The sequence below is a fragment of the Bos indicus x Bos taurus genome, chromosome 3 (genome assembly GCF_003369695.1).
Source record: "Bos indicus x Bos taurus breed Angus x Brahman F1 hybrid chromosome 3, Bos_hybrid_MaternalHap_v2.0, whole genome shotgun sequence".
Classification (NCBI taxonomy): domain Eukaryota; kingdom Metazoa; phylum Chordata; class Mammalia; order Artiodactyla; family Bovidae; genus Bos; species Bos indicus x Bos taurus.
Window position 1 is genome coordinate 12577698 of NC_040078.1, and position 129064 is coordinate 12706761.

Genomic DNA, 129064 nt, shown 5'->3' on the forward strand with positions numbered 1-129064 from the left:
AGAGTCCCCTGGACTGCAAAGAGATCCATTCAGTCCATCATAAAGGAAATCAGTCCTGAATATTCTTTGGAAGGACTGATGTTGAAGCTGAATCTCCAATACTTTGGGTACCTGATGCAAAGAGCTGACTCATTGGAAAAGACCCTGGTGCTGGGAATGATTGAAGGTGGAAGGAGAAGGGGATGACAGAGGATGAGATGGTTAGATGTCATCACCAACTCAATGGACATGAGTTTGAGTAAACTCTGGGAGTTGGTGATGGACAGGAAGGCCTGGTGTGCTGCAGTCCATGAGGTTGCAAAGAGTCGGACATGACTGAGCAACTGAACTGAATTGAACTAAAGCATTAAAGCAGAATACAATGCCCATCACGGGCAATCCACCAAGAGATTGCAAAGATAGAAAAGGATTTCTCATTCTTAGATGGCCAAGGGGATTCAGCCCATTACATCCATGTTTTCAAGATTAAAGAATAATTAGTTCTCAATCAGGAGGACTTGACAGCACCTTTTGCCACATATTTAGTGTCAGTCACTCTGTTGTGTCTGACTCTTTGAGACCCCATAGACTGCAGCCCACCTAGCTCCTCTGTCCATGGAATTCTCCAGGTAAAAATACTGGAGTGGGTATCCATTCCCTTCTCCAGAGGATCTTCCCAACCCAGGGATCAAACCTGAGTCTCCTATATTTTGGAGGATTCTTTACCTTCTGAGCCATCATGGAAATCCAATTTATCATTCTAGTTATCTTTTATCCAGAGGAGAAATAACTGTTTCATATATTTATGTTGGGGGCTTTCCAAGTGGCTCAGTGGGTAAAGAATCTGCCTTTGATGCAGGAGATGTGGGTTTGATCTCTAGATCAGGAAGATCCCCTGGAGGAGAGCATGGCAACCCATTCCAGTATTTTTGCCTGGAGAACCCCATAGACAGAGGAGCCTGCCAGGCTGCAGTCCACAGGGTCACATAGAGTCAGATACGACTGAAGCAACTTAGCTCGCACATATCTTTAGGTAAGACTGGAGTTACTATTGCATACTGGAGCAAGGTACACACCAAAGATAAACTCTTACCCTTCCATGGTAATGGGGAGTCAGGAGCCAGAGGAGCTGTCCCCCTACATGGCTGCATTTCAAAAAGATGGCTCCTTCTTGAGAAAGATGGTTCCGAGTTGTGAGACAGGCAAGAGACTTTTTAGCAATTATAAAGATTCACATATATTTGAAAGAAATTCTGAAGAAAAAAACAGAGAGAGAGAGAGTTGTTTCTCTTACTTTAAACAGGGAGAATGAAACCTCTTATTTTTAATTTGTATTTACGCTTACATTCTCCAGCTTCTGTCCATCAATAATTCAAAGATCTTAAGGCTTGATTTTATGCAGGGCCCACATTTTATTTTCATGAAAAAGTATCTTTGAGGTGTGGGGATTTAGAAGCACCTAGTTCCCAGCACTCATACCCTTTGTAGTTATTTCAGGGTAATTCCCACTTCAGACAACAGCCTGCTCATAGCAGCATTACCTACTTCTTGTTGGTAAAAATACTATTTAGACCCTTTTCTATAACTTCGGAATTGACCTCAAATTCCTACACTCCCTCCCTCTATAATCCCTCACCCCACTTTGTGGCCTTGCCAAACAAATGCTCATCTTAGAGAAATGCGTGTAACACGAAGAATCCGGGTGGGAAGGAGCCCAGGAGGAATCTACTTGAAGATGTGGCCTGTTTGAAAAGGTAAGGGGGTTGGCAAGTCTCCCATCACTGATCTCCCATGCTGAGTAGGTCCTGCTGGGGTTGCCCTCTGAAAGGCCAGTATTCTGTTGTAGACCATAGAGCAGCTGCTGACACTCTTGAGTAAGACAAACAGTCAGCAAATTTGAAACCTGGGGAAACAGCAGTCCTGCCACAGGTTCTTTCAGAGATCCTCCAAAGCCAGGTCTTCTGGTCCATTCCACACAAACCGCCCAAATGGGAATGCAGGCACCTTCACCTCAGACTTATTTCTCTTCTCTCCAGCTACTGTACACAAATCCGTGATTTCCGTCCAGCCTCCGTGGACCACTGTCTTCCATGGAGAGAGAGTGAATCTGACTTGCAATGGATTTCACTTCTATGCACAAGAGAAATTACAAGGCTACCGTTGGTTCTCTGGGAAAGCACGTCCACGTGAAACTCCAAGAAATACCCTTGAGGTTCGTGATTCTGGACAGTACAGGTGCCAGGCCCCAGGCTTACTCCCAAGTAACCCTGTGCACTTGATCTTTTCTTCAGGTGAGAAAGTAGGTGAATTAGTGAAAACTTGGGAAGCGGTTTCAGTACATCTTAGCTCCCTGGATTTCCCAAGGAAAGTCTTCATTCTACTCTAAGCCTTGACCTTTCAGTTTCACGTCCGACCTCCCGCATTGTCTATAGGTGTTTTTCAAACTACTATTGACATCAGAGTTTAAACATCTAACATTAATCAGCAGACATCTTGCACACTTACATAATTAAAGCAAGGAGTTAGTTTTAGGGGATTTAGAAGTGAAGCTGTCTTAGGTCCTGTCTTTAATGACATTGTAGCCTCCTTTGGGAGAAATTGCATCTACATGAATGTGCTGAGCACAAAACAGAAAGTAAAAAGTGCCATAAAACAAGAATTCAGAGGTGGGAAATCTCCAGCCTCAGGCCTCATGTCCTCACCTGTTTTAGGATTTGTCCCTTCTCCACTACTTTCCTATCTAACTGGCACACATATCTCTTCATCCAGTTTTTCCTATTCTAAAGATCTTCATTTAGAGCAGTGGTCCCCAACCTTTTTGGCACCAGGGACCATTTCAGTGGAAGATAAATCTTCCACGGAGTAGGGAGTAAGGGGATGGTTTTGGGATGATTCAAGTGCAGTAGGGTTCATGCTCCTATGAGAATCTAATGGTGCTGCTGCTCTGACAGGAAGCGGATCTCAGGTGGTGATGTGAGTGATGAGGAGCAACTGTAAATACAGGTGAAGCTTCGCTTGCTTGCCTGCTGTTCACCTCCTGCTGTGCAGCCTGGTTCCTAACAGGCCACTGTCCGTGGTCTGGGTGTTGAGGACCCCTGGTTTGATCACTCCCCAGGCATTGGTCAGTAGGAGCAGGCATTCACTGCTGTCATCTCAGAGAGAAAGTGTAGAACTTGTCTCTAATCAGAATCTGTAGAGCATGGGAGGTTCATGAGCGGACCACATTCACTGTATCTTGACCCTGGATTTGTGTCTATGACCACAAACCCTCTGCCTAGTGCACTTCAATGCACTGTAACACTTTCTAGTGTATTTCTCCAAAGACATCTTTGATAACTCCTGTTATCTAGTCAGTAGGTTGGTGCTGATCTTTGCTGTATTCAACGATATCAGATATTTTGGTCACGTCTCTCAGCTTTTCCTCTCCATGTTAGAATCCTTTTATTTTTGAATCTGTCCTTGAATGATTAAATAGATGTGTCTAGGATTTATTTAGGAATTGTATCTGAAGCAAGTCACACTGATTTGGAAGATGAATGAGCTTGGATCAGAAGACTAAATCCTGGGGAAGGAAAAGGAAGAAAAGAAAAACTCTGAAATTCAGGAGACTCAGAGGAAAGAGTGCCTGAATGACAGTGTCTTATCTCTGTGTGATTTCCAGCCTCCCTCATCCTCCAGGCGCCATATTCTGTGTTTGAAGGTGATGAGCTGGTTCTGAGATGCCAGAAAAGGGGGAGAGAGAAACTGGCTGTTGTGAAGTATACTTGGAATCGAAAAATTATTTCTGGTACTGGTGAAAGCTTTGATCTTTTGATACCGAAAGCAAGTTTAAATAACAGTGGCTGTTATCAGTGCATTGGATTCTTGGAAAATGCTTATGTATTGAGAACAAGTCAGACAAATATTCAAATTCAAGGTAAACCCTTCATTTCATACACATTTCCTAATCAGTGTCAGGGTGGGATAAACTGGGCACCTGAGTGGGGATCTATATGAGTAGTTTTTCTGTTTGTTTACTGATTAGTTTTGGTGTGCCTCATGGCTTGTGGGATTTTCTTAGTTCCCTGATCAGGATTGAAACAAGGCTCTCGGCAGTTGAAAGCACACTGCCCTTACAACTAGACCTCCAGGAAATTCCCTATATAAGTTGATACCTTAGCAAATGTTGGATAAATTTGTGACCTAAGTCCTCTAAGAGGTAGAGAAAGTGGAGTAATTTAACTTAAAGAGTCCTGGGAAAGATAAATGTAATAGAGGGGCCAATAAGTTTGTCCTGTTGGATGTCTGATGTTTTCTGGAACCAAGAATCCAAGCCGGCCTCATACTGAGAGCTTGGTTTCCCTCTTCTCTCTAGAACTATTTTCACGTCCAAAGCTGGAAGTCACAGATTCCCAGCCTATAGAGGGGAAGCCTGTAAACCTGAGCTGCGGGACACGGCTCCCGCTGGAGCGGCCAGACACTCGGCTTCACTTTGTGTTTTTGAGAGACGACGGGGTCATGATCTCGAACTGGAGTGGGTCTCCGGACCTCCAGATCACAGCCATTTGGAGAGAGGACTCAGGATCATACTCGTGTGGTGCTGAAACACTGACCGGTGGCATCCACAAACGCAGCCTCCCACTTCAGATTGATGTGCAGAGTGAGTATTGGAGGGCCAGGTGGTGATGTCTCCCCTGGCTGCTCCGTCTGGCCCTGTGGGGGCCCAGCACAGATGGATTTTGCCAGCCTGACAGAGGCTCCAGGCTTAGATCTCATGAGAAGTGAGGTACTGTAATAAAAGAAATACAGGATTTTGCTTCCATCTATATTTCTCTAAAAACTTAGCGTTTCTTTAAAATTCCAGCACCTTGAAATGACAGAGGTGATTCATGGAGGTAGATACAGATTTGGGGAAAACAAAATGAAAACATGAAGCTAAATGCTTTGCTACTGAATCAACAGATTCTAGGATGTCAGGTCTTTGGGGAAACTGTTTAGAAAACACATAACCACAGAGATGGACCTCAACTGGTAACAATAAACAGTGTGATGTGTAAAATGGAAAAGGAGGACATACATACATAGAAAGATAAATATAGCAAATATTGGCTTGTCTTAAGTACCAAAAAGGACTGGTGGAAAAGGATGTAGTCTAGGCCAATGTAATGATAGCGACTATTGCTATTATCTCTGTGGGATCAAAATAATGCAGACTAATAACTAGGACATGACATAAAACCCAAATACTTTTCCAAGGAGAGTCAATTTTTCTCTCCTGGAGCCCGTGTATCAGGATGAAAAGGTTGTTACATTTAGTGATGCTCTAGGTCTGAAATCTGCAATCTCTGGGCTACAGTGCTAGCACCTGCAGAAGAGTATATCTTCAAGTCCCATAAAAGTGCCCCTGTCCAACATCCCAGCCCCATCCTCCTCCCATCATGCCCTCACCTGTTGTCCTGTGTTCACACAGGAATCCCTGTGTCTGGAGTGCTCCTGGAAACCCAGCCCCAAGAAGACCAGGTGATTGAAGGGGAGACGCTGGTCCTTGTCTGCTCTGTGGCCAAAGGCACTGGGAACACCACATTCTCTTGGCACAGAGAGGACACGAGGGAGAGTCTGGGGCAGAAAAGCCAGCGCTCCCAGAGAGCAGAGCTGGAGATCCCTGTTATCGGGGAGAGCCATGCCAGGAGCTACTACTGCACAGCTGATAATGGCTACGGCCTCATCCAGAGCGAGGCAGTGAACGTCACTGTGAGAAGTAAGGTTTAATCCTCATTGATCTTATTTATTCTCATATTTCTCAAATTAGGGGTGGACATAGCCAACTATCTTTATGATTCTCCTTTTTAAATTTCATTTCCACTTTGCCATCTTCCAAGGTGATAGACACTTTCTTCCATTAAATATCAATAAATCAAGTTGTAAGGAGGTACTCCAGTGAGCTAATGCTGTCCAGGAACCATTTCACCCCTTGGGGATGATTTTGTCTGTTTTTATGCTGATCCATTGTTTTGTTGCTCTCCAAGAACAGCCTCATGTCATTAGTAGTGTTTTAGGGTAGGGCATAGCTCCACCATCCTAAGTGTCAACTATACTCTCCTTTCAGTAAATCATCCCACAGGACCAAAGATCTAAGGCATCATTTTACTCTGTTACTGAGGGTCTAAGAGTATCTTAGTACCAAATCGCATGCAAGTTATGAAACTTACAAGTACCAAGAGTGAATATGGAGCCCCTAAATGTCCATAGAGGAGATAAGCCTTCCTTTGCGATTGCATAGTCCTAGCTTATATCTCTCTCTCCATTCATCTATCTCCAAGGAGTCATATAAAGTCAAGCCAGGTTTCCACTCAGCCACTGTGGCACTGAAGAAATGATTCCTATGGGGCTTCAATGCAGCCTCTATTTCAGGTTCATTTGCATCCTGGGTTAACTACGGGAAAGCAAAGATTTTCCTGCTTTCCTTTATATTTAAACCCCTTAAAAGAGTTATCTCTACTCACTGTCTTCACTTCTATTTTCTTTCAGACTCATCACTATCAGGCTTTCCTCACTCTAATAGGTACTATTATACCTATTCATCAGATGCTCCTTTTAAGTTTTTGTTACTGGACCTTCATCACATTTTCCCCTGGAGTAGGAAATGGCACTGCACTCTGGTATTCTTGCCTGGAAAATCCCATGGGCAGAGGATCTTGGTGGGCTATAGCCCATGAGCCAGGCGTCATTCTAGATCTTCCACTTTGAATCTACCTGCAAGTCTGATAGCTCTGCCTTCAAAATACCCCCAGAATATGACTAATTCCCACCAAGTCCACTCCTACCACCTGATCCAAGCCACCTGGATGATTGCAATAATACTGTTCTTCTGCTTCATCTGTGGTTCTACACAGCCTGTTCTCAACACGGCATCAGGAGGAACTCTAAGCTGTAAATCAGATCATGTTTCTCTTTTGCCCATGGCTTCCTATCTCCTTCAGAGAGAGAACCAATGTCCTCTCAACATTCCTCTGGGTCCTGGTGATCTGTTGGTCCTACTACTGTGACCTAATGGCTCACCACTCCCCTTCTCCACCTGAGCCACCAGGGCCTCCTGTCTCTTCTTCAAAGCTTTCAGTCACATTCCACCACAGGGCCTTTGCAATGCTTTTCCCTGATATCCTCATGCTCATTCCCTTGCTTCCTTCAGAACTCTACTCACCTTCTCAATGAGATCTTCCCAGCCATACTATGCAATGTAGCAGCTCTTCACCAAGCCCTCCCTCTCCTGGTCCTTCTTGATTCTTCCTTGCAGCATGTGTCAGCAATTACCATACCATGTAGTCTTTGCTGTCTCCTTTCACATCTCCCATGAGGGCTTCCCTGGTAGCTAGATGGTAAAGAACCCACCTGCAATGCAGGAGACTGGGTTCGGTCTCTGAGTTGGGAAGATCCCTTGAAGATGGGAATGGCAACCCATACCAGTATTCTTGTCTGGAGAATCCCCAAGGACAGAGAGCCTGGTGGGATATAGTTCATGGGGCCACAAAGAGTCAGACATGACTGAGTGACTGACACTTTCAACAATTCCACACCTCCCATAGTAGCTTCATGAAGGTAGATCTCTATTTTGACCATTTGTTATCACAAGTGCCTATTCTACTGATAGCTCATAATAAGCATTCAGTAAATATTTGCTGAGTGAATATATTTTGCATATATCACTTTTGCTTATCATAGTAATAATCCTAGAAATGAAAGAGATCATTATCTTCATTCTACAGAAAAAGAGAGTGAAACTCAAAAAAGTTGGCTGATTTGCATTAGGTCACAAAGCTTCTACCTAGCAGCCTGGATTTGAACCTCAATACAATCTTTTAGCTCAGAGAGAGAAACCATTGTCAAAGTTTTTTGAAGAAGTACCACTATCCACCATGCTAAATAAGCAGAGAACTGTGCTATTTATATAAAACCAGTCAGCCCTGACTGAGCCATAAACCTAAACAGTTCGGTTAGTGGCTCTGGCAAGGGGTTGCTATGCTAATGGCACAGCTGCTCTACAATTTTCCCTTCAACTCCCTCAGGGCATGTCCCGTGATCAAGCAGGGCCTTCCCAGGTCAGGGGAACTGCCATGTCTTCCCCCAAATAGATGCCACAGGAGGGTCTGCATCTCATCCTCAAAATTTCTTGAACAGTAATATTGGGTGTAATTCCCAGCAGAGAAGGGCAGAGACTAAGCCTGAAATACCATTAAAATGACATTTCAAGAATCAGGTGGGCGAAGGGAAAAAGAGATTAGCAAAGTTGAAAGCTGCCCAAAGACACCCTCTGAAGAGTCTTGAACGCCCTAGAATCCAGAGTGACACTGAGGGTAGGAACATTGCTTCTCCAGGAAGGCTTTTCTTTGCTAATTGATTTTCTTTTAACTTTGATTGTAGTATAGTTGATTTACAATGTTGTGTTAGTTTCAGGTGTATGGCAAAATGAATCTGCTATACATATACATATATCAATTCTTTTTGAGATTCTTTCCCCATATAGGTCATTATGGAGTATTGAGCTATATATATGGAGTATTGAGCTATATCTTGTGTTATATAGGATTTCCTGGTGGCCCAAATGGTAAAGAATCCACCTGCAATACAGAAGACCCAGGTTTGATCTCTGTACTAGGAAGATCCCCTGGAGAAGGGAATGGCAACCCACTCTAGTATTCTTGCCTGGAAAATTCCATGGACACATGAGCCTGGAGGGCTACAGTCCATGGGGTTGTGAGAGTCAAACACAACTGAGCAACCAACTATTACCCTGTGCTATACAGTAGGTCCTTATTAGTGATCTGTTTTGTATGTAGTAGTGTATGTATGGGAAGGCATGGCAACCCACTCCAGTATTCTTGCCTGGTGAATCTCCATGGACAGAGGAACTTGGTGGGCTCCAGTCCACAGGGTCACAAAGAGTCAGACACGACTGAAGCAACTTAGCATGCATGCACAGTGTGCATACATCAATCCCAATCTCCTAATTTATCCCTTAGTAACCATAAGTTTGTTTTGTATGCTTGTGTTTAGTCGCTCAGTCATGTTCAACTCTGCAATTCCATGGACCATAGCCCACCAGGCTCCTCTGTCCATGGGATTCTCCAGGCAAGAATACTGGAGTGGATAGCCATTCTCTTCTCAAGGGGATCTCCCAGACCCAGGGATCAAACCCGGAACTCCTGCACTGAAGGCAGATGCGTTACCATCTGAGCCACCAGGGGAGCCCAAGTTTGTTTTCCGCCTCTCTAACTATTTCTGTTTTGCAGATAAGTTCATTCGTACCCTTTTTTCCTCAGACTCCACATATAAATGGTATCATGTGATATTTGTTTTTCTCTGTTTGATTTACTGCACTCAATATGAATCCACAAAGACTCTTATACTGAAAATTTTACTTACAATCCCTGAAAAAGAATAATTGTGAATCTGTTGGTAATTCACACCTATAGGTAAAATTTCTCATCTTTCCTTTTGAATTTTAAGGTCAGTAGAATGAATCAGCATCCTCTGATACAGGCAGTGAACTGGTTCCTTCACACATGTAATTTCATTTTACTCTCACAACTGTTCTGCAAGGAAACAGATGATCTCAGAGTGTAAGCAGATTTCGAGGATTCAGTTGATATGCAACAGAACCAGAATGTCTTCTTTTTAATTTGTGGACTTCCTGCAAAATCTCTGTGATTAGAAATGTCATATAGCATAGCAAATAGCATAGCAGGATAGAAACTCTGAGGTAGCCTGGAGCACTAGTGCCAAGGTAGGCTGTCTTAGCTTGCATTTCTGTAACAAGATATGGTAGACAGGGTGACTTTAAGAGCAGGAGTTTATTTCTTACAGTTTCAGAGGCTGGAAGTCTGAGATCAGGACTGAAATCAGGATGCTGGCATGATTAGTTTCTGGAGAGATGCCTCTTCCTGGTCTGCAGACTTCTGCCCTCTAGCTGTGTCCTCATGAGACAGAGTTGGGGAGAGAGTGAGAGAGATCTCTGGAATCTCTTCTTTTAAGGGCCCCAATCCCATCAATAAACTGTGGAAAATTCTGAAAGAGATGGGAATACCAGACCACCTGACCTGCCTCTTGAGAAACCTATATGCAGGTCAGGAAGCAACAGTTAGAACTGGACATGGAACAACAGATTGGTTCCAAATAGGAAAAGGAGTACATCAAGGCCGTATATTGTCACCCTGCTTATTTAACTTATATGCAGAATACATCATGAGAAATGCTGGGCTGGAAGAACATGCTGGAATCAAGATTGCCAGGAGAAATATCAATAGCCACAGATATGCAGATAACACCACCCTTATGGCAGAGAGTGAAGAGGAACTAAAAAGCCTCTTGATGAAGGTGAAAGTGGAGAGTGAAAAAGTTGGCTTACAGAAAACTAAAACATTCAGAAAACTAAGATCATAGCATCTAGTCCCATCACTTCATGGGAAATAGATGGGGAAACAGTGGAAACAGTGTCAGACTTATTTTTTGGGGCTCCAAAATCATTGCAGATGGTGATTAAGCCATGAAATTAAAAGACGCTTACTCCTTGGAAGGAAAGTTAAGACCAACTTAGATGGCATATTCAAAAGCAGAGACATTACTTTGTCAACAAAGGTCCATCTAGTCAAGGCTATGGCTTTTCCAGTGGTGATGTGTGGATGTGAGAGTTGGACTGTGAAGAAAGCTGAGTGTTGAAGAATTGATGCTTTTGAACTGTGGTGTTGGAGAAGACTCTTGAGAGTCCCTTGGACTGCAAGGAGATCCAACCAGGGCATTCTAAAGGAGATCAGTCCTGGGTGTTCATTGGAAGGACTGATGCAAAAGCTGAAACTCCAATACTTTGGCCACCTCATGTGAAGAGTTGACTCACTGGAAAAGGCTCTGATGCTGGGAGGGATTGGGGGAAGGAGGAGGAGGGAACGACAGAGGATGAGATGGCTGGATGGCATCACCGACTCGGTGGACATGAGTTTGAGTGAACTCCGCGAGTTGGTGATTGATAGGGAGGCCTGGCATGCTGTGATTCATGGGGTTGCAAACAGTCGGACACGACTAAGCGACTGAACTGAACTGAACTGAATCCTAGCATGAAGGACCATTCTCACGGCCTCATCTAAACCTGAGTTTTAGGCACCATCAAAGGCACCATCTCCAAAGGCACCATCTCCAAAGCCATCACACTAGGGTTAGAATCACTTCAGTTTATGAATTTTGGTGGAACACAATTCAGTCCATAGAATGGGCTGAAGTTGGCTAAGGTAGTGCTGTGTGCATGCTCAGTTGTGTCCGACTCTTTGTGACCCCAAGGACTGTAGCTCACTAGGTTCTGCTGTCCAGGGAATAGTCCAGGCAAGAATACTGGAGTGGGCTGCCATTTCTTACTCCAGGGAGTCTTCCCGACCCAGGGATTGAACCCGAGCCTCTTGCATCTCCTGCGTTGGCAGATAGATTCTTTACCATTGTGCCACCTGATGCTGTGTGAGTGAGCCTAATGTGTGAGAGTGTCCCTGAAACTGGTCAAAGGGCCATGAAATTTCTGAGGGTCTAGGGCATTAGAAAAGACCCTGATGCTGGGAAAGATTGAAGGTAGAAGGAGAAGGGGATGACAGATGATGAGATGATTGGATGGCATCACCAACTCGATGGATGTGATTTTGAGCAAGCTCCGGGAGTTGGTGATGGACAGGGAAGCCTAGCGTGCTGCAGTCCATGGGGTTGCAAAGAGTCAGACATGACTGAGCAACTGTACTGAACTGAGGGCATAATGTAAGGGCAATGAATAAGAGATAATACTTACATAGACATAGCACTTATCATATGTTAAAAAAAAAAGTGAAGTCACTCAGTCGTGTCCGACTCTTTGTGACCCCATGAACTGTAGCCTCCCAGAATCCTCCGTCCATGAGATTTTCCAGGCAAGAGTACTGGAGTGGGTTGCCATTTCCTTCTCCAGGGGATCTTCCCGACCCAGGGATCGAACCTGGGTCTCCCACATTGTAGGCAGACACTTTACCATCTGAGCCACCAGGGAAGTCCTATCATATGTTAAGAACCATTCAAAGCACTTTATTAACTCATTTTTATCCACCAACAATAGTACTGCTATAGTTACCGTTATCTCCATTTTACAGATAAGAAAACTGACAAACAGGGAAGATTAAATAAAGGTTGCTGGCCACACAGGTAGTAAAAAGAGGAATGTCTCTAACCTAACAGCCTGATTTTAGAGGTTATGCCTTCCTTTTTGTTGCTATTCCACTTATAGTGAGATATAATTGAAATACAACATCATGTAAGTTTACAGTATACAATAAAGTGATTTGCTGCATGTATATATTTCAAATTTATTACCACAAAAAAGTTAGTTAACACATCCATCACCTTACACAGTTGGAATTTTGTGAGTGTATGTGTGATAAGAACATTTATAATCTACTATCTTCAGTTCACTTCAGTTGCTCAGTCATGTCTGACTCTTTGCGACCCCATGGACTGCAGTACACTCGGCCTCCCTGTCCATAACCAACTCCCAGAGTTTACTCAAATTCATGTCCATTGAGTCAGTGATGCTACCCAACCATCTCATCCTCTGTCATCCCCTTCTCTTCCCGCCTTCAATCTTTCCCAGCATCCGGGTCATTTCAAATGAGTCAGCTCTTCGCATCAGGTGGCCAAAGTATTGGAGTTTCAGCTTCAACATCAGTCCTTCCAATGAATATTCAGGACTGATTTCCTTTAGTACGGACTGGTTGGATCTCCTTGCAGTCCAAGGGACTCTCAAGACTCTTCTCCAACTCCACAGGTCAAAAGTATCAATTCTTCAGCACTCAGCTTTCTTTATAGTCCAACTCTCACATTCATACATGACTACTGGAAAAACCATAGCCTTGACCAGATGGACCTTTGTTGGCAAAGTAATGTCTCTGCTTTTTAATATGCTGTCTAGGTTGGTCTATCTTAGCAATTTTCAAATATATTTACAATATATTCTTAGCTATAATCACCATTGTATATATCACATCCTCCAAACTTACTCATTTTATAACTGGAAGTTTGTATCCTTTGACCACCTTCACCCATTTCTCCCACCCTCCAGCCCCTACCCTTGGCAACCACCAATTCATTCTCTGTTTTTGTGTTTCTTTTTTTTGAAAGAGTCTATATGTAAGTGAGATCATAAAATATTTGTCTTGCCCTCTGACTTGTTGCACTTACCATAATACCCTCAGGCTCCATACATGTTGTTGCAAATGGCAGAACTTTCTTTTTTATAGCTGTATAATAGTCTATCATATTCACATTCCATCATAATTGAATAGTGTGTGTTTGTTGTCGTTTAGTTGCTAAGTCATGTCTGACTCTTTTGTGACCCCATGGAGTGTAGCATACCACGCTCCTCTGTCCATGGGATTTCCCAGGCAAGAATACTGGAGTGGGTTGCCATTTCCTTCTGTAGGGGATCTTCCTGACCTAGAATCGAACGTGTGTCTCCAGCGTTGGCTTGTGCTTTGTCACTCAGTCGTGTCTGACTCTTTGTGACAAGTTGGACTGTAGCCCTGCATTGGCAGGGGGATTTTTTACCACTGAGCCACCAGGGAAACCCTACCGGGGTCCAGCCCCGGTTGGATCCAGGGATTCCCTCAGGAGGACGGCGTTGGCGAAAGGATAGCAAAGCGGAGAGAACAGAGGCTTGATCTAACTGGTTTATGCAGAAAGCCAATAAAATTCGTGACACCAAACTTGCTTTGACCATGGAGGCCACAGGCGCCGTCTCAAATAGCTGAAGGTGCCCCGCCTTAGGCACCTTCTTGAGTGGGTCTTAGAAGCCCAGGCAGTTAAGTGGTCTCAGAGGGCCCCCACGCTCCAAATTAGTCATCCTGAAGGAAGAACAGAAAAGAAAAGGAGAGAAAAGGAAACAAGAACGACACAGGGAGACCAAGCCTGATGAGCAAGGCCCATAGCTTTATTTTCAAAAGGAGCTTTTATACCCTAAGTTGTACATAGAAGATAATAGGGGGTGCAAAGTCATGCAAGGTCAGCAGTCCTTGACCCTTATCGAAACCAGGCTTTCTTTCTGCACACTTATCATATACAAAGGCTTTAGGTGATTTACATCATCTTCTGGTCAGGAGACCTGTTAACATTCTTCTTCTGATAAAGATTAGTCAACCAGAAAAACTTATTTTCTCCAGAGGTGATTTTTCTTAAGGTTTGGCGCCACTCCCTGAAAGCACTAGGTAGAGTCGCATTCCTATAGGGCAAAGGTGCAGTGGGGGATAATCAAGGGAAGAATTTATTAGCTCAAGAGTCTAAGGTTATTATTAACATTAAAGCTTTTACTTATTTTTCTATATACCAACTATGTTAATCAATACACTCCCAGGGACACAGTGGATAAGGGATATGGAAACTTGGCAGCAAGCATTAGCTCAACAAAGAAATCCTCTACTAGTTCTATTCTAACAATTTTAACTCTCTGAGAAGCTCTGAATTGTTAAAATATCTTAAGCTTCCTGTGCCTCTTATGGTTGGGAGGTTGTGAACAATCACATGCATAGCTGTAAGAGTTCAGAAACCTGTCAGGCAAGTTAGAAAGCTTTCTGAGGGATTTGAATTGGAGCACACCTATTATACCCTGGAGACTTATTAACTAGAGCTCTAAGTTGGTTTTCTTACAGAGAAAGGTGGTCAGGGATAGCCCTCCATAAATGTCAGAGGAGTAGGTGAAAGTCATAAAATAGTTAAACAGACAGATTCTTGTTTTGGGGTAGACGCTCAGGCAGGTCCAGGGGGGCCCCTTGAGTCCTGATTCACCTTTGCCTTCAGGGCCTCTCCACATGACCTTTGTCATGGGTGGGAACTCCCGTGCTGGCTCCCAGCATCTCCCCCTGTTTTATTTCTTAAGACAGCCAGATGCAATTCAGTCGCGAGCACTTTCTGTATCTATGCATACATCAATGATATTTAGGTTGCACATATCTTGGTTATTGTAAATAATATGGTGGTAAATATGGGGATGCAGATATCTCTTTGAGATAGTAATTCTGTTTTCTTTGGATATATACCCAGAAGTGGGACTGCTAGATCATATAATAGTTCTTTTTTTCTTTTTTTAATTTTCTAGGAGTCTACATACTGCTTTTCACTGTGACTGCACCAATTTACATTCTCACCAACACTGTACAAGGGTTTTCTTCTCTCCTTGTCCTTACCAACACACTTCCTGTCTCCATTTTTTTGTTGTTGTTGTTTTAGGGAATAAAGTTTATTTTGATGAAAAGTGTAAAACAAAATTAAAATTGTGTACATTAGTAACATAACTCAACATGCTTAATTTGATATAAGTGTGACACATTTTCTTGCTTTCCTATGTTTTGCTAAATCACCATAACCTTGTTGTTGTTCAGTCATTAAGTCATGTTTGATTTTGCAACCCCATGGACTGTAGCAAGCCAGGCTTCAATATCTCCCAGAGTTTGCTCAAATTCAAGTCCAGTGGGTCAGTGATGCTGTCTAATCATCTCATCCTCTACTGACCCCTTCTCCTTTTGCCTTCTGTCTTTCCCAGCATCAGGGTCTTTTCCAGTGAGTCAGCTGTTTACATCAAGTGTAAAGCTCCAAAGTATTGGAGCTTCAGCTTCAGCATCAGTCCTTTCAATGAATATTCAGGTTTGGTTTCCTTTAGGATTGGCTCTGGTTTGGTCTCCTTGCAGTCCAAGGACACCATAACCTAGACTGCTTTATTAAAATAAGGCATGTAAACTTATTCTTAACTCTTTTGCTTATGCTCTGATTTCAAACAATTTTATTAAAAAAAAGGCCATTGTAACAGGTGTGAGGTGCTACCTCACTGTGGTTTTGATTTGCATTTCCCTGATGATTAGTGATGTTGAACACGTTTTCCTGTGCCTGTTGGCATTTGCATGTCTTCTTTGTAAAAATGACTATTCAGATCTTTTGTCCATTTTAAAATTATCATTTGAAGGTTTTTTTGGCTATAGAGTTGTATGACCTCCTCATATTATTACCAAGGACTTTTCCCCTATAATTTCTCCTAGAGGTTTTATGGTTTCTGTTCTTAAAGTCTTTAATACATTTCCAGTTAATTTTTGTGAGTGGTTTAAGGTGGAGGTCCAGTTTCATTCTTTTGCATGTGAATTAGCAAGTTTCCCCAGCACCATTTATTTAGAGATTATCTTTTCCACTGAGTATTTTTGACTCCTTTGACAGATATTAGTTGATGATATATTCACAGGTTTATGTCTGGACTCTTGATTCTATTCCACTGGTTCATGTTTCTCATGTTTTTTATGCCAATGCCAATTTCTTTTGTTTGTTCAAGCTTTGTTATATTGTTTGAAATCAGGAAGTGTAGAGCCTCCGGCTTTGTTCTTTTGTTGCAGGATTGCTTTAGCTATTTGGTGTCTTTTGTTATTCCATACAATTTTTTTTTTTAATTTCTATAAAAAATGATGTTGGAATTTTGATAGGGATTGCATTAACTCTGTTTGGCTTCAATAGCTTTGAACAATATGGACATTTTAGCAATATTAATTCTTTCAATTCACCAACATGGGATTTCTTTCCATATATTTGTGTCTTCATTTGTTTAACCATATCTTATAGTTTTTAATATACAGATCTTTAATCTCTTTGATTAAATTTGCAATCAATAATAACTTTTATTGTTTTTGATGCTATTGAAAACAAGATTGTTTTCTTTATTTCTTCTTCAGATAATCCCTTGTTGTTGTATAGAGCACATCTGATTTTTGTATTGATATTGTATTCTGCAACTCTATGAATTAGTTAATTAGTTCTAACAGATTTTCTGGGAAGTCTTTAAGATTTTCTTTATTTAAGGTCACATCTTCCAACAGAGACAATTTTTTTTCTTCCTTTCCAATTTTGAGGCCTTTATTATTATTATTTTCTTGCCTGATTGGTCTGGCTAGAAATTCTAGAACAATGTTGAATAGGAGTGGACAGAGGGCACCCTGGCCTTGGAGAATGTATCTGATGAAAAAAAATCAAAATTCTCCAACAATTTAGTCTATTCCTTCTATCAGTTTTTTCCCCCCACCTCTTCAAAGCACATAAGACTCAGGCTTCTAGGAGGAAGGAAACTGATGTCATTTCATTGTGGTGTCCCAGTTTATTATTTTAATGGAGAGCAATATCAGAGTTATTGTTGGTTCAACTAGTGCCCTAATCAGTGGAGATATTTGCTTTCTTTCTCAGGCATGTTGCTGTTCCAAGTTAGATTCTGCCAAGTCATCATCATAACATCTTTCCAGATGTCTAGGGGAAATTTCCAAATGGCCAAATTACAAGAGTACAGAATAGATAGACAACTGGTTAGATAGATAGACAGATGTAGTGTGTGTGTGCTCAGTCACTCAGTCATGTCCAACTCTTTTCAACCCCATGTACTATATAGCCTGCCAGTCTCCTCTGTCCAGGGAATTTTCCAGGCAAGAATACTAGAATGGGTTGCCTTCTACCGAAGAGATCTTCCTGACCCAGGGATCGGTTCCACAACTCTTGTGTCTCCTGCATTAGCAGGCAGATTCTTGACCAGTGAGCCACCTGGGAAACCATATATGTCCCTCCGAATATTAATGTCTGAAGTGAGGTGAGTGGGTCAGTGGAGGGAGCTGGCTTCCTTTTCTCCCCTTTGCCACAATCCCCTCAGATTCCTGCCTTCTGCCCCCACGTGGTGAGTCACTTCCTGTCATATGCAGGCTCAGGACTGTGCTGCCCACAGTGGAAACCTGCTTCCTGTGCCACACAGTCCTAGTCCAGTCCTCAATGGCCCCCATGGGTCCTTGTCTGTTAGAGCCCTCCCTTTCCCAGGGTGCAGGACCCCAGCCAGGCCGAGGAAAGTTTCTAGGGCTTCAAGGCACCTCCAGGCTCTAGATCCCTCTCCCTGAGGCTCTCACACACACTTTTTCTGTCCAGGCATTCCCGGGATTAAAAGAGGCCTTGTTGCGGGAGGAACCACTGGGGGATCACTCAGCATTCTCCTGGCTGTGGCCCTGCTGTTTTACTGCTGGTACCAGAGGAAACCGGGTTTGTGTTCTCTCTTACCCTTTGCTAACCTCCACAACCTGCCCCTGCCTCAGAAACCCCATTCATTGCAGCCTTGGAAACTGCCACATTACCATTCTCCACCTCACCACCCCAGTGCTAATAGATGGGCTCACCTGCTTTCTTCAAAAGGCAGTTTTCTTAACAGATGTCTAGTCTAATTTATGAAGCCTCAGGTGAAAGATGGGGAGGGAGAAGCCTCAGGTGAAAGATGGGGAGGGAATACACATTTTAATGTAAAGTTTCAAGAACTTCAAATAGTTTCCTTGGATAGTTTCTTTGGTCCAAACAGACTGGTCCACTAGATACTTCAGACCATCCTACATCCCCCATAAGTGGACAATCAAATAAAAGTTGAAAGGCCCTACGAAGAAATGACTGAGAATGGGAGCTGACTAATCTCTATCCTTCTTCCTCAGAGATGTCCTTGAGTCAAAGCCTGGGACCAGCATCTCATATTCCAATGGCTCCACTCTCTACAGGTCAGGCTACTGGCTCCCCCTCCACCCAGAGGAGAGAGTTTCTCCCAAGTACTGTCTGTTGTGCTTCCAAAGCCTTCTTGCTTTAACCCAGGTCAGGCTAGTTTCAGCTGGTGTAGAGGCATACACAAAAGCTTTTTCAGCTCTAGTGCAGTTACCCACATGCTTTAACTTTGTGTTTTGAGTGCATGCTCAGTCACGTCCCACTCTTTGTGACCCCATGGACTGTAGCCCCCCCAGGCTCCTCTGTCCATGGAATTTTCCAGGCAAGAATACAGGAGTGGGTAGCCCTTCCCTTCTCCAGGGGATCTTCCCTACCCAGGGATCAAATCCAGGTCTCCTGCATTGCAGGCAGATGCTCTACTCTCTGAGCCACCAGGGAAGCACAACTCTGTTTTTAACTTAATTCAACTCAACTCACCAGATCCTTCTGGGCACCTCCTGTGTATCCTGCACTCGGCTGGATGTACAGAGCTTTGGACCTCTGACCAAAGTGTCCTTAACAAGCCTGAGGTGAAGTCTGAGGTTCTGGGCATAACCACAGTTTCTTCTGGAAATCCACCTGTAGCCCCACACTACTCTGCAAGAAAAACAATTTGGTTGTATTTAGTATTTCCTAAGGTATATAAACACAGCCTTGAACCCTAATCAAGTCTCAGATGTTTGCATATTCAACACAGCAATGTGTAGCCCTGACCCCAGCAAGTTATGTGCTTGGTTCAGTTCTTTTTCACGAGAATCCGAGACTGCACTCACATTTGAATTGACTCTGTTAGCACATGGGCTTCCCTGGTAGCTCAGCTGATAAAGAGTCCATCTGCAATGCAGGTGACCCCAGTTTGATTCCTGGGTCTGCAAGTTCCCCTGGAGACCTAGGCTGCCCACTTAAGTATTCTTGTGCTTCCCTGGTGGTTCAGATGGGAAAGAATTCTCCTGCAATGTGGGAGACCTGGGTTTGATCCCTGGATTGGGAAGAACCCCTGGAGCAGGGCATGGCAACCCACCCCAGTATTCTTACCTGGAGAATAGCCCTGGACAGAGGAGCCTGGTGGGCTATGGGGTCGAAAGAGTCGGACACAACTGAGCACCGCACAGCACAGCACAGCACACAGCTCAGGTGGTACATGTGTGAAATATTTGAGGATGAGCTCCCTCTGCTGACACAAATCTGCCTTTGTTTTATTTGCAGGAGATGTCTTTCAGGGAGACACAATCAGGTGAGGTCTCAGCCTTCTGGTTTCCCAAGAATAAAATATGCAGAACTGTGGGGATACAAGATTAGGCCAAGTGATTTCTCTATGTTCCTGTGGCTTGATGCTCCCACTTTCACATTCTTTAAAATGGCCATAATCACAGCTTCTTAGAATCCTTCTAATAGTGTATACAATGGATTTTCCCACATAAATAGATCAGTTTCTTATTTCAAATTTACCCATTCCATTAAATGGATGATACTAAAGGTTATAGATTTTCTAGGTTGGCACAAAATATTTCTGGTGCAAATAGTCCTATAGTTAGACCACATGTTACTATAACTGTATAAAATGATTGTTAGTCCTAGATTTTACAGTGGGGTCTCAGCTTCTACTAATCCTCTTTTTGTCCCAAATGTGCTTATTTACTCATCAAATTTTGTGTTTTTAAGTTTGGTTTGGTAAATATGGTCTTGTTCTTCTATCTGTGTCAGTGTCTCGGTCTTAGGACATAGTCAGGGTCTTGGATCATGGATTATGTCTAATTGCTTCTTGAATTATCCAGGCAGAATGCTGTGAAGACACTTCCTCCTGATGATGAGGCTGGGTTTTGTTTGTTTGTTTGTTTGTTTTTTACCAATTGAGAGTGACCATTCTATTTACGAGATGATCATTTCTATGACGTCAAAGACTCTTCTGGCCTCGTTCTGCTGACTTCTCCCTACTCTTTTTTTTCTCTATCCGACTTTCATGTATAGTGTAATGTTCCAAGGATGATCAGTGTTTCTATGCCTTACAGGAGACCCCTGACCTTAGGCCCACCAGGACCCCTCAACCCCATGTGCCCTGCCCCTGTGGAGCTGCAGCAGTTGTACATCAATGGTGAGGACTCCCTGGTAGGAAGCTGTTCTGGGCCTGAGCCAGAGAAAGATACTTGTTTTGAGGCCTGGCAAAAGGCCCTGGTCTCCCTAAGTATCCCAGACATTCATGGTAAACTATTGTTTATGAAGAAGCATCTGTAGCATGCCCCAGTGACTGGCACTGCTTACAAAGTGTTGTTTTTTTTTTTTTTTTCTTCTCAGTGCATCCCAGAGAAAGAGACTTGGTATATTCTGAGATCCAGATTACGCAGCCTGGGGCAGAAGGGGAAGGTATGTTACTGGGGAGAGATTCTGGCTTCAAATTGCATTCATTCATTTGACACATGTTTGCTGAGTCTCCTTTGAGTAAAGGGAGTGAATGAGTGATCAAAACAGATTAAAAATCCCTACAGTAGTGCTTAGATTCCAAAGAAAGAGGACAGATACAGAAAGCTATGTAGCATCTTTCCTGATGTCAGAACAAAAATTAAACATTCTTCTAATAGACATTGTAATCATGAGGGTATATGTTCAAAGTTTACCTGAAAGTAATGAATGAATTATTGCAAAGCACCTACCATGTGATAAGAATATTATCATTATAATATATAAATATTAATATGTGTAATATATACACATTTAGTTAATCTATATAACAACCCTGTGTAACCCACATACTCAGCAAGCAAGACTCATGACTTACTTACAAAAATTTTCTGTCCCCCACTGTGTCTTTAAACTTTCTTCTGTGAGAGGTTTTCCTGGGCACTTGGGTTGAAAATTCTGGCAACCAAAGGCTTTTCAACACATTCTCCATTCTCTTAGGTGATAGACAGTAGGTGGACACTTTATGTCACAGTCTTGTAGTCTCTTACTTAGTAAGTAAGTAAGTAAGTCTTTTACTTTAGTAAGTAAATAGAACTCCAAGTTTGAAGATGGTTAATCAGAACTTTCTCCTCACCTAGCGCAGGCAGGTTTCAGAATGAAGCTGGCAACGGTGTGGGTGATGGGGAGGACCAGGCAGAGTTGGCTTCTTCCCTATTTCTTGGGTTGACTTCCCCTAACTAGCTTGGGGAAAGGAGTGGGAAAGAAGTTACTCCAACTGGTACTGTGGAAGCTGGCTTCTGCCTTCCTGAGATGACAGATACTTAAGTGGGCACTCCCTCCTATAATGTATATATATGGTCTCTCATATATATGATGGAGCCCTCCTTCCTAAAGTTCCTTAGGCACAGGTGAGGCATTTCTAATTCCATGAGTTGTTTCTTGCTCCTTCACTGGCCTCACCTCCAATCAGTCACATCCAACTTCCTGCTGCTGGAGTCCCTTGGTACCTGGAGGCTTTATTGAACAGGACTTAAGGTGACCACACTTCTGCTTGTTCTGTCTCCCATGTGGACCACATCTGTACCTGGGGACACCTAAGAATTTCAGGTCCTAGCTGGCCCAGCAGATTTCTTTTGATCCCACCACTTGTTGTGAGTTAGAACTCTCAATGCTCCTGACAAGGGGTGTTGAAATATTTTTTAATTGTAATCTGCAGTAATAAATACAAGCTGTGTAAAAAAAAAAAGAAATATAAGTTGTACTGTTAAGAAATGTGAATGTGCACATATATATGCACACACACATACCTAAACCAAAAGTTTTAGGAGATAATACTTAGTGTGATGCACTCAATTTTCTATTCTACTCAAATTGATTGTTTTAATCAACTTTATGGAGGAATCAACAATATAAAATATAATTCACCACTTTTAAATGCACATTCAAATTATTTTAACAAATGTATCCATTCACAGAACCACCACCACAATCACACTGTGATGTGTGAACATTTCCAGAAGCCCAGAAAATCCTTTCATACTCCTTTGCAGTTAATCTCCCTCCAGCTTCACCCTTGACAATTACTGATCTGCCTTCTGTCCTATAGTTTGCTATTCTATAATTTCACATAAACAGATTCTTATATAATGCAGTCCTTTTGTTTGGCTTCTTTCACTTAACACAATGTTTTGAAACTCATCCACATTCTAGCATAAGTAGTTCACTAATTTTTTGACACGTAAAAAGCTATGCCTATTTAATATACACAGCTCATGAGTTTGGGGATGAATCAACACCACAGAAATTGTCACTACCATTAAGCCCATAGATATATGCACCATTTTCCAAAGTTTTCTTTCACACCCTTTATGATGATGATAATGATGATGTGTCGTAAGGACACTTAACATAAAATTTACCTTCTTACTAATTTTAAGTATACAATAAAATATAGTTAGTGATTGCAATATGTAGCTCAGTTGCTAAGTCATGTCCAAATCTTTGCTACCCCATGAACTACAACATGCCAGGCTTCCCTGTCCTTCTCTATCTCCTGGAGTTTCCTCAAACTTATGTGCGCTGATGTCATCCAACCATCTCATCCTCTGTTGCCCTCTTCTCCTCCTACCTTCAATCTTCCCCAGCTTCAGGGTCTTTTCCAGTGAGTCACTTCTTCACATTAGATGGCCAAATGATCGGAGCTTCAGCATCAGTCCTTCCAATGAATATTCAAAATTGAATTCCTTTAGAATTGACTGGTTTGATCTCCTTGCAGTCCAAGGGACTCTCAAGAGTCTTCTTCAGCATCACAGCTTGAAAGCATCAATTCTTTGGCATTCAGCCTTCTTTATGGGCCAACTCTCACATACATGACTACTGGAAAAACTATAGCTTTGACTAGATGTACATTTGTTGGCAAAGTTTTTTTTTTTTTTTAACTTTACATAATTGTATTAGTTTTGCCAAATATCAAAATGAATCCACCACAGGTATACATGTGTTCCCCATCCTGAACCCTCCTCCTTCCTCCCTCCCCATACCATCCCTCTGGGTCATCCCAGTGCACTAGCCCCAAGCATCCAGTATCGTGCATCGAACCTGGACTGGCATCTCGTTTCATACATGATATTTTACATGTTTCAAAGCCATTCTCCCAAATCTTCCCACCCTCTCCCTCTCCCACAGAGTCCATAAGACTGTTCTATACATCACTGTCTCTTTTGCTGTCTCGTACACAGGGTTATTGTTACCATCTTTCTAAATTCCATATATATGTGTTAGTATACTGTATTGGTGTTTTTCCTTCTGGCTTACTTCACTCTGTATAATAGGCTCCAGTTTCATCCATCTCATTAGAACTGATTCAAATGTATTCTTTTTAATGGCTGAGTAATACTCCATTGTGTATATGTACCATAGCTTTCTTATCCATTCATCTGCTGATGGACATCTAGGTTGCTTCCATGTCCTGGCTATTATAAACAGTGCTGCGATGAACATTGGGGTACACATGTCTCTTTCCCTTCTGGTTTCCTCAGTGTGTATGCCCAGCAGTGGGATTGCTGGATCATAAGGCAGTTCTATTTCCAGTTTTTTAAGGAATCTCCACACTGTTCTCCATAGTGGCTGTACTAGTTTGCATTCCCACCAACAGTGTAAGAAGGTTCCCTTTTCTCCACACCCTCTCCAGCATTTATTATTTGTAGACTTTTGGATCGCAGCCATTCTGACTGGTGTGAAATGGTGCCTCATAGTGGTTTTGATTTGCATTTCTGTGATAATGAGTGATGTTGAGCATCTTTTCATGTGTTTGTTAGCCATCTGTATGTCTTCTTTGGAGAAATGTCTATTTAGTTCTTTGGCCCATTTTTTGATTGGGTCGTTTATTTTTCTGAAGTTGAGCTGTAGGAGTTGCTTGTATATTTTTGAGATCAGTTGTTTGTCAGTTGCTTCATTTGCTATTACTTTCTCCCATTCTGAAGTCTGTCTTTTCACCTTGCTAATAGTTTCCTTTGATGTGCAGAAGCTTTTAAGGTTAATTAGGTCCCATTTGTTTATTTTTGCTTTTATTTCCAATATTCTGGGAGGTGGGTCATAGAGGATCCTGCTGTGATGTATGTCAGAGAGTGTTTTGCCTATGTTCTCCTCTAGGAGTTTTAGAGTTTCTGGTCTTATGTTTAGATCTTTAATCCATTTTGAGTTTATTTTTGTGTATGGTGTTAGAAAGTGTTCTAGTTTCATTCTTTTACACGTGGTTGACCAGTTTTCCCAGCACCACTTGTTAAAGAGATTGTCTTTAATCCATTGTATATTCTTGCCTCCTTTGTCAAAGATAAGGTGTCCATATTGTTGGCAAAGTTATATCTCTGCTTTTTAATATGCTTTCTAGGTTTGTCATAGCTTTTCTTCCAAGGAGCAAGTGTCTGAATTTCATGGCTGCAGTCATCATTGCAGTGATTTTGGAGCCCAAGAAAATAAAGTTTCTCCCTGTTTCCACTTTTCCCCCTTCTTTTTGCCATGAAGTGATGGGACTGGATGCCATGATCTTAGTTTTTTGAATGTTGAGTTTTAGGCCAGCTTTCTCTATTCTTCTCTTTCATCTTCATCAAGAGGTTCTTTAGTTCCTTTTTGCATTCTGCCATTAAAGTGATATCATCTGCATATCTGAGGTCAATATTTCTCCCAGCAATCTTGATATTCCAGCTTGTGCTTCATCCATCTTGGCATTTCACATGATGTACTCTGCATTTAAGTTAATTAAGCAGAGTTACAATATACCACCTAGATGTACTCCTTTCCCAATTTTGAACCAGTCTGTTGTTCCATGTCTGGATCTAACTGTTGCTTCTTGTCCTACATACAGACTTCTCAGGATACAGGTAAGGTGGTCTGATAATCCCATCTCTTTAAGAATTTTCCACAGTTTCTTGTGATCCACACAGTCAAAGCCTTTAGCATAGTCAATGAAGCAGAAAGATTTTTTTTTGCAATTCCTTTTCTTTTTCTTAGAGAAGGAATTGGCAACCCACTCCAGTACTCTTGCCTGGAAAATCCCATGGATGGAGGAACCTGGTAGGCTACAGTCCATGGGGTCGTGAAGAGTCGGACATGACTGAATGACTTCACTTTCACTTTATGATCCAGCAGATGTTGGAAATTTGATCTCTAGTTCCTCTGCCTTTTCTAAATCCAGCTTGTACATCTGGAAGTTCTAGGTTCATGTACTGCTGAAGCCTAGCTTGAAGGATTTTGAGCATAATCTTGCTAACATGTGAAATGAGGGCAATTGTACAAGAGTTTGAACATTCTTTGGCATTGTCCTTTTTTGGGATTGGAATGAAAGCTGACCTTTCCCAGTCCTGTGGCCACTGTTGAATTTTCCATATTTGCTGGCATATTGCAGATAAGGCAATGGCAACCCATTCCAGTACTCTTGCCTGGAAAATCCCAGGGACAGAGGAGCCTGGTAGGCTGCAGTCCATGGGGTCGCTAGGAGTCAGACACGACTGAGAGACTTCACTTTCACTTTTCACTTTCATGCATTGGAGAAGGAAATGGCAACCCACTCCAGTGTTTTTGCCTGGAGAATCCCAGGGATGGGGTGGGGGTGGGGGGGCGCTGGTGGGCTGCCGTCTATGGGGTCGAACAGAGTTGGACACGACTGAAGCGACTTAGCAGCAGCAGCTGGCATATTGAGTGCAGCTCTTTAACAGCATCATCTTTTAGGATTTGAAGTGGCTCAGCTGGAATTCCGTCACCTCCACTAGCTTTGTTCGTAGTAATGCTTCCTAAGGTCCACTTGACTTCACATTTCAGGATGTCTGGCTCTAGGTGAGTGACCACACCATCGTGGTTATCTGGGTCATTAAGAGTTTTTTTGTACAGTTCTTGTGTATATTCTTGCCACCTTTTCTTAATCTCTTCTGTTTCTATTAGGTCCTTGCTGTTTCTGTCCTTTTTGTGCCCATATTTGCATGAAATATTCCCTGATATCTCTAATATTCTTGAAGAGATCTCTAGTTTTTCCCATCTATTATTTTCCTTTATTTCTTTGCACTGTTTCCTTAAGAAGACCTTCTTATCTCCCCTTGTTATTCTCTGTGACTCTGCATTCAGTTGGGTATATCTTTTCCTTTCTCCTTTGCCTTCCACTTCTCTTCTTACTGCACAGTATATCTCCAGAATGTATTCATCCTTGATAACTCAAACTTTGCACCTTTTGAGCCTTACTTCTAGTTTCCTTTCCCCAAGCTCCTTGTAACCACCATTCTACTCTGCTTCTGTGAGTTTGAAAAAATACAGTGTTTGTCCTTCTGTATCTGGCTTATTTTTCTTAGCATAATGTCTTCCAGATCCAACTGTGTTGTCACAAATGACAGGATTTCCTTCTTTCTTAAGGTGGAATAATATTCCATTGTATATGTGTGTGTATGTCTCTGTGTGTGTATAATATTTCAGTTTTCATTCATCCATCAATAAACTTTTAAGTTGTTTCTATATCTTGCTGTGATCTAGTCAAGATCCTGATTTCACTTCCTTTGGATATGTATTTAGAAGTGGAATTGCTGGATCATACAGTAGTTTCATTTTTAACTTTTTAAGAAACTCCATACAGTTTTCCATATTAACAGTACCAATTTACACTCTCACTGACAGTGTTCCAGAATTCCTTTTTCTCCACATCCTTGCCAACTCTTGGTATCTTTTATCTTTTTAATGATAGCCATCCTAACAGGTGTGATGTGATATCTCACTCTGGTTTTGATTCCACTGATGATTACTGATGTTGAGCACCTTTTCAATAACTGCTGACCATTTGTATGTCTTCTTTAGAGAAACAACTCTTCAGATCCTTTGCCCATTTTAAAATTGGGTTATTATTATTGTTAGTTTAGCTGTTGAGTTGTATGAATTCCTTATATATTTTGCATATGAATCTCTTATCTGATAATATGGTTTGCAAGTGTTTTCTTCCATCTTGTATGTTGCCTTTCAGTATCCTTGTGTCTAGTAGAAATTTCAATTGTAAGCTGATCCTGAACTTGGTTTACAAATGAGGTTAAAGACTTCTGCAAGGTCCCAAATCCAATGAAGACTAAGTCTTCTGTTTTACTATAATATTTGCTGCATATAGTGCCTATTGCTATATTTGACTAATGCATATCCTCTGAACACCTGCTTTGTCTGTCACTGATTTCTCAGCCATCCTCACTAATCAGGATCTTTTGAATGATAGAATTAGAATTGCCACCAATTTGATTGGGTTAATTGGGTGCTTCTTATCAAGTTACCCTGATCAGTTGCTGTTCTTCACACTCTGTCTTTGACATATTTGTCAAAACACCCTTGAAGCTGAGCACTCTATTGGTGGATGAATTATATTTCAGGCACTCTCTGTGTTGATGATCTGTAGCAATATTTCTTCACCAGTGCCTGAGTGTTTGCATGAAGGCCCTGAAATTGCATGCAAAGTTCCTTTGATGTGTCTATTATTCCAGGGAGAGAGTACATAGCTTCTATTCGGTCATTAAAAAGATCTGTAACCCCAAAAGATCCATGGAAAAAATATGATGAAAAATAGAGTATCCCAGGATGTATCCTTTTCCCCAGGCTCTATCCCTCCATAAAATTACTATATAGTTCTCATGATTCTATCTGCTCTGAGATTCTTTATGTCTAATAAGGAGGATGTGAGAAATGGTGTGATCACTGACCTAGAGCCAGAATCCTGGAATGTGAAGTCAAGTGGGCCTTAGAAAGCATCACTACAAACAAAGCTAGTGGAGGTGATGGAATTCTAGTTGAGCTCTTGCAAGTCCTGAAAGATGATGCTGTGAAAGTGCTGCACTCAATGTGCCAGCAAATTTGGAAAACTCAGCAGTGGCCACAGGACTGGAAAAGGTCAGTTTTCATTCCAATCCCAAAGAAAGGCAATGCCAAAGAATGCTCAAACTACCACACAATTGCACTCATCTCACATACCAGTAAAGGAATGCTCAAAATTCTCCAAGCCAGGCTTCAGCAATATGTGAACCGTGAACTTCCTGATGTTCAAGCTGGTTTGAGAAAAGGCAGAGGAACCAGAGACCAAATTGCCAACATCCGCTGGATAATGGAAAAAGCAAGCGAGTTCCAGAAAAACATCTATTTCTGCTTTATTGACTATGCCAAAGCCTTTGACTGTGTGGATTACAAGAAACTGTGGAAAATTCTGAAAGAGATGGGAAACCAGACCACCTGACCTGCCTCCTGAGAAACCTATATGCAGGTCAGGAAGCAACAGTTAGAACTGGGCATGGAATGACAGACTGGTTCTAAATAGGAAAAGGAGTGCGTCAAGGCTGTATATTGTCACCCTGCTTATTTAACTTCTATGTGGAGTACATCATGAGAAACACTGGACTGGAAGAAGCACAAGCTGGAATCAAGATTGCTGGGAGAAATATCAATAACCTCAGATATGCAGATGACACCACCCTTATGGCAGAAAGTGAAGAGGAACTAAAAAGCCTCTTGATGAAAGTGAAAGCGGAGAGTGAAAAAGTTGGCTTAAAGCTCAACATTCAGGAAACTAAGATCATGGCATCTGGTCCCATCATTTCATGGGAAATAGATGGGGAAACAGTGGAAACAGTGTCAGACTTTATTTTTTGGGGTTCCAAAATCACTGCAGATGGTGATTGCAGCCATGAAATTAAAAGGCGCCTACTCCTTGGAAGGAAAGTTATGACCAACCTAGATAGCATATTCAAAAGCAGAGACATTACTTTGCCCACAAAGGTTCGTCTAGTCAAGGCTATGGTTTTTCCTGTGGTCATGTATGGATGTGAGAGTTGGACTGTGAAGAAGGCTGAGTGCAGAAGAATTGATGCTTCTGAACTGTGGTGTTGGAGAAGACTCTTGAGAGTCCCTTAGACTGCAAGGAGATCCAACCAGTCCGTTCTGAAGGAGATCAGCCCTGGGATTTCTTTGGAAGGAATGATGCTAAAGCTGAAACTCCAGTACTTTGGCCACCTCATGCGAAGAGTTGACTCATTGGAAAAGACTCTGATGCTGGGAGGGATTGGGGGCAGGAGGAGAAGGGGATGACAGAGGATGGCTGGATGGCATCACTGACTCAATGGACGTAAGTCTGGGTGAACTCCGGGAGTTGGTGCTGGACAGGGAGGCCTGGCGTGCTGCGATTCATGGGGTCGCAAAGAGTCGGACATGACTGAGTGACTGAACTGAACTGAACTGAAAGTTTTCTCTTACTGTGGTTCCATCTCCAAGAAACTTTGGCAATCAAATCAAAACCAGAACATGATAATATAAGACAGTTTTTCCCTCAGGGAATACATTTAAAGGATTCTAGTGTGAACTTGCAGAAAAAGCAGGGGTTGGACTTTGCGATTGGTGAGATGGAGGTGCTGTAAATTAAGAGAGGCAATAATTGAAACTAAGAGAGAAATTATCTCTTAGCATCTGTAAAGAAAGGGAGTGAGGTTTCTCTTTGTGGTATTGAGGGAGAACTTTATAGATCAATGGAGCTTGCAAAGTACATCCAGAGGGTTGGGTAAAGAAATGGTAAAACAAGATCATGTGTGTTGTAGGAGGTGTTAGGTGGCAGAGAAGAGAAAATGAGAATCAATGCAGACAGCCCAATGACTCCCAGATTCTGGGAAATAAGCTAGAAGACTGGGTTTGGAGTGGATCCAAACATTCATCACCCTGTGGTTTTCTTTTTCTCCACAGCCAATACCTTCAGAACATCTCTAGAGGACCAGGTGAGTTTCATTTCCTGACTGTTTTTCTCTCCCACTACTACCTATCACCCCACATTCCCTCTCCTTCCAGTTCTTCTTCTATCTTTTTTCCACCCCAGCATATCTCAACTGTCTACTCTGAAGTGAAGACACAGCTCTGAGATGATTCAGCTGGAAAGGTCAGCTCTAAAGATGAAGATGCCAAGGAAAGTTATCAGAATATCCTACTTATACGACTTGTCTCTGATCCAAAGACCCAGCTTAGTGCAGTCCTTGAGGACTCTGGAGCGACCATCTAGTTCCAGCTTTCCAGTTCTTCTTGCCCATGTGCATTCACTCCAAGGACTTCTGATTCATCCAGTCTGAGGCAGTGATGGGAAGACCCCTCAGAGACTACACTGAAATGACCAAGATCCATGGTCAAGAGAAAAGCCTATATACCTTCTCTGAGCCTAATCTAATGTGCTCCTTACTGTCTGATTTCAGGAGAGGGAGAAAGACTGCTGTAGAAAAACAGAAGGACAAATTTTGGAGAATTGGGATTTCTACCTAGATAGAAAAGACTGAGTGAATCAGGTCTCTGTTTAATACATATTCAGCAACTCTCCCTGTGGGGAATAGGTTGCTTCAATTGGTTTCACTATGAGTGGCTGCCTGCATACTTCACAAGCAAAGCACAGGTCCATCCCTCCTGCTTACACTGCCTGTCAGGATTCAGTTGCAGACAAAAGAATCCATTTCAAGTGGTATACAGATAAAGGAATTAAAAAATTTATATCGGCTACTTTGAAAAATCATTTGAAGAGCTGGAGAAGCAGGCTCCAGACTGAGCTTCCAAAAGCAAAACCTGATTTCATTAATGTTATTAGGGGCAAAGATTTTTAACACTGGAGACAAGAAATACAACAAATATAAAAAGTTAAGTAACAACCTGGAAAACCTAAATTTGAATTGGAAATGTCAGTACAAACTGATGACAAAAACTGCTCATTTTAAAAATGTTATCTATTTCTGAGGTCATCCACCAGAAAGGTCTAGAAATAATTAATAATTCAGTAACAATGAGCATCCATTGCACATGCTGTAGTCTCTAAATACTTTTTCCTATTCAAAGAATATAGAGCCACCTTTCTTGTAGGAGCTGTATCTTTGAGTTATCAAATAGGTGATGTTAGAATAATTCTTCCAATAAATGAAGAAGGACTGAAAGAAATAGAAGGCAACTATTTTGTGTGAATGTTTCATGCTACACCTAATGATCAAGTTGATATAAAAAAACCCAGCCTAATATTATAGGCCTCCTAGTGGAAGTATTCAATACCACCTACAAAGTATTTAAGCCTGAATTATCAGAAGCAAATCTATTGAAGTCTCTAGATCTAACTACCAGTTTATAGGAAATACAGTGGACAAAGGATTTTGTTAAATAGCACCATGGGATTTTGATCAGAAAAATCTAAACTATGGAAAAATTCTAAAGGATAAATGATCTGGTTTCTTTAACAAAAAAAGAAAGGAGAAAGGGAAGACTTATAAATTAAATGATACTTAAGACATGTCAGTCAAAAGGAATGAGTGGGTCTTGCCTCAAACAAATCAAGTTTAAAAAGAATTACTTATGGAATACTAAATGAAATTTATACATTAATATGAAGAAATTATGTTTGGATAATTTATATGTTTGAAGAATTTATGTTTTGGGTATAAATGATAGTATTATGGTTATGTTTTTATTAAAAATATTCATCTTTTACTTAATACTGAAGTATTTGTACATTAAATATTATGATTTTGCTTGAAATAATCCAATAAGAGTTGGGTGGGCAGGAAGTGGATAGAGGTACAGATAAAGCAAGATTGGTCATGTGAGCACCATTTCTGAAGCTGGATGATAGGTATGTAAAGGGAGGAAGTAGAGCTTATACTAGCCTCTTTGTATGTCTTAAATTTTGATGATAAAAAGTTAAGCATTGCATTGTACATCTGTACCACAGCTTCTTTACCCAATGGATCTCTAGGTTGTTTCGTGTCCTAGCTACAGTAAATAGTGCTGCAAGGAACATTGGCGTACATGTGTCTTTTACAATTATGATTTTCTCGGGGTAGCCCAGTAGTGGGATTGTTGGGTCATATCGTAGTTTTATTCCTAGTTTTTTAAGGAAACTCCATACTGGCTTCGATAGTGGCTGTATCAGTTTGCATTTCCACCAACAATGATAGAGGGTTCCCTTTGCTCCACATTCTCTCCAGCATTTATTGTTTGTAGATTTTTTGATGATGGCTATTCTGACCTGTGTGAGGTGAGTTCACATTGTAGTTTGATTTGCATTTCTCTAATAATGAGCAATGTTCAGCATCTTTTCATGTGTTCATTAGCCATCTGTATGTCTTCTTTGAACATTGCTCAGTCATAAAAAGGAACACATTTGAGTCAATGTTAATGAGGTGGATGAACCTAGAGCCTATTATACAGAGTGAAGTAAGTCAGAAAGAGAAAAACAAATATGTAAAGTATGTAAAAGCCATATGTAAAGTAGATAGCCAGTAGGAATTGTTGTATGATTGAGAGAACTCAAACCAGGGCTCTGTGACAAGCTGGAGGGGTGGGATGGGCTGGGAGGGAGGTTCAAGAGGGAGAAGACATATGCACACTTATGGCTGAATCATGTTGATGTATGGCAGAAACTGACACAGTAGTGTAAAGCAATATCCTCCAATTAAAAATAAATAAAATTTAAAAAGATAATAAGACCTAGGGTGGACGGGATAGTTAGGGAGTTTGGGATGGGCATGTACACACTGCTATATTTAAAATGTATAGCTGACAATGTCCTACTGTGAATAGCATGGGAAACTCTGCTCAATGTTATGTGGCAGCCTAGATGGAAGGAGAGTCTGGGGGGAGAACAGATACATGTATATGTGTTGCTGAGTTCCTTTGCTGTCTAGTTGAAACTATAATATGCATTAATATTGGCTATACTCCAATACAAAATAAAAAGTTAAAAAGAATGTTAAGCACTCCCAATCTCCCATACTCTGCTTTACTTTTATCCCTCAAGCATTTATCACTTTAAAATATACCATATAATTTGCTTATGTACTATGCTTATTGTATGTCAGTCCTCTGGAAAGTAAATTAAGGGAAACAACGTTTGTCTTTTTCATTCACTGACACATCCCAAGCACCTAGAACTATGCTTGATACATTCTAGGTGCTTAATAAATACTTTTGAATATCTGAATTGCCTATTTTATTCTAAAATATCTGCCATGACAGTTCTTTTAGAATGGTGTGTGTGTGTGTGTGTATGTGTGTGTACTTTTAGTGTAGCTAGTAAAAGCAGTGTATCAAAATGAATATGGGTTTTAAATCCAAAAGATTTTAGTTCAAGACTTGAATTGCCACTTATAATTTCTTAGATAAATTATATACATTTTTTGCATCTAATTTCCCTCTATGCAAAATGAAGATACTATGTACCTCATGGGCTTCCCAAGTAGTAAGAACTGATAGCTTATGGTGAACGATGGTGAATTTGTGGTCTCCGAAGAAGATTTAACTTTGGGACCAGGCATCAGGCTTGATCACTCAACAGCTTTTGTGTAGCAGAGTTTTATTAAAGTGAAAAAGGAACAGAGAAAGCTTCTGACATAGACATCAGGAAGGGACTGGAGAGTGCCCCCATTCTTAGTCTTAGCAAGAGAGTTATTTACTTTTAATTGTTTATTACAATAAATTAAAAGGATGTCTCAAGGTTGTAAAGATATTACTAGATCTATTTCCACAATATACATTTTAAGACAACAGGATTAGTCAGAAGGTTTTCAGGAAAGAGAAACATGTCCTCAAAGCAGGATACATTATAGTTATATAATCCCTACTAAGGAATGTAGAAAAAAACCTTGTCCTTTCCTCCTCCTTGAGAATTCCAGACCCCTTACTCCTCCTTGGGGACCCTGGACTTCTTATCAACCTGCCTAAGGACTGACTCTCAGAACCTACCTGCCAATGCAGGAGACATGAGACGCGGGTTTGATCCTTGGCTCAGAAAGATCTCCTGGAGGTGGGCATGGCAACCCACTTCAGTATTCTTGCCAGGAGAATCCCAAGGACAGAGGAGCCTGGTGTGCGACAGTCCAAAGGATAGCAGACTCTGACACAACTGAAGCGACTTAGCACACATGCTCATACCTTGTATGACCATTGTGAGCACATTCCTAATCAAGGCTTTTGTCCTTGCAGTTCCCTCTATCTGTAATGCCTTTCCTCTTGATAACCACTACTTGTTTCCTCTCATCCTTTAGAGCTTACTCAAATGTAATCTCCATAAAGTCTTCCCTTATTACCTGATTATGATAGACACATCATCTAATCTTCATCAACTCTTCTTCTTATGCTACCTCATATTTATCCAAAGCACTTTTGTCATCTGACATTATAAATTTTTATTTGTTTATTATCTGATTACCCAAAGCATAATTTATGCTCTATGTAAACAAGAATTTTATTTGTTTTGTTTAAGAATGTACCCTTAGTGCCTCTTTCAGAGCCCAACACATGATAAGCACTTAGTTAACATTTATGAATTATGAGAATTATATAAAGCAATCAATGTAAGTGTCTGATAATGTGCCTTTTGCATATAAGCATTCAATACATATTAATTGTCAGTGTTTAGTAAGCCACTGATTTATTTTCTAGGTCAAAAAATATTTATTGTGCACTTAGTATACCAAACATAAAGATAGATTAGGAAAAATTGTTTCTCCTTAAGAAGTTTCCAGTAGAAAACAGACTGGATACAAGGGAAGGGGAATGAGAGGGTGGGACAAATGGGCAGAGCAGCATGAACACATTTACACTGCCAAATGTAAGATACAGAGCCAGTGGGGATTTGCTGTATGATTCAGGGAACTCACCAGGGCTCTGTGATAACCTAGAGGCGTGGAAAGGGGTGGGGGGTGGGAGGAAGGTTCATGAGGGAGGGGCTATATATGCCTATGGCTGATTCATATTGATGTGTGGCAGAAACCGACACACTATTGTAAAGCAATTATTCTTCAATTAAAAATAAAATTAAAAAGAAGTTTCCAAAGTAACGCACTGGAAGAGATAGATACATAAAGAGATAATTCCAGTATAATGGGAAAGTATGATTAGATGGGGAGAAGGCAATGGCAACCCACTCCAGTACCCTTGCCTGGAAAATCCCATGGATGGAGGAGCCTGGTAGGCTGCCATCCATGGGGTCTCGAAGAGTCGGACACGACTGAAGCGACTTAGCAGCATGATTAGATGGAGCACTTAGCCCATGTGTTAGGGAAAGTAACATTAACAGTTGTAACAGGTGAGCCCAGAAGACTCAGGAACTTTCCAAACAAATCATCAGTTGCTCTCAGAGCCACTCAGGAACATAGGTTGCTTACATCTCATGGTACTGCCATCTTCAGTGCTTCCAGTTCCTCTGCAAAAGGGGAGAGCATGGAAGGTCAGCCAAAAGACTTTAGGGCCCAGTCCTGAAAGTGGAATACATTTCATTGCTCCCACAGGCCACTGACCAGAACTTAGCCACAGTTTCCCTACCTAACCCAGGAGTGGGAGTAGGAATCCAGCTGAGGCCTGGAAATCAGAGGACACAGATCTTATGGACACCCCAGCTAGTCACTGTGTGACTCAACCAAGGGAAATTTTCAGGGAAATTTTTTCTGGAAGAGATAGCACACAGTGAGCAAGAGAATATTAACATGTAGGAACCAACCGGATCTGAGTTCAGATCCAGGTCACAGTTCATATCTATGTAACCTTAGCTGTTGTTGTTCAGTTGCAAAGTTGTGACCAACTCTTTGTGATCCATGGACTTGTCCATTACCAGCTCCCGGAGTCTGCTCAAACTCACGTCCACTGAGTCAGTGATGCCATCCAACTATCTCATCCTTCGTTGTCCCCTTCTCCTCCTGCCTTCTACCTTTGCCAGAATCAGGATCTTTTCCCATGAGTTAGCTCTTTGCATCAGGTGACCAGAGTATTGGAGCTTCAGCTTCAGCATCAGTCCTTACAATAAATATTCTGTGTTGATTTCCTTTAGGATTGACTGTTAAGTTACTCAAATATCTCCTTAGAGATTAAAAATGAGAGAGCAGTAGAACCTAATTCATAAACATGCTGTGAGGATTAAATGTGTGGAGTCTTAAGCATAAAGTTTAAGACACAGTAAACATTTATTAATAAGAAATATTAGCTGTCAGGAAGAGGAGAAAGGAAGGAACAGTAATGAGAGGAAAAGGAAACTGAATTAGAAAACTAAACACAGAAAGAATGGGCTAGGAAATGAAGCGAAGGGCTTTGCTGCTGCTGCTGCTGCTAAGTCGCTTCAGTCGTGTCTAACCCTGTGCGACCCCAGAGACGACAGCCCACCAGGCTCCTCCGTCCCTCGGATTCTCCAGGCAAGAACACTGGAGTGGGTTGCCTAGACAGACATAGATAACTGTGCTCAGGTATAAAACAGAAAAATGTGTTCAGGAACTTATAAGCAGATTAGTATATGTTCAGAGTAAAAATCTGCTTACTGGAAAATTGTGTCAGTCTGGAAAGGTAGCTATCCCAGTAACCTTGGCACCATAAGGAAATTTATCTTGTAACCATCAGGAACCAAGGATGATTTAGTCTAACAGTGTGTCTCAGATTTGTGTCCTTCAGAGAGCTCTTTCTGGTGGTTGTGTCACAGCTTCATGGTGGGTGAGCCTGGTGACAGGGAGAGTGCTTAGGTACTGTTCACTGTTAGATGAACAGGGTAGAGCCACAGACACAGTACAGGGGAGGGGCACAAAACTTGTTTTTTGAGAAACTCAGTAAAAGTAATTGATCGATTAGAAGTGAAGAAAGGCATCGAGGACAGCTCCCAGGAATTTGGCTTAGGCTGCTCAGGGGAACTATGATGCCATAGATGGAGACAAACTGGAGTATAATTCAAAAACTTCTTGGCAAAACTGCAGCCTCACCCAGTTTTGCTCAGTGTTGCATTTTATGCGCTGGGACTTTATTTGCCAAAAACTTTGTGGAAAATTTGAGATTCACATCACGTCTCTCTCCTCCTGGCCAATCACTTTGGGGCCTAGTCTTTTTCCTTTTCTTTAAGAATTTGATTCATTGCCTTCACTCTCGAGTTGTTAGGAAGTTTACCTAGATAATCACTATGATAATTGCATCTTGTGTTTTTGATGATTCTGCTGTGCTTGCCACCAGCCTTTGGTCTCATTAGCACCATCCCAGCTTCTTGCTTATTATATTTAATAAAATCTCTAAAGCTAAGCATGGCCTTGAGATAAGATGTAAAAACAGCCCCTACCCAAATGTCAGCTCAAGAGTCTCAGAAAGAGGAACCCCAAGATAAATATATCATTTATGTTTATGCAAAATTGTGTTATGTCTTCAGACTTGCCAGAGGCATGGAAAAATAACACCTCAAAAATTTACATAAGCTGGAGGGGCAAGGGGAAAGCCTCAAACCAGTTGGCTTCTATTATTTTCTAGCTAAAAAAAGAAAAAAAATAGAATTTTCATTATGAGAGGAAATCAGCTCATTTGCACAGGGCCTCCTTCCCTGAGAACACAGGAAGTCCAAGTTCTCCCCAAGAAGCTATTCAGGGTCATGAAGAGGAGGGCAGAGTTAGATTCAGGACATTATATAACTTTTATGACCCAGTGAAAAGTGAAAACGTACTGGGGTCCAGCCCCGGTTGGATCCAGGGATTCCCTCAGGAGGACGGCATTGGCGAAAAAGATAGATAAAAGGAAAAAGACACAGACGTTTGATCTGACTGGTTTACATGGGAAACTAATAAAACCTGTGACACCAGGTTTGCACTGACCACGGAGGCCGCAGGCACCCTCTAGAATAGCGGAAGGTGCCCCACCTTAGGCACCTTCTTGAGTGGGTCTTAGAAGCCCAGGCAAGTAAGTAGTCTCAGAGAACCCCCACGCTCCAAGTCAGTTACCATGAAGGAAGAACAGAGAAGAAAAGGAGAGAAAAAGAAGGAAGAAAGAATGACACGGGGAGACCAAGCTTTGAGCAAGGCCTGTAGCTTTATTTTCAAAGGGAGCTTATATACCTTAAGTTGTGCATAGAGGATAATAGGGGGTGTAAAATCATGCAAAGTCAGCAGTCTTTGATCCTTATCGAGACCAGGCTTTCTTTTCTGCAAACTTATCGTATACAAATGGTTTAGGTGATTTACATCATCTTCTGGCCAGAAGGCCTGTTAACATTTTATGACTCTGATAAAGGTTTGTCAACTGTAAGACTTATTTTCTCTAAGAGTAATTATTTTAAAGTTTGGCGCCATCCTCCGAAGGTGTTAGATAAAGTTGCATTCCTATAGGGCAAAGGTGGAGTGGGCTTACAACAAAGGAAATAATTTATTACCTTAAGGGTCTAAAGTTGTTAACACCAAGGCCACTACTTATTTTTTTCCATATACCAACTATATTAATTAATACACTTCGGAGGATACAATACAGGGGATGTGGAAACTTGGCAGCAAGCATTGGCTCAACAATGAAATCTTCTACTAGTTCTATTCTAACAATTTCTAACTCTCTGAGAGGCTCTATACTGTTTGAATATCTTAAGCTTCCCATGCCTCTCGCGGTTGGGAGGCTGTAAACAGCGTAGCTGTAGGAGTCCGGGTAAACCTGTCAGGCAAGTTAGAGAGCCATCTGAGGGGTTTGGATTGAAACACTCTTATTATGCCCAGGAGGGTATTTAACTAGAGCTTTAAGTTGATTTCTTTCAGAGAAAGGTGGTCAGGAATAGCCCCCCATTGATGTCAGAGGAGTTGGTGAAAGTTGTAAAATAGTAAAACAGACAGATTCTGGTTTTGGGGTAGACGCTCAGGCAGATCCAGAGGGGTCCTCAAGCCCTGACTCGCCTTGCCTGTCAGGGCTCTCCCACATGACTTTGTCATGGGTGGGAACTCCCGTACTGGCTCCCAGCAAAAATGGAAGACCCCTTGTTCAAAAACCAAGAGAAAAAAAGTGATGCTAAAAGTACTAATATATAAAACTTTTTTTTCTTTCTTCCATGGTCTCTCCCTCTTCTTGCCATGATGTTTCTTATTTGCTATTTAAGGTCATCATAAGAAAAGAAAAAACAAAAATTTAAATCATTAGCAATATAAAGGATCACCTCCATATTTTGCAATGCCAGCTTTAACTGGAAATATGAGAGTATTTCACTCATATGTAGAACCACAGAAATTAGACAATTGGTATTTCATAGTTCATTCATGCATAGGCATTTTGTTCTTACAAGAACAGTGGAAATTCTGGGGAAAAAAAAAAAAAAAAAAACATCTCACTTAAAATTTAGTTTCTTAATATAAGCACATTATGCCAATACTTTCTATTTGTGGATTACTGACAAGTAAGGAAAGTCTGAAATACTGAGATTGCCTTATATTTCCTTTTCCTTCTATGTTATTTTCAACATACATGATTAACTGATATAGGGAAGTACCATAAGAAAGGATACAATAGGGTTTCTTGGTTGTTCAAGTTTCTTAGAACGCAACTTCCTTCTTACTGTGTTTGAATCAAGTTCTGGCTCAAATTGAAAGTGTGGCTTTTGGGGGCTGTTAGTTATTGATCTAATGTTTAGTTTGTACTCCCTTTGAGTCTTCCTGAGCATGGTGGATCCAACTGGAATTCTGTGTTCATGGGATATTTAAATGCTATTTGCATTTAGGCAGCAAGGAAAGTGGATACACCTATTGTAAGTATCTTCTCTGCTCATGTGCTGACTCCATTGTCCCATTAGGCTTCATTTACAAAGCACAAATTTAAACATAAAGGTATTAGAAATTTCAAGATGGCAACAGCAGAGCATTAAACCCTTTATAGTGCAGGACCCTGTGTAACTGCACAGGTCATAAGCTCATGGAACTGGATATAGTTTTGATGCTTCCAGCAAGTCACAAGTGGCTAGTCAGAGGTCTTCTCCAATGGAACTTCCAGAATCAAACAGGCCCAACACAAGTTCTAATTCTCTTTTTATAAATTCTTTCTAATTATTTGAACCCATCATTGGAATTTGTGATCATGCTGGTGCTGGTATGAGAAGGCAATTGGATCTGAAAACCTTGGGCTGAGGGCAGCCTCGATGAAAGAGTCACTGTGTGAACATTACCGAACACAAGTTCATGTGCTCCACGAGCAGTGAGGCCAAAAAAAATGAAACGTCAGAGTTTGGAGCAGAGAAAGATTTATTGCAGGGCCATTCAAGGAGATGGGTGGCTCATGCCCCCTCCTCCCAAACTTGAACTCCTCAAAGGGTTTCAGCAAAGCATTTTAAAGGCCAGGTGAGGGAGGGGGGCGACAGGTTACGTGATCAGCTTGTACACAGTTCTCTGATTGGTTGATGTTGAAGTAACGGGGTGGTTAATTTTATCAGTCCTTGTGTGTCAGTAGATCTGCGTGCTATGTTCTCATGATCACCGATAAGTTAATTTCTTACAGTTGGTGGTGGTTTTTAGTATCTGAAAAACTCGGGAAATACGCATGAGATACTAATATCTGGGTACTTCAGAAAGAAGCTAAAGCTGAGGATACGGGGGAGGGGTCTGTTCTGGGTAAGCTCCAAAAGCTCCTGGTTGGTTACAGGAATGAAAAAAAAAAAAAAAAGAGAGAGCTCAGTTCAGTGTGACAGGTTAATAAACTTCATAACTGCCATTTATGCAGTATCTACTATATGCTTATGATATATACTTTGCTATTATCTCATTTAATGTCAACAATAACTAGAAGGCAAGTATAATTAATATTAGCTTTATAGATGAGAAAACTCGGGCTCAAAATCTCTTCTGTCCATGAGATTCTCCAGGCAAGAATACTTGAGGGTTGCCATTTCCTTCCCCACAGAATCTTTCCGACCCAGGAGTTGAACCCAGGTCTCCTGCATTGCAGGCAGATGCTTTACCAACTGAGCTATGTGGGAAGCCCTATAAATGAGAAAACCAGGGCTAAAAATCCTGCCTAGTTTTCCAAAAGTCACCCAGAGGGTAACTGACAGCTAAGATTGAGCTTCATGTCCATCGAATTTGAATCCCAATGTTCTCCCCATACACCAAGCTTCCTCTCTGACCAATGATCAGTTTATACAAGGCAGATGATGTATTGAGATGGCCAAATTGGAAAAAAAGAAAAACACAGAGAAAAGAGTCTTTGCACAGACATTGTAGGTGAGGTTCATCTTGGCAGGTCCAGCAAGTATTTTAAGATGGGGAGAGATTTGCTTGACCATCCCAGTGAAGGGTGCCTCTTTGGATTACCTTTTAAAATGTAATCAGGTAGATAAATTAATAAGAAATAAAAGTCAATAGAAAATGATGAATAGCACATATTTAGAGGTTAAATTAGGTGGAGGAAAAGGACATAGATTAGAGAACTAATAAAAAGTTGGAAGGCTGGGGAGCTTTTGTTCTTTGCTACCTGTTAAAGGTAGCAAAGCCACAGCACACGAAAAGAATGTCCAGCATGCCAAGATAGAGGTTAAGGGCAGCCTAATCTGACCTTATATCTTTTCTGAACATGGTCAGAAAAATGGTAGCAAGTATGCAAATTGACCCCTAGGGATGGGTAGCTCCCCTCAGAACCCTACAAAATTCAGTGGTAGATATCAGATATGTTCTTTCTTTGTCATCTCTGATGATGATGATCTAGTCGCTAAGTCATATCCGACTCTTGGGACCCGATGGACTGTAGCTTGCCAGGCTCCTCTGTCCATGGGATTCTCCAGGCAAGAATACTGGAGTGGGTTGCCATTCCCTTCTCCATTTCTTCTGTTACCTCTGACTGTTGCTCTTATCAGACTCAGGTTGATGTAGACAGTACCTTCATGGAAATTGTGAAATATTCAAGTGTATTATTAATAAATCTTGTTATCCTAGCCAATAAGATTCAAAAAACAACACATATTCACAGAAATACTCATGAATGCTAAAACATGAATGAGACTTGGAAACATACTGAGTGAAAGAAACCAGACACAAAAAACCACATATTGTAAATTGATTTCTATGCTCAGAATAGGTAAATCTACAGAGAAAGAAAGTAAATTAGTAATCTGTTGCCTGGGCTGTGGGTGGGAATGGAGAGTACAAATGGGTGCCAAGTTCCTATTTGGGGTGGTGGAAATTTTTTAAAAATTAGATTGTCGTGATAAAACAAGTGGATTACATCATTGAAAATTATACTTCAGTAGAATTGTTAAATATATATAGATTCATTCAGTGATTTTCAGTAAGTGTTCATCACCACAAATAAAGGCAATTTGGTAAAAAGTTGTAGAGTAGAAAGTGCATATTTAAAACAATAGCGCGTTTTGGTTTCATGCAGGTCTGAGTTTTGAATAGGTTGGCACCAACCTACCTAGAAGGGTGGTGTTGTTTCCTTTATAAAGATGAAGAGGCCTGAGGTCAAGTTTGAAAACGTGCTTGAGGTCATCCCTCTTGTAAGCGGAAGCGCTCTGAGTCTTTCTGGTAACACAGCCTGTGCTTCTTTACCTCTCTGTCATGATAGAACTATGCCTGTTACATTTTCCCCCTGGAAAATGACGTGATGGTAACATTTAAAGTAAATCCTACCTTTGTCTAGATTTGTTTATGCTGCCAGCACTCCTTATTCATCTCTATCAATCCTCTTTCATCACTGCATCTGAGATTTTCCCTCCAGCTGTTGATAGCCAGAGAATGGAGAGGTTCCAACCCTTTTCCACAATGATTGACAGAGCCCTTGAGCTACATGGTTTATCCAATGATCATGAGATTAATGTGGCTAATTCCTCACATCCTAGTTTAAATATGTCTCTTCCTTTGTCTTCCAAAACCTTTTAGCTTTAACCTGTACTGTTATAGAGAGTACAGCATTTATTTATAGACTTCATAAAACCAAGTTTGCATTTCCTGCCACCAGGGACCCAGAATAGGTCCTTAGTAATTGCCTTTGAGATATAATCATTTGACCATGGAAAATGTTGCTGTTACAGATGGCTTTCAGTTTAGTTCAGTTGCTCAGTTGTGTTCAACTCTTTGTGACCCCATGAACCCCAGCACGCCAGGCCTCCCTGTCCATCACCAACTCCCGGAGCCTACCCAAACTCATGTCCATTGAGTTGGTGATGCCATCCAACCATCTCATCCTCTGTTGTCCCCTTCTCCCTCTGCCCTCAATTTTCCCCAGCATCAGGGTCTTTTCAAATGAGTCAGCTCTTCCCATGAGGTGGCCAAAGTATTGGAGTTTCAGCTTCAACATCAGTCCTACCAATGAACACCCAGGACTGGTTGGATCTCCTTGCAGTCCAAGGGACTCTCAAGAGTCTTCTCCAACAAGGGCAATGTTGTATCTAGATTCCTATTCAAATGTTAATGCCTGTTGAATCTCTTTATTGAATTGGTTAGGTTCAGTCTCAGACAGATCTGGGATGAAAGCCTGCTTCACTACTGCTTAAGAGTCTTCAGGCTTACAAGGTACTTGAAATTAAGGTACTTAATTTCTTTGAGCTTCAGTTTTCCTCATATATAAAATGAAGATGATAATACTGACCTGAAAGAATATTGCCTCTCTTATTTCATTATTTAACTGTTATAGTGTTGATGCAAACATTAAATAAGATAATATATGCATAGTACCTGGTGTGATGTTGTATTACAGTAAGCATCCAAAATATGGTAACTATTAGGAAAACCATCACTTTGAGTTCAGAATAAGAGCATATCTACCACATTTTACTTTCTGAGACAAATCACAAATGATAAAAATTAGCTAAAAAAAAATCTACCTTGAGTGAAACTTTTTTTGGGGAGGAAAGGCTTTAACAAAACAATTTTTCCAAGCATATTTTGTCTTGGTATTTAAACTCATGTAAAATTAACTCGTGTATTTCAAGAAAAAAATCCATCTTTTTCTGATTCATTTATGCTTAACTTAGTAGGATGTTTCTGCAGATGAGTTATTGAGTATCCAGGTCACTCCCTATCATCCTCCTTAAACTTCTATTACTTCTTTTTTTCATCTTAAATTTGTAGATTAATTTGGTAAGATTTAAGGTCATTGTGCTGCTCTTCACAAAAATGATGCAACTCTCAATTTATCTAGCTTTTTTATGTCAATAAATTTTATAATTTTTTTAAAGTACTACCTAATCAGGTCCAACTGATCAAAAATCATTACCTAAGAGAAGCAAATGTGGGTAGAAAGGAAAGTTGCTTTTAATCAGAATGTCAGCCATCTGGGAGAAGGTAGACTCAGTTCAGTTCAGTTTAGTTGCCCAGTCCTGTCCAACTCTTTGAGACCCCATGGACTGCAGCACACCAGGCTTCCCTGTCAGTCACCAACTCCTGGAGCTTACTCAAACTCATGTCCATCAAGTTGGTGATGTCTTCCAATCACCTCATCCTCTGTCATCCCCTTCTCTTCCCACCTTCAATCTTTCCCAGCATCAGGGTCTTTTCCAAGGAGTCAACTCTTCGCATCAGGTGGCCAAAGTATTGGAGTTTCACTTCAGCATCAGTCCTTCCAATGAATATTCAGGACTGATTTCCTTTAGGATGGGCTGGTTGGATCTCCTTGCAGTCCAAGGGACTCTCAAGAGTCTTCTCCAACACCACATTTCAAAAGAATCAATTCTTCAGTTCTCAGCTTTCTTTACAGTCTAACTCTCACATCCATACATTACTACTGAAAAAACCATAGCTTTGACTAGATAAACCTTTGTTGGCAAAGTAATGTCTCTGCTTTTTAGTATGCTGTCTAAGTTGGTCATAGCTTTTCTTCCAAGGAGCAAGTGTCTTTTAATTTCATGGCTACAGTCACCATCTGAAGTGATTTTGGAGCCCCCCTCCCCCAGCAAAAAAAATCTGTCACTGATTCCATTGCTTACCCTTCCATCTATTTGCCATGAAGTGATGGGACTGCATGCCATGATCTTAGTTTTCTGAATGTTGAGCTTTAAGCCAACTTTTTCACTCTCCTCTTTCACTATTATCAAGAGGCTCTTTAGTTCTTCTTCACTTTCTGCCATAAGGGTGGTGTCATCTGCATATCTGAGGTTATTGATATTTCTCCCAGCAATCTTGATTCCAGCTTGTGCTTCTTCCAGCCCAGCATTTCTCATAATGTACTCTGCATAGAAGTTAAATAAGCAGGGTGACAATATGCAGCCTTGACATACTCCTTTTCCTATTTGGAACCATTCTGTTGTTCCATGTCCAGTTCTAACTGTTGCTTCTTGACCTGCATACATATTTCTCAGGAGGCAGGTCAGGGGGTCTGGTATTCCCATCTCTTTCAGAATTTTCCACAGTTTGTTGTGATCCACACAGTCAAAGGCTTTGGTATAGTCAATAAAGCAGAAGCAGATGTTTTTCTGGAACTCTCTTGATTTTTCTGTGATCCACTGGATGTTGGCAATTTGATCTCTGGTTCCTCTGTCTTTTCTAAATCCAGCTTAAACATCTGGAAGTTCATGGTTCATGTACTGTTGAAGTTCGGCTTGGAGAATTTTGAGCATTACTTTGATAGCATGTGAGATGACTGCAATTGTGCATTAGCTTGAACATTTTTTTGGCATTGCCTTTCTTTTGAATTAGAATGAAAACTGGCCTTTTCCAAGCCTATAGCCACTTCTGGGTTTTCCAAATTTGCTGGCATATTGAGTGCAGCATCATCTTTTAGGATTTGAAATAGCTCAACTGGAATTCCATCACCTCCAATAGCTTTATTTGTAGTGATGCTTCCTAAGTCCCACTTGACTTTGGACTCCCAGATATCTGGGTCTAGGTGAGTGATCACACCATCGTATTTATCTGGGTCATTAAGATCTTTTTTGTATAGTTCGTCTTGTATTCTTGCCACCTTTTCTTAATATCTTTTGCTTCTGTTAGGCCCATACCATTTCTGTCCTTTATTGTGCCCATCTTTGCATGGAATGTTCCTTTGTATCTCTATGTATCTCTAATATATATGTTAGGTCCATCTAGCTAACATGTCCTTTAAGGCCAGTATTTCCTTATTAATTTTCTCTCTGGATGATCTATTCATTCATGTAAATGGAACATTAAAATCTCCTACTACTATTATTGTTTATTTCTTTCTTTAAATCTGTTTAAATTTGCTTTATACATTTATGTTCTCCTATGTTGGATGCACAAATATATTTACAAATGTTATATTCTCTTGTTGGATCGACTCCATTATCATTATGTACTGTCCATCTTTGTCTCCTACTTCACTGTTTGTTTTAAAGTCTATTTTCTCTGATATAAGTACAGGATGGCACCCCACTCCAGTACTCTTTCCTGGCAAATCCCATGGACTGAGGAGCCTGGTAGGGTGCAGTCCATGGGGTCGCTAGGAGTCAGACACGACTGAGCGACTTCACTTTCACTTTTCACTTTTATGCATTGGAGAAGGAAATGGCAACCCACTCCAGTGTTCTTGCCTGGAGAATCCCAGGGACGGGGGAGCCTGATGGGCTGCCGTCTATGGGGTCGAACAGAGTCAGACACGACTGAAGTGACTTAGCAGCAGCATCACTGCAGATGGTGATCAGCCATGAAATTAAAAGACGCTTACTCCTTGGAAGGAAAGTTATGACCAACCTAGATAGCATATTCAAAAGCAGAGACATTACTTTGCCAACAAAGGTCTGTCTAGTCAAGGCTATGGTTTTTCCAGTAGTCATGTATGGATGTGAGAGTTGGACCGTGAAGAAAGCTGAGCGCCGAAGAACTGATGCTTTTGAACTGTGGTGTTGGAGAAGACTCTTGAGAGCCCCTTGGACTGCAAAGAGATCCAACCAGTCCATTCTGAAGGAGATCAGCCCTGGGTGTTCTTCGGAAGGAATGATGCTAAAGCTGAAACTCCAATACTTTGGCCACCTCATGAGAAGAGTTGACTCATTGGAAAAGACCCTGATGCTGGGAGGGATTGGGGGCAGGAGGACAAGGGGACGACAGAGCATGAGATGGCTGGATGGCATCACCCACTTGATGGACATCAGTTTGGCTGAACTCCGGGAGTTGGTAATGGACAGGGAGGGCTAGCGTGCTGTGATTCATGGGGTCTCAAAGAGTCGGACACGACTGAGTGACTGAACTGAACTTAACTGATTCCAACTTTCTTTTGGTTTCATTTGCATAGACTACTTTCCCTTCATTTTGAGTCTGTGTGCTCCTGTCCTTACATCTGAAATGACTCTCCTGTAGGCATTATATATATGGGTCTTGTTTTCTTATCAGTCAGTCATTCTATGCATTTTGGTTGGAGCATTTAACAAATTTGAATTTAAAATAATTATTGATAGATATGTACATATTGCCACTTTGCTAATCCATTCTTAGTTGTTTTCTGTAGTTCTTCTATAGTTCTCTTTTTCTTATCTTGAGTTTTTCCTTTTTAACAGACTATTCCAATTTTACATCATTTTTTACCCTTAAAGTGATACTCTTTATCAACAAAATTTAAATATACAAGCAAGTGAATTTATATGTTCAACAAAATTAAATTACAATCATTCATGTGTTTGCATGAAGGTTAGTTCTTGTAAACTTCTCATGCCAAATTTACAAGAGTAAGCTTTTCATCTTAAGCAATCTTTATAACTTTTTAGAAATTTGAATGTTATCTTTCAGATTAGTTTCAAAATCACCTTTGGTCTCTCTGTAAGAGTGTACCAGTTTAAATTATAATTATTTTTAATTGATGTTTAGTTGATTTACAATATTACATTAGTTTCTAGTATACAACATACTAATTCAATATTTTTATAAATTATGCTCCCTTTACAGTTATTACGAAACAATGGCTACATTTTCCAATGCCATACAATAAAAGTATTTATTTTATACAGCAGTTTATATCTCTTACTTTATTACCCCTATCTTGCCCATCCCCCTTCCTTCTCCCTGTTGGTAACCACTTCTTTGTTCTCTATACCTTTGAGTCTTTTCCTGTTTTGTTATTTTTAAGTTTGTTTTATTTTTTAGATTCCATCTATAAGTGATGAGATACAGGATTTATCTTTCTCTGTTTGACTTATTTCACTAAGTATAGTAAGCTCTAGGTCCATCCGTGTTTCTGTAAATGGCAGAATTTCATTTTTGTTTTTTTGGTTGAGTAACATTCCATTATGTCAAAGTGAAAGTGAAAGTGAAGTTGCTCAGTCGTGTCCAACTCTTTGCGAGCCTATGGACTGTAGCCTACTATGCTCCTCTGTCCATGAGATTTTCCAGGCAAGAGTACCTGTCCATGAGATTTTCCAGGCAAGAGTACCGGATTGCCATTTCCTTCTCCAGAGGATCTTCCCAACCCAGGGATTGAACCTGGGTCTCCTGCATTGTAGGTAGATGCTTTACTGTCTGAGCCACTAGGGAAGTTCCATCATGTCAGGGGAGTTTATAATTTCCTTGGTTTTGTCTTGACACAGCAAAAATTTGAAGCAACAGATGGACCAGTGTTACAGCTCAGTATTACAGCTCAGTTTTATTTGGCAAGCGAAGGAAAATACATCCTCAAGGCGTGAGGGTGGACCAACACAAAAGAAGCACAGAGAGAGAGAAGAGAGGAGAAGAAGCTCAATATGGCTCCTGTTTTTATATGTTTTTTCTCCTGCCCCTGAGTCTGCCCTATGTAAGCTGGGCTAGCCAGGAGGGCTATTCGCTTCACCTTAGGTTCTTATTCCAGTCCTTGGACCTTTCTTTATTTTATTTTTGCGGGCTTTCCCCTTGTTTGTCTTTTAGCCACTGCTATTTTGGATTCCTTTCTCCTATTATAACTACCTAACAATTTTCCAGTACTCTTGCCTGGAAAACACCATGGACGGAGGAGCCTGGTAGGCTGGAGTCCATGGGGTCGCTAAGACTCAAACACGACTGAACGACTTCACTTTCACTTTTCACTTTCATGCATTGGAGAAGGAAATGGCAACCCACTCCAGTGTTCTTGCCTGGAGAATCCCAGGGATGGGGGAGCCTGTTGAGCTGCTGTCTATGGGGTTGCACAGAGTCGGACACGACTGAAGTGACTTAGCAGCAGCAGCAGCAACAATTATAACAAATATATCATCTTCTTTATTCATTCATAGGCTGCTTTCATATTTGCCTATTGTAAATAATACTGTTATGAACATTGGGGTACATGTATTTTTTTATTAGCATTTTTTTTTTTTTGGATGTATACCCATGAGTGGAATTACTGGATCATATGGTAGTTCAAGTTTTAGTTTTTTGAGAAGCCTCCATACTGTTTTCCACAGTGGCTGCACCAATTTGCACTCTTACCAACCATGTGAAAATAAGGGAAGCAAAAAGCAAAAGAGAAAAGGAAACATATATCCATTTGAATGCAGAGTTCCAAAGAATACCAAGGAGAGATAAGAAAGCCTTCCTCAGTGATCAATGCAAAGAAATAGAGGAAAACAATAGAATGGGAAAGACTAAAGATCTCTTCAAGAAAATTAGAGATACCAAGGGAACATTTCATGTAAAGATGGACTCAATAAAGGACAGAGATGGTAGGGACCTAAAAGAAGCAGAGGATATTAAGAAGAGGTGGCAAGAATACACAGAAGAACTGTACAAAAAAGATCTTCATGATCCAGATAATCACGATGGTGTGATCACTCACCTAGAGCCAGACATCCTGGAATGTGAAGTCAAGTGGGCCTTAGAAAGCATCACTATGAACAAAGCTAGTGGAGGTGATGGAATTCCAGTTGAGCTCTTTCAAATCCTGAAAGATGACACTGTGAAAGTGCTGCACTTGATATGCCAGCAAATTTGAAAAACTCAGCAGTGGCCACAGGACTGGAAAATGTCAGTTTTCATTCCAATCCCAAAGAAAGGCAGTGTCAAAGAATTCTCAAACTACCGCACAATTGCACTCATCTCACATGCTAGTAAAGAAATGCTTAAAATTATCCAAGCCAGGCTTCAGCAATACGTGAACCATGAACTTCCAGAAGTTCAAGCTGGTTTTAGAAAAGGCAGAGAAACCAGAGATCAAATTGCCAACATCAGCTGGATCATCGAAAAAGCAAGCGAGTTCCAGAAAAACATCTATTTCTGCTTTATTGACTATGCCAAAGCCTTTGACTGTGTGGATCACAATAAACTGTGGAAAATTCTTCAAGAGTTGGGAATACCAGACCACCTGACCTGCTTCTTGAGAAACCTGTATGCAGGTCAAGAAGCAACAGTTAGAATTGGACGTGGAACAACAGACTGGTTCCAAATAGGAAAAGGAGTACGTCAAGGCTGTATATGGTCACCCTGCTTATTTAACTTCTATGCAGAGTACATCATGAGAAACACTGGGCTGGAAGAAGCACAAGCTGGAATCAAGATGATTGCCGGGAGAAATATCAATAACCTCAGATATGCAGATGACATCACCCTTATGGCAGAAAGTGAAGAAGAACTAAAGTGCCTCTTGATGAAAGTGAAAGAGGAGAGTGAAAAAGTTAGCTTAAAGCTCAACATTCAGAAAACTAAGATCATGGCATGCAGTCTCATCACTTCATGGGAAATAGATGGGGAAACAGTGGAAACAGTGGCTGACTCTATTTTTCTGGGCTCCAAAATCACTGCAGATGGTAATTGCAGCCATAAAATTAAAAGATGCTTACTCCTTGGAAGGAAGGTTATGACCTACATTGACTGCATATTAAAAGCAGAGACATTACTTTGCCAAAAAAGGTCCATCTAGTCAAGGCTATGGTTTTTCCATTGGTCATGTATGGATGTGAGAGTTGGACTATAAAGAAAGCTAAGCACAGAAGAATTTATGCTTTTGAACTGTGGTGTTGGAGAAGACTCTCGAGAGTCCCTTGGGCTGCAAGGAGATCCAACCAGTCCATCTGAAAGGAGATCAGTCCTGGGTGTACATTGGAAGGACTAATGTTGAAGCTGAAACTCCAATACTTTGGCCACCTCATGAGAAGAGCTGACTCATTGGAAATGACTCTGATTCTGGGAAAGATTGAGGGCAGGAGGAGAAGAGGATGACAGAGGATGAGATGGTTGTATGGCATCACTGACTCAATGGACATGGGTTTGGGTAGACTTTGGGAGTTGGTGATGGACAGGGAGGCCTGGTGTACTGAGGTTCATGTGGTCGCAAAGAGTCAGACACGACTGAGCGACTGAACTGAACTGAACCGAACCAACCATGTACAAGGGTTCCTTTTCCTCCATATCCTTGCCAACATTTGTTATTATTATTATTTTTTTATGATAGCCATTCAGGTATGTTTGAGGTGGTATCTCATTGTGGCTTTGATTTGCATTTTCCTGATAATTAGTAATATACCTGTTGACCATCTGCATTTCCTCTTTGGAAAAATATTTATTGAATTCTTCTGCCCATTTAAAATGTTTTTTTTTTTTTTTTTTTTGAAGTTGAGTTGTATGAGCTTATCGGATATTAACCCCTTATTGGTTATATTATTTGCAAATATTTTCTCCTTTGACATGCAAAAGCTTTTCATTAGGTCCCATTTGTTTATTTTTGCCTTTGTTCCTTTTCCCTTAGGCAATTGATCCATAAAAAATATTGCTATAGTTGATATCAAAGAGTGTTCTGCCTATGTTCTCTCCTAAGAATTTTTTTCAGATCTTAATCCCTTTTAAGTTTTTTTGGAATATGTTTTGAGAAATTATACTAATTTCATCCTTTCACATGTAACAGTCTGGTTTCCCAGCACCACTTACTGAATGTGCTCTCTTTCTTGTGGTTTAATGACTTTTTCTTTCTTTCTTTTTTTAACTGTTATATTTATGTTACTTTGTCTTTCTCTCATTCTGATTTGTTTGTTTGCTTTAGTATTTACTATAGGATAGCTTCGTGGTTACCAGGAGGCTTTCATATAATAACATAGCACTCTATTTGAAGTTGGTAAGAACTTAAATTTGATCCCTAAAGCTCAACATTTTTATTTTCCTCATGACAGTTTATATCTTTATATCTTGTGTATCCCTTAAGTAGTGATTATAATAGTTATTTTAACTACTTTTGTATTTAATTTTTATACTAGCTTTGTAGGTGATTGAACCACTACCTTTACTATATATTTGTATTCTGTATCCAGTTCCCATGACCCTGCAGCAGGCCACTGTCAACCCATGCCTCCACTGGAGACTCCTGGACATTCACAGGCAAGTCTGGTTTAGTCTCTTGTTGGGACACTGTTCCTTTCTCCTGGCTCCTGGCTCACTTGCACAAGGTTTTGTTTGTGCCCTCTAAGAGTCTGTTTCCCCAGTCCTGTGGAAATTCTGTAATTAAATCCCATTGGCCTCCAAAGTCAAATTCCCTGGGGGATCTTAGTCCCTTTGCCAGATCTCCAGGTTGGGAAATCTGTTGTGGGTCCTAGAACTTTCTTAACAGTATGAGAATTTCTTGGTATAGTTGTTCTACAGTTTGTGGGTAGGTCAGTCAGGAGATCTATGGTGGGGCTAATGGTGACCTCCTCCAAGAGGGCTTGTGCCACATGCTGCATGACCCAGGTCTGCTGCACCAAGAGCCCCTATCCCCATGGCAAGCCACTGCTGACCCATAGCTCTGCAGGGGACACTCAAACACTCAAAGGCAGGTCTGGTTCAGTCACTGCAGTGTCTCTGGGTCCTGGTGCACATAAGTTTTCATTTGAGCCCTCCAAGCATCTCTGGTGGATATGGGGTTTGATTATAAACAAGAATTTGCCCCTCGCACTGTCTTGTTGGGGTTTCTCCTTTGCCCTTGGATGTGGGGTAATCCTTTTCTAATGGAATTCAACATTCTCTTGTTGATGGTTGTTCAGCAGTGAGCTGAAATTTTGGAGTTCTCACAGGAGTAGGTGAGCACACATCCTTCTACTCTGCCATCTTTACCTTCCCTAGGGTCTTGCTTATTCTGGATCTCACAGCACAGTCCCAGAGAGTGGACACATAGCTACTCTTGAATCAAACCTATTTGGAGCCTAAGCCTGGACACCATTTTTCCTGGTGACTGGGGATTCCTTAAATCTCCCATGAAGCACAGTTGGGACAAAGATCATAATATGCTCCTGTCATCTTACACAACAAATTTAAGGCGACAGAGTAAGAAAGCTAAGATGCTTTTCCCCTACTTCCCATCCCCCGCCTTGTTTTGGTCCTTTCCAATATCCTCCTAGGACTGGAAATCTAAGATGAGACTTATCACTTCCACGCCCACCCCTACACCCCCAACCCCTTCCCACCCTGTATCCCCATGGTGGGGTCGCCAGGCTTTGCCTTTCATTTACTTTGCCCTTCACCTTAGGAAACATCACTAAGAACAAAGCTAGTGGAGGTGATGAAATTCCAGTTGAGCTATTTCAAATCCTAAAAGATGTTGCTGTTAAAGTGTTGCATTCAATATGCCAATAAATATGGAAAACTCAGCAGTGGCCACAGGACTGGAAAAGGTCAGTTTTCATTCCAATCCTAAGAAAAGTCAATGCCAAAGAATGTTCAAACTACTGCACAACTGCACTCATCTCACAGGCTAGCAAAGTAATGCTCAAAATTCTCCAAGCCAGGCTTCAACAGTACATGAACCATGAACTTCCATATGTTCAAGCTGGTTTTAGAAAAGGCAGAGGAACCGGAGATCAAAAGAGCCAGCATCCATTGGATCACACAAAAAGCAAGAGAGTTCCAGAAAAACATCTGCTTCTGCTTTACTGACTATGCCAAAGCCTTTGACTGTGTGGATCACAAGAAACTGTGGAAAATTCTTCAAGAGGTGGGAATACCAGACCCCCTGACCTGCCTCCTGAGAAATCTGTATGCAGGTCAAGAAGCAACAGTTAGAACCAGACATGGAACAACAGACTGGTTCCAAATAGGAAAAGGAGTACGTCAAGGCTGTATATGGTCACCCTGCTTATTTAACTTATATTCAGACTACATCATGCGAAATGCTGGGCTGGATGAAGCACAAACTGGAATCAAGATTGCTGGGAGAAATCTCAATAACCTCAGATATGCAGAAGACACCACCCTTATGGCAGAAAGTGAAGATAAACTGAAGAGCTTTTTTTTTTTTAATTTTTATTTTTTAACTTTACAATATTGTATTGGTTTTGCCATATATCAAAATGCTTCCACCACAGGTATACATGTGTTCCCCATCCTGAACCCTCCTCCCACCTCCCTCCCCATACCATTCCTCTGGGTCGTCCCAGTGCACCAGCCCCAAGCATCCAGTATCGTGAAGAGCTTTTTGATGAAAATTAAAGAGGAGAGTGAAAAAGCTAGCTTAAAACTCAACATTCAAAAAACTAAGATCATAGCATCTGGTCCCCACACTTCATGGCAAATAATTGGACAGGAAAGCAATGGAAACAGTGTCAGACCTTATTTTCTTGGGCTCCAAAATCACTTCAGATGGTGACTGCAGCCATGAAATTAAAAGACACTTGCTCCTTGGAAGAAAAGCTATGATCAACCTAGACAGCATGCTAAAAAGCAGAGACATAACTTTGCTGACAAAGGTCTGTCTAGTCAAAGCTATGACTTCTCCAATAGTCATGTATGGATGATAGTGTTGGACCATAAAGAAAGCTGAGCAGTGAAGAATTGATGCTTTTGAACTGTGGTTTTGGAGAAGACTCTCAAGAGGCCCTTGGATGGCAAGGAGATTGAACGAGTCAATCTTAAAGGAAATAAGTCCTGAATATTCATTGGAAGGGCTGATGCTGAAGCTGAAACTCCAATACTTTGGTCACCTGATGTGAAGAGCTGATTCATTGGAAAAGATCCTGATGCTGGGCAATATTGAAGGCAGGAGGAGAAGGGCATGACAGGGTGAGGTGATTGGGTGGTATCACCAACTCGATGCAAATGCCCCAGGAATTGGTGGTGGACAGGGAAGCCTGGCATGTTCAGTCCATGGTGTTGCAAAGAGTGAGACATGACTAAGCAACTGAACTGATTGACTGGCTTACTATATATTTACCTTTTTACTGAAATATTTTCTTTCATATATATATATATATATTTTTTTTTTAAAGAAATTAAGCTTTCTTTTCTGTTTAAGTAAGTCCCTTTTTACACTGCTTGTAAAGCCAGTTTAGTGGTGAAAAGTCCTTTAGCCTGTGCTTCCCTCTCCTTCTATTCTAACTTTTCTGGGTAGAGTATTACTGGTTGGATTTTTTAAAAAATTCTTTTGTTTAAGCACTTTGAATATATCACTTCACTCCCTTCTGGCCTGCAAAGTTTCTACTATATAATCTACTGATAATCTTATGAATGTTCCCTTGTATGTAACAAAATGCTTACTCTAGATGCTTTTAATATTTTCTCTTCATCGTTAACTTCTGCCATTTTAATATGAAATTAAATGGTCCCTTAAGGGATTCTTTGGTGGCTCAGATGGCAAAGAATCCACCTGCAATAAGGGAGACCTGGGTTCCATCCCTGGGTTGGGAAGATCCCCTGGAGAAGGGAACAGCCATCCACTACAATATTCTTTGAAGAAGGAAATGCCCACTCCAGTACTCTTGCCTGAAAAATTTCATGGACAGAGAAACCTAGTGGGCTACAGTTCATGGGGTCGCAAAGAGTCAGACTCTACTGAATGACTTCACACTCACTCACTCACAGTATTCTTGTCTGGAGAATTCCATGGACAGAGGAGCCTGGCAGGCTACAGTCAGTGGGATTGCAAAGAGTTAGACATGACTGAGCCACTTTCACTTTCACTTTAAGAAGACCAGAATACAGACCCAGAAAGAAAAGGTGGGGAAAACTATTTGAAAATAAGAAACTGGCATTCCTCATGGCAGGTAATGTCAGTATACCAGGATGAAAACCTGACTTTTAAAAAGTTATCGAAGCAATTCACATATACAGAAATTAAAAACAAACAAACAAACAAAACTGTATAGAAAGACATTGGAGAATGAAATGGCAACCCACTCCAGTATTCTTGCCTTGAAAATCCCATGGACAGAGGAGTCCATGGGGTCACAAAGAGTCAGACACAACTGAGCGACTAAGCATATAGCATGTATGCTTCTGCTGCTGCTGCTATGTCGCTTCAGTCGTGTCCGACTCTGTGCAACCCCATAGACGGCAGCCCACCAGGCTCCCCCGTCCCTGGGATTCTCCAGGCAAGAACACTGGAGTGGGTTGCCATTTCCTTCTCCAATGCATGAAAGTGAAAAGTGAAAGTGAAGTCACTCAGTCGTGTCTGAATCTTCGAGACCCCATGGACTGCAGCCTACCAGGCTCCTCTGTCCATGGGATTTTCCAGGCAAGAGTACTGGAGTGGGGTGCCATTGCCTTCTCAGGATAGCATGTATAGAAAGACATAAAATAAAATATCTTCTTCCATTCCATAGTTCTGAAAATATAACCACTATTTTAGGTTTATTTCCCAGGAAATAAGAAAGGATTCTTATATCAATTTATTTATACATGTACTCTATATTTTATATTTACCCCAATGTAATATTAGTATAAATACCAATCTACTCCCCACGTTTTTCTCTTCACATTGATCAAGGTTGTCTTGCTTTCTTACATGTACAAGCTTATCTCATTGTTAATGTCTTCATGGTGTGTCATTATTTAGATGTATCAGAATATTCTTAAGCAGTCCTATGTTTATTCTGGAGAAGGAAATGGCAACCCACTCCAGTATTCTTGCCTGGAGAATCCCAGGGACAGAGGAGCCTTGTAGGCTACAGTCCTTGGGGCCACAAGAGTCGGACACAACTTAGTGACTAAACCACCACCATGTTTATTCAGTCCTATAATATTTCTTCCAGTGTTCAGCTATTATGAATGATGTCATAATAAACATTATTTTAGAGCTATCTTCCATGCTTTCCTTAAGCGATTTTTCCAGCAATAGAAACGTGGTGTCAAAAACCCTAACATTTATTTTTATCACTTTGATCACAGGGCAAGAAACTTTGATTAGTAGTTAAAAATGGGAACTCCCACTTCCTTTTTTCTAGTTTACTAATGCATCCTCCTCTTTGAAAAAGCTATTTCACAGATGCCTATCTTCGGGCTAGGGTGATAGTGTACAACTTTGAGATCAACGACAAAAGCGCTATTCCTGAGAAAGCTTCTCTTTTGGCCTCTGCCTTGGGCAGACCAAGTCTTCATGCTGCTGTGGGTATCACTGCTGATCTTGGGTAAGTAGAAAAGCTCAACATGAGCCCTGGGTGGGGTTAGGACAGCATCTCTCTACCACAGACCTGGCTTTTTCGGGGGGCTCAGCCCCTTCTCAAAGATTCTTTCCTGACTCGAGAGATTATGTTCTCTGACTTCACCGTATAGCTCAGAGATTCTTACTTTGAGGCTGCAAGAGTGGTCAGAGCCTCAACTTTACAAAAAAAGGAAACCACAGTGACCACAGCACTAAGGGATTATTCATTTTTTTCTACAAAAAATACTACATCATGAAGTACAGCAAGAGTGTTCTGTTTGCTTGTTCATATGGTCTCATTCAGAGAAGACCTTACCTTTCTGTCTGTAAAGGAGGTGTGTTTATTCCTTATGTGACAATCCAAGGCTGTGGTGCTGGACATGAGAGGACAAGTTTTCTAAGACAAAAGATGTCTCCTTCTTTTGCACACAAATGCAAATGATATCAGTGATTGGCAGTTTAAGAGCACAAAGAAAGGGAGATGAAGACAGGGACTCACAGGGGGAAGTGAGCAAGGCAGGGGAAAAACCTAAGATGCTTGATATTTTTCTTTTCCCCTTCAGGTTTATTGAAGCATAATTGACAAATTAAAATTTTATGTATTTAAGATGTGTAAGATGTCTTGATACACATATATTATGCAATAATTACCACAATCAACTAGTTAGCATCCCTCTCACTTCACATAGTCACCTTGTGTGTGTGGTAAGAACACTCAGGATCAATTCTCTTAGCAAATTTCAACTTAACGTTATTATTAACTAGTCACCATACTCTACATTAGATCTCCAGTACTGCTTCATCTTACAACTGAAAGTTTGTTCCTTTGACCAACATGTCCTCAGTTCTCCTACAGCGTACTCACTGCTGGCAAACACCATTTTAGTCTCTGCTTTTGTGAGTTCAACTTTTTCAGATTGAACATGTAAGTGAGATCATGTAGTATTTGTCTTTCTCTGTCTGGCTTATTTCACTTAGCATAATGTCCTCCAGGTTTATCCATGTTGTTGCAATGTCAGGATTTCTTTCTTTCTTTAAAAGTTGAATAATATTCCATTGCATATATGTGTGTGTGTGTATACACATGCTACCTTTTATTTATCCATTAAACAAAAGACAGACACTTAGCTTGTTTCAATATTCTAGCTACTGTGAGTAATGTTGTAATGAATATGGGAGTGCAGGAATCTCATTGATATACTAATTTCATTTCCTTCAGATATATACCCAGAAGTGGGATTACTGGATCATATGATAATTTTACTTTTAATTTTTAAGGAACTTCCAGACTATTTCTGCATTATGACTGTGTGAATTATATTCTTGCCAACAATGTATAAGGTTCCTTTATCAACGCTTGTTATCTTTTGTCTATTTGATAATAGCCAATCTAATTAGTGTGAGGTGTTATCTCCTGGTTTTGATTTGTGTTTCTTTAATGTTTGAGTGGGGAAGGAAATGGCAACCCACTCCATGTTCTTGCCTAGAGAATCCCAGGGACAGAGGAGCCTGGTAGGCTGCCGTCTATGGGGTCGTGCAGAGTCAGACACGACTGAAGCGACGCAGCAGCAGCAATGTTTGAGCATCTTTTTATAAACTTTTGGAGATTTGTACATCTTGTATTGAGAATATCTATTCATATTCTTAACTATTTTTTAATCAGGTTATTTGTATTTTGCTGTTTATTTGTTAAAGTTCCTTAGACATTTTAACCCCTTATTGGATAGATGGTTTTCTTTTATTTTCTCCCATTTCATAGGTTACAATATTGTTGATTATTTCCTTTGTTTGCAAAATTTTTATTTTTGATGCACTCCCATTTGTTTTAGTTCTTGTTATTGTTGCCTATGCTTTTGGGGTCATATCCAAAACTCACGTACTAGGTCAATGCCAAGAAGCTTTCTCCATGTGTTCCCTTTTAGCAGTTTTACAGTTTCAGGTCATACATTTAAGTCATCTATTTCAAATTGATTTTTGTACATGATGAGATACAAGAATCCAATTTTATTTGTTTTCATGTGGAAATTCAGTTTTCACAGAGTGATTTATGGAAGGAACTCTTCTTTCCCCTTTGTGTGTTTTTGGTACAGATTTTGAAGATCAGTTCAGTTCAGTTCAGCTGCTCAGTTGCGTCTGACTTTTTGCCCATGAACCTCAGCACACCAGGCCTCCCTGTCCATCATCAACTCCCAGAGTTCACCCAAACTCATGTCCGTTGAGTCGGTGATGCTATCCAACCATCTCATCTATTCTTTGGATCTCTGAATTCAGATGCTTATATCTGAGGGTGGTGTTATCTGCATATCTGAGGTTGTTTATATTTCTCCTGGCAATCTTGATTCCAACTAGTGCTTTCTCCAGCCCAGTTTCTCATGATGTACTCTGCATATAAGTTAAATAATCAGGTTGACAGTATACAGCCTTGACGTACTCCTTTTCCTATTTAGAACTAGTCTGTTGGTCCATGTCCAGTTCTAACTGTTGCTTCCTGATCTGCATACAGGTTTCTCAAGAGGCAGGTCAGGTGGTCTGGTATTCCCATCTCTTTCAGAATTTTCCACAGTTAATTTTGAAGATCAGTTGACTATAAAAGTGTGCATTCATTTCTAGGCTCTCTGTTCTGATCCATTGATCTATATGTCTATTTTTATTTTAGTTTAGATTGTTTTTTATTGGAAAATAATTTTTCTACAATACTGTGTTCAGTTCAGTTCAGTCGTTCAGTCATGTCCGACTCTTTGTGACCCCATGAACTGCAGCACGCCAGCCCTCCCTGTCCATCACCAACTCCCGGAGTTCACTCAAACTCACGTCCATCGAGTCAGTGATGCCATTCAGCCATCTCATCCTATGTCGTCCCCTTGTCCTCCTGCCCCCAATCCCTCCCAGCATCAGGGTCTTTTCCAATGAGTCAACTCTTCACATGAGGTGGCCAAAGTATTGGAGTTTCAGCTTTAGCATCATTCCTTCCAAAGAACACCCAGGACTTATCTCCTTTAGAATGGACTGGTTGGATCTCCTTGTAGTCCAAGGGACTCTCAAGAGTCTTCTCCAACACCACAGTTCAAAAGCATCAATTCTTCGGCACTCAGCCTTCTTCACAGTCTAACTCTCACATCCATACATGACCACTGGAAAAACCATAGCCTTGACTAGATGGACCTTTGTTGGCAAAGTAATGTCTCTGCTTTTGAATATGTTATCTAGGTTGGTCATAACTTTCCTTCCAAGGAGTAGGCATCTTTTAATTTCATGGCTGCAATCACCATCTGCAGTGATTTTGAAGCCCCAAAAAATAAAGTCTGACACTGGTTCCACTGTTCCCCCATCTATTTCCCATGAAGTGATGGGACCAGATGCCATTTTAGTTTTCTGAACGTTAAGCTTTAAGCCAACTTTTTCACTTTCCACTTTCACTTTCATCAAGAAGATTTTTAGTTCTTCTTCACTTTCTGCCATAAGGGTGGTGTCATCTGCATATCTGAGGTTACTGATATTTTTTCGGGCAATCTGGATTCCAGCTTGTGCTTCTTTGAGCCCAGCGTTTCTCATGATGTACTCTGCATAGAAGTTAAATAAGCAGGGTGACAATATATAGCTTTGACGTACTCCTTTTCCTATTTGGAACCAGTCTGTTGTTCCATGTCCAGTTCTAACTGTTGCTTCCTGACCTGCATATAAGTTTCTCAAGAGGCAGGTCAGGTGGTCTGGTATTCCCATCTCTTGAAGAATTTTCCACAGTTTCTTGTGATCAACATAGTCAAAGGCTTTGGCATAGTCAATAAAGCAGAAATAGATGTTTTTATGAAACTCTCTTGCTTTTTCAATTATCCAGTGGATGTTGGCAATTTGATCTCTGGTTCCTCTGCCTTTTCTAAAACCAGCTTGAACATCAGGAAGTCCACGGTTCATGTATTGTTGAAGACTGGCTTGGAGAATTTTGAGCATTACTTTACTAGCGTGTTTGATTAGTGCAATTGTGCAGTAGTTTGAGCCTTCTTTGGCATTGCCTTTCTTTGGGATTGGAATGAAAACTGACTTTTTCCAGTCCTGTGGCCAAGGCTGAGTTTTCCAAATTTGTTGGCATATTGAGTGCAGCACTTTCACAGCATCATCTTTCAGGATTTGAAATAGCTCAACTGGAATTCCATCACCTCCACTAGCTTTGTTTGTAGCAATGCTTTCTAAGGCCCACTTGACTTCACATTCCAGGATGTCTGGCTCTAGGTCAGTGATCACACCATCGTGATTATCTAGGTCATGAAGATCTTTTTTGTACAGTCCTTCTGTGTATTCTTTTTGTACAGTTCTTCTGTGTATTCTTGCAATGTTGTGTTGGCCTCTGCCATATATCAACATGAATAGTTTTGATTATTACCACAGCTTTGTAATAGTTAGAAGTCAGAAATTGTATTTTCCAGTTTTGTTCTTCTGGCTCAAGATAGTTTTGACTTTTGGAGGGTCCTTTGTATCTGAAAAATCTATTCAGATTTTTTCTTTGTGATTGCTATGGGACCTATATAAAATATAAGAATTTAAATTAATAAATTTATTTAAATCAAGTATTAAAACTCTATCCTTTAATTATCCCCCATTTTATTATAGATATCACAATTTACATACTTTTACATTGTGTATACATTAACAATTTATTGTAGCTATAGTTAATTTTTAGCACTTTTGTCTTTTTAAACTTTTTGCTAGAGTTAAAAGTGTTTTACATACCACTATATAGGATTTTATGAATGTTTATTTCCCCTCAAACTTCATATATTAAAATTTTGACACTGAAAGTGATAGTATTAGGAGATGGAGGGGCCTTTGGGAGATGAGTATGTCATGAGGAGACAACCATCATAAAACAGATTAGTGCCCTTATAAAAGAGGTCAAAGAGAGTCCTGTTATGCTTCTTCCATGTGAGATTATAGTGAGAAAGTGGCTGTCTATGATGAAGTGGACTGTGCCAGAGAGAGTCAGCCAGAGTTACTAATCTCCAGAACTTTGAGAAATAAATTTGTGTTGTTTATAGGTTACCCAGTACAGCACTTTTGTCATAACAAATTGTATAGACTAAGACACAGTATTTAACATATTCTGAATTTGATTATACTCAGTTCAGTTCAGTTCAGTTCAGTTGCTCAGTCGTGTCCAACTCTTTGCGACCCCATGAATTGCAGCACACCAGGCCTCCCTGTCCATCACCAACTCCCGGAGTTCACTCAAACTCACCTCCTCTTCCTCAATTCATGATGGAGGTATATCCTAATAAACTCATTATAAGTAGAAAATATCATAAGTCTAAAATGCATTTAATACACTCAGCCTATCAAATATTATAGCCTAACCTAGACTGCTTTAAACATGCTCAGGACACTACCTTAGCTGATAGTTGGGTAAAATCAGCTAACACAAAGCCTATTTTATAATAGAATGTTGAATAATTCATGTAATTTACTGAATACTGCACTGAAAGTGAAAAATACAATAACTGCATAGATACAGAATTGTTGTAAGTGTGTCTGTTGTTTATCCCTGTGACTATGTGGCTGACTGGGAGCACTGGCACACTGCTGCTGTCCAGCATCGCAAGAGAGTAACATACTGTGTGTTGCTGGCCCAAGAAAAGATCAAAATTCAAAGTCTGGCTTCTACCAAATGCATATTGCTTTTGCACCATCACAAAGTTGAAAAATCATAGGTCAAACCATCTGAATATTCACCTTTACTAGTGAGTTTTACAATTTCATGTGTTTTCAAGTTGCTGTTGCTGCTGCTAAGTCACTTCAGTTGTGTCCGACTCTGTGCGACCCCCTAGATGGCAGCCCACCAGACTCCCCCATCCCTGGGATTCTCCAGGCAAGAGTACTGGAGTGGGGTGCCATTGCCTTCTCCAAGATCATAATCTGCATATCCATAATTCAATACACTAACTCTGTCTTCTCAAAACGTAGGGATCAAGCTTCATTAAAATAATGCTGGATCATTACTCACATTCTCCACCAAAAAACAAACAAAAAACTGATAAAGCTGGTACTCATTATAACAAAGTCCTGAAGAAATATGTCCAGTACCCAGAGTATCTGCATTATATTGCCTAAAATATCCAGTTTATAACAGAAATATTAGGCATGCATAGAAATAGGAGTTGGAACTGTATAGTGGGGATAAAGGGCATTTGAAAAATGACCAGTAAAATTACCCTAGTAAAATTAGGTGATATCTCAGCAAAAAAATGGGGAGGCCAAAAGGCAGAGGGAAACATTCAAGGTGTGCTAAGAAAAAAACCTATCAACCAAGAAGTCCATCTTGACCAAAACTACCTTCTGAAAGATAGAGACAAAACAAAGATGCTCTCAAATCAATAACAACTGAAAAAATATATTAATAGACAATTGCCTCACAGGAATTACAGGACGAGTTCTTTAGCTTGAATACCAGGGGTTCCAGAAAGTGGTTCATATTAATGTTAACAAAGAAAAACACCTGTATATTTAATGCCATAAGAATAAAAGGCAGAAGTAATACAATTTTCTTTCAATTGATGTGAAAGGAACTATGTAAAATAGTTCCTTTTTAAATATGTGTGTCATGTGTTAGTACACTACAATATATAGCAATGTGATACCCATGTTAGGACATTTGCCATTCAAAAGCACAAGTGTAAGAGTAAACTGTACTGAGCAAAGGAAATGACCACAGATGGTACACAAGTGTACCAAAATATTTGAGAGGATTATATCATTAATATAATCTGCATGACAATAATAAAAAAAGGGAAAAGAATAAAGCTTTATATGGATGCTTTCTTGTATCCCTGGAATTAAGCTATGATAATATGTAATCAATGCATATATTTTTAAAGAGGAACCTCTAAATTTTTTAAAAATATCTAATGGAGAAGCCATTTAGAAATGAAAGTACTAGAATATATTCATTTAATGAAAAATAAATTTATAAAGGACTAAGAGAAGGCAATGGCACCCCACTCCAGTACTCTTGCCTGGAAAATCCCATGGATGGAGGAGCCTGGGGGGCTGCAGTCCATGGGGTCACTAAGAGTCAGACACGACTGAGCGACTTCACTTTCTTTTTTCACTTTCATGCATTGGAGAAGGAAATGGCAACCCACTCCAGTGTTCTTGCCTGGAGAATCCCAGGGACGGGGGAGCCTGGTGGGCTACCGTCTATGGGGTCGCACAGAGTCGGATACTACTGAAGTAACTTAGCATAGCATAAGAATTAAAAGTGTTAGTTGCTCAGTCATGTCCAACTCTTTGCAACCCCATGGACAATAGCCTACCAGGCTCCTCTGTCCATGGGTTTCTCCAGGCAAGAATACTGGAGTGAGTAGCCATTCCCTTCTCCAGGGGATCTTCCCTACCCAGTGATTGAACCTGGGTTTACTGTATTGCAGGCAGATTCTTTACCTTCTGGAAGAGTTAAAAATTTAAGAGCTGTAAAACACAAAAGGCAAATGCCAGGTGTATTGCATCTATGTCAATAATACTAAGAGTGAATGAATGATATGGTCCAAACAGGAGGAAGAGAGTTTCACCTCATATGAAATAGACAAACCCTGATCTAAGTATGTACTATGTAGAAGAAGTAGACTGTATTTTTTATTATATTTTTAATTTAATTTTATTTATTTATTCATTTATTTTCAGCTGTGCTGTCTCTTTATTGCTGAGCATGGGCTTTTTTCTAGTTGGGATGCTTGGTCTTCTCATTTGCAGTGGCTTCTCCTGTTGTGGAGCACAGGCTCTAGAACACTGGCTCATTAGTTGCATAGCATGTCCTTAGTTGCCCTGAGGCATGTGGAATCTTCCTGGACCAGGGATCAAATCTGTGTCCTGTGCTCTGGCAGGCAGATTCTTAACCACCAGGCCACCAGGGAAGTCTAGAAAGCACACTTTAGATGAAAGATACTGAGTGAAAGTCCAACTGTGTGATAGATATACATGTGAATGACACCAACATGAAAAGAGGTTGTATAAACATTGTGCAAAATGCACTTGAAAACAAAAATTATTAATAGAGATATTGAGGGATATTATATGGTTCCCAAAGTCTCAAATGTTATGGCTTGCATCTGAAGTGAAACCTAAAAAAAAGGTGTAGCCTTTTTCATGCCTCTGTTAGCAAGTGAGAGAGACTGAAAATCAGTACCATGTCTATTGACCTTCACAGACGTTAAAGATGACTCACCAAACCTGATTTGAGGAGGAAAGGAAATAATAAAATTTAAAGTAGGGATGAATGAAATGGGGAGTGAAAAAATCATAGAGAAAAACCAGTGAAACCAAAAGTGAGTTTTATAGAAAAATTAACAAAATTGACAAATCTTAAGCAAGGTTGATCTAGGAAAAAGAGGGAATATTCAAATGTATACAGTCAGGAAGACTGAGGGATATTACTACAGACATTGCATAAATAGAAAAGGACTATGAAAGAATTCAGTGAACAAGTATATGCCAAAAGCTAAGACGACTTACATGAGACACATAATTTCCCTGAAGGAAACAAATTATTGAAACTATGAAACTAAAACAAAAATAAATAAACCATAAAACCCCAAATCAAAACAGAACTACAAAAAGTGAAGTGCTTGAGGGACTTCCCTGGTGGTTCAGTGGTTAAGAATCCCTGTTCCAGTGTAAGAGAGTTCCCTTTTCTCCACACCCTCTCCAGCATTTATTGCTTGTAGACTTTTGGATTGCAGCCATTCTGACTGGCGTGAAATGGTACCTCATAGTGGTTTTGATTTGCATTTCTGTGATAATGAGTGATGTTGAGCATCTTTTCATGTGTTTGTTAGCCATCTGTATGTCTTCTTTGGAGAAATGTCTATTTAGTTCTTTGGCCCATTTTTTGATTGGGTCATTTATTTTTCTGGAGTTGAGCTGTAGGAGTTGCTTGTATATTTTTGAGATTAGTTGTTTGTCTGTTGCTTCATTTGCTATTATTTTCTCCCATTCTGAAGGCTGTCTTTTCACCTTGCTAATAGTTTCCTTAGTTGTGCAGAAGCTTTTAAGTTTAATTAGGTCCCATTTGTTTATTTTTGCTTTTATTTCCAATATTCTGGGAGGTGGGTCATAGAGGATCCTGCTGTGATGTATGTCGGAGAGTGTTTTGCCTATGTTCTCCTCTAGGAGTTTTATAGTTTCTGATCTTATGTTTAGATCTTTAATCCATTTTGAGTTTATTTTTGTGTATGGTGTCAGAAAGTGTTCTAGTTTCATTCTTTTACAAGTGGTTGACCAGTTTTCCCAGCACCACTTGTTAAAGAGATTGTCTTTAATCCATTGTATATTCTTGCCTCCTTTGTCAAAGATAAGGTGTCCATATGTGCGTGGATTTATCTCTGGGCCTTCTATTTTGTTCCATTGATCTATATTTCTGTCTTTGTGCCAGTACCATACTGTCTTGATAACTGTGGCTTTGTAATAGAGCCTGAAGTCAGGTAGGTTGATTCCTCCAGTTCCATTCTTCTTTCTCAAGATAGCTTTGGCTATTCGAGGTTTTTTGTATTTCCATACAAATTGTGAAATTATTTGTTCTAGCTCTGTGAAGAATACCGTTGGTAGCTTGATAGGGATTGCATTGAATCTATAAATTGCTTTGGGTAGTATACTCATTTTCACTATATTGATTCTTCCAATCCATGAACATGGTATATTTCTCCATCTATTAGTGTCCTCTTTGATTTCTTTCACCAGTGTTTTATAGTTTTCTATATATAGGTCTTTATTTTCCTTAGGTAGATATATTCCTAAGTATTTTATTCTTTCCATTGCAATGGTGAATGGAATTGTTTCCTTAATTTCTCTTTCAATTTTCTCATTATTAGTGTATAGGAATGCAAGGGATTTCTGTGTGTTGATTTTATATCCTGCAACTTTACTATGGAGAACAGTGTGGAGATTCCTTAAAAAACTGGAAATAGAACTGCCTTATGATCCAGCAATCCCACTGCTGGGCATACACACTGAGGAAACCAGAAGGGAAAGAGACACGTGTACCCCAATGTTCATCGCAGCACTGTTTATAATAGCCAGGACATGGAAGCAACCTAGATGCCCATCAGCAGATGAATGGATAAGAAAGCTATGGTACATATACACAATGGAGTATTACTCAGCCATTAAAAAGAATACATTTGAATCAGTTCTAATGAGATGGATGAAACTGGAATCTATTATACAGAATGAAGTAAGCCAGAAAGAAAAACACCAATACAGTATACTAACGCATATATATGGAATTTAGAAAGATGGTAACAATAACCCTGTGTACGAGACAGCAAAAGAGACACCGATATATAGATCAGTCTTATGGACTCTGTGGGAGAGGGAGAGGGTGGGGAGATTTGGGAGAATAGCATTGAAACATGTATAATATCATGTATGAAACGAGTCGCCAGTCCAGGTTCGATGCACGGTACTGGATGCTTGGGGCTGGTGCACTGGGACGACCCAGAGGGAGGGTAGGGAAGGAAGGAGGGAGGAGGGAGGAGGGTTCAGGATGCGGAACGCGGGTATACCTGTGGCGGATTCATTTCTATATTTGGCAAAACTAATACAATATTGTAAAGTTTAAAAATAAAATAAAATTAAAAAAAAAAAAAAAAAAAGAATCCCTGTTCCAATGCAGGGGATAGGGCTTGGATCCCTGTTTGGGGAACTGTGATGCCAATGCCTCAGGGCAACCAAGCCTGTGCACCACAACTAACACCTGATGCAGCCAAATAAGTATAAAAATATATTTTTAAAAGGTGAAGTGTCTGAATTATTAAACCAGAAAACACCCATAAAATAAACCCAGACTGTACCTCTGAGTAGATAACGTCTATACAAAGTTCTTCAAAAGTTTTCAACAATATATATTACTGTTGTTCACAAAGTCTTCTCAAAGGAGACAATCAGTTCAGTTCAGTTCAGTCGCTCAGTCGTGTCCGACTCTTTGTGAACCCATGAATCGCAGCACGCCAGGCCTCCCTGTCCATCACCAACTCCCGGAGTTCACCCAGACTCACACCCATTGAGTCAGTGATGCCATCCAGCCATCTCAACCTCTGTTGTCCCCTTCTCCTCCTGCCCTCAATCCCTCCCAGCATCAGAGTCTTTTCCAATGAGTCAACTCTTCGCATGAGGTGGCCAAAGTACTGGAGTTTCAGCGTTAGCATCATTCCTTCCAAAGAAATCCCAGAGCTGATCTCCTTCAGAATGGACTCGTTGGATCTCCTTGCAGTCCAAGGGACTCTCAAGAGTCTTCTCCAACACCACAGTTCAAAGGCATCAATTCTTCGGCACTCAGCCTTCTTCACAGTCCAACTCTCATATCCATACATGACCACAGGAAAAACAATAGCCTTGACTAGATGGACCTTTGTTGGCAAAGTAATGTCTCTGCTTTTGAATATGCTATCTAGGTTATACTTCACACTTATTTTGTGAGACTGTTACTACTGTAATATGAAAAGTGAAAAGTTAACTACCAAAACAAACAAACAAAAACTCAACCCTCAGAAAACAAAAACTATACACCTGAGACTTTCCTGGTGGTCCCATGGCTAAGACTCTGAACTCCCAACGCAGGGGGCCTGGGTTCAATACCTGGTCAGGGAATGAGATCCCACATGCCACAACTAAGAGTCCACAAGCTGCAACTGAGGGTTCTTCTCAAATATGGGTTCTTCATGACCTTTGACCCTCTTTTTAACACTGTTAAAGGCTTCTCTCCAATGTGAGTCCTTTCATGGATTCAAAGAGACTTGCAGTTTCTGAATGGTTTCTCACAGTGTTTATATTGATAGGGTTTCTCTCTGGTGTGAAATCTTTCATGTGATTGAAAGCTTTTATGACTGCAAAAAGTTTTTTCACATTGTTTACATAGGATTTCTCTCCAGTGTGACTCCTTTCATGGAATCAAAGAGAAATGTGGTATCTGTATGCTTTCTCACAGTGTTTACATTGAGAAGACATGGGAAACAGCATTTTGTACCTAGGAAGCTCACGATATATAAGGATCTTTATTCTACAAGGACAATGTACAAGATATATCTATGCAGCAAGATCTCATGTAAACAATTGTTCAAGCAAAAGTTACCAATGATGGTAAAAGTGGATAGTAAGCTATATGCCAAGTCGTTGGTAATGACTTCATGAAACAGAGGGACAGTAAGAGCTGGAGGGGGCAGGGATGGAGTGCAGGAAAATGTAATAAAAAGGGACCTCATAGTTGGAAGCTGCATGGAATACTCCAGAAATGGGAAGACGTCCTAGTGTGGCACCAAAACAGAGGAGCAGAATAGGGTAATGGCCAGGAGCATATGCTTTGGAATCAAACAAGATGAGTTCAAATAAATGGGTTAAAAATTATATTCTGCCCCTCAGTTCAGTTCAGTTCAGTTCACTCAGTCGTGTCTGACTTTGTGATCCCGTGGACTGCAGCATGCCAGACCTCCCTGTCCATCACCACTTCCCCCGGTTTGCTCAAACTCATGTCCATTGAGTCAGTGATGCCATCCAACCATTTTATCCTCTGTTGTCCCCTTGTCTTCCTGACTTCAATCTTTTCCAGCATCAGGGTCTTTTCAAAAGTCAGTTCTTCTCATCAGGTGGCCAAACTATTGGAGTTTCACTTCAGCATCAGTCCTTCCAATGAATGTTCAGGATGGATTTCCTTTAGGAAGGACTGGTTGGATCTCCTTGCTGTCTAAAGGACTCTCAAGAATCTTCTCCAACACCACAGTTTAAAAGCATCAATTCTTCACTGCTCAGCTTTCTTTATGTCCAACTCTCACATCCATACATGACTACTGGGAAAATTATAGCTTTGACTAGATAGACCTTTGTTGGCAGAGTAATATCTCTGCTTTTTAATATGCTGTCGAAGTTGGTCATAACATTTATTCCAAGGAGCAAATGTCTTTTAATTTCATGGCTGCAATCACCATCTGCAGTGATTTTGGAGCCCTCAAAAATAAAGTCTTTCCCTGTTTCCCCATCTATTTGCCATGAAGTGATAGGACCAGATGCCATGATCTTAGTTTCCTGAATGTTGAGTTTTAAGCCAACTTTTTCACTCTCTTCTTTCACTTTCATCAAGAGGCTCTTTAGTTATACTTCACTTTCTGCCATAAGGGTAGTGTCATCTGCATATCTGAGGTTATTGATATTTCTCCTGGCAATCTTGATTCCAGCTTGTACTTTTTCCAGCCCAGTGTTTCTCATGACGTACTCTACATGTTAGTTAAATAAGCAGGGTGACAATATACAGCCTTGACGTACTCCTTTTCCAACTTGGAACCAGTCTGTTGTTCCATGTCCAGTTCTAACTGTTGCTTCCTGACCTGCATACAGGTTTCTCAGGAGGCAGGTCAGGTGGTCTGGTATTCCCATCTCTTTCAGAATTTTCCACAGTTTGTTGTGATCCACACAGTCAAAGGCTTTAGTATAGTCAATAAAGCAGCTATTTTTTCTGGAACTTTCTTGCTTTTTTGATGATCCAGCGGATGTTGGCAATTTGATCTCTGGTTCCTCTGCCTTTTCTAAATCCAGCTTGAACATCTGGAAGTTCACAGTTCGCATACTGTTTAAGCCTGGCTTGGAGAATTTTGAGCATCATTTTGCTAGAGTGTGAGATGAGTGCAATTGTGCGGTAGTTTGAACATTCTTTGGCATTGACTTTTTTGGGGATTGGAATGAAAACTGAGTTTTTCCAGTCCTGTGGCCACTGCTGAGTTTTCCAAATATGCTAGCATATAGAGTGCAGCACTTAGCAGCATCATCTTTTAGGATTTGAAATAGCTCAACTAGAATTCCATCACCTCCATTAGCTTTGTTCATAATGATGCTTCCTAAGGCCCACTTGACTTCACATTCCAGGGTGTGTGGCTCTAGGCGAGTGATCACCCCATTGTGATTACTGGGTTGTGATGATCTTTTTTGTATAGTTTTTCTGTGTATGCTTGCCACCTCTTCTTAATATCTTCTGCTTCCATTAGGTCCATACCATTTCTATCTTTTATTGTGCCCATCTTTGGATGAAATATTCCCTTGGTATCTCTAATTTTCTTGAAAATATCTATAGTCTTTCCCATTCTGTTGTTTTCTCTATTTCATTGCATTGATCACTGAGGAAGGCTTTCTTTTTTTTTTTTTAATTTTATTTTATTTTTAAACTTTACAATATTGTATTAGTTTTGCCAAATATTGAAATGAATCCACCACAGCTTTCTTATCTCTCCTTGCTATTCTTTGGAACTCTCCATTCAGATGGGTATATGCTTCCTTTTCTCCTTTGCCTTTCACTTCTCTTCTTTTCACAGACATTTGTAAAGCTTCCTCAGACAAACATTTTGCCTTTTTGCATTTCTCTTTCTTGGGGATGGTCTTGATCACTGCCTCCTGTACAATGTCATGAATCTCCATCCTTAGTTCTTCAAGCACTCTATCAGATCTAGTCCCTTGAGTCTATTTGTCACTTCCACTGTACAACTGTCAGGGGTTTGATTTAGGTTATACATGAATGGTCTAGTGGTTTTCCCTACTTTCTTCAATTAAAGGTTGAATTTGGCAATAAGGAGTTCACGATTTGAGCCATAGTTAGCTCCTGGTCTTATTTTTGCTGGCTGTATAGAGCTTCTCCATCTTTGGCTGCAAAGAATATAATCAATCTGATTTTAGTATTGACCATTTGGTGATGTCCATGTGTAGAGTCTTCTGCCCCTACCAGCTATCAAACACTTTTTAATCTGTAAAATGGGGATAATCATAGAATTTTCCTCATAGGGGTAGTGACAAAATTACATGAAATAACATAGGTGAATATCTACCATATAGAATACACTCAAAAAAGTATTTGTTGTTGTTGTTTGTCATTCAGTTGCTAAGTTGCATTCAACTCTTGTGACCCCATGGACAGTAGCACACCAGGCTCCTCTGTCCACTGTCTCCCACAGTTTGTTCAAACTCATATCCATGCTTTGACTATATGGACCTTTGTTGGCATAGTGACATCTCTGCTAGCCTAAACAGTTTCTTGTCTGTAAAATGAGGATGATCATCAAACTTTCCTCATATGGATAGTGAATAGATTACATGGAATGATATAGGTTGCATATCTACTATATAGAATACACTCAGAAAAACAATCACTACTTATAGAACAATACAAAATCCATGGTGTCAAGGTTTTCAGAAAATGGCAAATAATCCATTGTTCTGATTATAACACTTAGGTTTGGATTACTTCTCCATTAGCCCCATGTGGACAGAAATAATATCCCTTTTGCTCACTGCTGGATTTCCATTGCCTTGTCCAGTTCCTAGATATGGTTAGACAAATTCCACAAATTCCTGTTGAATGAATGACTCAAGTCTGTTCCTCATTGGAATGTGTAATTAATGTACAAACCTGTCAGTTTTGCCTTCTCTGCCTCTTGATTCCCCCTTTCTCAAACCTGTATCCTCTCAAACCAGAATTGAAAGAGAGACATGTACCCCAGTGTTAATTGCAGCACTGTTTACAATACCCAGGATATGGAGGCAACATAGATGCCCATCAGCAGATGGATGGATAAGAAGTTGTGGTCCATATACACAATGGAATATTACTCAGCTATAAAAAGGAACCCTTTAGAGTCAGTTTTAATGAAGTGGATGAAATTGGAGCTTATTATACAGAGTGAAGTAAGTCAGAAAGAGAAAGACAAATACTGTATTTTAATGCATATGTATGGAATTTAGAAAGACAGTACCAGCAATACTATGTGCAGGGCAACAAAGGAGGCACAGATGGAGAAGAAAGGAGAACAGATTTTTGGATTCAGTGGGAGAAGGTGAGGGTGGGATGATTTGAGAGAATAACACTGAAACATCTACATTACCATATGTAAAATAGATGACCAGTGCAAGTTCGATGCATGAAACAGGGTACCCAAAGGCAGTGCTCTGGGACAACCCAGAGGAATAGGGAAGGGAGGGAGGGGTTCAGGATGTAGGGACCACAGGTACCTGTGGCCAACTCATGTTGATATATGGCAAAAACCAGCAAAAACCATCACAATATTGTAAAGTAGTTATCCTTCAATTAAAATAATTTAAAAAACCCATATCCTCTCAAGGAGAGATACTTACTGATCTAGTACTTCTAATTAATTCATTGTTCAATAATCATTTATGAAACAGGTCTGATGAGTTAGGCACTGTTATAAATTCTGTGTGATGTATGGTGAAAATAAGAAGTCCCCGCTGTCATGCAGATTCTATTGTAGAGAAGGGAAAGTGAACAAACAAACAAGATGATTTCAGATAAATACTCTGAAGAAAATTAAGTATCATTATATCTTGCTCTGCCTTCTCTTCAGTCCTTCTGCTTTACCTCTTCCAGAGTGCTCCAACGAAGATACAATTTTTAATCTTGTCACTCCTCCTCTTGAAACGTTTCCATGGTTCCCTGTTACTTTTATGATGAAACTATAGCTGCTTACCTCTCATAACTTAGACCCTGTCTGCTTGTCCAATCTGATTTCCCTTAAATTCTCTACCTTCCAGAACCACTCTCCTACCCAGATGAACACCCAGTGCTATTTCTTCACATCTGGGGCCTTTCTGTCTCGACTGACCTCCCCATCATCTCTTCCCACACAGAAACACCTTTCCCTGGCTGACTCCTATGTTCTCATCCAGTTTTCTCAAGCATCACTTCCTTTGCTACACACTCGCTCCCACACACAGACCCTCCATATTGGGATGGGTGGCCCTTCTGCCTTTATGATGCCCCCATGTGTATTTTTAGTATTTACACCCTGTATTATAATACTTATTCTTCAGGTTTCTGTTTACCACCCACCCCGCCCAATTAACTTCTTGCTACCAGATACTATTTTTTAAATTCATCTTAATAGTCCAAGCACAATGACCAGTATATATATATATAGACATTTGTTAAATGACTGTTATATTTTTAAAATAAATTCTAACAAAAAAATAATAAGTGAATGGGAAAAAAGCAAGCATTACTTTTGAAAAGCCAAAGAATCTCTGCTCTGTGCTCATCTCTGACTCTTTATATTTTTACAGCTCCTGTCGGTGGACAGTTTGGTGAGTTCTCCTTATGTTCTTCAGTGTCACTGGATAAAGAGTGTCTCTCTAATAAATATGAAATACTTGTGACAATTGTCTGAGGATCTTTAATATCTCCTGTTTCTCTCGCTGACATCGACAAGGATGTGAAAGTGTCACCCGGTTTACTGGCATTGCCCTACGGCCTGGATAGCTATATAGTCATCCTCAGACCCTTCCCAGGAGAAGTAGCAAATGCTCAAGCAGCTACAGGCTTTCACTGGGCCCTGCACTTACTCCTATTGCAAATGAACCTCAGATCACAAGGCAGGACATCTTAACTCCATGTCAAATGTTTAGGACTTGGGATAAGATGTTCTCCAGTCATCAAACTCAAAAAATTGCTCTGAAAACATCACAGTGGGAATGTTTCATTCTCTACAGTTTTCTCTCCAGGAAATGTGTGGAAAATAGATCATCCAACAGATGGGCTCTTAAAAGGAAGAAATGCACAGTAAGAGGAGATTGGGGGAGAAGATAAATTGTCTGTTTCCTACATTTTTTTAGAGTTCTGACTCTTCATTGACATTCGTTTGGATCAGAGGGTATCTTGGATATTTGAAGACCCATGAATAGCAAGAACTGTCTACAACCTCTCTCCTGTCCAAAATCAGATGCATCAGTGTTTCATCCTTGTCTAGATCATCTCTGGATTCTAGCTAACACCTTGTCCATTCCTTGCTTTACCATAATTATCTATGATAGACTTTTTATTTATTTATTTTTGATAGTGAAACAGTTAAGTGTTTATTAGGAGGAAAAAGGGTACAGTGCATGTGGATAGATACACGGGCAGACAGAGAGAGAATTGCTCCATCATGGTAATTTAAATCACTTACATGGGGCATTTCTTCCTGGTTCCCTTTGGCCAATCACTTTGATTTACCTATATTTGATATATCTAAGGATCCTCCCATGTGTGTGTAAACATCTCTTAGCCAAGATGGATTGTGGTGAAGAGACCTATGTGTAGACTGAGCATCGCTCTTTTTTTTTTTTTCTGATAGGCAAGAAGTAAATTTATTAATATAGGGTGCTTGTAAGAGATGCAAACGGACAGGCGAGGGAGCTCTGTCCCGAGGATTGAGTGGGCTACAGTTTTATAATGAAAAAAAGAGGAGGGGAGAAGACCTCCTTCTTCAAGTACATGTAGATGCAGACATAAGGCATACATCATTAGCTCCTCCTTCATATTAGGCAGAAAACTGTCTGACCCTATGAGGTCAAACTAGGATTATCATATTAGTGGAAGGGTGGTGACAGTTCTTCCATCTAGTGGCCTGGGGCATATCTGTGGTTTTGTTTATGGTTTTATAATTAAGCAAGCTTGCTTCGTTGAACAATGTTCCAATAGCTTTCTTGGGCTATCATTAACTTTCAATGGCCTCCCAAAGTTTCCTAAGTTTCCTTCTCTATCTATAGTCCCCTACTAGGATCATCACTCTCTTTTGACTTCCAAGGAGCTTTCTAGTTGGGAAGGCTTTCTTGACTTTGAGAATGAGAAATATGTGGTCTTATCTTTATCTTTTTCTGTATATCATCTATAAAATGAAAGTGCTAAGCAAGTTAATCTCTCAAGCTTTTGTCAGTGCCAAAATCTTAATATGATTTATCCCTTCTTTTGTGCAAAGTGCAAAACTGTGATTTTAACAACTCCTTGTGAAGTTCTTATGAGTTTATGAACATGATAAAGTGGCAGAGGATGACTTTTTCCAGAATGCAATTCCATAACAGACTAACCAACCATTTTTCCTATTGACATTTGGCAGTGAATCTTGCTGGTATTGCAATCTTGAAATCTCTTTGCTCACTGCCATTCCTCAGCAGTCACTTTCTCCTGGGTGAGAACTCTGGTTGAAACAAAGCCATGAACAGTGACCTTCCTGGGGATTTCTTGGAGATTCTCCAAAGTCAAGGCCTCTAGACTGTGCCTCACAAACCACTGTGATGGGAACTGTAGGCCACTCCACCTCAGATTCTTTCTTTTTCCTCCACAGCAAGTGAAATAAAATCTGTAATTTCCCTCCATCCTCCATGGACCACTCTCTTCCAAGGAGAGACTGTGACACTGACTTGCAAAGCATTTCAGTTCAATGCACCACAGAAAAGAAAATGGTACCGTTGGTATCTTCCTGGAGAAATACAAAGTGAGACAACAGAAAACACCTATGAGGCCCGTGAATCTGGAGGGTACAAATGCCAGGCCCAGGACTCACACTCAAGTGACCGTGTGGACTTGCTCTTTACTACAGGTAGGAAAGAAATGAAAGAAAAAAAAAGTTTAGGAATAATAAAGTGACTCAAAACCCAGCTGCATTTACTAATTCAAAAGCTCTAGAAATAGGGTACAAGAATTTATATATTTTACAAGCTCCTCAGGTAAAAGAAAATTTGAGAAGCAATTTATTTGAATGGTTTCTGAATCTATGTTTAGTTTGAGGCTTATAAATTTATTTGGAATAAAAATCTATGTGAGGATTTATTAATATTTTATAGATAGGTAGATAGAAGATAGAGAGGGAGTAATTTCCATTTCTGTCCTAAAACCACCTATTTTGAATGAATTTGAGGCAGTTATATAATCTTTCTAGTTATAATATAATGCTCTTTAAGTTAGTGAACAAGGAACAGTATAGTAGCAAAGAGCTAAGAAAATGCTTAGCCTCTTTGACCTGACAATTCTTCTCTTAAGAACTTACCTACTGAAATAGTCATAGATATATACAACCAAAATTGAAGAATCTTAAATGGTCAAGAAGAGAAAAAATTCATTAAATATTCTTACTGACATTGAAGGAAAATGTGGTCATTGAAAACCAGGTTAAAGAATGATATTGATGACATAGGAAAGTATTCATAGTAAAGTAAGTGAAAAGCAAATTATCAAGTGGATAAATACTTTAATTTCATAAAAAGAAATACATACAGACTCTTATATACATGCACAGAGATAAAAGAAGTAGAAAAATATATGCCAAAATCTGGTGAGTTGATAAGATTAATTTGCATTTCTGTTTTAAGCATTTTCTCAAGCATATGTGTTCCTTTTAAAGCGAGGGGGAAAAAAGGGATTTCCCTGGTGGTCCAGTGGTTAGGACTCTGTGCTTTCATTTCAGGGAGCATGGATTTGATCCCTGGTTGGGGAATTAAGATCCCACAAGACATGTGGCATGGCCAAAAATAAGTAAATTAATTAAATAGATAAAATCAGAAAAAGAAATGATGATTACTTTAAGAATCCTTTTCCCTAGTTCCCAGGCTTATAAAATCTTTTAGAATAATAGCAAAAAGAAGGGAGAAACAATCAGAAGAAACAAACAACCGCCCTTGTGTTTCCTACAGCCAGCCTGATCCTGCAGGCTCCATCTGATGTGTTTGAAGCTGACTCTGTGGTTCTGAGATGCCAAGCAAAGGCAAACGTAATACTAAATAACATGACATTGTACAAGAATGGAAAAGTCCTGCAAGTCCTTGACAAAACTTCTGACTTCCATATTTATCAAGCAAGTATGAAGGACAATGGTGACTATCACTGTAGTGGATTTAAAGATACTCACGTGGTTTCTTCAAACAAAATTAAAATCGTAGTCCAAGGTAAAGCGTTCTTTATTTTGTGAAATAGGTTAGTCAAAATGAGGACTCCTGAGATTGTAGAGGATAAAAAGGGCGGTCTGAAATACTACTGAATCTCAGGAAGCATTCCTACAAGGCATAGAGAAAGTACTGTTGTGCTTTGGGCTGAAGGATATTAGTAATCAAAGGCGGCATCTTTTCTGCCTGCTTTTGTATGTTCTGCTTGCGGGTGCGGAGGATGAACTGTGGTTTTCTCCAAAGCAGTTCCAAGACTCACTTTGCTGAGAAATATTGTGATCCTTCTCTCTAGAGCTGTTTCCAAGTCCCGTGCTGAAAGCCAGCTCCACCCAGCCCACTGAGGGGAACACAGTGACCTTGACCTGTGAGACCCAGCTCTCTCTACAGAGGCCAGAAAGCCAGCTCCTGTTCCGTTTCGTCAAAACATCCATGTGGTCAGAATGGAAAATCTCCCCAGAATTCCAGTTCTCTCCCATACGTAGAGAAAACTCAGGGTCTTACTGGTGTGAGGCACGGAGATTGAATTCCCTTGTCCAGAAACAGAGCCAGGAATTACAGATACAGGTACAAGGTGAGTGGTAGTGGGTTCTGAGATTTGCCAGAATGGGGCTGGGAAGGGCCGGGCAGAATGACACAACAGTTTGTTTTTCTTTCAGTACTGTGAGACACAACTCGTTCTTTTTCCTCTGAAGTTAGGCTTCCTTGACATCATTTTTCTGTCTTTTTTCCTGGTGGGCCTATAGGCATGGGCTTCCCAGGTGGTGCTAGTGGTAAAGAACCCGCCTACCAGTGCAGGAGACATAAGAGCCCCGGGTTTGATCCCTGGTGGGGAAGATCCCTTGGAGGAGGGCATGGCAACCCACTCCAGTATTCTTGCCTGGAGAGTTCCATGGACAGAGGAGCCTGGTGGGCTACAGCCCATAGGGTCACAAACAGCTGGACACAACTGAAGTGACTGAGCACACACACATATACTATAGGCATAAACCACAGAGCCCTTTGACTGAGCTAGATGGACTCTGCTTAGCCAGATGGACAGATTCTTAGAATGCTAGATGCCTGGAGGTGAGCACTTAAGAATAAGAAAACTAAAGGACAAGAGCTTGGGGAACAAATATTTCTAACTAGATGTATTTAGGGATGATGTTGTCCCCACTGGGCTTCCCTTGTGGATCAGATGGTAAAGAATCTGCCTGCAATGCGGAAGACCTGGGTTCGATCCCTGGGTTGGGAAGATCCCCTGGAGAAGGGAAAAGCTGTACGCTGCAGTATTTTGGCCTGGAGAAGTCTATGGACTGTACAATTCATGGGGTCGCAAAGAGTCGGACATGACTGAGTGACATTCACTTTCACTTTGTACCCCTATTGCTTTTTCCTAAGTCTCTGAAACTGTATAGGTCTTCAAGCATGAATGCCAACCAGTGGTCAAATGCCTCTTCTGATTTATTTTGACCTATTGATATCTCATAGGAGCACTAGGAAGGATGCAGATCTGGGGTGCATGCTCTCCTGAGTGAGGAAATAGTGAGAGTGGTTAGCATTCTCCATCAATTTGCTCCCATTCCCAAGCAAAAGAGATGGTTCCATGTTTCTTTCAAACTGTCTGAACTTGGAAGTGTTAGTTGCTCTGTCCTGTCTAACTCTTTGCGACCCCATGGACTAGAGCCCACCAGGCCCCTCTGTCCATGGAATTCCCCAGGCAAGAATACTGGAGTGGGTAGTCATTCCCTTCTCCAGGGGATCTTCCCAACCCAGGGATCAAACCCGGGTCTCCCATATTGCAGGCAGATTCTTTGCCATTTGAGCCACCAGGGAAGTCCTTGAAACTGTCTAGATACTATTAATCTTTGTTTTGTAATCATAGGCAACATTTTTTTCTTATGTATATGATTTGGACTGGACAATTGAGAGGAAGTAGAGGATGTTACTCAACAGTTGCAACACAGTGATTTCTAGCATAGGATCTCCCTTCATGTTACTGATGGAACCCAGACCCCAAATCCTACTCCTTATCTGTTCCCAGGTATCTTCCCTTGTTCTTCAAGCCTGCAAGATGACTCAAAAAGGCATTGCCCTTAGCCAATATCCTAGTGTAAAACCATAACCACCTGGAGTGTAGAACACTTTCATCCCAGATTTTCCTATTTTAGGAGGACTGTCACAGGTCCACCTCCTCTGACCATCTAACTGACAGGCAGAGATGTTAAGAAGTGCTTACTCCAGGGCAAGCTTGCTGTATATGTCAATGATTGATTTCCAACAAAGCACCGAAGTTGTCACAGCTGCAGAGCAAGTACCTCCAGTGCCAAGTCTTCCTGTCCTTTCCATCCCGACCACTTCAATGTTAGGCACTGGGTGTAATTTCCAGGATGACTGGCCCATGCTCTGTCAGGTAGGGCATAAGGAGAGGGTGGGCATTTTATTCCTTGTGGAATAAATGCTTCCTGGTGGCTCAGATGGTAAAGAATCTGTCTGCAGTGTGGGAGACCCGGGTTTGATGCCTGGGTTGGGAAGATCCCCTAGAGAAGGGAATGACTACCCACTCCAGTATTCTTGCCTGGGGAATTCCAGGCAAGACAAAGGAGCCTGGTGGACTCTAGTCCATGGGGTCACAAAGAGTTGGACAGGACTGAGCAACTAACACTCTCAATTTCAGGAACTGGCTCCACCAGTTCATTAGGAATTGAAGTTCTCTCAAACCATTGTCTCTCCAGCACTTTCTCCCTCTTCCCAAGAAGTCTCAATTCCACCGCAGGTCAACTTCCCATCAGGTCAGCAGACTTAGCCCTTCCCATTCTGTGACTCTTCTTCTGTGTCTCATTCTGTGACACCCCAATGCCAAGAATCCCACATGTCATTTATATTCATTTAGAAATTGTTCGTGACGTCCAAATACGCTCCCACCCAGAGTTCGTGTTTGAAGGTCAGGAGCTGGTTCTCATCTGCTCAGTAAATGGAGTTCCAAGGCCCATCACAGTCTCCTGGTACAAAAAACAACCCAGCCTTTGGAAGGACAGAGAGCTTCAAACTTCCTCAAAAACAGAATTCAAGGTCCCTGTGGTGCAAAGCAGCGATGCTGGAGAGTATTACTGTATTGCCAGAAACGGTCGCTTTTCCCTTGAGAGCAACTTAGTGATCATCAGTGTGAAAGGTGTGTCTGCCAAGTATCATTTGCAGAACAGCTTTTCAAACTCTGTAAAGACCATGAGGTGGTTGGGTGGGAGTGGGTGTTGATTGTTGCCAATAATTTACTGCTATGAATAATCTACCAGAAGTTAGATTAACAGCAGGGGGATTTAGGGGTAGAATGGGTTGTGGGAGCTTTTGGAAACTCCTAGAAATGGAGGACAGAAAAAGTATTCAAGGACTGGCATATGTATGGGATCTTCATATTTAAAATTTTCTTTTTAAATGAAATGGTTCTTGAACAAATAGAATTTTAGAGCTGGAATGATCTGGGACCATGTCTCTTGATAGGAGGGCCCTCTTTCTCTTGTAGTAGGTCACATTCTCTCCGTGTCCTCACATAACCTTTCTTCCCTGTCCTTGAAGAGAGAGAGGTCTCTGGTATCTTCCTCTCCTGTAAGGACGCCAGTCCTATCTGATTAGGGGGTCAATCTTCTCTTATGACCTCACTTAACCTTTGTTGTTCAGTCTCTAAGTTGTGTCTGACTCTTTGCAACACCATGGACTGCAGCATGCCAGGTTCCCCTATGCTTCACTATCTTCCAGAGTTAGTTCAAATTCATATCCATAGAGTCAGTGATGCTATCTAACCATCTCATCCCCTGCCACCCCCTTCTCCTCTTGCCCTCAATCTTTCCTAGCATCAGGGTCCTTTCCAATGAGTTGGCTCTTTGCATCAGGTGGCCAAAGTATTGGAGCTTTAGCTTCATCATCAGTCCTTCCAGTGAATATTCAGGGTTGATTTTCTTTAGGATTGACTGGTTTGATCTCCTTGCAGTCCAAAAGACTCTCAAGAGTCTTCTCCAGCACCACAATTTGAAAGCATCAATTCTTCAGCACTCAGTCTTCTTTATGGTTCAGTTCTCACATCCATACCTGGCTGACTACTGGAAAAGCTATATCACTGATAACTATACAGACCTTTGTCAGTAAAGTGCTATTTCTGCTGTTTAATATGCTGTCTTTTAGGTTTGTCATAGCTTTCCTTCCAAGGAATAAGCGTGTTTTAATTTTACGGCTGCAGTTACCATCTGCAGTGATTTTGGAGCCCAAGAAAAGAAAATCTGTCACTGCTTCCACTTTTTCCCCCTTCTTTTTGCCATGAAGTGATGGGACCAGATGCCATGATCTTCATTTATTGAATGTTGAATTTCAAGCCAGCTTTTTCACTCTCCTCTTTCACCCTCCTCAAGAGGCTCTTTAGCTCCTTTTTACTTTCTGCCATTAGAGTGGTGTCATCTGCATACTTGAGGTTGTTCATACTTCTCCTGGCAATCTTGATTTCAGCTTGTAATTCATCCAGTCTTGCATTTCACATGATGTGCTCTGCATATAAGTTAAATAAGCAGGGTGACAATATACAGTCTTGTACTCTTTCCCCAATTTTGAACTAGTCCATTGTTCCTTGTCTGGTTCTAACTGTTGCTTCTTGACCTGCATACAGGTCCCTCAGGAGACAGGTAAGGTGGTCTGGTATTTCCATCTCTTTCTTTAAAAAACAAAAAAGTTTTATTTACTTATAGCTGCACTGGGTCTTTGTTGCTGCATCTGGACTTTCTCTAGTTGTGGTAGGGGCTACTCTTCATTGAAGTGAGGGCTATTCTTTGTTGCAGGGAGCAGGCTTCTCATTGCAGTGGCTTCTTTTGTTATGGAGTATGGGATCTAGGTGCTCAGGTTCAGTAGTTGTGACAAACAGGGCTAGTTGCTCCATGGCATGTGGGACTCTTCCTGGACCAGGGATCAAATCTGTATCCCCTGCATTGCAAGGCAGATTCTTAACCACTGGGCCACCAGTGAAGTCTGGTATTCCCATCTCTTTAAGAATTTTCCATATTTTGTTGTAATCCACAGTCAAAGTCTTGAGCATAGTCAGAAGCAGATGTTTTACTAGAATTCCCTTGCTTTCTCTATGATCTAATGAATGTTGGCAATTTGATCTCTGATTCCTCTGCCTTTTCTAAATCCATCTTGTACATCTGGAAGTTCTCAGGTCACATATTGCTGAAGACTAGATTGAAGGATTTTGAACATAACCTTGCAAGTGCATGAAATGAGCACAACTGTATGGTAGCTGGAACATTCTTTGGCACTGCCCTTCTTTGAGATTGGAATGAAAACTGACCTTTTCCAGTCCCATGGCCACTGCTGTTTTCTAAATTTGCTGAAATGTTGAGTGCAGCACTTTGACAGCACCATCTTTTAGGATTTGAAAAAGCTCAGCTGGAATTCCATCATCTCCACTAGCTTTGTTCATAGTATTGCTTCCTAAGGCCCACTTGACTTCACACTCCAGGATTTCTGGCTTTAGGTGAGTGACCACACCATTGTGGTTATCCCAGTCATTAAGACCTCTTTTGTATAGTTCAACTGTGTATTCTTGCCACCTCTTCTTAATCTTTTCTGCTTCTGTTAGGTCCATACTGTTTCTGTCCTTTATTGTGCCTATCCTTGCATGACATGCTCCCTTGGCATCTCCAACTTTCTTGAAGAGATCTCTAATCTTTCCCATTCTATTGTTTTCCTCTGTTTCTTTACACTTTTCATTTAAGAAGGGCTTATCTCTCCTGGAGAAGGAAACGGCAACCCACTCCAGTATTCATTCCTGGAAAATCCCATGGACCGAGGAGCCTGGTCGGCTACAATCCATGGGGTCGCAAAGAGTCGAACATGACTGAGCAACTTCTGTGTCTGTGTTCTGTGTATCTCTCCTTGCTGTTCTCTGTGACTCTGCATTCAGTTGGGTATATATTTCCCTTTCTTGCTTACCTTTTGCTTCTCTTCTTTCCTCAACTATTTGTAAACCCTCCTCAGACAACCACTTTGCCTTCTTGCAGTGCTTTTTCTTGGGGATGGTTTTGGTAACTGCCTCCTCTACAGTGGTGTGAGCTTCCATCCATCATTCTTCAGGCACTCTGTCTACCAGATCTATTCATCACTTTCACTGTATAACCACGAGGGATTTGATTTAGGTCATACCTGAATGGCCTAGTGGTTTCCCCTACTTTCTTCAATTTAAGCCTGAATTTTGCAATAAGGAGCTCATGATCTGAACCATGGTCAACTCAAGGTCTTGTTTTTGCTCACTGTATAGAGATTTACAATCTTCAGCTGCCAAGAAGCTGAAGCTTCAGTCATTTAACCTTATTTCCTTAAAGGCTCTATCTCCAAATACAGTCATATTGGAGGTTGTGACTTCAATATATGTATTAAAGAGGGACACAGTTCACTCCATAACACCATCCCCATTGGCTTTGAATAAGTGTCTCTATCTTGTGGGCTTCATCCTTCAACCAGTTCAGATACTATCATACCCCTTAACATGTCTGCAACATCTCTCTCTCTCCTTTCTTGATCCCCAGCATCTGTAGAACTCACCATTTTCCTCTTTTCTTTCTTTATCCATTGAATCCCCATACGCTTGAGTTTCCAATCAATCATAGTAGTTCTCAAATAATTCCTCTATCCCAGGGTTATGGAGATATCTGTTGTTCCCATCAACAGTTAATTATTTTCAATAACCAATGTGCAAATCCATGTAGGATACAGCAACAGGTAGTAACATCAGTTACTCCAACCATGTAACTATGGTTACTACACCACCCCAAACTACCCTACCTCCTTTACCAGTATCTAACACCATCTTACCCTCAGTACTGTTAAGGTGGTTGTGGTAGTGATAGGAAAATAGCTTTGATAGAGCCCTGTGCTGTTCCCTTCATTGATGGCAAGCTCCAGTTCCACTTTTAAGGAGTCGATGTTATTTAACTTTGGAACAGGAGTCAGGAGACAGACTTAGGTCCTGTCTGGCCCTGAAAACATCCTGATGAGTTACCACAGACAGATCTCCTAACCTCTTCCTGACTCAGTTTTCTCACCTATAAATAGAGAGGGTCAGGCTGGATACAGGGAGATTGTAGGAATGGAGAAGATTCTAGAAGAGTATGTGAATGTCTGACAGAAAAGAGAAAGGGGCAGAGGCCCAAGGCCAATCCCAGCAAAGGGAAAAAGGAGAGCAGGGACTGACAGGAAGACTAAGAGTGGCTTGGGCAGGTGAGGGGACAAATCTTCCAAGTCATATGGCAGAGGGAAGGAGCAAGGTAAATGTGTCAGTCTGATGGTAGCAAAATCAGGGATTTCTTCCCCAAGAACATCATTTCCCCTGGAAAATTGGAGTCAGGTCACCTAACAAGGGGAGATAGGAGAGGAGAAGGGCCAGGTCTGATGGAGAAGGAGAAGACCAACATGGAGAATAGGAAAGAGCTGGGGAGAAAAGTCAGGAGACGGTGAGCTGCCCTGAAAGCCAGTGGACATGAGACTGGACATTTCATTAGCCACTGATTGACAGCTTCATGAAGTGTCAGGAGCAACTGTTAACTAAGTTTTTTCTCTTCCTCAGTCCCTGTGTCTCAACCTGTCCTCACTCTCAGACCTCCTGGGACCTGGACTCTTGTGAGAGATAAGATAAGCCTTCAGTGTGAAGTTCAGAGAGGTTCTCTGCCTATCTGGTACCAGTTTTTTCACGAAGATGTGTTGCTTATGAAGACAAAATCCACTTCAGAGAGAAAAATGTCCCATAGATTGTCTCTGACTGAAAATCACTTTGGAAAGTACTACTGCACAGCTGACAATGGCCTTGGCCCTCAGAGAAGTGAGGCTGTGAGTAAGTAAGCCTCCCTATCATTAGTAAGCCCAGGATCTGTTAGAGACCTATACTTGGCCTCTATCCCTGACTGCTCCAGAAATGTGTTCCCACCTTCAAGTTTCACCTACTTTTTCATCTGGCCAAACCATTGTCCTTCTCAACACCCCAGCTCACTGAGACAGCTATCTGCTGCTTTTTAGCCTGGTCCCTTCAGCAGCCCGTGTGCCACAGTGCCCCTGGCTGCCTACACAGCAGCTCTGTCTTTCCTGGACCCCAACCTCTGAGGAGTCAAGTGCTTCTCTCTTTTTGTCCTCTTGTCTTGTGAACCCCCCAGATTCCTGATTTTCATCCATTACACTGTCCCCTGTAGCCACAAAATAAGTTCTCCCTGAGGCACACAGATTTGTCTCTTGTCCTTTTCATATCAGATACTGATCATTTACAATGTACAAAACCAAGTAAGATGTAAAGACAAGGAGCATGATCATAGTTACTTCAAATATGACCCTCTTTTTAAGAAAATGTTTATCAGAGTGTAGTTGAATTACAGTGTAATGTTAGTTTCAAGTGTACAGCAAAGTGGATCAGTCATACATAAATATATACACATTCATTTTTAGATTCTTTTCCAATATAGGTCATTATATAATATTGAGTTAAGTTCCCTGTGCTTTACAGTAGTTTTTATTAGTTATCCCTTTTATATATAGCAGTAATGTATATGTCAGTCCCGATCTCCCAATTTATTCCCTCCCTCACTCCTTTACCCCCTGGTAACCACAAGTTTACCATAAGTAAACGATAAGTTTAATTCAACATAACCACATTGAGTAAGCTCTTTTAGAGTTGGTTAGGTAGCAATGTGAAAGGGGCCCAAATGGGGAAGGGCTGGCAGCAGATCAAGGGATAACCACTGTGAGCCAAGAGGAACTCACCTCTGCTTGCCTGATTTAAGGCCCTAACAGTGAATGTCAGCTCAAAATCAAGTTATATAGGTTTCAGTTGATCTCTGAATCTCAGTTTTGTGTCATCTATGTGTGGCCAAAGCCCAAGCCCAATTTTAGGGAGCAGTGTGATTTGGGTTTGTATTGATGGTAGAGTCTAGTCCTGGCTGGTCCTGGAAGCAACCTGTTTTCTCTTCTGTTTAAAAAAAAAAAAAGCTGAGCCAGGCTGGAGATAAGCCAGAATGCAGCCCCTCCCACAATAAATATGCAAAAGTTTTAAAGGAAAGGATCAGGGAACCCTGGAAGGAGACATCAAATGAAAGAGACGGAGAAGCTGTGCTCCTGACATCCACAGACCCAAGGAATTTGGAGGCAGGATGTCATCATCAGATGCTCTCAGAGATGCACAAAGTTCTATAGAATGGCTGCTTTATCCACCTCCTAGGTAATCACTGCATGTAGTATGTATGTCAGACTATACTGACATCTAAGAATACATAGACTAGACCAACACTGTAGGAGTGTTTAACAAAGTGAAACCAAGTGAGGGAGAGTTTTAAGCAAAAGACAGTAGAGGCCAAGTCAGAGAAGGCACAGCTGATATATGATGAAAGATAAGAATTGAGTCACATCCCCTGAATTTAGCCACAAAGCACTGAAAAGGAAAGTGGAAGAATACAGGGGAGAACCTGGTTTGATAGCTGGGTTTGATGGCTGCCTCACCATATACTAGCTATGCAGCTTAACCCCAGTGGGCCTCAGTTTCCTCATGTGTGAAATAAAGGCAGTGATAATAGCTTCTCAGGATTGTTTTGATGATTAAATTAGTGTTTGTCTACATATGTTTACAAATAATATATGACAAATGCACACCATACACATAGTTAAAAACATTATATTATATCATGTGAGTGAGTGAAGTCGCTCAGTTGTGTCCAACTCTTTGCAGCCCCATGGACTGTAGCCTATCAGGCTCCTCTGTCCATGGAATTTTCTAGGCAAGAGTGCTGGAGTGGGTTGCCATTTCTTTCTCCCATATTATATCATAAGTGTCTATTATTATCATCATTATCATTATAATCACAAACATGAAAAATCAACTTTAGTATGTTGGTGGGGATAAAAACAAGGTTGTATTGAGCAAATTATCAGAGTGAGAGAAAAAAGTAGAGACAGTGCTTCTTCTATGAGTCTTTCCACAGAAAAGAAACATTGAGAACATTAAATGTAGATAGGGTTTTGTTTTGTTGTTTTACTAAAGGGGAGAGGATTAAGCACATCTAAGTGGTGTTTGGAAGAAGTGAATAGATGCAGAGAATTTATATCTGGGACACATGGAGGTGAGCTCAGGGTCAAGAAAGAGCAGGATCCTCCTTGAGTTGGTGGAGGGGCAGCTTGTCCAAGGTCACCAGACAGGGGAGAAGCAAGGGGCTGATGCAGGTAAATGGTGTGAGTCTGGTGGCAGCAAACTAAGGGACTTCTTCCTCAATAACATCAATTCCTCTGGAAAATGGGAGTGAGGTGACCTAACAAGAGGAGACAGGAAAGGAGAAGGGCCAGGTCTAATGGGAAAGGAGAAGACCAACAAGGAGAACAGAAGAGAGGTGGGGAGAAAAGCCAGGAAGGCTCTGGGGTGCCCTGATGGCCAGTGGACATGAGACTGAACATTTCACTAGCCACTGATTGACAGCTTCAGAAAGTGGCAGAAGCAACTGCTGACTACGGTTTTTCCTCTCCCTCAGTCCCTGTGTCTAAACCTGTCCTCACCTTCAGCTCTCCTGGGACCAGGACTTTTGTGGGAGATAAGATGAGCCTTCAGTGTGAAGTTCAGAGAGGTTCTCTGCCCATCTGGTACCAGTTTTTTCATGAAGATGATTTGCTCAAAAAGAGAGAAGCCATTTCATGGATAACAGAATCCTATAGCTTCTCTCTGATCGCAGAGCATTCTGGGAACTACTACTGCACAGCTGACAATGGCTTTGGCCCTCAGAGAAGTGAGTCCATAAGCCTCTCTGTCACCGGTAAGCCCTAGTTCTGTTAGTGACCCATCCCTGGCCTCTATCCTTGTGAAAGTAAAAGTCACTCAGTCATGTCCAACTCTTTGTGACCCCATGGACTATAAAGTCCATGGAATTCTCCAGGCCAGAATACTGGAGTAGGTAGCCTTTCCCTTCTCCCGGGTATCTTCCCAACCCAAGGATCAAACCTAGGTCTTCCACATTGCAGGCAGATTCTTTACCAGCCGAGCCACAAGGGAAGGCTGGCCTATATCCTTGACCCCTCCAAAAATGTGTTCCCACCTTCAAGTTTTCCCTGATTCTTCCTCTGACCAAACTTATGTCATTCTCAATACCCAGGTTCTCTTGAGACAGCTGTCTGTTGCTTTTGAGCCTTGTACTATGAGCAACTCAGATGTTATCACACCCCTAGCTTCCTGCAGAGCAGGTCTCTCCTGGACCCCAACTCTGAGGAGCCCCAGTGTTTCTCTTTTTCTGTCCTCTTGTCCTGCTAATCCACAGATTTCTGATTTTCATTAACTACATTGTTCCCCATAGCTACAAAATCAGTTCCCATGGTCATTGAGTTGTCACTTGTCCCTTTCCTATCAGATACTCCTAGATGGTTCAGTGGTAAAGAATCTGCCTGCCCAAGCAAGAGATACAGGAGATGCTGTTTTGATTCCTGGGTTGGAAAGATAGTCTGGAGTAGGAAATGGTAACCCTCTCCAGTATTCTTGCTTGAAAATATTCCATGGACAGAGGAGCCTGGTAGGCTGCAGTCCATGTGGTCACAAAGAGTTGGACATGACTGAGCAACTGAGCACACAAGCACTGATCATTTACAGATACACAACCATAAAAGATACAAAGACAGGGAGCAGGATCATAGTTATACCAAAGATGTCCTTCTTGAGTAAGCACTTTTAGAGTTGTTTAGGCAGCAGTGTGAGAGGACACAGAGGGGAAGGGCTGGAAGCAGGGCAAGGGGCATCCATTCTGAGTCAAGAATTCACCTCTGCTTGCTTGGCTTAAGGTCCCAAAGTCCATGAAAGTGACTGTCAGCTCAGTATGAAGTTAAAATGGTTTCTGTTGAGCCTTGAATCTCGGGGTTTTTTTTTTTTTTTTTTTTGCCATCTATGTGTGGCCAAACTCCAAGCCCAATTTTAGGGGGCAGTGTGATTCATGCTGTCCTGAGGGCCGGTGGACATAAGACTGGATATTTCACTAGTCACTGATTAACAGTTCCAGGCAGTGGCAGAAGCAACTTTTGACTAAGTTTTTCTCTCCCTCAGTGCCCGTGTCTCAACCTGTCCTCACCCTCAGCCCTCCTGGAACCTGGACTCTTGTGGGAAATGAGGTGAGACTTCAGTGTGAAGTTCAGAGAGGGTCTTCGCCCATCTGGTACCAGTTTTTTCATGAAGATGTGTTGCTCACAAGGATAGAAGCTACTTCATGGAGAACAAGGTCCTATAGCTTCTCTGTGACTGCAGAGCATTCTGGGAACTACTACTGCACAGCTGACAATGGCTTTGGCCCTCAGAGCAGTGAGACCATTAACCTCTCTGTCATTGGTAAGTTCTGGATTCCTGCTAGTGACCCATCCCTGACCCAGATCCTTGTCATGCCAACTCCTTTCAGAGATTTTCATGGATCTCCCTGTTTCCTACACCATCAACCTAATGGTCATCTTATTTCCCTTCTCAAAGAACCATCTGTCTGTGGGCTTCAGTCCTCATTCAGCCCTCACTCAACTAGGCCCCTAAGATAGCTCAACAACTTCCCCCACTTTTACCAAATGAATTTATTTTCCCAAAAGTCCCTGGTGGCTCAGATGGTAAAGAATATGCCTACAGTGCAGAAGACCCAGTTTTCAGCCCTGGGTCAGGAAGATACCCTGGAGTAGGAAATGGCAACCTACTCCAGTATTCTTGCCTGGAAAATTCCATGGACAGAGGAGCCTGGCTGGTTACAGGCCATGGGATCACAAAGAGTTGGACATGACTGAGAGACTAACACTTTTATGTTCCCAAATTATTTTTTCAGGCCCTGCATGTTCAGTCTCCAAACCAATTTCTCTTAACTGGATGCACAGAAGCATCTCATATCTCCCCACTAATACCTACATATTAATTTAGCTACAAGCTCAGGCATATGGACATATAGTGGGCAAGAGCTTACTTTCTCCAAAAGCTTCTGCAGCAGTTCAGACTCTTGCTGCTGCTGCTGCTGCTGCTAAGTCGCTTCAATGGTGTCTGACTCTGTGTGACCTCATAGATGGCAGCCCACCAGGCTTCCCCATCCATGGGATTCTCCAGGCTGGAGTGGGTTGCCATTTCCTTCTCCAATGCATGAAAGTGAAAAGTGAAAGTGAAGTCGCTCAGTCATGTCCGACTCTTAGCGACCCCATGGACTACAGCCTACCAGGCTCCTCCATCCATGGGATTTTCCAGGCAAGAGTACTGGAGTGGGGTGCCATTGCCTTCTCCAGTTCAGACTCTTACAGTAGGTTTAAAGAGGGCTGAAAGTGAAAGGAAGAGAAGAAATGGCCTCCTAGAAGCCAACTCACTGGTTTTTCTGGGGTTTCTGGGATATTTTGACTTAACTCAGTAATAACACAAGTGTCATTTCTTTGTATTATGTTTTCAACAGTTTTGTTGCAGTATGACATATATTTGTACATGTATACGAATTATCAGTGTACAGTTCATGGTTGCCTATAGAACCGTGAAAAAGTGTCATTTTAGGATCAAAATTGCTTCAGTTTACTTTTGGAATCTTCGTGTAGAAGAGAGTGAAAGTTCAGTTTTCTTTTCATAGAAGCAGAAAGAAAGACAGAGAAATCTTGAGTCAGATGTATCAGATCATTTTAGATAAGAAATAAAAAGACCTTGATGTCTCTGGGGGGTGAGGGTTTGCTAAGTAAATCCAGGGAATAAAAAAAAAGGAAGACAACATATCTAGATTCATGGAATAAGAACTGAGAGATTTCTCAGAATTCAACTTATTTCTCAAAAACAGGTTATATTGATGCTTGATGAGCTAGATCCTTTCATTATTATCTACTCCTAGCCCTGCCATCTGTTTCCTTTCTCTGTCCTTCTGCCCTATTTTTCGTATTGCTCCTAAGTGCTTTCACTCTTATTCTTAAGACTCTACCTTATGAACTTATCTTGCCTCAAACCTATTGAAAATTTCATCAGTGACTGTCTTAGACTTTGCAATAGGATATCCTGCTCTGTATTTTAACGTCTGCCCCAGCTGCCAATGCTGTATGGTTTGCTACCAAAGCAGTGCTTCTAACAAGTCTAATTAGCCAAGCAGCCTAGCTCTAAGACACCTCATAAGCCACAGGCAAGTCTACACATGAAATTTTCTTAAACCAACTGCCCACCTCCAGTTCAACAAGTGGTAGCAGAGGGAGCAGGGTCAATTGGGACAGCATGACATATAATGAACTACATTGAAGAAAATAGTTTTTCTAGGAATGATATACACAGCAGGGCCTCTGAGGTTTCCTAGAATGAGCAGTGTACATGTAAAACATCTTGCTTGAGTTGTGTGATATCAGTTTGGATAAGAATACCCGAATTCTAGCCCTAGTTGTGAAAATAGCTAGTTCAAAATTTAGGCAAAATTTTAAAATTTTCTTTGTCTTACTGTTTAACTTTCTCTTGAAAGTTAGGTAAGACAGTAATTAGTGTTCCTTAAAGCCCCAGAATTCTGTGATTTGAGTTGGAATAAGAACCCAAAGGTAATGAATTCATGATTCTCTGGAAGAAATAAGGTGGGTGTCCCTTTTTTTTTTACCTGGAAAAGCAAAGGAGAGCATCACTTTGACAGAGTCTCATCATCCTTCAAGGTGGTGGGGAGGAGTTAGGGGAATCACTTTTAGGGTTTGAGAAACAGGAATTAGTCAGAATATGATGGTAACTACAAGTGTGGTCTGGTCAGACTTTAAATTAGGCAAGTTCCTGTTATGGTCTGTGGGTTCCTGTTAGGAACCCATGAGTCCATCTGGAGTCCTTATTACTATGGTCCTATCTTGAAAGTGATCAGTCTGAAAGATCTCTTGCTCCTTGACAGTTCTTGTTTCAGATCATAGTAAAACATGACCAAAGGAAGACACTGCCCCTATATAAATTGTTGAGTAAAGAGATTACTTATGAAATGTAAATGCTCTGAGATTCAAACTCTAAAGCCTGAAGCTGAGCTATCAAGGAAAGTCCCAAGTCCTAAAGACATCCTCTTTCTCATGACCATGTTTTATTTTCTTCTCAAATTTAATGTTATCTAAAACCGTTTTATTTCTTGTTTCATGTGTATCTTTCTGAATACCAGAGTATAAGCTTCATGAAAATGGAACCTTTTTAGTTTTGGTCTGCTCTGCATCCCTGTACCTACTCGGTGTCTGGCACAAAGTAGGTCTTCAGTGAGCATTTGTAATTCCTTGGACAAAAAGTCTTTCAGGTGAGATGAGGAAGAAAAGACTAGGGAGAGAATACTGGTCTTCGCATCTGCTTATACCAACTGAACAGAAATAAATGAGCCTTAAATTAACACACAAATTGAGCAGCCTCACACTGAGCCATGCAGACTCTCTGACAAAATAATTTGTTTTGTGTGTGTGTTTTTTTTTCTTTTTGAGGGAATATACCCCAAAGAGAAGACATGGAAATTTCGTGGGAATATAAACTGATAAGATATGCCCATTTTGAATCTATCAACACACACACATACACAGAGCATTCTCAAGCAAATACAAGAGCCTGAATATAACTTTATTCATTGAAGTATAAGCCATAAACAAAAGAAGTCTAATATGGGAATTTTTGCTTCGATGCATTTAAAACTATAAAAGGGAGAGAAAAAGCACAAAATTCCTAATAACTTTAAGAAGAAGAATTGCTTTAGGGAGCAAAAAAGTTTTCTGGATATTCTTAATACAATTAAAGAAAAGACTTATGTCCATAAAGACTTATGGACTCCAGGGGGAGAAAAGTACAATGGGGAAATTAATGAGGTTAAAGAAGAGATGATAAGATAACAGAAAAGAAAAACAAGTATGTATGTGTGTAGTATGTATATATATATATATATATATATATATATATATATATATATATATATATATATCAGAGGTCAGGAGAGAAACCAAAGAAAACAATAAAGCTATTTTAGAAATAAAATCCAAATTTGACGGAAATGCATACTTCTGAAATCTGTTAACTGAATGGAGTTGGTATGAGAAAATAATATGGAACCCAAGGTAGAAAGACACAGAAAAAGGAAAAAGAAATTAAAATATGGAGATCAGATAATGAAGACCACAAGTGTTGATAATTAAGTGTCTAAAGAGAGAAACAAAACTCAAAGATTTACTTAAAAATTTCTTGACTTGAAGAAAACTTGAGTATGTAGATTAAAAGACATATCTTGATGAGGTTATTGATTTTCAAGGCTAAAAATATCCATGTGCACATGCACGAGTGTGTGTGTGTGTGTGTATGATCATGGCAAAAAAATCACAACCCAGTCATCTCAGAAAGAAAAAATATTAAGTTGTCTTAGATTTTACATAGAAGTCAATACTAAAAGAGAGAAGCAATGTTCAGACTGGCAGTTTCAGAGGAGAAATGAGAATTGAGAGTTTTATCAATAACCTCAGATATACAGATGACACCACTCTTATGGCAGAAACTGAAGAACTAAAGAGCCTCTTGAAAGTGAAAGAGGAAAGTGAAAAAGTTGGCTTAAAACTCAGGGCAAGGGTGGGAAGATATGGGAGAATGGCATTGAAACATGTAAAATATCATATGTGAAATAAATCGCCAGTCCAGGTTTGATGCATGATATAGGGTGCTCAGGGCTGGTGCACTGGGATGACCCAGAGGGATGGGATGGGGAGAGAGGTGGGAGGGGGGTTCAGGATGGGGAACACATGTACACTCATGGCAGATTCAAGTCAATGTATGGCAAAACCAATACAATATTGTAAAGTAAAATAAATAAATTAATTAAATTAAAAAAAAAAAAAAACAACAACAACAAACCTCAACATTCAGAAAACAAAGATCATGGCATCTGGTCCCATCACTTCATGGCAAATAGATGGAGAAACAGTGGAAACAGTGAGAGACTTTATTTTTCTGGGCTCCAAAATCACTGCAGATGGTGACTGCAGCCATGAAATTAAAAGATGCTTACTCCTCGGAAGGAAAGTTATGACCAACCTAGACAGCATATTAAAAAGCAGAGACATTATTTTGTCAACAAAGGTCCGTCTATTCAAGGCTATGGTTTTTCCAGTGGTCATGTATGGATGTGAGAGTTGGACTATAAAAAAGCTGAATGCAGAAGAAATGATGCTTTTGAACTGTGGTTCAAAACAGTGGTTCAACTGTGGTGTTGGAGAAGACTCTTGAGAGCCCCTTGGACTGCAAGGAGATCCAATCAGTCCATCTTAAAGGAGATCAGTCCTGGGTGTTCATTGGTAGGACTGATTTTGAAGCTGAAACTCCAATACTTTGGCCACCTGATGCGAAGAGCTGACTCATTTGAAAAGACCACGATGCTGGAAAGATTGAGGGCAGGAGGAGAAGGGGATGACAGAGGATGAGATGGTTGGATGGCATCACCGACACAATGGACATGGGTTTGGGTGGACTGTGGGATTTGGTGATGGACAGGGAGGCCTGGCATGCTGCAGTTCATGGGGTCGCAAAAAGTCGGACACGACTGAGTGACTGAACTGAACTGAACTGATATCAAATCAAAAAGACATTTTCAAATGTGCAAGGATTCAAAGAACTTAGTACCCATTAACCCCTCTTGAAAAATTAGTTGATGACAAATTCTAGCCTAGCAGAGATAAAAATTAATATAAAAGACTCAAAATGAAGAAACCGTGATATGAAAAGTGAATACTGAATCTATTCACATCAGTAGGTCTCAGCCTTGGCTCCATATTAGACTGATGTTGATGTATGGAAGAACCATCACAATATTATAAAGTGATTATCCTCCAATTAAAAATTAAATAAAAAAAGAGTCACCTAGGAATATTGAAAAAGATATTTTATTAAGCTCTCTCCAGACCAGTTTACTTCAGAATCTTTCAGATGAGGACTCATAATCCTTTTTTTTTTTTTTTTTAACACATCCTCAGTTGAAAATATTGTACAAATAGGGTTGAAAATCACTGATTAAGACAAAAAACAAAGGCTAGGCAATATAAGAGTTATGGCTACAGAATAGAAAGCAACTATTATAAATGTTAAAACAGTAAAAGGCAACAAAGGTCCATCTAGTCAAAGCTGTTTTTTCCAGTAGTTGTGTATGAATGTGAGAGTTGACCATACTGAAAGCTGAGCACCAAAGAAGTGATGCTTTTGAACTGTGATGTTGGAGAAAACTCTTAGAGTCCCTTGGACTGCAAGGAGATCCAACCAGTCCATACTAAAGGAAATTAGTCCTGAATATTCATTGGCAGGACTGATGCTGAAGCTGAAACTCTAGTACTTTGGCCACCTGATACGAAGAACTGACTTCACTGGAAAAGACCCTGATGCTGGGAAAGATTGAAGGCAGGAGGAGAAGGGGACAACAGGGAATGGGATGGTTGGATGGCATCAGTGATTTGGTGGACATGAGTTTGAGCAAGTTCCGGGAGTCGGTGATGGACAGGGAAGCCTGGTGTGCTGCAGTCCATAGGGTCACAAAGAATTGGACACAACTGAGCGACTGAACTTAACTGAACTGAAAACAGTTAAAAATACATGTAACAAAGAAAAATCAGTCAGAGGGAATTGAGGAAATAAAAAAACCAATTTTATTCCTATTTCATAATGGAGGACAAAAATTCATTTGGTAATTTAGAAAAATTAATGACAGATTCAAAAGTTTTCATTCTGCAAATAATTGAATACTTTTACAGACTGCAACTCATCAATTAATGGATTATAATTCACTAGTAGTCCATAAAAAATCAGTAAAGTGTAAGGTTCCCATAGGATAGAATAAGTAAATTCTTCAGACAAACAACTGTAAAGTTTAAGATTAGGAAAAGAGACATAATAAGGAAAATAAGTCTGTGTGTTTATGTGGCTATAATTGATCAGAGAGTGGGGGAAAGAGACTCTTATAAACCATGAATGTAAGTGCAAATTGGTTGAAACTTTTTGAAGAACAATGTAGCATTATATATCATTATTTGAATACTTATATCACAGTTCCAGAAATCCCACTTGTAAGAATTTATCCTAAGAAATGTATTGACAAAGCACAATGATATATATACAGAATTGTGTATGGAGCCTTATTCAAAATTAGAAAAAGATAGCAACCTAAAGTTCCATAAAGGGGGATTGCTTAAGTGTGTTACAGTAAATTCATACTGTGGGATGCTTTGTGGTTGTTAAAAATAACCAAGCAATATTTACCCTAAAATATCAAATTTTAAATTTAAAAGAGTTGCTTTTTATGCGTGTAAATTATACCTCAATAAAATTTATTTTTTAAGCAAGTGAGATAGATCCTTAAGTAATAACATAGAATGATGGTCATGATATTTTGCTAATTGGGAAAATCAGCTTGTAGACCAGTACGTGTCTTGTGCTCCCATGCATATATGTGGGTTTTTTATGCATTTATTTGTGTTGATAAGGCTGAGTGTTCTTACACGTAGAAAAGATCTAGAAAGTGTCACCAAATTATCAGCAGAGGTAACCTCTGGAAAACAAAAATAGAGGAAATGGGAAAAGATACTGATATCAACTAACTCGTTTTTGCTTTCAGTTCCAGTATCTCGCCCTGTTCTCACACTCAGGCCTCCCAGGGACCAGGCTGTGGTAGGGGACATGGTAGAGCTTCACTGTGAGGTCCAGAGAGGCTCTCCCCCGATCCTGTACCAGTTTTATCATGAGGATGTCACCCTCGGGAGCAGCTCAAGTGCCTCTGGAGGGGGTGCTTCCTTCAACCTCATTCTGAAGACAGAGCATTCTGGGAACTACTTCTGTGAGGCCAACAATGGCCAGGGAGTCCAGCGCAGTTACACAGTGTCACTCAGTGTCAGAGGTAAGTGGACCCAACTACAGCACAACCAGAGACTGACCGTCTCCCCCACCTTTCCCAGTAGCCGAGATTGGAGTTACCCCAGGGACACTTGCTGTGGGACATCATTGCTAGCCTGCTGTCTACACAGCCTCCATCTGAGAGTTCTATATTCTACATTTTTAGGAACTTGAGCCTTCGTTTTGCTTGCTTTGCCTCTCCTGGTAGCAACACTGCAGCCATTGTGACCCAAAGTATCCTAATGTAGGAATAAAGGCTTTTCAAATGCAAGTTGCATCCTGGCCAACAATGATCAGCAAAAAAAAGTTTAAAAGAAATTATAAAGTTCAGCTTGTCTCAGAAGAGATTTAGTTGTGCTTTCCTCTATCTGTCAATCAATAAAAAGACCAACTCATTCTTTCACGGCCTCATAAATTTTGCTCTAGCCTCTCCTGCCACTGTCCCAGGGCAGCTCAGATCCTCACCCTGAACTCCTGCTAAAAGGCTTCTCAACATCATTCTCCTGAATTCTCTTTTACTTGTCATTCAACAGTAGCACTCTCTCCCACCTGGCCATTATGGGGTGGCCTCCTAGTCATGCCCACTTCCAGTGCAAGCTTGACACCACTCTCATAGTCTTCCACTCTACACTCTGTCATCTTTCTATGACTGTAACCCCACATGGATGACCCACTCAACACCATGGCTTGTCATCCTTTCCACAACTCTCATGCACTCCCCCGTACACACACTACTCCACTTACCTGACCACAGCCTTCTATCCTTCTGCTTGTTTCTTCAACTCCTCTAATCACTGTTGTCCTCAGACCTCAACAGAACTCCCAGTTCATTAGCACCTTTACTTCCTCCCAGACAATCACATCCTTGGCTCCTGTTTGTCTTTGTATCCATCCAGTAACTTATCCTTCCTCTTCCTAAGGTACAGAATAGAAGACTGCTTCCTATAAAAGGTGAAAATCACCATCTCATTTCTATAATAGATTCCATCCTTGCTTGCATTCTCAGACATTTTGAACAACTTTCTCTCTTATGTCCCTTAACACCTGCTCTATAGGATCCTTCCTATTTAGTTTAACATGCTATATCTCCCCCATGTCTAAGGGGGAAAAAAAAACCCATTTGATCTCATTTATGTCTCCAGTTGGGCTTCCCAGGTGGTAAAGAATTTACCTGCTAATGCAAGAGACACAAAAGAGGTGAGTTTGGTCCCTGGGTAGGGGAGATCCTCTATAGTAGGAAATGGCAACCCATTCCAGCATTCTTGCCTGGGAAATTCTATGTACAGAAGAGCCTGGCAAGCTACAGTCCATGGGACCATAAGCTGGACACGACTGAGCAACCAAGTACACATCCCTCCAGCCACTGTTCTCTTATGACTAAATTTCCAAAAGAAGAGTCAGTTGCACAGGTTGCCTCCATTTCCTTATTATCCACTAAGATTAAGCCTTGGTTTCTTCTGAACTGTATACCAAAATTATTCTTACAAAGGTCACTAATGACTTCCATGGCTTTAAATCCAATGGCCATTTTCCAATCCTCACCTTACTTGATCTCTCAGAAACAGTCTATGTTGTTTATCTTTTTATTCTTCTGGAAGCCATCCCTTCCTTGTCTTCAATGATTTCACTGTCTCCTGGATCATCTCTCTCTGCCATTCCCTCTCAGTCTCCTTTACTAGCTCCTCACCTTATAGATGAACTAAGCATTGGTGTGTTCCAGAATTTTGTCCGGCATGTATCCTCTTGTCTTATATATTAATATGTTCTTTCTCTGGATGATCCTGGGGATGTCATCTATATAAGTGATTCTTTTCTTTTTTTTAAAATTGGAATATAATTGCTTTCCAATGTTGGGTTAGTTTCTGCTGTACAACAGAGGAAAGAATTTTCTATGTGAGTCACCAGAGTGACCCAGGCTCCAGGCTCCCATCTTAGCAAACAGCTCCCCATTTTTCAGTAATGGCATAAACAAACGTTATGTTCCTGAACCTGGTAGGTAGATTCCGTTCTGCCAGAGGAAGATTTTGCTGTAACTTTCATACAAGCTATTTTTGAATGCATTGTCTTATTTTGTTTCGTGGTGTATTTTTTTTTTATTTAATTTTATTTAACTTTACAATACTGTATTGGTTTTGCCATATATCAAGATGAATCTGCCACAGGTATACATGTGTTCCCCATCCTGAACCCTCCTCCCTCCTCCCTCCCCATACCATCCCTCTGGGTTGTCCCAGTGCAACAGCCCCAAGCATCCAGTTTTGTGCATCGAACCTGGACTGGTGACTCGTTTCATATATGATATTATACATATTCCAATGCCATTCTCCCAAATCACCCCACCCTCTCCCTCTCCCACAGAGTCCAAAAGACTGTTCTATATATCAGTGTCTCTTTTGCTGTCTCGTATACAGGGTTATTGTTACTATCTTTCTAAATTCCATATATATGCATTAGTATACTGTATTGGTGTTTTTCTTTCTGGCTTGCTTCACTGTGTATAATAGGCTCCAGTGTCATCCACCTCATTAGAACTGATTCAAATATCTTCTTTTTAATGGCCGAGTAATACTCCATTGTGTATATGTACCACAGCTTTCTTATCCATTCATCTGCTGATGGACATCTAGGTTGCTTCCATGTCCTGGCTATTATAAACAGTGCTGCGATGAACATTGGGGTACACGTGTCTCTTTCAATTCTGGTTTCCTCAGTGTGTATGCCCAGCAGTGCGATTGCTAGGTCATAAGGCAGTTCTATTTCCAGCTTTTTAAGGAATCTCCACACTGTTCTCCATAGTGGCTGTACTAGTTTGCATTCCCACCAACAGTGTAAGAGGGTTCCCTTTTCTCCACACCCTCTCCAGCATTTATTGCTTGTAGACTTTTGGATCGCAGCCATTCTGACTGGTGTGAAATGGTACCTCATAGTGGTTTTGATTTGCATTTCTGTGATAATGAGTGATGTTGAGCATCTTTTCATGTGTTTGTTAGCCATCTGTATGTCTTCTTTGGAGAAATGTCTATTTAGTTCTTTGGCCCATTTTTTGATCGGGTCGTTTATTTTTCTGGAATTGAGCTGTAGGAGTTGCTTGTATATTTTTGAGATTAGTTGTTTGTCTGTTGCTTCATTTGCTATTATTTTCTCCCACTCTGAAGGCTGTCTTTTCACCTTGCTAATAGTTTCCTTTGTTGTGCAGAAGCTTTTAAGTTTAATTAGGTCCCATTTGTTTATTTTTGCTTTTATTTCCAATATTCTGGGAGGTGGATCATAGAGGATCCTGCTGTGATGTATGTCGGAGAGTGTTTTGCCTATGTTCTTCTCTAGGAGTTTTATAGTTTCTGGTCTTACATTTAGATCTTTAATCCATTTTGAGTTTATTTTTGTGTATGGTGTTAGAAAGTGTTCTAGTTTCATTCTTTTACAAGTGGTTGACCAGTTTTCCCAGCAGCACTTGTTAAAGAGATTGTCTTTAATCCATTGTATATTCTTGCCTCCTTTGTCAAAGATAAGGTGTCCATATGTGTGTGGATTTATCTCTGGGCCTTCTATTTTGTTCCATTGATCTATATTTCTGTCTTTGTGCCAGTACCATACTGTCTTGATGACTGTGGCTTTATAGTAGAGCCTGAAGTCAGGCAAGTTGATTCCTCCAGTTCCATTCTTCTTTCTCAAGATAGCTTTGGCTATTCAAGGTTTTTTGTATTTCCATACAAATTGTGAAATTATTTGTTCTAGCTCTGTGAAGAATACTGTTGGTAGCTTGATAGGGATTGCATTGAATCTATAAATTGCTTTGGGTAGTATACTCATTTTCACTATATTGATTCTTCGAATCCATGAACATGGTATATTTCTCCATCTATTAGTGTCCTCTTTGATTTCTTTCACCAGTGTTTTATAGTTTTCTATATATAGGTCTTTAGTTTCTTTAGGTAGATATATTCCTAAGTATTTTATTCTTTTCGTTGCAATGGTGAATGGAATTGTTTCCTTAATTTCTCTTTCTATTTTCTCATTATTAAACTTTTAACTACAAAACCTCCCAGGTGAGTACATGCTTATGCCATATCTCTTAAAAGTTCATGACCTGAAACACTTTTAAAATGCATGGAATTCCCCCCAGACCTGGTCCTCTTTCAAATTATCCCCACTTCTGTGAAAGATAACTCTGTTCATTCAGATACGCAAAGCAAAAAATCCAAGAGTCTTCCTTGACGTTTCTCTCCCTTGCTCTCCATAGCCAGTTAATCATTAAGTCCTGTTGCTTTTATTTTTTCTAAATATTTCTCAAATCTTTTTTTCTATCTTTACTGCTACTATCATAGTTATATCTACCATCATTTCAATTACTGCAATGCCACTACTCCACTCCACTTCTAATAACATTTCCACTCCAATTTTGTGCCATTACGATCTATTTTACACACTGAGATCAGAATTGTCTTTTTTTTTTTTTTTTTTTTAAGATAGCTTTGATCATCTCATGCCTCTGTAGAGAGACACTTACAGATTTCCCATTGCTCTGTGAAGAAGGATCAAAATCCATACCATGGCTTGTGAAGCTCTGCCTAGCTCTTCAGCCTCCTAGTTCTTGGCATTCTTCAAATGCTTCCCATAGCGCTGCTGTTACCTTGTTTCAATAACACAAAAGCTCCAACTTTCCTACCATCTCAGGGCCTTTGCACATACAGTTTACCCACCTGTGCAGTCTTCATTCCCTTCTTCACCTGATTAATCCAAATGTCACTTTGTGAGGAAGCATTCCTTGACTAACCCATACTAGATCAAGCCCCAGTACTATACATTTCATAGCATCCTATTCTTTATATCAATAAAATAAAAATACTTGTATTTTTATTTAACTGCTCCTTAACATCTCATCTAGATTGTAGTCTTCATGAGAGGAGAGCCTGTGTCTTTCTTACCATTGAATCCCCAGTATACCATCCTGTTCCTAAGGCTTATTAATTGCTAAATTAATTTCTGATAGATGAATAAATATAAAAGTGAGCCAATAATTTGATCAATATCTATTCTCTTTTGGGTCTTATTTTTGATGTAGCCAAGGCTCAATTACATCCCTGGCTATATAAACAACAGTCTTCCTTGTTTCTCATTTTCTATTGAACTGATTACTTCTTTTGACTACTCTGATACTTGAGTTTCAATTTAATCTTTATTTTCAGATTCCTCAAACATTTTTGAGATTGTGTATTAAGTACTCCCTGCTATTCTTTGGAAGTCTGCATTCAGCTGGATATATCTTTTTTTTCTCCTTTGTCTTTCACTTCTCTTCTTTTCTCAGCTATTTGTAAGGCCTGCTCAGACAATCATTTTGCCTTTTTCATTTCTTTTTCTTGGGGATGATTTTGATCACTGCCTCCTGTACAATGTTATGAACCTTCATCCATAGTTCTTCAGGCACTCTGTCTATCAGATCTAATCCCTTGAATCTATTTGTCACTTCTGCTGTTTAATTGTAAGGGATTTGATTTAGGTCATACATGAATGGTCTAGTGGTTTTCTTTTACTTTCTTCAATTTAAATTTGAATTTTGCAATAAGGAGTTCATGATCTGAGGCACAGTCCACTCCTGGTCTTGTTTCTGCTGACTGCATAGAGCTGCTTCATCTTCGGTTGCAAAGAATATAATCAACCTGATTTCAGTATTGAACATCTGGTGATGTCTATGTATAGAGTTGTCTCTTGTATTGTTGGAAGAGGGTGTTTGCTATGATAGTGTGAAATATCAGTAACCTTAGATATGCAGATGACCCCACCCTTATGGCAGAAAGTGAAGAGGAACTAAAGAGCCTCTTGATGAAAGTGAAAGAGGAGAGTGAAAAAGCTGGCTTAAAACTCAACATTCAAAAAACTAAGATTATGGCATCTGGTCTCATGGCAAATAGATGCGGAAACAATGGAAACCGTGAGAGACTTTATTTTTTCAGGCTCCAAGATCACTGCAGATGGTGACTGCAGCCATGAAATTAAAAGACACTTGCTCCTTGGAAGAAAAACTATGGCAAACATAGACAGCATATTAAAAAGCAGAGACATTACTTTGCCAACAAAGGTCTGTCTAGTCAAAGTTATAGTGTTTCCAGTACTCATGTATGGATGTGAGAGTTGAACTATAAAGAAAGCTGAGCACTGAAAAATTGATCCTGTTGAACTATGGAGTTGGAGAAGATTCTTGAGAATCCCTTGGACTTCAAGGAGAGCCAACCAGTCCAAAAGGAAATCAGTTCTAAATACTCATTGGAAGGACTGATGCTGAGGCTGAAACTCCAATACTTTGGCCACCTGATATGAATAACTGACTCATTGGAAAAGACCCTGATGCTGGGCAAGATTGAAGGCCGGAGGAGAAGGGGATGACAGGATGAGATGGTTGGATGGCCTCACTGACTCAATGGACATGAGTTTGAGTAAGCTCCAGGAGTTGGTGACAGACAGGGAAGCTTGATGTGCCACAGTCCACGGGTCGCAAAGGGTTGGACACAACTGAGAGACTGAACTGAACTGATTAAGTACTCCAAACTATATAACACTATATATATATGTATATATAACACTACACAAATGATACTATTTCTTCAGATTTGAAGAAATTATAGCTCAGTTCTTAGTGATATCACAAGGTCATTAAAAACTGAGAAAGATATTTTTCTGTTTGAAATGTCTTTTCTATGGTGGAACACATTTATACAATAGAAAATGATGGTTAACCCTTTTTCTTCCCTCAGTTCCAGTGTCTCATCCTATCCTCACCCTCAGGACTCCCAGGGTCCAGGCTGTGGTGGGGGACATACTGGAAATTCACTGTGAGACCCAGAGAGGCTCTCCCCCCATCAGGTACCAGTTTTACCATGAGGATGTCGCCCTGGGGAGCTTCTCAAGCCTCTCTGGAGGAGGAACATCCTTCAACCTCTCCCTGACCACAGAACATTCTGGAAACTACTCCTGTGAGGCTGACAATGGCTTGTGGGTCCAGCGTAGTGAGTCAGTGTCACTCAATGTCAGAAGTGAGTTGGTCCTGCCCACAGCATCACAACCAAGGACTGACTATCTTCTCTCCCTGGCCTCCAAAACGGAGCTCCAGTACTACTCTTTGCTGGGTAACAGCCCAGCGTACTTCCTGCCCACAGAACCTCTAACTGAAGTCTGGGGTCCTTACTGTGGTTACTGTTTAGGAGCCTTGACTTTCCCAACAGCACAGTTAAAGAAGTCTTCTTGAGTGTGATTAAAAAAAGAACTCTCAGTAAAAATGCAAAGAAGGTTTTTAAGAACATAGACTGCATTTTGATCTATGACTATGATACAAAAGGGAAACTAAAGAATTCTAAGTATAGGTTTTTCTGCTCCAAAAATGTTGGGCCAGGTTTTTCTTTCACTGACTCCCAACTAACCTCTACACTTGAGCCTTTTTCACTACCAGGGATAAATATGCCTCACACATCTCCTTTAATCTTTAAGATGAAGAACTGAGTTATAAATGAGATCATTTTTTATCTTCAGTTTGCAGGAGAGGAAACTGAAGTTTAGAGAGGGGAAGTAATGAGCTTACAGACACAGTTAACAATGGTAAAGCCACATTGAAAAACAAGCCTATCCAACTCTTAATGTAAATCTACATTATGACACCTCTCATCCCTTTGATGTGATCTCATGCTTTAACACGACTTTTTAATAATTTATTATTTGAAGGAATACATGAACCTTCATGACAAAAAGAAATCAAATTGTACGAAAGGGACAATATGAAAAGTAAAGTTCTCTTTCTACCTGCGTGGACACACTTTCATACCTACATGCTTCCAAGACATAACCACTGTCAATATTTGCAGGTGTATTTTTCTAGAAATATTAAAATATATTATAAAGGCATAGAAATTTTACAAGTAGAATCATACTACATGTATAGTTACGCAGCTTGCATTTTTTACTTAAAATTTTATTTTGGGCGTCTTTCAAGTTTTATAAGTAAGTTGATTAGATTGTCTCTAGTTTTTAGCAATTGCAAAAAACCTACAACAGAAATATTTGTGCAGATATATTTGCAAATCCTTTTGTAAAGTTACATGTTTATTTATGTATATCTGGCTGTGCTGAGTCTTTGTTGCTGTGCATGGGCTCCAGTTGCAGCAAGCAGGGGATACTCTCTAGTTGCGGTGTGGGGGCTCTCATTGTGGTGACCTGTCCTTTTGCAGAGCACAGGCTCTAGAGCACGCAGGCTTCAGGAGTTGTGGTGCACGGGCTCACTCACCCCATGGCATGTGGAACCTTTCCCAACCAGGGATCAAATCCACATCCTCAGTGTTAGCAGACATATTCTCAACCACTGTCATCACCAGGGAATCTCTCCTTCTCTAAATTGAAGTATAGTTATTTTACAATGATGTGTTAGTCATGCTTTTTTTTTTTAATTTATTTATCGATTGATTGAAGGATAATTGCTTTACAGAATTTTGTTGTTTTTTGTCAAACCACAACATGAATCAGCCATAGGTATACATATATCCCCTCCCTTTTGAATCTCCCTCCCATCTCCCTCCCCACCCCACCCCTCTAGGTTGATGCAAAGCCCCTGTTTGAGTTTCCTGAGCCATACATCAAATTCCTGTTAGCTATCTATTTTACATATGGTAATATAAGTTTCCATGTTATTCTTTCCATTCATCTCACCCTCTCCTCCCCTCTCCCTATGTCCATAAGTCTATTCTCTATGTCTGTTTCTCCATTGCTGCTCTGTAAATAAATTCCTCAGTAACATTTTTCTAGATTATGTATATAGGCATTAGAATACGGTATTTATCTTTCTCTGACTTACTTCACTCTGTATAATAGGTTCTAGGTTCATCCACCTCATTAGAAATGACTCAAATGCATTCTTTTTTATGACTAATATTCCATTGTGTATATGTACCACAACTTCTTTATCCATTCATCTGTTCATGGACATCTAGGTTGCTTCCATGTTCTAGCTATTGTAAATAGTGCTTCAATGAACAATGGGATACATGTGTCTTTTTCAATTTTGATTTCCTCAGAGTATATGCCTAGGAGTGGGATTGTTAGGTCATATGATGGTTTTACTTGGGTTTCTCTTACCTTGGATGTGGGGTATCTCTTCATGGCTGCTCCAGCAAAGCGCAGCCACTGCTCCTTACGTTGGAAGAGGGGTATCTCCTCACTGCTGCCCCTTCTGATCTTGAAAGTAGAATAGCTCCTCTAGGCCCTCCTGCGCCCGCGCATGGAAAAGAAATGCAAAAAAGCAAAATGGCTGTCTGGGGAGGCCTTACAAATAGCTGTGAAAAGAAAAGAAACCAAAAGCAAAGGAGAAAAGGAAAGATATAAACATCTGAATGCAGAGTTCTAAAGAATAGCAAGAAGAGATCAGAAAGCCTTCCTCAGCAATCAATGCAAAGAAATAGAGGAAAACAACAGAATGGGAAAGACTAGAGATCTCTTCAAGAAAATTAGAGATACCAAGGGAACATTTCATGCAAAGATGAGCTCAATAAAGGACAGAAATGGTATGGACCAAACAGAAGCAGAAGATATTAAGAAGACGTGGCAAGAATACACAAAAGAACTGTACAAAAAAGATCATCATGACCCAGATAATCACAATGGTGTGATCACTGACCTAGAGCCAGATATCCTGGAATGTGAAGTCAAGTGGGCCTTAGAAAGCATCACTACGAACAAAGATAGTAGAGGTGCTGGAATTCCAGTTGAGCTCTTTCAAATCCTGAAAGATGATGCTGTGAAAGTGCTGCACTCAATATGCCAGCAAATTTGGAAAACTCAGCAGTGGCCACAGGACTGGAAAAGGTCAGTTTTCATTCCAATCCCAAAGAAAGGCAATGCCAAAGAATGCTCAAACTACCACACAATTGCACTCATCTCACATGCTAGTAAAGAAATGCTTAAAATTCTCCAAGCCAGGCTTCAGCAATACGTGAATCGTGAACTTCCTGATGTTCAAGCTGGTTTTAGAAAAGGCAGAGGAATTAGAGATCAAATTGCCAACATCCTCTGGATCATAGAAAAAGCAAGAGAGTTCCAGAAAAACATCTATTTCTGCTTTATTGACTATGCCAAAGCCTTTGACTGTGTGGATCACAACAAACTGTGGAAAATTCTGAAAGAGATGGAAATACCAGACCACCTGACCTGCCTCTTGAGAAACCTATATGCAGGTCAGGAAGCAACAGTTAGAACTGGACATGGAACAACAGACTGGTTCCAAATAGGAAAAGGAGTATGTCAAGGCTGTATATTGTTACCCTGCTTATTTAACTTCTATGCAGAGTACATCATGAGAAACGCTGGGCTGGAAGAAGCACAAGCTGGAATCAAGATTGCTGGGAGAAATCTCAATAACCTCAGATATGCAGATGACACCACCCTATGGCAGAAAGTGAAGAGGAACTAAAAGGCCTCTTGATGAAGGTGAAAGAGGAGAGTGAAAAAGTTGGCTTAAAACTCAACATTCAGAAAACTAAGATCATGGCATCCGGTCCCATCACTTCATGGGAAATAGATGGGGAAACAGTGGAAACAGTGTCAGACTTTATTTTGGGGGGCTCCAAAATCACTGCAGATGGTGACTGCAGCCATGAAATTAAAAGACGCTTACTCCTTGGAAGGAAAGTTATGACTAACCTAGATAGCATATTCAAAAGCAGAGACATTACTTTGCCAACAAAGGTCCGTCTAATCAAGGCTATGGTTTCTCCAGTGGTCATGTATGGATATGAGAGTTAGTCTGTGAAGAAAGCTGAACACCAAAGAATTGATGATTTTGGACTGTGGTGTTGGAGAAGACTCTTGAGAGTCCCTTGGACTGCAAGGAGATCCAACCAGTCCATTCTGAAGGAGATCAGCCCTGGGATTTCTTTGGAAGGAATGATAATAAAGTTGAAACTCCAATACTTTGGCCACCTCATGCGAAGAATTGACTCATTGGAAAAGAGTCAGGTGCTGGGAGGGATTGGGGGCAGGAGGAGAAGGGGACGACAGAGGATGAGATGGCTGGATGGTATCACTGACTCGATGGATATGAGTCTGAGTGACCTCTGGAAGTTGGTGATGGACAGGGAGGCCTGGCATGCTGCGATTCATGGGGTCGCAAAGAGACGGACACGTCTGAGTGACTGAACTGAACTGAACTGATGGTGGTTTTATTCCTAATTTTTTAAAGGAATCTCCATACCGTCTTCCATAGTGGCTGTATCAATTTACATTCCCACCAACAGTGCAAGAGCATTCCCTTTTCTCCACAGCCTCTCCAGCATTTATTGTTTGGAGACTTTTGGAGGACAGCCATTCTGACCAGTGTGAGGTGATATCTCATTGTAGTTTTGATTTGCATTTCTCTAATAGTGAGCAATACTAAACATCTTTTCATGTGTTTGTTAGCCATCTGTATGTCTTTGGAGAAAAGTCTGTTTAGGTCCTTTTCCCACTTTTTAATTGGGTTGGTTGTTTTTCTGGTATTGAGTTTTATGAACTGCTTGTATATTTTGAAAATTAATCCTTTGTCAGTTGCTTCATTTGCCATTATTTTCTCCCATTCTGAAGGTTGTCTTTTCACCTTGCTTATAGTTTCCTTTGCTGTGCAAAACTTTTAAGTTTAATCAGGTCTCACTTGTTTACTTTTATTTTCATTTCCATTACTCTAGGAGGTGGGTCATAGAGGATCTTGCTTTGATTCATGTCACCGAGTGTTCTGCCTATGTTTTTCTCTAAGAGTTTTATAGTTTCTGGTCTTACACTTAGGTCTGTAATCCATTTTGAGTTTATCTCTGTGTGTGGTGTTAGGAAGTGTTCTCATTTCATTCTTTTACATGTAGCTGTCCAGTTTTCCCAGCACCATTTATTGAAGAGGCTGTCTTTGCCCCATTGTATATTCTTGCCTCCTTTGTCAAAAATAAGGTACCCGTAGGTGCATGGGTTTATTTCTAGATAGAAAGCCTAGAAATAAACCCATGCACCTATGGGTTCCATTAGTCTATATTTTTGTTTGTGTCAGTATCATATTATCTTGACGACTGTAGCTTTGTAGTATAATCTGAAGTCAGGAAGGTTGATTCCATCAGCTACATTCTTCTTTCTCAAGACTGTTTTGACTATTTGGGGTCTTTTGTGTTTCCATTTAAATTGTGAATTTTTTTGTTCTAGTTCTGTGAAAAATGCCATTGGTAATTTAATAGGGATCGTATTGAGTCTATAGATTGCGTTTGGCAGTATAGTCATTTTCACAATATTGATTCTTCCTACCCAGGTACATGGAATATCTCTCCATCTATTTATGCCATATTTGATTTCTTTCATTAGTGTCTTATAATTTTCTGTGTACAGTTGTTTTGTCTCCTTAGGTAAGTTTATTCCTAGACATTTAATTCTTTTTTGTTGCAGTGCTGAATGGGATTGATTCCTTAAATTCTCTTTCTGAGTTTTCATTGTTAGCATATAGAAACTCAAGTGATTTCTGTGTATTGATTTTGTATCCTAAAACTTTGTGAAATTTACTGATTAGCTCTAATAATTTTCTGATACTATCCTTAGGGTTTTCTATGTACAGTACCATGTCATCTGCAAACAGTGAGAGCTTTACTTCTTTTTTTCTGATCTAGATTCCTTTTATTTCTTGTTCTTATATGATTGCTGTAGCTAGGACTTCCAGAACTATGTTGAATAATAGTGGTGAAAGTGAACACTCTTGTCTTGTTCCTGATATAGGGAGAATGCTTTCAGTTTTTCACCATTGAGAGTAATGTTTGCTGTAGGCTTATCATATTTGGCCTTAACTGAGGTAGATTTTTTTCTATGCCAGTTTTTTGAAGAATTTTAAGTATAAACAGGTGCTGAATTTTGTCAAAGGCTTTTTCTACCTCTATTGAGATTATCATATGGTTTTTATTTTTCAATTTGTTAATATGGTATATCACATTGATTGATTTCCATATATTGAAGAATCCTTGCATCCCTGGAATAAATCCAACTTGATTATGGTGTATGAGCTTTTTGATGTGTTCCTGAATTTTATTTGCTAAAATTTTGTTGAGGAGTTTTGCATCTATGTTCATCAGTTATATTCACCTGCAGTTTTCTTTTTTTGTGTTGTCTTTGTCTGGTTTTGGTATCAGGGTGAGGGTGGTCTTGTAGAGTGAGTTTGGAAGTGTTCCTTCCTCTGCAAGATTTTGAAAGAGTTTTAGAAGGATAGGCATTAGCTCTTTTCTAAACGTTTGATAGAATTCTCCTGTGAAGCCATCTGGTCCTGGGCTTTTGGGAGATTTTAGATCACAGCTTCAATTTCAATGCTTGTAATTGGGTTGTTCATAATTTCTATTTCTTCCTGGCTCAGTCTTGGAAGATTGAACTTTTCTAAGAATCTGTCCATTTCTCCCAGGCTATCCATTTTACTGCCATATGACTGTTCATAATTGTCTCTTATAATCCTTTGTATTTCTGCCTTCTCTGTTGTAACTTCAATTTTTTCATTTCTAATTTTGTTGATTTGATTCTTCTCTCTTTTTTCTTGATGAGTGTGGCTAAAGTTTTGTCAATTTTGTTTATCTTCTCAAAGAACCAGCTTTTAGTTTTATGAATCTTTACTACTGTTTCTTTCATTTCTTTTTCATTTATTTCTGCTCAGATCTTTATGATTTCTTTCCTTCTACTAATTTGGGGTTTCTTTGTTCTTCACTTTCCAGTTGTTTTAGGTGTAAAGTTAGGTTGTCTATTTGATGTTTTTCTTATTTTTTGAGGTAGGATTGTATTGCTATAAACTTCCCTCTTAGAACGGCTTTTGCTGCATCCCATAGGTTTTGAGTTGTTGTGTTTTCATTGTCATTTATTTCTATAAATTTTTTTATTTCCCTTTTGGTTTCTTCAGTAACCTGTTGGTTATTTAGAAATTTATTGTTTAATCTCCATGTGTTTGTGTTTTTACAGTTTTTTCTTGTAATTGAGACCTAGTCTCATAGTGTTGTGGTCAGAGAAGATACTTGATATGACTTCAATTTTCTTAAATTTACTGAAGTTTGATTTGTGACCCAATATGTGGTCTATTCTGGAGAATGTTCCATGTGTACTTGAGAAGAATGTGTATTCTTCTGCATTTGGATGGAATGTGCTGTAGACATCAATGAGACCCATCTCATCTAATGTATCATTTAAGACTTGTGTTTCCTTATTAATTTTCTGTTTTGATGATCTGTCCATTGGTGTGAGTGGCGTGTTAAAATCTCCTAGCATTATTGTGTTACTGTCAATTTCTCCTTTTATGTATGTTAGCGTTTGTCTTATGTATTGAGGTGCTCCTATATTGGGTACACAGATATTTACAATTGTTATGTCTCCCTCTTGGATTGATCCCTTGATCATTAAGTAGTGTCCTTCCTTATCTCCTATAATCTTCTTTATCTTAAAGTCTATTTTGTCTGATATGAGGATTGCTACTCCAGCTTTCTTTTGCTTCCCATTTGCATGGAATATATTTTTCCATCTTCTCACTTTCAGTCTGTAAGTGTCTTTAGGTCTGAAGTGGGTTTCTTGTAGACAGCATATATATAGGTCTTGTTTTTTTATCCATTCAGCCAGTCTGTGTCTTTTGGTGGGAGCATTTAATCCATTAACACTTAAAGTAATTATTGATATATATGTACCTATTGCCATTTTCTTAATTGTTTGGGGTTGATTTTGTAGATCTTTTTCTTCTCACCTCCCTAGGAAGCCCTCTAACACTGTGCTGATCTCTGGACCTGCTGTGGAGGCAACTCAGATTCTAATCTGGTCTTACTCCTGTGTGTTCTTGCCTCCAATGTCCACCTATCAGAACTAGTGCGTTTTCTTTTGTGGGAGCTCTCAATGTCCTTTTATATATTCCATAGACACATAGTCTGCCTAGTTGATCATATAGATTTAATCTGCAGCTTGTACAGCTGGTGGGAAGGTTTTGGGTCTTCTTCCTTAGCCACACTGCCCCTGGGTTTCAATTGTGGCTTTATTTCCACGTCTGATGTGGATTGTCCACTGGGGTTTGTTCCTGAGGCTGCCCTGGAGGACTTGGGCCTGCCTCAGTGAGGGCTAGATGTGGAGGTGGTGCAGCTGCTTGGGTCTCAGGGGTTCTGGCAGCACCAGGTACTCAGGGGAGTTGGAGGCTATGGCAGCAGGAAATATAGTGCTCTAAAAGGGTATGGCAACCAGTATTGGCCAATACGCTCCAGTATTCTTGCCTGGAGATCCCCCCTGACAGAGAAGAATTAGACACAACTGAAGCAACCCTGAGTGCATAGATGCAAGATTTTTTTTTTTTTTTTTGCCTATGGCAGCTCTGCCCCAGTGAGGGTTGAGTGTGAAGGTGGTGCAGCTGCTTGACTTGTGGGGACCCTGGTGGCACACTTGGTGTGGACAAGTCCAGGACATGGACTGCCTCCACAGGAGGCACATAACCACAGGAGTTATGGCCCTATCAGAGTCTTTCTTCAAGCCTCTTGTAGCTGGCGATCAAAAAGCCTCTTTGACTAGTTTTTCTCCATAGCTCCACCTGTTCTGGCACTTAGAGGGCTCCCTTGCCTGGGGTCCTTCTCTGTTGTTTGGTGTGTCTGACACATAGAGGGCCCCCCTTGACTGGGTTCCTACTCTGTAGATCAGCATATCAGGCATTTTAAGGGGCACCCTGGGTGGGGTCCTCAGTTCATCAGGCATTTGATGGGCCAGCCTCTCTATTGTTTAGCTGCAGATGCTGGCATGTAGGGAGAGAAAGGGTATGGTGATGACTCCACCCCCTAAGTGTGACTCAGCAGTATCGCCTTGCTTCCATGGCTGTCCGGCTTTCCTCCACATTTCCCACCACAATCTCCTCCTTCATATCCCCTCAATCTGTTTCTCCACAGTCAACAGCAGCCCTCACCCTGGGATTGCTCCACAATCCCTACACTTCAGCTCCCAGCTACTGAACCTTCCAGGGGACCTGTGTCCCTGTCCAGGGTATATATGGCTGTGGCAAGGACTCTCTGGTTCTCATTCCATTTAGGCTGCCGCAGATGAGCTGTTTCCCTCTCAACCTTAAATGTTTCTCCTCCGACTCAGACATTGCCCCAATGTGGGGACCGGACCCCTGTTTCAGTTCCCCCACCTAGGAGGGTAGGTCCAGTCCTAGTAACACTTCTGTTTTCCCCCCTAGTTCCTTCATCCTACCGAGTTTTGCATGGGTCTATATATTCTTTTCCGCTGGTCATGTATTTCTGTCGTCTCGCAGCTGGTGTTCTGCGTGCACTTCTGTGTCTGAAGGTGCATTCCTGATGTATCCATGGGGAGAGATGTACTCCATGTCCACCAACTCCTCTGCCATCTTGTTCTCCCATGTTAGTCATGTTAGTAGCCCTAAAGAAAATAGTCTTATAAGTAGATTTGCTGGGTCAAAATTTAAGTGCATTTTCAATTTGGTCAATACTGCCAAATCTCCATTCAAGAAAGTGTCTCAAATATGCGTTCCCACCAAGAGCCTATCAAGGTGCTGTTAATCCACAACTCCATCATAATTATCTGCCTGTATTAACCTTTGCCAATCTGATGGGTATTTTGTGTGTAAACAGTTAATAAATAATGAGGAAGATAATATTTTTATATATTTATTGGCTATTTGAAGTTTCTAGTGGCTCATAGCCTTTTCACACTTTCCTGTTGGATATTCTTGTGCATTAAAAGCTGTTCGTGGATTCAGGTCACTAGCTTTGTCTGTCATACATGTTTTCAACCCATTTTCCTAGGTTGTGAACTGACTTTTGTTATTTGTTTACATTATTTTTTGTTCCTTTATAAATATGTTGGCAATAGGACCTTCTGTTGACTTTTTGTTTTCCCCCAGTTCCAGTGTCTCGCCCTGTCCTCACCCTGAGGACCGCCAGGGCCCAGGTTGTGGTGGGTGATATATTAGAACTTCGCTGTGAGGCTCAGAGAGGCTCTACCCCGATCCTGTACTGGTTTTATCACAATAACATCACCCTGGAGACCAGCACATCTCACTCTGGACAAGGAGTGTCCTTAAACCTCTCGCTGACTGCAGATCATTCTGGGACCTACTCCTGTGAGGCCGACAATGGCCTGGGTCCCCAGCGCAGTGAGGCAGTGACACTTTCGGTCATGGGTAAGTTTTCCATGCCCAGGCCCCAGGGCATGGAGGACAAAAAATGTCCTCCAAGGATGCTCTGAGTGCCCTCTCAATACTTGACCAGGGTGGTGCCTCTCAGGAACAGGTACACAAAGCAGGAAGCATTCCAAGTTGTTAATTTCAGAAGTGTTTCTGAGAGCATGTAATTTGGATGGGAAAGGAAAGCCAAAGAGGACCATTGAATTTAATGTTCATCAGTTAGTATCATCCATCCTGACCCTCAACCCTTGCATCAGCCACAGATATAGTCTTCCCCACAAAGAGAAGAGCCATTTCCTGGGCCACATCTATACCTGCTTAATCTCAAGAGTCCTGCTCCCCTTGGTTCATCCTCTCTCCCAGGCATCAGCTTCAGGGGTCAGGCAGTTCAAGACCACAAGCCTCTCCCTCTGGCTCATGCCTGGGGTCTCCCCCTCAGGACTGACAGGGAGCAAAAACAGCCTTATTGCCACCAGTGTCACCGGGGGGCTGCTCAGCATGATGGCCATTGCTGCCGTGGCACTGCTGTTCTACTGCTGGCTCCTGAGAAAAGCAGGTGGGTGACTCCCTGGCTAACCTTTGCTTGAGTCCCTGTCCTTCCCATCTCTGTTCCTTTAGGCTCATGCTGCCTTTGGAACCACCCCCAAGCTCTCAACAGTTCCTTTCTGCACAATTCCACATCTCCTACCTTCCCCTCTAGATCCTCCAGAATTTGTCTTCTTCAAATGCCAAGTTGCCAAAACAGCCCTTTTGGGTGGAAGTTGCTTTTACAAGATGTAGTTTATCCAACGTGACAAATTGCAGTGTATCTCCCTTGCTACCCTTGAAAGACTCCCTAGGAACAGGAATAGAAGAAGAAAAACTCTGAGAAATGGGAGCAAGAACAGAAATCAAATGAAATTTTGATAACTTATTAATTTTGTAAATGTATTGTACTTTCATAGTAGATAAGTCTCTTTTCCCAATCCAGCTATTGAGCATTGTTCTTCACAAACTCCAGGTTAAACAATTATGGATTGTGGGCTACCCTTTTGCATTATAACTATAAACTTCTGGAAGCCAGGATCCGTAGTTTTTGCCCAATCTGCTACCTCCATTGTGAATATCAAAGCATGGTTCACATTTTAGTGACAGTGACTTCTGGAAGGTTCTAGATGAGCTTCCTATGAGCTCTGCTCACAGGAAGACTTGTGAAGTCTTCCTTTTCCTGGACTCAATGCTTCTCTGCTTTCCTTTCAGGAGGAAAGCCTACAGTTGACTCCTCCAGGTAAGGCCTGGCTGTATTCCCATATGGTTAATGAAATGCCACTGGGTATAAAAATGAAATTGAATCTGGCTACTGCTAAGAACGGGGATTCCCTGGTGGCTCAGATGGTAAAGAATCTGCTCTCAATGTGAGAGACCTGGATTTGATCCCTGGGTTGGGAAGATCCCTGGGAGAAGGATATAGCTACCCACTCCAGTATTCTTGCCTGGAGAATTCCAAGGACAGAGGAGCCTGGCATGCTACAGTCCATGGGGTCTTAAAGAGTGGGACATGACTGAGGGACTAACACTTTCACTTTCACTGCTGAGAGCACAGTCACTGCTTCATGTCACTGAGATGGGTTATACCAGTTCCATGTTGCCACCTCCCTTGGGTTATCTCAAGGCAATTCCCTGGACTTTCTCACCCACCAACTTAGCTAAACAGGCCTTTTTTTCTTTCATGCCTGTATGCTCAGTTGCGTCTGACTCTTTGCAACCCCATGGACTGTAACCCTCCAGGCTCCTCTGTCCATGGACTTCTCCAGGCAAGAATACTGCCATTTCCTTCTCCATTTTTTTTCCCTTTCAGCAAGTGATTGCTTTTTATTTATAAACTTACGTCCTTGGTCCACTGTTGCCTAGTTTGTATGAGTGATCACCATGAGCACAGAACCCATCTATTTCCTAACATGCTCTAAGGTTAATAAGCCTGGAAAGCTCTGATTAGGTCATGGCCAGCCCAGCCTAACCAATATCTGTTGTGATGACAGCCAAGAAGATGAAGTCACACAACTTGGCCATCCAGAGACACCTCTCTGCTAATAGGAGGTGGGGCCTGTGAAGAAGGGGCTGCCATCTTGGATTCCCAAGGTTGACTTTAGGAGCCACACCACAACTATTCCTTGGCAAGCTCATAGTAGCAACATCCAAACCATCCCGAGTTCCTCTGAGCCTTTCTGATTATGGATTTCTCTGAGATACCAATATTTCTGAAAGTACAGACTTTGGAGCCAGGTTTGAATCTTGGTTCTTTCCTTTTCTAGTTACATAGTCTTCAGCAGATCATCTGTTAGAACCTCCATTTTTTTTCCATCTATAAAATAGAGAAAAATACAGAATCAACTTAATATTGTTATAGGTACTAGCACAGTGCTTAGTACATACCAGATACATACCATAAAGTCTGGATTAATATTATGATTTATAATTTAATCATCTCTAACAATAGAGTATTTATTATACACTCATCTATGTTTCCAGGCTTGGCAACTATCCTGTGATAAAGACTTGTTAACAGGGAATGATCCTTAGATCTACTTTTTCAGGATTTCTGGGAAACATCAATGTTTCTGTTTCATAGGAATCCTTCAGCCCCAGATCCCCAAGAGTCCACCTACCACAATGTACCAGGCTGGATAGAACTGCAACCAGTATACAGCAATGGTGAGTACTGAAGACCCTCCATTTCGGCAGGGACCCCAGGGTTGGTCTGGGAAGGGGTGGGACAGGAAATGAGGAAGGGACAGTGCAGAGGCTCAGAGGGCTCTGCTCCCTCTAGAGAATAAGCTATGACTGGGGGACAAAGAAGTAGCAAGACAAGGGGGCAAGAATCTTAGAATCCTCTCAAGTGTCAACTTCTCTCCAAGTAAATCCTAACAGAGGAGAGGTGGTGTACTCGGAAGTCTGGAGTGTGAAGAAGGAGAACAAACTCACAGGTAAGACCCAAGGACCCTTGATTTTGGTGGTTGATTGCTGTGTGTGGCTCAGTCTCCACCCCTTCAGTGGGTCTGGGCCAACCAGACATAGATGTGCCCCTTGTTCTGGGTCACTGGACTTCTTGAGTTATGCCCAGCTATATTACTGGGATTAACTCAAGCTTATTGTGCAGAACTGCTTTCTCCATTCTCTATCGATGGCCTCAGCATCATCTGAGTAATGAATCCATTGCCCTGGGCAGTCACTTAATCCCTCAGAGCTTCCATGTCCTGTCTGTGAAATGAGACAGGACTGTCTTTAATGCCTGTATCTTTTTTTTACTGCTGCTGTGGCAAACAACCACAAGGGCTTAAACAATACTAGTTAATTATCTTACTGTGCTGTAAATCAGACATCTAACTCAGGTCTCACTGGACCAAAATAAGTGTCCACAGAGTTCCTTCCTGGAAGCTCCAGGGAAGAATATATTTCCTTGCCTTTTCCAGCTTCTAAAGGATACCCCTTTCCATGGCTCATGGTCCCATCCCTCTGTCCTTAAAGCAGCAATGTGGCATCTATCTAACCATTCCTTCAATAGTCAGTGCTGCCTCTGATCACAGCTAGGAAAGGTTCTCAGATTTTAAAGTTCTCCTTAAAGTCCCACCTGGGTAATCTAGGAAAATCCCTCCATTTCAAGGTCCTTAATCTTAATCACATGTGCAAAAATCCCTTTCACCATCTAGAGTCACATATTCACAGGTTCTAGGGGTCAGGACATGGACATCTTTGTGGGAGACATTATTCAGCTAAACACACTCTCTCATAGGGTTATTGTAAGGACCAGATGAGGAAGCAGATGTAGAGATGCTATAGCAGCAACAGAATCTGAGCACCTTTTATGATGAGTCTATGCTGGTTGTCTGGCTGCATCATTATTTCTCCCCCCTGGTAGATGGTCTGCAGTGAACAATCCCAGCCTGGCTTCTGCCTGCAGCCAAAGGAAAGAACAACTTTTGGGGCTGTTCTAATTCTATTCTGAAAAAATCTGCCACGTGATTTTAGCTATTCTGCCCCCCCCCTTTTTTTGATCCCTCTTATATAAAATCAAATGACAAATGAACTGTTTTTTTTGTTCTATTCTTGGTTCAGTGGCCTCTTGACCTCTAACATGAATGAACTATTCACACTTATAATCCCCTTTGATGAGAGTATTGCTATTATCCCCACTTCTTAGATGAGGAAATGGAGGCAAAGAGACCTTAAATGACCAGCCTGAAGTCACAGAACAGTTTGTCTCCAGAATCCAAGTGTTGGGCCAAGCCCTGCTTCTCAGGACAGTTCCAGGGAGCCTTAGAATTCACTCCAAGCTAAAAGACAAAGTCCTGCTTGATGAATGCCATATTTCCTTCCAGCTTTAAGAAAATATAGTAATAATACTAGCAACTTCTAGTATCATATCAACATGTGTTGAGCAGTTCTTATGTGCCTGGTACAGTTCTGAGTACTATAAATAAATGTTAAATTGTATATGCCTTAAAAATATACATACATATTTATAGTTTGTTTGTTAATAGCCTTCAGAATTGTACCCTCACATTGGAATTGCTCAATGTATAACAGATATTAGAAATCACATGGACACACAACCCTATAGATAGATATTATTATTCCCATCATACAGATGAGACAACTAAAGCAGGAGATACTGAGTGACTTATCCAAGGCCACAGAGGTGGCACAGCTGTCCTGGAGCTCAGTTTAGGTGGTCTGGATCTGGAATCTGCTCGAAGCCAGCTGCTTCTCCATAATGTGCGTGCATGCTCAGTCAGTGTCTGACTTAGTGATCCCGTGGTCTGTAACCCACCAGGCTCCTCTGTCCATGGGGTTCTCATGGCAAGAATACTGGAGTGGGTTGCCATTTCCTCCTCCAGGGGATCTTCTCGACCCAGGGATTGAACCCACATCTACGCTGGCAGGTGGCTTCTTTACCATTGAGCCACATGGGAAGCCCCTCTCCATAATATTCACTATTAATCTATGATCAAAGCATAAACAAAATAAAAGTTGATTTCTTCCTTTTGAGAGCCCCTGGGGGAGCTCTGCATGGGGAACAAAGAGTGTAGTGATGCTGCAGAGATAGCTGGTGGAAGCTGTGAGGCTGAGGGTCTTAGAAAAGGTTCAGTGGCTGTGCGGGCCCCATGGAGAAGGCTGTGGCTGGGCCTTCTTGTAGCTTGGATACAAGTGGAGAATTGAGTTCACATTTGAATGCTTCCCTTCTTTCCACAGCGGCCTCTGAACCAGAGCCTTTTAAGAACACGGTGAGTCCCATGCCCTGTGCACCCTCCCATCTCAGGCCCACCGGTCTCTGGCCCTCACCTGTGTGCTCTTTCTCCCAGGATTCATGTGTCATCTACTCCCAGGTGAAGGGAGCTTCCACCGCAGCCTCTAAGCCCCAGTTCTTGGATCCATTAACTCCTCACAGATGAGTCCACATAGCTCCAGACTGCTGCCTCAACCTCTGCACTCCAGAGCCATTCTTGCAGGGTCGTGGAAGGGACATTGAAGTGGGAAGATTTAAGCCACCCCAGGCCACACCCAGCAGCCAGTGCCCCAAGTGCCCACACCCTCATCTGAACAAAACACAGGGCCCCAAGGGACTCCTGTCTACTTCCAAATTGACAGCCCTGCCACATATCCCAAACAGCATATTGTTCCCAACCCAGGGCCCATGATGTTGCCTGGCTTCCTTATTGTGCTTGAGCTTCAGACATATCCCCACTATTCTTCCATGATGACAACACCCAAGCTCTGCCATGAATACAACCTGCTCTCAGTCAATGCTTTTCTCAGTTGCCATCAGTCTGGTATGGCTATGGTGGGCTCTGCCGAATGCGATAGCACACACCCATGAGATGTGTACACTGGATTTGTTATAGACCTCTCCATGGTGGGACTGCGTTCCATACTCACCTGTGTGTCTGAAACTATAAGCTCAGTATCTGACACCAGGATAACTTCTCTCCTGCCCATGTAACAATATCTACCTGTCCAAGTATGTGGATTTCACACACTCGGACCTAGATCCTTCCCATCCTGCCAGAAGGAACCTAGCACAGTCATGGCCAGGAGGACCAGAGATGCAAATAGAATGCACATTGAAATATAGCAGGTGCTTTATTACTATTTGAATGAATGAATGAATAAATAAATGAGGAAGATATTGTGGATCATTATGATATATTTTTACCCTCAAACTGGCATCTGATACAGTGTGCTTCTTAGGAAATCCAGGAAATAGGAAGTAAATTCAGAGAAGGAGTTTGAGTGAGGAGAGATCTGTTCAGAAAGCAAGAAGGTTTCTCAAACTTCAAAGTGCTTATGGGTCACCTGGGGATCACAGAGTCTTATTCAGTGGGTCTGGATGGAGGCTAAGACCCTGTATGTATAGCAAGCTCCCATATGATGCTGATGCTACTGATCCTAAGAGTCTACTAATCCTAGGAGTCTACCAAGTACCCAGACCTTGTAGGTTTTGGCAGAGGTTCATGGAGAAGTGGCAAGGGCTCTGTCTGTCCATTGCCCAACTTCATGTGGGCCACTGATATAGCTCACAGGATTTCTGCACTGTTCTTCCACCAGAACACCATCAGCTGCTGTTGCTAAAAGAACTTCTCTTATATATGCTGGGATGCATCAGTCACCCTGGGTCCGGAAAAAGTAGCCGCCACTATCTTTGTTTCCTCACCTTGGGCCTCATATTTTTCCCATAAAGGGATTGAATACACTGTGAATAAATACACCCCTTAGCCTTCTTCATTCAAAGTTGATCTGTCTCACCTCTGAGCCATAGGATGCTTTGCTCCATTTTTATGATGCCCATCACACCTTATCTTGATCTCCACCTCCAGTGGATTGTACAGAGGGAATCATTTCCAAGCCCCATTGCCTAGAATAAAACCCTTAGCAAGGAGTTCATGATCCTTCTCCACCCAGTGCTGCCCACTTCCCTCTCCAGGCTTTCCCACAGTTGTTGTTCACCACACCCTATTCTCAGTCGCAGGGTGATCTTCCCCATTTTCTAATATAGACTCTTTGTACTTCCTCCATAGAAGGGCTTTCCTGTTATTTGCATATCCTGGAATCCTGTTCATTCACCAAGCCCTGAGTCAAATGTCAGCCCTTCCTAGGACGGATCTGTCTTCGGGATGTTATAGCATTTTTTTTTTTTTTTTTTTGGCCCACTTTGTTTTTTTAACTGAATGATATTTGCTTCACAGAATTTTGTGGTTTTCTGTCATACATCAACAAAAATCAGTCATAGGTACACCCATCTCCCTTCCCTCCTGAACCTCTCTCTCATCTCCCTCCTCACCCCACTCTTCTGGATTGTCACAGAGCCCCTGTTTGAGTCCCCTGAGTCATACCTAGAGCCTATTATGCAGAGTGAGGTAAGTCAGAAAGAGAAATATAAGTATCATATACAGATGCACATACCCGGAATCTAGAAAGATGGTACTGATGAATTTATTTTCAGGGCAGCAATGGAGAAACAGACATAGAAAACAGACCTCAGGACACAGCAGGAGGGGAGGAGGGAGAGGGTGAGATGTATGGAGACGGTAACAGGGAAATTTATAATACCATATGTGAAACAGCCAGTAGGGATTTGCTGTGTAACTCAGAGAACCCATAGCACTTCTATACAGTGAGACTTGGAATCACTAATGGTTGATGTTTGGAGGGAACATCAGTTTAGTTCAGTTGCTCAGTCATGTCTGACTCTTTGCGACCCCATGAATCACAGCACGCCAGGCCTCCCTGTCCATCACCAACTCCCGGAGTTCACTCAGACTCATGTCCATTGAGTCAGTGATGCCATCCAGCCATCTCATCCTCTGTCGTCCCCTTCTCCTCCTGCCCCCAATCCCTCCCAGCATAGTTTAATCTAAACCACTTCTCTAACTTTGTGGTTGGAAGTTGAGAACCAGAGAGGAAGTGTAACTAGCTGAAAATTAAGCAACCAGTTAGTGGCAAAGCACATACTAAACTAAACTAAACCCAGGAGAGTGCTCTTTCCTCTACATGGTTCCTCTGCTACAAAGACATGTGCATTTTTGGGTCATCAACAAGACTGAGTTCCTTAAAAGCAAAGCCCGGGTAGCCAGCATGGTGCCTGGTATCAACTGATGCTCAACGAATGGTTGTCAAATTGGATGTCTATCAAATCCCCTGACAAATAAACATCACCTCCACAAATTCATCTATAACCCAGAGAAGTGCATATATGTCCTTCAATCTCAGAGCTTTTATATATATACATACATACATACATACATACATACATACATACATATAATCTCAGTAAAAATCATTGTTATGAGAGCCATCTATCAGTTTGAGATGAGTGCTGTGTTTTGTTCAAAACCTGAGTGACCTGCAGGTATCTCAAACATGACATAAAACCCAGTCTGTTGTCCCCATGAAATCTGCTCTCCTTCCTGTGTTCTCTTCCTTCCTTCCTTCCCTCCTCTCTTCCTTTTCTTCCTTATCTCCTTCCCTATCTCTTCCTCCCTGCTCCTCCCTTTCCCTTCTTCTTCTCCTCCCTTCCCCCTTCTTCTTCTGCTTTTCTTTGTCTTCTCTCTGCCCCCCCTCTCTGTGTTTTCCATCTTCTTCTTTTCCTAGTTGCAGATAGCACTCTATCTAATCACCCAAGACAGAAGATGCATAGCCATCTCCGAGTCTCTACATCGAATTGGTCGCCCAAGCCAGTTCAGTCAACTGTCTTTCCTTGGACACGCCACACAGCATGCAGGACCCTAGGCCCCCGATGAGGAATCAAATCCGGGGGTGGGGGGGCATGCAATAGAAGCATGGAGTCTTAATCACTGGACCACCATGGAATTCCTAGTCAACTTTATTTTTGAACTATCTCCCAAATCACATCTCCCTTTAGTGTCCACCCCCACTGCCTTAGTACACGCCCTTGTCACCTACCACCAGGACTACATAGTAGTCTCACAAGTGCTTTCTCCACTTCTGGATTCCCTCCTGGCACAACCACTCCCAACAGATGTGCCAAGATGCCTTCCCAACAGAGTTGCTAGTATGATCTTTCTAAAACCCAGCTCCACTTATTACTGTGCTTGAAATCCTTCAGTTATTCAGAGTTCAGGCTCCATCATGGGGTATAAAGCTCTTCCTGACCTAGATCCAACTTACATTTACAGCACTGTCTCCCAATATCTCCTTTAACAGACAAGAACACTTACCATGTATTCCGGCCACACAAACTTCTTTCCATTTCCTACACACACCACCTTCTTTCAAGAAGCCATGACTTTCCCCCCCTTTTTTTTCTACCAAACTCACTCATCCTTCGACACCTAATTCAAAAGTCACCACTCAGTGAGGCCTCATTTCTCTCAATGGGTTTCCATAACCTTTGGCATCTATGTTTCTTATACTTCGTACAAAAGTGTGTGTGTGTGCACACGTGCGCATATACTTCTCTCCCCAGACTACTTAAAGCCTATCTAGAGTTGAGTGTTACAGCTAGTTCTAGTTTATAACCCTCCTATCATCCTCATATCAGCCTCAGCATACAACACAGGGCCTGGTGAATCACAGAGACTCAGTTTATAGTGAATAAATGAATGTGCAACAGTATTGAATAGATTTTCCCTATTTTCCTCAGAATAACACCTAAAGCCTCAAAGCTGAGCTCAAAAGTTGATAGCAACTTACATGTGCTGCAGAGGAACTTTTGACACAATCCCACAGGATTGACTCGGAAGTGGCTGCATGACTCTTGAGCACCTCCCTGGCTTCTTACACCTCCTCTATCAGCTGTTGGTCAGAGTTTGCTGAAATGGGTGATGGGGGAGGAGATGGTGGTTGGTGAGAAGCAATGGGCATTTTACTTTCTCTCCCCACTCCAGCCAGGAGAAGGCAGGACTCCACCCCTCACCTTACCACTCAAGGAGAACTGTTGATCCTCAAACAGAGAGCAAAGCCAATGAGAGAGCATTTAAGAGATCCTGACATGAGTGCCCTGGGGCTTGGGGATGTTAGAGAGCACACTTTATTTCCCACTCTTGTAGTTTCCTCTGATGGGAAGAGAGTTCTATTAGCATCACACTTCTGGCCTCCAGTGGTTTTAGAAGGAGAGCATAGTCCAGCCCCTCTTTTTTTATGGCCAAGAGCGACCCGCAGGATTGCATGTTCCTCTCTGTTCTAAATTCCAAAGGGTCTGCCTCTACAATGGAATACTGACAGTTTCACAGGTATAACCCTGACCTCAGTGTTTTGCACAGGAGGCTTCAAACATTGAGAAGCAAAATAAAGAATTCAGGGGAACCAAATGCATAGCAAGAGATGGAGGTTTCTGTTCCAGGCAGGGCAGACAGCTCTACGCTTTGGTGGTGTTTACCAGATATAAACCATGTGGGTATTTTTTACTGTGTTTTTTTTTTTTTTTAATGACAATGTTTGGAGCTGAGTTGGCTTTCGGGGGCTGAACTTGAGAGAGGAGCTCTAAGCCTCAGAATGCACTGTTTGGTGGCAGGTCACTAGAACTTGGGCAAAGTTTTGACCAAGGGCTGTAGGGCTGGGGATGCACACATTGACCATTAAGCTATGGTGAGCAAGTGCACATACTCTTCTGGTTGCAGCGGCCCCAGACTAGAGCACTATTCCTGTGGTTGTGAATTCAGGCAGCTGCTTCTGCTGGTCAAAGGTTCCAGTTCCTTCTGGCACTCGGAGACAGAACCTCTCTCATACTCATGCCATGAACCTTCCCTCTATAGTCTAGGGCTCCCAATCAGGCTGAAGTGCAAATGTGCAGAGAAGTTGATTCTGACAATGGGATATTGGAAGCAATGGAAAGATTTTGCCCCTTTTCTCCTCTCCACAGTCCCCTGCCTAAATGCACCATTCAGTGATGCAAAGCTTTATTTACATAACTTCTTTGAGGGCTCCCTGAGTGAAAAAGCAATTGATTTGTTGCAAAACTGTGGCAAGTTTAGGGTGCATGCATGCCAAGCTGCTTCAGTCGTGTCCAAATCTTTGCCACCCTATGGACTGTAGACAGCCAGGCTCCTCGATGGGATTCTCCATGCAAGAATACTAAGTGGGTTGGCGTGCCCTTCTCCAGGGGATCTTCCCAACTTAAGGATTGAACCTGTCTCTTAGGTCTCCTGTATTGGCAAGCAGGTTTTGTTTTTGAGTTCTTTTTAACCACTGGTGCCACCTAGTGGCAAATCCCAAGTTAGGGCTGCTGCTGCTAAGTTGCTTCAGTCGTGTCCGACTCTGTGCGACCCCATAGACAGCAGCCCACCAGGCTCCCCTGTCCCTGGGATTCTCCAGGCAAGAACACTGGAGTGCTACACAATCTTATGTATTCTTTCCCAGCCTCTGTCCTACCCCCTCTCCCTCCTGCTTCCCTGAGATTATACTCACCCATAGTGTGTCAGCTCATGAGCTTCTGCTTCAGGCTATCTTCTAGATGAAAGTCAAGGGCCCAGCAAAGATAGCAGCCTGGAAAAGGGGCTCATTTTTCCTTCAACCAAACGGTTTTTTCTGAACAGCTATGGCTGTGGCCAAGCTTCAGCCATTAAACAGAATACGTTCATTCAAGGCCTTTGGTGTATTGAAAGCCAGGGCAGTCTTTTCTGCTTTCAGTGTAATGGCAGCTATTTCCATGTGTGTCACAGAGCTTTGCAAGCTGTTCAACATTAGGGCCTTGCCAAGATAGGCAGGGCTGGGTCTGCTGATCTAACCGACAAGGACACCAAACACTAGAGACATGAGCCTGAACTGCAGCCCTGTGCTGCCTTACAGAGCATAAGGGAGGACACTTGTCTCCACTACAGAACTTCAACTAATACAAAGACAGAACACGGGGAATGCATCCCTGGGAGCCAGGGTTTCAGGCCTGGCTGCAAATTGAGAGATGACAACAGCAAGAACAACTCAGGACTATTAAGGAAAAGATCTGCTCACTGTCTCTGATTTTGGGGCCACAGACCCAATAAAGTTCATACTCAGTGCAGCTCTGAGAAGGTGGTGCTACCAGGCTCTAAAAAGGAAATTTTAAAATACTTCAGTGGAAAAGAAAGATGTCTCCTAGGTGAATTTCTACCCCTTTCCCAGGATGGTGAATTCATAGTTGCAAACAAATCTTAAGATTTCTTCCATTTTAGTTTTGTGGTAGGTCACGAATTATAGACTCTAAACTTTATAAAGATTTAATTCTGGGGAATCTTTTCCATCTACCCTCCATGATTCAGACACCAGTCTCTTTGGTAATGCTAAAACTACACTCTTGGGGCCCAATTATGTTGGGATAAATGTTTTAGGACCTTGATATTAGCTTCTTTTCTAAAGTCAGTAAGTGTAAGGTCTGGTGGCACCAGATACTCTGACATGTCCTATTAACTCTCTGGATTCTTTTAAATAGTATATTTGTCCACTCTGGCTGCCATAACAAAAATACCATAGACAGAGCAGCTTATGAACAGCAGAAACTTATTCCTTTAGGGTGCTAGAATCTGTGAAATCCACAATCAAGGTGCTGGCAGATTTAGTATCTGGTGAGCGTTTGCTTTTTGGTACTTAAATATGTCTTCACATGGCAGAAAGGGTAAAAAGAGCTCCCTGGGGTCTTTTCATAAAGGCATTAATCCCCTTCATGAGGGTCTCTGCCTGCATGACCTACCCACCTACCAAAGGCCCTCACCTCCTAATACTATTATATTAAGGATTAGGTTTCAACATATAAATTTGAAGAGGTCACAAGCATTCAGTATATAGCAAATTGTAAGGTACACAATCTATGAGTTTGCCTTTGGATAATTGGAGCGTGAAAAATAATATTAGTAGTAATAACACATTAAGCTTTAAGAGAATGTATGAGATAATTATTCTCAAAGGAAAAAAAGAGCAGGCAAAAGCTCTTATTTACAGAAGACAACAAATAATAAATGTAGAAAAAATGCTGACATTAGGAAATCACCACTTTGCAATCCCATGGTAACAATAGACTCAGCCAAGGATCACCCATGGATGTTAAAATTATTGGATGAGAGGCTGCTTGAGAGATCCACATGGTCTCAATTCATCTCTGTCCACAGTACTTGCTAATCAAAAGGGGAATTTTACCTTTGCAATGGAGAGATCTGGCAGGGCCAGTCTTCACTAAGTGATCAAATGTGGCATCACCAGTAGTGGGGGCCCCTGGGTGATCTCTAATGTGGTGCAATGGGAAGTCCAGTCTCCCTTTCACAGAGCTGTTGTCAAAGAAGCTGACCAAGAACCTACGTGAGGAGACAAATTCCGAATGTGGGCCATTCTGAGGGAGATTCCTCAAAACTGCCAGTGTCACAAAAGATGAAAAGAAAAGAGCAATGAGACCAAGGGAGACTGAAGAGACATGACGATCTCATAGGAACCGTGATTGGATTCTGGATCCCAAAAAAGCCGTAGGAGAAATTAGGGGACATTGAATATGGGCTATACATTATTGATAATATTGAATCAATAACCTAATATTATTATATAAATATTTTAAAATATATTTTGAATGCTTTCAAATGATTCATGTGAAAGAAAGAGCACAAATGTGGCAAAAAACTTAATTGGTGAATGAAGGGAGGGCATACAGATTTTCATTGTACTGTTCTCTTTTCCAGCTTTTCTGAGGTTTGAAAACTTTTAAAATAAATCAGGTAGGGGAGAAGCACCTCAGACACTTGGCATCAAACTGATAGGCGCCCTGAGGTGCTGAAAGAACTCACCCAGCCCTTCGTGCCATGATTTCCCACTACTGGGGTCATGAGAATCCTGTTTGGCTCAGGCACTGAGACACGTTGGCCAAGGATAAAGCCACACAGGACACCAGGGACGATGACTGAGGCTTTTCATCTAAAATATTTTACTTTAGAATCCTTGAGAATTTAATTTTTGAACTGCCTTTCTTTCCTGAACATTTCCTAATGGGGTGGAGTTTG

The 129064-nt window shown here is 41.1% G+C and overlaps 2 protein-coding genes across 4 annotated transcripts; both read left to right on the plus strand.

Moving 5' to 3' along the window:
- Positions 1-1084: 1084 nt before the first annotated feature.
- Positions 1085-20760, plus strand: FCRL4 (Fc receptor like 4). Its single transcript, XM_027526024.1, has 8 exons — positions 1085-1172; positions 2016-2270; positions 3641-3895; positions 4334-4618; positions 5429-5716; positions 17938-18048; positions 19735-19762; positions 20538-20760. Exons 1-8 carry the CDS (start codon positions 1085-1087, stop codon positions 20758-20760), a joined length of 1533 nt encoding a protein of 510 aa, XP_027381825.1.
- Positions 20761-57241: 36481 nt separating this feature from the next.
- On the plus strand, positions 57242-121285 carry FCRL5 (Fc receptor like 5). Of its 3 annotated transcripts, XM_027529392.1 has the most exons (18): positions 57242-57373; positions 74476-74496; positions 76515-76769; positions 77860-78111; positions 78401-78679; positions 80981-81259; positions 85691-85954; positions 88623-88901; positions 90173-90451; positions 97674-97952; positions 104698-104976; positions 114834-115112; positions 115555-115671; positions 116355-116382; positions 117724-117806; positions 118010-118078; positions 120345-120376; positions 120455-121285. In XM_027529392.1, exons 1-18 carry the CDS (start codon positions 57343-57345, stop codon positions 120542-120544), a joined length of 3195 nt encoding a protein of 1064 aa, XP_027385193.1. In that variant the 5' UTR covers positions 57242-57342; the 3' UTR covers positions 120545-121285. The 3 variants fall into 3 exon arrangements, with proteins under 3 accessions (XP_027385193.1, XP_027385171.1, XP_027385182.1); XM_027529370.1 differs by lacking the exon at positions 104698-104976; XM_027529381.1 differs by lacking the exons at positions 88623-88901; positions 104698-104976.
- The last annotated feature ends 7779 nt before the right edge of the window (positions 121286-129064 follow it).

Bases quoted from the DNA above. Each gene is read 5' to 3' on its own strand.
- FCRL4 (XM_027526024.1), top strand. From the start codon at position 1,085: ATGGGGAGTCAGGAGCCAGAGGAGCTGTCCCCCTACATGGCTGCATTT. The intron at 18,049-19,734 runs GTTTGTGTTCTC...TTTTATTTGCAG, and splicing joins CTGGTACCAGAGGAAACCGG to GAGATGTCTTTCAGGGAGAC. The intron at 19,763-20,537 runs GTGAGGTCTCAG...TATGCCTTACAG, and splicing joins TTTCAGGGAGACACAATCAG to GAGACCCCTGACCTTAGGCC.
- FCRL5 (XM_027529392.1), top strand. From the start codon at position 57,343: ATGCTGCTGTGGGTATCACTGCTGATCTTGG. The intron at 57,374-74,475 runs GTAAGTAGAAAA...ATATTTTTACAG, and splicing joins GGTATCACTGCTGATCTTGG to CTCCTGTCGGTGGACAGTTT. The intron at 74,497-76,514 runs GTGAGTTCTCCT...TTTCCTCCACAG, and splicing joins TCCTGTCGGTGGACAGTTTG to CAAGTGAAATAAAATCTGTA.